The 119,666-nt window shown below is 41.5% G+C and overlaps 1 protein-coding gene across 2 annotated transcripts; it reads right to left on the bottom strand.

Annotated features, from left to right (window-relative positions):
* Positions 1-5,218: 5,218 nt before the first annotated feature.
* HOMER1 (homer scaffold protein 1) lies at positions 5,219-110,174 on the bottom strand. Of its 2 annotated transcripts, XM_064140885.1 has the most exons (9): positions 110,081-110,174; positions 83,862-84,018; positions 74,076-74,207; positions 69,615-69,707; positions 62,868-63,010; positions 36,005-36,161; positions 13,712-13,822; positions 12,043-12,123; positions 5,219-6,026 (listed from the first exon to the last, which is right to left on the bottom strand). In XM_064140885.1, the coding sequence occupies exons 1-9, from the start codon at positions 110,083-110,085 to the stop codon at positions 5,838-5,840; spliced, it is 1,068 nt and encodes a 355-aa protein (XP_063996955.1). In that variant the 5' UTR covers positions 110,086-110,174; the 3' UTR covers positions 5,219-5,837. The 2 variants fall into 2 exon arrangements, with proteins under 2 accessions (XP_063996955.1, XP_063996956.1); XM_064140886.1 differs by lacking the exons at positions 5,219-6,026; positions 12,043-12,123; positions 13,712-13,822; positions 36,005-36,161 and adding an exon at positions 61,689-62,526.
* Positions 110,175-119,666: the final 9,492 nt, after the last annotated feature.

The following is a 119,666-nucleotide window of genomic DNA, read 5'->3' as shown; positions in this document are numbered from 1 at the left end:
TCCTCGGGCTGTGCAAAGACTGAAAGGACATAGGGTTTGCAGAATGTCAGGACTTCAGTTACATTCACAAAGCACACACCTAATCTTGAGCCTTGAGAAGCCTACAGCACTCTGAGCAGTTCTGGGGCAAGCCAGGTGCATTCAGTATCAGTGAAAACCTAAGGAAAGTAAGTTCCTTTTTAACAACCTTCTTGTGGCTGCTCTGCAGTTCAGAGGCATCTGTTCTTTGCTGTGCAAACCATCCCCCCCTCCTGCAAAACAGCTTCCAGCTCCATGTAAGGGGATCTTTTTGACAACTCACATTTCCCCCCCCCCCCCCCCCCCCCCCCAATCTATTAACTTTGACAGTTACTTCTCCTCCCCAAGCCCGTACCTGAAAATGACACAAACTGCCAGATGTGCTGTTGCAGCTGAGCTTTGCTTGTGTGAGACCCAGAAATGATGAGAAGGTGGGTGTAAATTAAGTGTGTGTTTCTTTGGTCCTAGGATGAGCTGCCAGTAGTGGAGAGGCAGTACTGGAAGCTACAGGTCCCTGAGAGGCTGTGGTGGGCAAGCTATGAATCCCCATATTAGTGTCAAAACCCACTTCTGTCTACAGTATCTAAAGGTATTGTGATATGAACAATTGAATCTACTTTATGGCTATGCTGCACAGCCAGAAACACGGACAAAAGCTGAACTGACTCCAGGACCTAGCACAAAACTATTTGTTGTTCCCAAACCTTCAGCATAATGGGGAAAATTAATTCTACTCATCTGAAATAAGCGGAGTAAAGGAAGGAACTAATGCTACCAAGCAAAACCAGAGACTTTTAAAAGATAGATGTTACTCCATGGCCCCTTCTCTGCTTAGCACCATTCAGAGGTAGTGCACATATGCAGCATTGCTAAGAAAAAATGTAAACAAGACGTTCTGAATGTTGCTTTGCAGAGTCAGGTCCATTTCCTGGAAAAAAAAAATCAGTGTACAGCTGTGCACTTAGTGGCACATCCACTTACTGGGGCTGACCTATGCATGCTTACTTTTTTTTCTGTTTGGTTTGTTTGTCTGTTTGTTTTTCAAATTGTCTTTTGACATCCAGACCTAATCTCTAATCAGGATTATTTTTGGCCTCAAGATCCACAAGTTCTGCAATCGACCAGATTAACTGCTTTTACTGGCATCTAGAGTCCTGTAGAGAAAAAGGCCTGCAATGGGTGGCATTTCTGAAAACAAGGGGGGGGGGGGGGGAAGGGAGAAAGAAAAAGAAAAAAGAAAAGAAAAAGAAAAAAGAAAAGAAAAAAATTAAAGAAAAAAAAAAGGAAAAGGGAAAAGGTAAAAAAAAAAAGGTTTGGGTTTTTTCAACACAGTGCTCACAGAGCGCTGTTCAGGAGCCACTTCAGCACAGAATATAAAAGATGGCCGAAAAAATTGAGGTTTAGCCTCCAAGTGAAGGTAAACCTGAAGTTAATCCCCAGCTGGTAGAAAAATGATCTGAAATTTAAAATAAAATCTTTCAAAACTGACAATTGTAAGGACACACCCCAAAATATCAATCTTTAATTGATGCATTGCTCACTCTCGCAGAGTTTTCTTGAAAGGAATTATCCTGGGAATGCCATTGGTGGCATTAAATAATACTTTTGTGTGTGTGTTACATCTGTTTTAGCCCTTTATTTATATTTTTACCTGAAAAAAAAAAAATTCTTAGAGACTCTATCACAAGCAGTACTATATTAATCAATTCATTTTCACAGGATCACAGGATGTCAGGGGTTGGAAGGGACCCAAGGAGATCACCGAGTCCAACCCCCCTGCCAGAGCAGGACAATACTATCTAACACAGATCACAGAGGAACACATCCAGACAGACCCCACAACCTCCCTGGGGAGCCTGTTCCAGTGCTCTGTGACCCTTATAGCAAAGAAGTTCCCCCTGGTGTTGAGGCAGAACCTCTTTTGCTGCAATTTACACCCATTGCTCCTTGTCCTAGCACAGGGAGCAAGTGAGCAGAGCCTGTTCTCCTTCTTCCTGGTTACACTAGCCAGGAAATGGAATTCCCAGTCTGTTACAGACAGATTAATTCACACCTTTTACTTTGTCCACACACAAAAAAGAAAACCAACCAAACAAAAAGCTATTTCTGGATCACTTGAGGCATACGGATTATGAACAAGACACTCTGAAAACTTAACTACGCAGATGGGGGTACACTTAGAACAAAAAGTCTTCTCGGTTGAAGTCAGGATTTCACGACACAACACACTAGTGCAAAATCCAGTAGCACCACCCAGAAGGTGAAGGTAGCTGCTGCTATCACTGGCACATACTCGAAGACATTGTAAGAAACGAAGAGTAGCAGTACATTCCCCAGAGAACAGCAAGTGTATCTCAAGATGGAAATAAACAATGAAACAACAGCAGCAAAACCAAGGAAAAATAAAACAAACCCGAACTGTTTTGGTGTCAGGGTTTTGGTTTTTGTTTGGTTTTTTTTCTGTTGGTTTTTTTTTTTTTTTTTTTAATAGCTCTGTCAGGTTTTTGGTAATTCATTTTGCCTTCCCCCCCCCCCCGCCCCCGGCCCTTTCCCCACATGGTTGTGGATGCCATGTAACAACTTCCTTGTGATGTGACTGCTCTCCCCTGCGGTGCGAGTTGGTGCTCACGTTTTCAGAATGCAGTACTCAGTGCTATTCCCTCCTACACACGCTCCTGTAGTTTCACTGAAGACAGATAGGATGTATAACAGCTGTCTCTGGGAAAGTCATGTTTCAAACAAGCCAATTTTTCCAACTTAAAACAGAAGTGGAGAGCCTACAGTAGGTAAAGCCACCGAAGTGTCAGCTTTGGGTTACGGTTTCTAAGCACTCACTCACCTACTGCACATACATATCAGAAATCGTCTGAGCAACAGGATTTTATTGATATGTGCACTTCTGTCCACCTTATCCCATAGTTATGTTCGGCATCTCTTTGGGAATTCACAGGTGCAGCCCTCGTTAGGTTTGTGATTTAAAGACAGAAACAAAGCGTGTCTACCCTACGAGAAAAGAAATTCCCAAGTATCAGCTTCCAGTTTTAAATTTAATTTCAATAGGAAAAATATTAAAAATGTGCAGGTCTAAATTTCTTTTTTCTTCCCCATGTCTCTGTATATACATATGTGTGTGTACGTATACATAGAAATACTCAGGTACCACACATATTCACAAAATCTTATGTGGAAATAGTTCTGTTCACTGTTTTCCCACATGTAAATGACATCGTATTTAAAAAATGTTAATAATAATAATTAATAATAGTAATATCATTTAAAATAATACTACATTTATTCGATTATCAGCTTTTTTGTGTTGTTTTTTTTTATTATTATTATTATTATTATTTTTCTTTCTTCATCCTTATTATGTCCATTGAGCATTAACAGGCCAGTTTCTCCTTACACTTTTCACAGATGTGATGTCAACCGAACGTTGCTGACATCACATCGAAGGACACATCTGGTTTACAGCAGCTTCAGTGACAGGAGAACCAGGCCCAAACATCCCCAGGTGAATTAAAAAGTTGTATCTGCTCCTCTGGACCTGATGAAGATGCACACACATCACCATCTAAAAATCCACCAAATGAAAAACATGTAGTTCACCACAAAGTTTTCAACCAGTAGCACGCTGAATCAAGCTCCCCCCGCCCCTTTAACAAATAAAATGAGAAAATACCCTGAAAATATGGAGGAAACATAAGCATTTCTTTTTGTTTTTTTACATTACATACCATATAATACATGGAGGTTTAGCATTTGGCCTAAACCATTTTCCTGACTAGTCAGGAGAGACCTGATAAATCACTGGTAAAGAAAAAAAAAAAACAAACCCCAACCCCACCCAACCAATATTAAAGAAGTAAAAGCATCCATTTCTAACGTTAAGTGAGGACCTGTGCGTATTATATGGTAGGTACACACAAGTACACACGTGGAAAACAAAATTACACTTCTCGAGCTTCGAGTAGCAGTCTCTAGGTGGAGAAAACCGTGTTGTACAAATTGGACAAGCAGTCAGATTTCATGTTTTAACACTCAAATCAATTTGGGGAGCAAACAGAAAGGCCCGTGCATCTTTTGACTCCGAAAGTCTGACACTCACTCATACGTTTTAAAAAAGCCCTCTTCAACATCACAAGCAGTTTATGGCAAGAATGTACTTTGATGCAAGACACGTGACACTTGGCTTACCTTTCAAAGAGGTTTGGTGGTTTTTTTTTTGTTGTGTTTTTTTTGTTTGTTTGTTTTTTTGTTTGTTTGTTTTTTAAAATAAACCTATTATATAAAGAAACGTGTGTTTGCCCCAAAAGTCTGTTAAAATTACATCAAAACAACTTTTAAAACCTGCTCACTGAGGATAATTGAATTCTACTTCCTGTTTTTAAACACTTAGTTAAGAGTTCGGAATATTGCCTGGTGTAGTCTCAGTAAGGATGTGATATGAAGACCCATGAAGGAGTAAACATGTCTCCATTTCGACTTGCTATGACAACAAAACTCCTAGAAACAGCCTTCTGGGCTGGGCGAGTTCAGCGTGTGAGTTAATCCCTTGCCATAGCTCTATGCCCTTAACACAGTCTGTAATGAAACAGCGGTCCCCATTAGCCACTATTCGCAAAAACCTGAAATTCATGTGACATTCTGGAAAAGTCCCCTGCAAAACAGGTTAACAGGTAATTGAACATACATATTCGAGATGCCCAGCAAAGCTAGGAAACAAACCACTGGCTATTTCTTGTTATCTGCGCATGTCAAATCTTCCATTTCAAATTCTCAGGGTTTTTTTGTAGGTTGTTTTTTTTTTTGTTGTTGTTGTTGTTTGTTTGCTTTTTTTTTAACCCCTGGGAGACTCACCTTCCATCATTGGTTGGCTTCAAAATACAGTTCAGTGGAAGATAGCAACTCACTGTAATTACATGGAATTTCATATGAAAAAGTAAACCTCGTGTTGGACAGCATTGTAGAACACCAGAGTAATCTCCAGAAAGAAATACGGTATCTTCCAGCAGGTATGTATATATATGTGTGTGTGGGCATATATAGACACATATATATACATACATATATAGGTATATAAACAAAAACCAACCAACCAAAAAAAAAAAAACCCACAAAAAAAACCCCACCTGAAACAAAACAAAACCCCAACCCCCTCACCAAAAAAAAAAACAACCCAAAACCAAACCAAAACACCTTCAAAAGGAAGAACTTTTATACAAGCAGTTATATTAACTTTGTTTCAATTAAAGATGCAACTCTCTCTCACTCCTGGCAAGAATAAATTGGTAATGGCACTGCTTCTCCACAGTGCAAATCCTGAGAAATTATTAACAACGAAACACAGGGCTGGCAGCACTGAGTTCTTGCACAAAACGCCGCAATCAGGTACCTTAAATAAATAAAGCAGAGAGTGACCTACACTGTGTCTACCACAAAAAGGGGGTGTGACCTGGGACACTGCTAATTCTTCCATCATTGAGAATCAGATAAAGGATTGCATTCAATTGTATTAATATCTTTCAAGTCATATGTGGCCAATAATGTACAAGGAGGTAATCTGTAATTCCAGTTTGTTTGTTGTTGGTTTTGGGTTTTTTTTTCTGTTTGGTTGTCTTTTTTTTATCCCCTCCCCCCCCTTCAACTGGCTACAGGCTGAGTTTTAAATTTTACATGGGGATATGACTCAAATTTAAACCAAGCCCTCTCGGAGGAGCGTTTTCTAATTTTGTGCAACTTTGATGCAGAGCCCAACGCAGTCCTATGAAGAGAGACAGTGCATCTTTAAGCTGATTGGCACTGAAATCCCATTTTCTTTAGCTGCATTCTATTAACTTGGCCAAGTTATCTCGTAACTCTGTTAGTTCAAATATTTTTCCATCAAGAATTTCTAAAAGTGTCTTCAAGTTATTGCGAAAAGCTTCTTGCTCATTCTGACTTTTCTCCAGACGTTGCTCTAGATCAGACAGCTGGCCTTCCAGGTCTTTGTTTCGAATTTCTACTTCCTTCAGAGAAAATACATAACATGTTAATGCGTTATCTGCAGACAGAAAGCAGTCCAACCTCCTCCTCCTCCTCCTCCTGGCATTTGCATGCTATTTTCACCAACCGGTTTTTTAAACCATTTGTGACCCTTTACAGCTTGCAATAAGCCGAAATGAGAACCAAAACCATTTTTACTGCTGTGTAGATGCTACTAATTCCTCTTTTTTTTTTTTTTTTTTTTTTCAGTAGTTTGTCCGAAGGACAGAAATTTTTGGAGGGGGAGGGGGTAACATTTGGTTACTGAGCATTGGCTTGACTGAGGTAAGCTGTTCCTTCTGTCATTCAGAAATGTGCCACCTAGTGCAAACAGCTTCTCAAGGGTTTACTTGTGTCCAAGCATTCCCAGTTTCAGACTACATGAATTGTTCAAGGACACAGTCCCCACTCAGTGATCTCATACAGGAGCACTGCCTTATTCCTATCACACATTACAGGACTTTTCACCTGGAAGATAAAGACAGAAACATAAACCAGCCAGACCGATGTCACGGTGACACGGACTGTAACAAATTTAAACCAGCAAAGTGCAAGCTGAATGTCTTGTCTTGCTTTTTGACGCCCTGGATTACACACCTGCAAGCCCTACAGCAGCACAGCTGTGAAAGCAAGCAAGGAGTGGGAACTAGCAACGCTGCGTTACACACAGCTGCGGGGCTCTGACCCTGAGCAAACTCAGCTCTCATTCAGGAGTCAGGGAAGCCTGCTTGCATCAGCCCACGTCGGTCCCCAACGGCTGCTCAGCCTTGTGCGAACCGAGCGCCCTCACTTCTATGCAGCTAGAACCGCTGCAGCCCGTGGGTCTGGAATGAGAATCATCAGCTGCCTGTTCCTTGCTTGGCACTGAAGGTCAGGCTCGTGGGTTTTTTTTGATTTCCAACAGAAAACCCTTCCAGGGCAGCATGGGGACAGCGTGTTCAGCACAGCACACATCCCGCGCAGCCGCTCCGTGGGACAGTATCCAGTGATTCGGGCGCAGACACATGCACACTGCGGCTTTGGGTCAGCAAGCTTTAACGGTCCTGCTCTTGCACTCCAACTGTTTCCACGCAGCCATGGGCAGGGAGACTCGGCAAGCAGCTCCTGCTCCCAGCACAGGCGACTCCCCGTTCTGCCCTCCCACTGTTTTAGTTATGATTCTGCTGCCTCCATTAAAGCTAACAAACATATTAATGTTTATACTGGACAGATCTCAGCTAACTGTAAGGAACCTGACCAAAGAGAGTATGTATTTGGGCAGTCAAGAGTGGCAGCCATAAAAGGGTGGCCTTGTGTCAAAGTCCACCCTCAAAACATTTTTCCACCCACAATGGGTCTGACTGGCAAGGGATGAATTGTCACTGCATCCGGGCCAGAGGCAGGATGGGGGTGATGTGGCCACTGCTCAACTCCAGCTCCAGCCTCCCTAGCCAAGGAAGGCTCTGGAACATCCAGCAGTGGTGCAGGAGGAGAAAGCACAGCCTCATGAACTTGATCTGATCACAGCTGTGGTTGTTTGTGCAGCCAAGGCTTACTTTCAAGCTGAACTCCCTTATTTCTTGTGAGTAAGTGAGTAAGCTAAAAATTAGAGAGTTTTGGCCACTGGTCTTGAGTGGCACAACTGAGAGCAGGAGCCACCACTTGATGCCAGGACCAAGGAAAGAATCAGCCTATTTGCTTTCTTAAGCACCTAAATATGTTTGAAAATATGGTACAGCTTACTCTGAAGCTTCTTCCAGCTGTTGTCTACAGCTGCTGCTGGTAAGGGTCAGTCCAGATTATAATAGCTATTCTTCCCATCACAAATACTCCCAGTTATTAATTAACCTTTTATTAAAGGATAACTGTCTAGAATCCAAGCCAGTGAAAATAACAAATTTTGGTTGCATATTTAATCTTAATAATCCTGTTGGATTTCGGCCAAGTGGATTTGCACTTTAATCACTTGTGATTTGCTTTCTGCTGCTGTCACTTAAACACTGATTTTTTTTCCCCCCTTTCATTCTGATGCATTTCTCAGACATCAGAATGATTTGATTTGAAACTCTGAAGGCAGAATTTTTTTCATTTTTAATTTTGAGATCCCAGTTTTGTTTCTAAAGTTGTTCTTGGTGTGAAAAAATTAGCACAAAACAATTTCCACTGAGAAGACTAAATAACCTCCACTCAAAATCCAACCTCAGACTGAAGAAAACATTATGTTTTCAGTGGAACACTAACTCGTGTTTTTATTTCTTCCTCTTTTCTCACTTCAGGCACAATTAAAACACATCCATAGGCCAAATGACCACAGTACAGTACCGAAAGGGAAATGAAAGGTCCTCTGGGCTCTGCAGGAATCACACAGTTCTTTTGTTAGGACCTACAAAATTGACTGCTGTTTTTCTGTGTTTGCTCACGTTTGCTTCTCCTGTCTCTGCTCCTCTGCTGCTCACTAAAATGTGTGCTCTCTAGGAAGTATCTTTGCTGCTGCTCTTACTCCAGAGGTAACAAATTCCGAAAGCAGGCAAGCCAGTGATGAAAGGGACCTCTTTGGAACAAATTCATGGATACATACATGGCATGGTGGTATCTGAGCCTGAGGACCATCCCACTGGCCTGTATCTAGCACTGAAGATCGTTTTCTAGGCCTCTGTCAGATATTTTTAAGATGGGGAACTGTTCTGCTGTGAGTTACTAGGGTGGGAACACTAAGGCAGCCGAAGCTCTGTGTTAAATTAGTAAACAGCAGCGTGCTCTCTACTAATGGTCCTTACCCGGTGTCTCTTCAAGTCAGAAGAGTTTCCTCCTTTCTTTTGAACTTCCAGCTTGCATATTTTATTTATATTCGACTCTTCACACCTCTTTCTTTTCTAACCCACACACAATTAGCTTCCCAAACATCCCTTCAGATGTATTTTCTCACACACTTACTCCTATTTTGCCTTCCCTAGCTAATGCTTAACATACTTAATGATGTATGGGAAGTGCAACTAACTGAAATACACCAGAAGTGCTGCTTTTTAGTTTCTGAAAAATGCTTCTTCCCAATTTTTACAATTGTTCCTGACACATGTGCAGTCTCCTATTACAAACCAGCCTACCTCTAAACTGTTGCTTCTTCACTGGAAGAAGAGAGCTGTCCACATAATGTAATTTACTCCTCTTGTTGTATCACTTTACTGCAGTTAATTTCATTTAACTATAAATTGACTCTTGAAGTACACAAAGGCCCTCTAGAAGCCACATCTTGCACTGCTTTTGCAAGCTCTTATTAGAGCAGACATGACAATTACTCACACATGGTTTAGTGTCAGAAAATACATAACTAAATAACAAGCTATAGCTGCTGTTATCACTGCAATAATCTCTTGTGGAGTCCAGCACAAGGATCTAAATAAAATATTCAAACCATAAACCCCAGCTATATTTAGGAACCAGCCGCAGCAATAAAGATATCCTGATTTACTGTGAAAGTCACTCTGATCATGACTCACTGATACGTCTACTCTACACTGCTAATGACATTAAGCACCAAGGGCCCCGGCACTTACCCTTCACAGTGATAAAACATTGCTCTTCACTGGAATTTGCCCATGATGGATTTCTAATTCATTCCCTGATATGAGTGTGTCAGAAACGCAATACACCTTGGAATAGTAATTTCTTTGTATAGCATTTTTCATACAGGCTATACTCCAAAATATTTTTGAGTTACATAATCCCTTTGCAAGCACGAGAGGGGAAGAAATAAAGCAGAAGAAAAGAGTGAGATGAACAGACACAGACCCTGGAGGCGATCACCCTGAAAACAGATGATGTGTCAACCAAGTGAACAGCAGTGAGATGCATTAGTCTGGAGCTGCTGAAGAAATCACATTTCACTGATGTCACAGATGTAGGCTGAAGGGGCTCAGAGAAGGCCAGTATCATTAAAGCAGGGCAATTACAGCAAAGCAAAAACTCAACGATCTTTTAGCTGGGCTGCATCAAGTCAGTAGAATGTTTTAAGCTTAAAAACCTCAACTTTCAATTCACACCCTAAATTATCTGTAAATGTACTTGAAGAGAACCATATAGACCCATTTTCTGAAACTCATCACCTACAGCATGATGTATGCACACATACACCCATTTGGCTGCTAAAGATATACATATACCAGAGGGAAGCTACTGACTTTAGAAGGTCAAATCTTACAAACGCTTAGCATTTTCCAGCCTTTCATCTCTTACTAGTCTCTCATAATTCTGCTTGCTAAGGATAGCTGATTCCTGGCTCACTGTTGCTATTCATGTGATCTTTCACTGAAATTACTGCATACACTACTGCTGGAACAATTTCCAACTTTCATTATAATCTTTTTGAGTCTCTCAGATGAGTGCCTTTGCAGCTGAAAACTCACATCTGTAGCCTAAAGCTAACAACGATTTTTGGAATAGGGAAATAGGCAAGCTCAGATGTACTCAAAACAATCTTTATAGATTGTTTCAAGTAATAACATACTTTTCCAAATAATATGAATTAAGAATGGAGCAAAATGAAAGAACACATTTCCTGCTTTTGTGGTTTACTCTGTAGACTAAAATGAAGAGATTCAAGGGCATTCCAATTCATGTAACGCATTGCAATGAATACCCGCTTTGTAGTTCTTAAGCTGTGGCTAGCTTGATGGGGCATGCTTTCAGCATGATTTAGGTCAAGCCACAGAACAGCAAGGGTCACCTTTCCATACATCAGATTTGGAGCGGTTTAATGTCTCAGTTTCCAATCCTACCACAACTCTGAAGTATGAATTCAGAGTTTAAGCCAACTAAGTTTTGAGTCAGCCACATTCCAAAGGCAGATTTCACAAGGGATGTGCATTTGTGATGTACAGTCAGCCCAGTGACACACAGACAGACAGGAGTTCAGATGTAGGAAGGGCAGGTAGAATCACAGAATCAACCAGGTTGGAAGAGACCTCCAAGGTCATCCAGTCCAACCTAGCACCCAGCCCTATCCAGTCAACTAGACCATGGCACTAAGTGCCTCATCCAGGCTTTTCTTGAAGACCCCCAGAGACGGTGCCTCCACCACCTCCCTGGGAAGCCCATTCCAATGCCAATCACTCCTCTGGCAAGAACTTCCTCCTAACATCCAGCCTATACCTACCCTGGCACAACTTGAGACTGTGTCCCCTTGTTCTATTGCTGGTTGCCTGGGAGAAGATGCCACCCCCCACCTGGCTACAATGCCCCTTCAGGTAGTTGTAGACAGTAATAAGATCACCCCTGAGCCTCCTCTTCTCCAGGCTAAACAACCCCAGCTCCCTCAGCCTCTCCTCATAGGATTTGTGCTCCAGGCCCCTCACCAGCTTTGTTGCCTTTCTCTGGACATGTTCCAGCACCTCAACATCTTTCTTGAATTGAGGGGCCCAGAACTGGACACAGTGAATCTGAATCTGTCCAAACCAGGTATTCTGAGGGCACACTGATGCCAGCAGGCTGAGGCACCTGGCTTTACAGACAGTGAAGAAACAATCTAGGACCAAAAAAAGCATGAAAAACACCACGATGCTAAATAATTTTGAGAAATGCTGAAGTGTGTTTTTAAAGTCTGTACTATGCAAGAATGTTTTAACCTTTATTTTCTCAGGGCATATTTTAAAAATGAATACAAACTGATCCCAACCTGTTTATACACAGCCTAACAGTTTCAGTGGGATTCAAGGTCTATGAGAAGACAGTGCAGTGAAAAATGAAACTAGAATTGCCTAGGACATATGTCAGTCTGAGAGTATTCTGTGGACTTCTAAATGAAACTTGAGGTTGCTCCTTTGGGTAAAAATAGCTAATTGCAGTAGGTGGAAATACTGATACAAACACTTAAAGATTATTCCAACCCACTAACTTGCAATACAGTCTAACTTAGATATTTATCTGGTACCTTCAGTGGATACAGCACAAACTGATGGTGTGGAAGTGCTCACTTGATGATAACTTTCCCTGCCTCTCTAAATTAAGATGCTCACTATAGCTCACCTGTAACTTCTGAGTCAGAGAATCCCTCTGTGCCTGGAGCTCTCTGGCATTGTCGATTTCTTGTTTCAATCCTTCTATTTCCTAAGGAAGAAGAAAGAGCCTTGCTAGCAACATGTCACCTGTCGTGGCTTTAGTGCAGGTATGCTGGACACTGCTTCTCCTGAACAAGCCGTTATGATGACACCAAAATTAGAAGTTGGTTATTTCCCATCACAGCATAGAGAGTTTAATTCCTGGTCTCAATACTCCTGAGTCACAGTTTCAAAACAGCAATTCCATTGTGAATAAACAAGCATTTTCTTTCATAAAAGGCCATGTTTTCCTCTCCCACACAAACAATCTGAAACATTTTTTTTTCCTGGAAAATGAAGAGTCCTTGTGATTAGAGAGACAATTTTATACTTCAAAGTCTATTAGATTGTAGCCTTCTCCATTTTTTCAAGAGAAAAATCCAATTTTCATCTGTGATCTGCTTATTATGTCAGTAGCAGGAGGGCTGAGCATCAAAAAATTTGCCTGGTTTTACAACTGATCTATTAAAAAAGTGGGTCTAAAGGAAAGGTTATCTTTAACTTAGGAAGATAAAGTATAAAAATAACATACAGAGATGAAATACTGAATGCAAGAGAAACTTTTCCTTAGGTTACTTTCAGGAGAAAGGAACAAACAGCTAACAAAACTAAAAGCTATGAACACTTTTCTCTGGAAGGGCACATTCACCTCCTACAACTTCTTGGGAAAGAATCTTTGCAGTCAACAGCTTAGCATAACTCAAAAGTGAATGGGCACCAAAAATGGAAAACTTTACCAACCCGAGGCTAATCTCTTAAGAATGAGGAGGTCTGGAAAAGGCTTCATTCCATTTTAGAGGGATATGCTGTAACTACTGTGCCTCTCCTACAACTCCTTGGAAACATCCAGCAACTGCCCTGCCGGAGGCAAAGCGTGCAAGACACAGTGCTCCCTCCAAACACACACACCACTGCCCACTGCATCTGCCATGGAGGGCTCAAGGCATCTGGCCAAATAATCCTTTACACATGGCTCTTTCCACCTCCTTTTTTCCCATCCATAGAGAGGCCATTCTCAGTTATCCCATGGCACAAATCTCTTTTTCACTAGCACCTGCACTACTACAGGTGCTGCTCCAATTTCTTTTTTCCTGCTGGTGGTCCAGCCCAAGAGGGATGGCACAATAAATATCACCAAGTTCAAGGACAGGGCCTTGGCATAAGTTTAAGGAAAGGGCCAACCTTAAGTGTCATAAAAGTCAGCTATATTACCATAACCTGGAAAACATACTGGCCCGAAAAAGGCATTGATCTGTCACTTGTTCCAAACCACACTACTCTTTTTCCTGAAAAAAAAAGAAGCTTATGACAGCTTCTCTTCCTAGCAAACTTAGACTGTCATCAGTGTGATGCATGTTCTCTGGAAACAACTTAAGACCTACTTTTGCAAACAGAGATGATTGGTAAAGGCACACCAAAAAAACCCCAACTTTTTGTTCCGATACTCAGCTCTGTATTGAAGAGATATTAATGATAAAATCTTTACTTCATAACATATATAGGAAATAACACAGTATTCACCAGCCATCACAAGTGCAATATTGAAAGCCCTTAGAAGTGATGCCACAGAAAAATAATGAACAAATGTTAACAAATACCTCTTCTTTTTTCTTCAGTGTAGACTCTAACTCCTGTATTGTCTGGTTTAATTCTGTTTTATGTGTGTGGACAGCATTGGCTTGACTGCTCACACACTCCAGCTCAGTCACCTGTTGAAATAAGTAGAAGCAAGACATACAGAATTAATTTCAGGAAATTCAAGGTACTACTTTCTTCTTTTGTATCGATGGCTGCATCTGAAATACAGCCTTAGTTCTGATGACTTACCTTGATGAAGATGGCAAAGGTGCTCTTACTAAGTTAGCGTAAAAAATAACAAATTATTTATCATAAAACGATTGCTATGACTTCTTGGAAACAACAAACTGAGTAAGTTCCAGGCTGAGAAGAACACAAAATTTACAGTGACTAATTACTGAAATTTTAATGAAAGAAGCTGAATTACCAGTTCAGAAACATTGATGGCTAGGTGATTAAACATAGATCGGTCTAACCAACCTCTCCATCTGACATTTTTTAATGTCACATCACATTCATCAACGGAGCCACAATGCTCACTCGCTTCCTAGCAAGCCAATTAACATTTCACAGCCTCGATATCTGACTCGGCATCAACGATGTAACAGCAGACACTCTGCCACCAATGCACAGCTGCCAACTTCTTACTTCCTCTGGTTTCTGACCTCCTCTCTCATGTCACACAGCCAACAGCTAATTGCACAACTTGGATTTGCACAGCTGCTCTTTATTATCAGACAGCCAACACTCTGCATCTGCCCTTGGATAAGTTAAGATACTGGCAGTGGTATGCCCTTTCTATTTCATTTTTTAGTCAAAGAGATATGAATATCTCTCTATTCACAGATAAACAGTTGTCAGAAAATAGCTTATGCACCAAAGACATAAAATCCATGCAACTGGAGTAGACACAGAAAAAAAATCTTTCTTTATGCATCTGTCAAGTTACAGACCAAACTACTAGGGACCCTTCACACTGTACGCCTGCACAGGTGTGTGCACTAACTCCCTTTTATTTATTCATTTATTTTTGTTAATTAACAAACTGTAAAAAGTTTTAAAATACTATTTAAAACCTATTTTCAAAACCCACTTGGATGCATTCCTGAGTGAACCACCCTAGGTGATCCTGCCTTGGTAGAAAGCTTGGACTCAATCTCTGCAGGTCTCTTCCAACTTCTAAAGTTCTCTGATTCTGTGAACTCATTTTTCGTCCAGAAGACACAAACCTGTCAGTCTTAGTGTACTGTCTTGAACAGAGTTGTATATTAACCTAACAGAGTTGTACATTTACCTATAGTGATTAACACCACCATGCCCACTAAACCATGTCCCAGACTGCCATGTCTGTATTTTTTTAGAACACCTCCAGGGATGGTGACTCCACCACTTCTCTGCGGTCAGCCTGTTGCAGTGCCTGACTACTCTTTCAGTAAAGAATTTTTTCCTAATATCCAACCTAACCCTCCCTTGGCACAACTTGATGTCATTTCCTCTTGTTCTAACACTTGACACTAGGGAGAAGCAACTGATAACCCACCTCACTATGACCTCCCTTCAAGCAGGTGTATAGAGCCTCAGCCTCCTCTTCTCCAGACTAAATGACCCCAGTCCTCTCAGCTACTCCTCTGAAGACTTGTTCTCCAGACTCTTCACCAGTTTTGTTGCCATTCTTCAGATGTTCTCCAGTGCCTTAATATTTGTTGTGTAGTGAGGGGGGGGGCCAAAACTGAACACAGCATTTGAAGTGCAGCTGCACCAGTGCCAAGTACAGGGGCATGATCTGCTGCCCACACTTCTGCTGCCCACACTACTGCTGATATGAGTCAAAATGATGTTGGCCTTCCTGGCCACCTGAACACACTGCTGGCTCACGTTCAGCTGGCTGTCAACTAGTACCCCAAGTCCTTTTCCGCTGGGCAGCTGTCCAGCCACACTGCCCCAGGCCTGCTGACTACAACTCTTACAGTGCTCACAACAACTACAGAAACACAAAGAAGAATTGTAACACCTCAACTGAGAGAAAACCTACGTCTATGCAGTGTCCTAACATCTAGTTACAGGAGTAATCACAGAGGCAAAGATTTATTTAAGCTAGAAGATCCTGAATGTTAGCTGGTTGAGGTCTCCTGCTCAAAACAGGGCCAGTCCTGAAGTCACTTTTGATTGCTCAGTCTTGCCCAGTCAAGAACCCTTCTACACAGGTTCCTGCAGTTCTGACACATTCGTGCCATGCTCTGGCTTGTTCCCAAATTTTGCTGTAACTGTGTCAAAATCACCTCACTCATCTTCAGCCCTTATGATGTTTAGCTTCTTTAAGATTTGCAAGCTTTTCTGCTGAACTGAGGCTTGAGCTAGAGGCAGAAGTGTCTAGGAACCCTGACCTAGAATTGTTAGGGGATCCCAGGGTCAGGCTCTCTTCCACCTGCTTTTAAAGACTAAGTCATTGTATGGTAAACTCCAAGAAACTCAATCTTTCTTCCAGAGCTGCTGCACTCACCAATACCCACCTGCACTTACCAAGAACTGGCACAACGCACACTCATTTACATAGAATATTAACAGCCTCATCTAGAAGAACAGAAGAAAACTCACTCCCCAAACCACATCTGTCTTGGCACCTGCTGCCTTGGAAGAAAGTGTGCAGGGAGGTCTCATACTGTGATAAAGGAAAGGCCCAGACCTGCACTGTTCCAGACATGGTGTCCTCTGGGCTGATATGTCCAGAAAGGGTACACGTGTTGGCACAAGCTTGGAATCCAAGGAAGATGGTGGATTGAACTGTGGTGGATGAAAAGTTACTGCTCTTGGCTGCATGTGTTGTCACTGACTTGAAACCACTTTCCACAGGAGCCAGCTGTATGTCTCACATGAATGCTCTGCAGTACACTCTGGTCTACACTAACTCAAGATACTTACTGCAAACTGAGTAAGCAAACACAGCTCATTTTGCATGAGCAGAGCAGGAAGTGTTCTCACAAACCTTCTTGCCAACAGAGGCAACTGCTGTCAGAAGGGCAATTAATTTCCAACACTAAAAGAGATGCATTGTTTTACTCTGGTCTACATTTCTCTGGGCACACATCCATCTCTTGCTGCTTATGCAAGAAAATGATGCATTGTTCAACTGTTTTGTTTACTGTTCACTGAAAGATTAATATGTTGGGGGGAAAAAAAGGAACAAATTATATTTAAAAAATGAGACTACTTTAATTGCAGTCTTATTTAAATGTTCATGCCAACTAAGATCTGAAAAGATATCAGGTGTCTTCGTGATGTTATCTTCTTCAATGTATCTATAAAAATGAAAACTACACTGTGACCCTTTCAAAAGAAAATACGTTGAGTAAGATGGGCTGGGAAATGATGCAATATAAAGAATATGCAGTTGAAAACAGAAGTAACAAAAGAGAAAGCTCTAGGGAAAAAAATATGGATAGCATTTACTTACTCTATTTCCCTGTCTCAAATTAACTTTATCTTTCTCGTGACCAGTGGTCCAAAAATCATTAAAAATAACTTTTTATGCATTATGCACAGAAGGGGGCTAAAGGGACCTTAAGAGCAAAGCTCAATCAGTCATTCAAGCCTTTGCACAAGAACACTGAGCAATGTACCTGTGATTAAGGCTCGTTTCCAGTACAGAATTCAGCCTGAAATAAGTCTTTGAACAGTAACTGATTAAACAAGGTTATTCTATTATGCCATTGTAAGACTGCACTGACTTGCCTATCTAAAAAAGTCAATACTGTGGCTTCATAATATGAGACTAAAGCAGACAAAAGTATTGCTCTTAGCTTCTGCTTCTTTATTTTGTCTTTACCATCCAGGTAATGGTTGCTCATAGGTAAAAAAAAAAAAAAATCTAAAAGGGCACTTCAGTGACTGTTTAATAAGTTAACTCCTCTGGTATATGCCTGGAATTACACTTATCTGCATGCTTTGGTGAGAAATAAATCCAATGAAACAGATATGCAACTTGTTCTGGCAGAGCCTAAACCTTCTCATCAGTCTATTCTACAGTTTTCTTTAAGTTTCAACCTAGGGTCAACAGTCTATAAGTAGAGAAGACTTGCAGGCAGTTTTCACTGCAGTAGATAGCTAGCACACAGAACACAAGGACTAACAGCCTTGATGCAAGCTTAAGGCAGTGAATGTCTAAAGCTACAGAAAACTGAGGACTCTCTCAAAACCAAACTAAACCAAATCACGAAAACAGGATACCACATTGAATCACAGATACTTCACAATTAAAGACTTCAGTTAGACAGAGGCAAAGAAGTGAGGTTGACAGAAATACTTCGAATAGTCACCTTTCACAAGCAATTAGTGACTGAATCAATCTGTGCTATGTGCGTTGCAGGTTGAGTTATTTTTTCAAAGGACTTCCTTGAGATGAATGTGTACATTACTGACCTCAAACAACAGCTTTCATATGGCACCTTAAATACAGAGGACAAAATTCCTTCTAAAATTAATACAGAAACTACTTCATTTGGATTGAAAAAGATGTTTAAGATCCAGTCCAACTGTTAACCTAGCACTATGAAGTCCACTACTAACGTCATGTGCTTAAGCACCACATCTATACATCTTTTAAATACTTCCAGGGATGGTGACTCCACAGTTTCTCAGGCAGACAGTTTCAACACTTGAAACAACTTGAGATCAACCCCCACCTCACTACAATCTCCTTTCAGGTAGCTGTAAGGAGAGCCAAGATCTCTCTGCAGCCTCCTCCTTCCCAGAGTACAGAATCCCAGTTCCCTCTGCCACTCTTTGTAAGACCCTTCAGCAGCTTAGCTGCCCTTCTTTGAAAATGCTTGAGCACTTTGATGTCTGTTGTGTAGTGAGGGGCCCAAAACTGAACACAGTATTTGAGGTGTGACCCGTGCCAAGTAGAGCAGGACAACTGCTTCCCTAGTCCTGCTGGTCATGCTGCTCCTGATACAGCCTGGGATGCTGTTTGCATTCTTGGCCACCTAAGCAGACTGCGGGCTCATGTTCAGCTGGCTCTCAATCAGCATCCTAAGTTCCTTTTCCACTGGGCAGCTCTTCAGCCACTCTTCCCCAAGCCTGTACCACTGAGTAGGGTTGTGATCCAGATGCAAGACCCAGCACTTGGCCATGATGAACTTCATACCCATCAAGCCAGCTGATCCAGATCCTTCTGTAAGGCACCCAATTGATGTTGCCTGCAAATTTATTGACAGTGCATTCCATACCTGCGGTGGAGGGGCAGCAGCCCCAAAACTGAGGCCTCTCTATGCCTCTACATGCCTGGACATGTTTTTCTGCCAGGACCTATGGCAGTAAACAGGTTGTGTAACACACACACAGGCCCAGTCCGTTTACCCCTGGGGTCCGCCCAGGTAATCCCCTATTGGGAGGGTCCAGGCAAACAGCTTCTGCCTATTAAGGTAAGGTTTGGCTTACTGCCAGCCTGATTGGTCACTTTAGATGGCCAAATGAGCCACAAATCTCAGCTCAGAGTCTGTAAAGAGAGGTGCAAAGGAGCACCACGTGTTCAGAAAGTTCAGAGCATTCAGAGCGTTCAGAGGATCAAGCTCAGCTCTCTGATCCACATAGCAGCACAGACCTGCTTTCATGGCCTAGACACAGGATCAGGCCTCACTTGCAAACATTACTGAGGCTCAGACCTCTTGCACTGATCTCAAGGTGCAGTTAAGCTGTCTGTGAACCCTTTGAGAAGCAGAGCGCATGCACACCTGCACTTCATACATATATGGGGAGCTGAGAGCCCCCTGCCTAAGCCTAGAGCAGCTGTACATACTGGCTTGCTATCCTGCATTGATCTATGGAGCTCAAGTCTCCCTGCAGCCTGGCACACTGATTGCCAGCTGTCCTGTAAGCCTGGAAAATTCTAGGCTCAGCAGACCTTCAGACCGTCTGCTAACCTACAAACACAGCCTGCTAGCTGTGAGTTGACTGTGTCAGAAGCTACATGGACAAATCCTCCTCCTGCACCTGGAAATCCTGCCAGCTGATCATCCCTGGACACAGCATCCAGAAGCAGCAGCACCAAGGCAGAGACCACTTCACCCCAGGAGAGAAGGTCAGAGAAATCCTGTTTACCCCAGAGACTGGGAACACCTTTTCATTCTCCTGCAAGCCGGGACAGATTCCAGCTTCACCAAGACCTGAATCCTGGGCACACACTGTGACACAATCCCAGGAGGGTGATTAATGATTAATACTTAAGAGCAACACATCTAAGCAAGCTTTAATTCCTTTGTAATATAAGTTACCTCTGTCTTAAGAGCAGACACAGTTTCAGCCCTTGCTGGGCAGACAGTATAGTTGTTAAGAAGCATTAAGCCTAAGGGAATCTTTCTCTCTGTCTATAGTTGTTGATAATTTGGTATTTCCATTTGATAATCCAATCCCTGTAAATATATCCCAACTGTTTTCATAAACTTGCACATAAGAACTTAATTACATAGTGGTTGGGGGTGGTACAAATTTGTAAATATTAATTTTAATAAATAATTTTATAAAAAATTAATACTGCCTCAAATTAATTTCTTACCTCCCCCTAACAGAGGAGGAATAAGAGAAACCTCTCCACGACAATACCCACATCTAGATCATTAACCAAATCATTAAGGAGAACAGAGCACAGTACTAATCCCTGCAGAACACTTGTCACTGGCCAACAGCTGGATTTAACCAACATTCTTTGGGCCTGGCCACCCAGACAGGTTTTTATCTGTACTACCAACATATTTTCAGTGTATCTGAAGCCTGGTTTATATTACTGCTTCTATAATATTACTGTTTCCTAATCATATTTTTACCCCTTCTTTCTTACTGCGGAATGCAATATCCAAGGTCTAGCCAAGGCTACAGTGCCATACAGGTGGAGTGCTCACATGCAAGACTCATTTTAAGTAGTAGTTACGTATTTTTAGATGGCTGAGTAACATCCCTAAATGGATCATAACTGTGACTTTGACAATATTATTCCATCAATAATTCATGATGAACCTCCTACAAACTAAAAAGTGTCCTTTGGTTTCGACAAGGGGGAACATGGCTCAACAACTGCATAAAGGAATAAATGCATAAAGTCTCATGTAATTCATTGAGAAAAAGTTTCTCAGGTCTTCGTGGTGGACAGTAAGATTAAAGACAGTATGCCATAAGATAACCATAACAGTAATTCTGGCACAGTTGTCAGGAACAAAAAACTCTAGAAGGACTTTTGGTGCTAAGAAAGGTGAAAATGCCAAAACCAAGGAAAATTACTTTTCAAGACTACTGCTGAAAGAATGAAAAGCACACAATAGTATTATTCATTTACATCACTTCTGACAGCAAATGAATTATTTCCAAGATATAGCCACAGATAAAATGATAACCTGGGAGAAGGAGGGAGTTTTGTGCATTACTAACATTTTTTCTCTGTGGGCACTGATGCCCCAAGCCATGGAAATATTGAAATGCCTTCCACAGTTATTAATTTCAACAGAGACAAAAGAGAAACAATCCATCACCTGTTTGATTTTGGTAAAGAAAGCAACAAGACTGCAGTAGGAATGCTTGAAAATATTTAAAAGTTTACTAAATTTGATGCTTTGAGTTTCGGACATGCATTAATAATATTTACAACTGATAATGCAAGTAGTAAGCCCAGGGCACATCCTTTTCTCTGCAATATGCACTGGATGATCTTGGAGATCTCTTCCAACCTGGCTGATTCTATGCTATTCTGTTCTGTTCTATTCTATTCCACTTTCCCCCCAGTTCATGAAATACAAGCAACAGTAAGCACAGGATGTACCATCCTTTAGTCCTGAGGGTTTTAAATCAGTGATTTCCTCATTCTCTAGCAGCGTTCTAGAATTACAGAATACATTTCATTCTACAAAGCTTTTGACTACATAAAATGTTTTGTGGCGTGCCTCCACAAACTCTGCTTTTCATAACTCCACTTCATAAATGGACCTTCACACTTTACTCAGGTTTTTTTGAAAGATGGGGATGGAGAGATCCTTCTGTGAAAATTTCTTTCCCCCCCTGCCCCCTTTTCCCAGAGTGGCAGTCATTTGGTTGGTGATCTGGGATTTTTTTTTCCAAATTACCCTCTGGCATATGACATCTTCAGTAAAAGTGAATTCCCAGAAGAAAACCGTAAATCATAGAATCATAGAACCAACCAGGTTGGAAGAGACCTCCAAGATCATCCAGTCCAATCTATCACCCAGCCCTATCCAGTCAACTAGACCATGGCACTAAGTGCCTCATCCAGGCTTTTCTTGAACACCTCCAGGGACGGTGCCTCCACCACCTCCCTGGGCAGCCCATTCCAATGCCAATCACTCCCTCTGGGAGGAACTTCCTCCTAACATCCAGCCTATACTTCCCCCGGCACAACTTGAGACTGTGTCCCCTTGTTCTGTTGCTGGTTGCCTGGGAGAAGAAGCCACTCCCGACCTGGCTACAACCTCCCTTCAGGCACTTGTAGACAGCAATGAGGTCCCCCATGAGTGTCCTCTTCTCCAGGCTAAACAACCCCAGCTCCCTCAGCCTCTCCTCATAGGGTTTGTGTTCCAGGCTCCTCACCAGCTGTGTCGCCCTTCTCTGGAATAAATAGTTTTGGGTCCCAAATGCTGATCAGATCTAAATTATAAAATGAAGGTAAATAGAAAAAGGCAGAGTTGCCTTCAGCTCATCTTTCATTAAAGGAAGCTGAATTCCCATTTTGATTTCAAGAACATAACCTTAGTCACCTACTCCATCTGGAAATTGATTGCCTTTTTAGAAAACTCTAATTATCAACCAAGGGTAGAATCTTGATAAAGGTTAGATATGGATTATTTGTATTAGGAACCATGCAGAGAAAGGGAGCTGAAAATATGTGCTGGATATTAGAAACTCTGTCCTAGAAAATGCTGCTATAGTCTGATGTCAGGATTGACAACACACACAATTTGAAAAATCATATAGAACTTAAAACAGCTGAAATGGGGAGGAGCAAAATTGTACATCTGAGAAAAAAAACCTATCTTCTGAAATAAAACACTTGTGTTTTCCCTTTGGTGTCCCCTAATGCTGTACAAAGAAGACAGTTGTTCTATACAATAGTTTCTTAAGGATTAAAAAAAACAAAAAAACAGAAACTTTGGATTTCTTTCTACTAGAAACTAGTGCCACTGAGAGAAGGATAACCAACCCTACATAGACAGTTACAGCCTGCTTGGAATCTCTTTAGAAAGTCAAGATTATAATTTAAAAAATAAAATCTAGTCACTATATTGCCATATATCTTCTAAAAACTCCACTTTCAGCTCACAGGATGACAGGATGTTAGGGGCTGGAAGGGACCCAAGGAGATCACTGAGTCCAACCCTCCTGCCAGAGCAGGACCATACTATCTAACACAGATCACAGAGGAACACATCCAGACAGGCCTTGAAAGTCTCCAGAGAAGGAGACTCCACAACCTCTCTGGGGAGCCTGTTCCAGTGCTCTGTGACCCTTACAGTAAAGTTGTTCCCCCTTGTGTTGAGGTGGAACCTCTTTTTTGCTGCAACTTACACCTGTTGCTCCCTGTCCTATCACAGGCAGCAAGTGAGCAGAGCCTGTCCCCTGCCTCCTGGCCAGCCCTCAGATACTTACAAACATTTATCAAATCCCCTCTAAGCACAATTAGTCTTCCCAGGCAGCACTGTGTCACAGAAAACTCCAGTGCTCCCCAGAACGTCTCTCTTGAGCATCCGGTCAATATTTAGCTTGTTCAAGAGCTGGCTTTTTTAGGAGTTCCTAGAGCAACAGCAGTTTTCCTGGAATTCCAGATGAAAGGGCTGAATATGCAGACACATGGACTTAGCTGTCCACCGTGTTTTGTGCACTGAGAATCACTCCATCTGCACATACGTTTCTTTCAAATGAGTGCACAGACAAATACTAACAAAAACGATAACCTGTTTTGATTAGAATGCCAAGACATCCTTATCTACCCTGCAAAATGCTCATCTTCTTTCATTACAAGCAAATGGTAACAAGCTGCCGTCTAGCCACGAGCTCATTACAGTATGCCATGGTAGGCCTAAGCAGGCCAAAATAGGCTTATACATGTGCTGGCTTGCCCAGATGTGTTTTTCTGCTCTCCCTCCTTCCGCTGTGGGGAGAAGCAACCACGGGAAAGAGGACAAAGAATCTAGAGCCACTGAGTCTAGGGACTCTCACTTGCCCAGACTTGTTTACATCCAGACTTGTTTACACCCTGTGGTAAACGAGGTACACACGTTTAGCCTGTGCCTGCCTTGTGCAAGGCCTATGCTCTTCCCCAGTGCAGGTAAAGCAAGCCTATAGCTTCACCTAATATTTTCAAGTTTGGCTCACTGCCATTCTGATTGGCTATTCTGTGCCCAAAGGCCCATTAGTCTTGGGCTCCACTGATAAAGAGATGAGCAGGTAAACACAAGGTGCTCTGCCATTGTAGTTGTGCTTGTTGCTTGCTGCTGCTATTGCTCTTTGTTTATGGCAGTGGTTCTGCCATTGCCTTCTGCAGCATTATGATAAAGCTATAAGCTATCTCTCCTGAACTGCGTTGAAGCTCCACTGCCTTGAGTTTACCAGGAACAGGCTCTAAATGCCCCCATGTAATCGGCCTGCATAGGCAGCATGAAATTGTGCTAAGACTGCACATCATAAGACATCCTGCCTACACCTCAAAGTCTCCTGCCACAGATTGTCCAGGACCAGGTCAGAAATTGCCTCCTTTCCCCAGAAGCCTGGGAAGAATCAAAAGTCTCAATGTCCAACAAGACAGTAACAGAATTCCCTGAAAGAGTTTGGGTACTGTTTGAAGCTGTAGCTAGCCCCATAAGTGGGGAGATAATTTTGTGAGTAAATACTTAAAGCCTCTTGTAATTCACTAATTACCTTCTGTCATAAGCAGAAAGGATCTCCTTGAGTCCATCTAGTGGGCAAGCCATACACTGACTACAAGAACCTTCTCTTCCAGTTCAACTGAGTTCAATTAATGTTTATATATTTTTGCTAGCTATTTCTATATCTAGTTATTCCTCTGTACAAGGTTTCCATGACCACGCAAAGAGCCAATTACTATTAAAATTAGTGGTCGGGGATGGCAAGGGTTCTGGATATCAAAATTAATAAACAATATTAATTTTGGAAAAATACTACCTTGCATTAATTGCTTACCCTTCCATTACACAGTATCTTAAGAAGGAAGTAATACTTTGATTAAAAGAAAAAAGTTATCCATCAAATCACTTTGAAATATAATGTATATTTCTATTTTTCAGTAGAAGCAGAAAGGACAAAGTGTTAAAGGCAAGGTGACACGAGGCAGGCATCATATTAAAAAGGTGCATTGCCAATAAGTTTTTGTATCAGAAGTCCATTCATTAATTTCTCGTTAATGTATTTTTTGTCTCTGTCTTTCATTCCTCCACTAATGTCTTTCAGCCACACAAAACCCAAAGTTATTAGTAACACTGTCCAGCAAGAATGGAGACCACAGTATGGGTTCTGATTCAGCAAGAAACTTTATCACATCTGCGTGTTCAAAATTTAGGTTTCATTATTCAATTATTAATGCAGCTGGTCAAAACACGGAGGTGACTGCTAAAGGGTCAATAAAGACTTTCTATAGATGATCTGAGCAGATTGCTTACATAGCACTCCACACCTCTTGTGGACTTTCAATAACTGTTTTTATAGAGTGTTATTTTCTGTAAGGAGCACAGAAATAGCCCAATAAAATGACCGTAGTTTTATTTCTGTCTGCTCATGTATTTTTTTTAATACTCAATTTAAAAATTAACAGTAGTGAAATCAGAGTCCATTACCTGTCAAATGGTTTTGATGACTGCATGGTTGCCTTCACACTCACTGAATAAAAGAACCACAATATAATAGGCTAATTTTACCTATTTCCTAGGAAATTCTGGTAAAATAACAAGCTAGAATGCAAGACTTTACTTTTCTACTCCTCCAGGATTAACCCAAAGCTCAATCAGTTCCCTTCATCTCTTTTTATCTTGAAATTCTTTTCCTGCAGATGAATGGTCTGCAAGGACTGCAGCTCTTACTATTATGCACTGTCTTTAATACATTGTGCTATTGTAAGAGGATGATTTATGATAGCAGTTAGCATGCAAGAAAAAAATCCCTAAATTTCATTTTTAATGTGAAAAAGACCAAACTTTCAGTTACTTTTCACAACCCATCTTATCCTCCAATCCTTTCATTTTTCAGGTATCAGGATCAGTGTTAGTACCAAAGCTAATTCATTTGTCTGAAGCATCTCACTTCAGGGTTTTTCTGCCTGTTATGAGCTGTTCTAAACTCACAAATGCCTCCTGACTTCAAAAAGCTACATGAGTTGTATAGGAGTGCTCCCCAACCACATCTAAGGGAAATCCTTGTGGCTGAGTTGCTTCTCAGTTGATTAGATGAGAGAAGGCTCAAAGTTCCAAGTTAAGCTCTTGACTGGGCATTATATTTTCCATGAATCATTACCTCTACATTTGAGAGGAAAAAATCTATACACTCATTTACTGAATCACAGAATTTCCTAAATTGCAAAAGACCTTTAAAATCTTCTGTCCAATCATTAACCTACCACTGAAAAGTCCTTGACTAAACCACATCCCTAAGCACTATGCCTGTGTGACTCTTAAATACTCTTCAGGAACAGGGACTCCATCACTGGCCTGGGCAAGCCACTCCAATGCATGATAACCCTTTCAGTACAGCAATTCTTCCTGAAACCCAATCTCCCTTTGGTACAACCAGAGGCTATTTCCTCTCATTCTATCACTTGATAATAGGGAGAACAGACTGATGACCACCTCTTTACAACCACTTTTCAGGTAGTTGTGGAGAGCAATAATGTGAAGGCAGCCTCAGCTTCATCTTCTCCAGGCTAAACAACACCAATTTCCACAGCTGTCCCTTGTGACACATGCTCTAGGCCCTTCACCAGATTTGCTGCCATTCTCTGGACACACTCCAGTACTTCAATGTTCTTTGTGTGGTAAGTGGCCCCAAAATGAACACAGTATTCGAGATGTGTCCTCAGTATTGCTGAGTATCTGAGTAAAACCACTTTCCTACCCCTGCTGGCTACGCTACTCCAGGTCCAGGTCAGGATGCAGTCTGCCTTCTTGGCCATCTGGGCACACTGCTGGTTCATGTTCAGCTAGCTGTCAGAAAATACCCACAGGTGTTGACTGAAAAATATACTGTATGATAAAAAATTTAAGTACAGTATTTCTAACTTAAGCTCACAATACATCAGAGGGGAGCACAGAACTTTAACTTATGGAAAACTTTGCCCTCAGCCACATTGAATATGTATTCTGCTTTTTCTCAGCTCTAGGTATTATTAACGCAAAGAACAAATGGGAACAAGGTTAATAACAGCCTCAGAGAAAACAAACAAATACAGATTAATATGAAAAACTGCAAAAAATGCCAAATAAATATTTTTTTTTTTAAATACCAGCAAAATCAAAGAAGGGAGCATTTTATCGTTGTGCATTTTTAATACTGCCAATGTGGTTCACAGAAAAACTATTTCAGTCAAATCTAGAAACAACTACAGAATAAAAAATGTTGGGCTCAAAGCAATTTAAAACAATGTAAAAGGCAAAGTTTGCAACAAGCAAGAAAAGGAAAGAATGAGATATGATGTAAAATCAAAGACTGTTTATAAATAAAACACGACAAAGTTCAAACTGTGTAAAAAGGTAGCACAGGAAGTAAACCATTGTGCTACTTTGAAGCAGAGTAGAATGTTTTGGTGAAAAAAAGTAGATCATAGGCTGTGAAAGGAAAACAATGGTGATGTCTACTCCCCTCAGAGTCTTGCTGAAGAAGAAACAAAAACATAAGATAACACTCTTGCCATTTTGTGGCACTCTGCCTCGGGCTGCTGGCTGAGCAACATCTTACTCCCTAACCTCACCTTCCACTCACCTTTGCTTCTTAACCTCTTGGCTGAACCTCTGTTCTCCTTTAGGACTGGGGTAAGGTTGAGAGGGGCAGGGGGAAGGTGCAGGGGTGGTTGAGAGCCCCTCCTGGGGACTCAGATTTCTGGGAGGGGAGTTGTGTTTCTGGACAGGCTGGATGGGTGGGCAGAGGCCAATGGGATGAGATTGAACAAGGCCAAGTGCAGGGTTCTGCACTTTGGCCACAACAACCCCAAGCAGAGATACAGGCTGGGGTCGGAGTGGCTGGAGAGCAGCCAGAAGGAAAGGGACCTGGGGGTACTGATAGAGAGTAAGCTGAAGATGAGCCAGCAGTGTGCCCAGGTGGCCAAGAGAGCCAATGGCATCCTGGCCTGCATCAGGAACAGTGTGGCCAGTAGGACAAGGGAGGTTATTCTGCCCCTGTACTCAGCACTGGTCAGGCCACACCTTGAGTACTGTGTCCAGTTTTGGGCCCCTCAGTTCAAGAAAGATGTTGAGATGCTGGAACGTGTCCAGAGAAAGGCAACAAAGCTGGTGAGGGGCCTGGAACACAAATCCTATGAGGAGAGGTTGAGGGAACTGGGGTTGTTTAGCCTGGAGAAGAGGAGGCTCAGGGGTGATCTTATTACTGTCTACAACTACCTGAAGGGGCATTGTAGCCAGGTGGGGGGTGGCCTCTTCTCCCAGGCAACCACCAATAGAACAAGGGGACACAGTCTCAAGTTGTGCCAGGGGAGGTCTAGGCTGGATATTAGGAAGAAGTTCTTCACAGAGAGAGTGATTGGCATTGGAATGGGCTGCCCAGGGAGGTGGTGGAGGCACCGTCCCTGGAGGTCTTCAAGAAAAGACTGGATGAGGCACTTAGTGCCATGGTCTAGTTGATTGGATAGGGCTGGGTGCTAGGTTGGACTGGATGATCTTGGAGGTCTCTTCCAACCTGGCTGATTCTATGATTCTATGATTCTATTCCATACAAAGCAACAACTTCACTGCAACTGAAAATGCAAATTTACTTCCAAAATTTTCTTTCTCCTTGTGTAGTAGTTTAAAGCTTACTGGAAAGTTCTAATAAGAGAAATTGGATTTTTCCTGAAAGCTCAGTGCAGAATGCAAAGAAAGTATATAACATTGGTGGTAAAAAGAATAGTAATGATAAAGTCTGCATCATTCATTGGTTTGCTAAGGAGGGATGAAATGGCAATGTATAAACAATTTTGCTCTGTTGGCATTTAGGCTCTGGGCTCTTTTGCTGTTCCTTCACCTCTCTGAATACTAACCTTGCTGACCAGATAGCATGTGAGATCTTGCTGGGTTTGTGTCTGGGGAGAGAGAAGAAGGTGGTGTTGGCCCCTTCTGGGCTTTCTTTGTCCAGGGGGGAGGATTGGATTTCTGTATTATTTCTAAATTGTACATACTTGTAGATACATGTCAATTTATTTTGTATACATGCGTGCAAATTTAACTTGATGTAAAATATAGCTTTATTTTACTTCCAAGCTGTCTGATCTGGTCCAGTAAATTTTATTGGGAAGAGAGGTGGAATTTCTCAACCCGCCACACCTAAACCCCCAAATTTTCTATGAGTATATTTAAAAATCCAATCTACCCAACTTCTTTGTTTCTTTTGGGTGGAACTCTATTCTTCTTCTGAACTGGCAGCAGATGAAAGTTGCAGCACAGCAAATTCCACTTAGGAAAGACAGTAGAAAAATAATCTGACAAAACAGGCAAGTATTAGAACAGCTTTCTCAGAGAGGCTGCAGGATGTCTGCTTTTTGAGACGTGATTCACAGCCCTGAGTAACCCAGCGTAGGCCTGGACTTGGATCTAACTCCAAAGATGGCCCTGCTTTCAGTGGAGAAAGGGACTAGTGGAGAACTGATGTTCAGAACAATTGGACACAGTCTTAAGTTGTGCCAGGGGAAGTCTAGGCTGGATGTTGGGAGGAAGTTCTTCCCAGAGAGAGTGATTGGCATTGGAATGGGCTGCCCAGAGAGGTGGTGGAGTCTCTGTCCCTGGAGGTGTTCAAGAAAAGACTGGATGAGGCACTTCATAGAATCATAGAATCATAGAATCATAGAATCAACCAGGTTGGAAGAGACCTCCAAGGTCATCCAGTCCAACCTATCACCCAGCCCTAGCCAGTCAAATAGACCATGGCACTAAGTGCCTCATCCAGGCTTTTCTTGAAGACCCCCAGGGACGGTGCCTCCACCACCTCCCTGGGCAGCCCATTCCAATGGCAAATCACTCTCTCTGTGAAGAACTTCTTCCTAACATCCAGCCTAGACCTCCCCTGGCACAACTTGAGACTGTGTCCCCTTGTTCTATTGGTGGTTGCCTGGGAGAAGAGGCCACCCCCCACCTGGCTACAATGCCCCTTCAGGTAGTTGTAGACAGTAATAAGATCACCCCTGAGCCTCCTCTTCTCCAGGCTAAACAACCCCAGCTCCCACAACCTCTCCTCATAGGCTTTGTGCTCCAGGCCCCTCACCAGCTTTGTTGCCCTTCTCTGGACACCTTCCAGCACCTCAATATCTTTCTTGAATTGAGGGGCCCAGAACTGGACACAGGACTCAAGGTGTGGCCTGACCAGTGCTGAGTACAGGGCAAGAATAACCTCCCTTGTCCTACTGGCCACACTGCTCCTGATGCAGGCCAGGATGCCATTGGCTCTCTTGGCCACCTGAGCACACTGCTGGCTCATCTTCAGCCTACTATCTATCAGTACTTGGTGCCATGGTGTAGTTGACTGGCTAGGGCTGGGTGCTAGGTTGGACTGGATCATAGAATCATAGAATCAACCAGGTTGGAAGAGACCTCCAAGATCATCCAGGTCTCTTCCAACCTGGTTAATTCTACAATTCTGTTAAAATGGCACATCTGGACACTGTTGGCTACGTTACATGTGATGGCAAACAGTTTTAAGTCACTGTGCTGTTACATTTCTATTCAGTGTGACTGTTAAGTTCAGTACAAATGCATAGGTGCAGCTGATCCAAAAAATACTCCTCAAACTGTAATCTGTTTCACCTGATATTATGTAGAAGCCATGGATCAAATCTAAGATGGCAATTTTTTCCTGTAATTCTTGGAGAGACAAGAGTGTGAAGAGAAAATGTTCCAGTCGTAAGAAAAACAAACCTCCCCTCTATGCTAAATTATTCTGTGGTTCAGCAAACTAAGGATGGAATTTATTTCATCTGACTAAAGATACATCTAGGGTTATCTAGAAGATTGTCCTATGGAGAACGAGAAGCATCTACAGGGCAAATTCAGCTCAACATCTTGGTTTTCTTAAGACTGGGACATTTTCTCTTAAATATGAAAGATCAGTCTTCAGCATGTGGGTTGGAAGAGCTCTTCTGTTGCACCATAACAAGTAAAAGATCATGTTTCTTTTAACACGACCCACATACTTTTGCCTAAAGAGCTTGATTTAATGGGTTAGCCCAGCCTGTATTTTTAAAAAGCTAATTCCAACAGAAGGTAGTATCCTTAATAAACTACCCTGTTGTAGCTTACAGATATCACAGTATCACAGTATCAACAAGGTTGGAAGAGACCTCATAGATCATCAAGTCCAACCCTTTACCACAGAGCTCAAGGCTAGACCATGGCACCAAGTGCCACGTCCAATCCTGCCTTGAACAGCTCCAGGGACGGCGAATCCACCACCTCCCCGGGCAGCCCATTCCAGTGTCCAATGACTCTCTCAGTGAAGAACTTTCTCCTCACCTCCAGCCTAAATTTCCCCTGGCGCAGCCTGAGGCTGTGTCCTCTTGTTCTGGTGCTGGCCACCTGAGAGAAGAGAGCAACCTCCTCCTGGCCACAACCTCCCCTCAGGTAGTTGTAGACAGCAATAAGGTCACCCCTGAGCCTCCTCTTCTCCAGGCTAAACAATCCCAGCTCCCTCAGCCTCTCCTCATAGGGCTGTGCTCAAGGCCTCTCACCAGCCTCGTCGCCCTTCTCTGGACACGCTCAAGCATCTCAACGTCCCTCCTAAACTGGGGGGCCCAGAACTGAACACAGTACTCAAGGTGTGGTCTAACCAGTGCAGAGTACAGGGGCAGAATGACCTCCCTGCTCCTGCTGACCACACCATTCCTGATGCAGGCCAGGATGCCACTGGCTCTCTTGGCCACCTGGGCACACTGCTGGCTCATGTTCAGGCGGGTATCAATCAGCACCCCCAGATCCCTCTCTGTCTGGCTGCTCTCCAGCCACTCCGACCCCAGCCTGTATCTCTGCATGGGGTTGTTGTGGCCAAAGTGCAGCACCCTGCACTTGGAGCTATTGAACCCCATCCCATTGGACTCTGCCCATCTGTCCAGGCGGTCAAGGTCCTGCTGCAGAGCCCTTCTGCCCTCCAACCCAGCCACATCTGCCCCCAGCTTAGTGTCATCTGCAAACTTGCTGATGACTGACTCGATGATATGCTCAGACGGACATACACACACAGTGATCCTATATTCTGTGCAAGGTATCATCAAGATCCAAAGTCACAGATTACAGAAACATTTAATAGAGGCATTTAAACAGCGATTGAAAGAGCATGGTGTGGATGATTATGTATTATAAGGTTTTGTGCTCTCTTAGAAATACAACATAATTACAGGAAATTTGCTGGGCAAAGGTTATGAAAAATAGAATCACAGAATGATCTGGGCTGGAATGGACCTCTGAAAGTCATCTAGTTCAATCCTCACTGCAGTAAGCAGAGGCATCCTCAACTGCATCAGTTTGCCCAGAGCCCTGTTGAGCCTCACTTCAAATATCTCCAGAGATGGGGCACCAGCCACCTCTCCAGGAAAGCTGTTCCAGTGTTCCACTACCCTCATGGTAAAGAACTTGCTGCTCTTAACATCTGTGCTAGTTTGAAGCTAGCTAGAATGTTTTGGTGAGAAGAACTAGATTACAGGTTGTGAAAGGGAAACAATGGTGATGTCTACTTCACTCAAAGGCTTGCTGAGATGAATAAGAAGAACAGAAACACAGATAAGGGAGTTGCTCTCTGTCTGGGCTTTGAGCTGCTTTTTTTTTTTCTCTCTAACCTAACCTGCCATCTATCTGATTAATCCACCTGCTTCCTAACCCCCCTGGCTGACCCTCCAGTATTCCTTGAGCACAAGGCAACATCTAGGGTAAGGTAGAGAGGGGTGGTGGAAGAAGGTGGAAGGGTGGTTGGGAGCCCCTTCTGGGGACTCAGGTTTCTGGGAAGGGAGCTGTGTTTCTGTATTACCTTTTACCTTGTATACTCCTGTATATAACTGTATATACTGTAAATATCTGCTTGTATATTGTGCTAAGCTGTAAATATAAAAGCTTCATTCAATTTCCAGAGCTGGCTGAGTCTAGTCTGGGTGATTTCCAAAGTGGGGGGGGGGGGGGGGGGGGGCAGGTAACACCCAAACCATCGCAATATCCAATCTAAATCTGCTCTTCTGTAGTTTGAAGCCATTGCCCCTCATCCTATCAGCACAGGTCTTTGTAAACAGTTCCTCTCAATCCTTCTTGCAGGGCCCTTTCAGGTACTGGAAGGCTGCTATTAGGTCTCTCCAGAGCCTTGATTCCTCCAGGCTGAACAACCCCAGCTCCCTCAGCCTGTCCTCGTAGCAGAGGTGCTTCAACTCCCTGATCATTTTTGTGGCCTTCCTCTGGAGCTGCTCCACCAGGTCCATGTCCTTTCTATATTGAGGGCTCCAGACTTGGACACAGTACTCCAGGTGAGGTCTCAGCAGAGCAGAGCAAAGTGGCAGAATCATTTCTCTGGATTTGCTGGCCACACATCTTTCGATGCAGTCCATGATGTGATCTGTCCTCTGGGCTGCAAGCACACAGTCTGCTCATGTCCAGCTTCTTGTTCTTCAGCATCCCCAAGTTCTTTCCCACAGGGATACTTTCTATCACCTAATCCCCCAGTCTGTATTGATAGTGAGGACTGTTCCAGCACAGGTGCAGGACCCTGCACTTAACTGTTGCTGCACCTCCTGAGGTTCACCTGGGCCCATCACTTCTCCTGCTTGTCCAGGTCTCCCTAGATGACATCCCATCCCTCTGGTGTATCAACAGCACCACTCAGCTTGGTGCCATCTGCAAACTTGCTGATGGTGCACTTGATCTCACTATCATTGCTAAAAATATTAAACAGCAGAGGTCCCAGTGCGGACCCTTAGGGGACACCACTTGTCACTCTTCTCTATCAGGACTTCAAGTCATGGAGCGCCACCCTCTGGATGCCATCATCCAGCCAGTTCCTTATCCACTGAACCGTCCAGCCATCAAATCCGTATCTCTCCAACTTCACTGGAGATGTCGTGGGGGACAGTATCAAAGGCCTTGCAGAAGTCAGGTATTAACGGATATCAATGAACAGGTATCTACAAATGTAGCCATCAAGTTCTGGGTTACTACTTCTGTTAATTGTAGTATAACAGCAATGTGAGATTTTAGTGATAAAGCTTAAAATTCCTATACTTAAACTGTATTTTCCAACAAAAGATTTTAAGTAAGATTTGACTGAGAGCAAGACTAACATCAAGAAAAAATTATCATTGCATGTCTTGCCTGGTTGCACTTCCTGATGGCAAATGCAGCTGCTCTTCTTGTGTATTACTTCTCTTTCTTAGGAAAGGACTGCATTGTTTCAAATTTTCAACAAAAGCTGTTAATGCATTTTACTAGGAAAAATGCTACCTCATGCCCGTGTTTCAGTGATGAGTTATTCATTGTAAAGCCTACCTGATGGTCAAATCCACCTGAATATCTGCAGTATCACAATTTTTACACGAGGTTGCAGCTCAAGTAATTTTATTTACAATTACTGCTATAATCTATTAACAAACCTGAAGCATAGGTTAGAGCTCCCACCCTCCAACGGAGAAGCTTAAATGAGGTAACAAAGTGAGAAGTGTCCCTCTGTACAAACACACATGAAAACCTTATGCCTGACTGGAAAATTTCTGAAGCAAAGCAGTTTTGCCAGACTTTGCCCATAGTTTTGTCAGGCACTGAAACCAGTCTGCAAGAAGCACCAGTTTCAATTATACTTCCTACATTTTTTCCACCCAGCTATGGCACATACAGTTCCAGTCCACAGAAAATTGTTGTTCCTCCTTACCAAGTAATTTCACTGGGACTTGTATGCAAGTCAGCCCACGTATAGGACAGCCTCAACAACTGGCTTTCCCAAACTCAAGGGAATTCTTTCTATGCTTCCACATCTCCAAGTTAAATGTGGCTCACTGAATTTCTGTCCCCTTCAGATAAATGTAAGCCTTGCTCTTGGGACTGCTAACAGCCTTCAGTCAGACAGGTCCAGTGCAAGTCTGAAAGAACCCTTTGCAATTTACATGATTTGGCTAACTGTAATTGCCACATCTTATTTCATCAAGATGAATACAGCATACAAAACCAGATTAGAAGGACTGCTGTGTACGATACTTGACCTTTCCCTTATTGCCAGCACATTCATGAAACCTGCTCTCATACAAAAAAAGGCAATGTTTTTCATATTATTTTCTCAACTAAGTACAACTCCTTGATATTTTTCCAAGTTAACTGGTATTAACAGCAGTAACACAGCTTCATCAGGCATCTTCCCTCTGTACATGGAATTTGCCTTCACTTTGCACAAGAATGTGTGCCAAGCATTCAACACTAATTCTTACTGACAAAGGTGAATATATTACACAACATAAAAAAGAGCTCCATATGAAGAGAGAAACAAAGATATTGTACACTTGTTTTCATAATGTGCCCTTCAACCTCGCGTGCTTTACTCCTCCATCAAATGATGTCATTCCTTCACTGTGCGCTAATTTCTAGTTTGCCAGGCAACCTCTGCAAAATGTATGGCGAAGGGAACAGGACTTTGCCCCCCCTGTATAAAATCAGGAGCACACTTCTAATTGCAGAGCATGACCTTGACTCTATATGCAGTTTTCTTTAGACACAAGGACGAGAGGAAAACGTTCATCTTTGTTACATGTGGAAGCCAGAGCAGGGCTTCTTTAACTTACAGATTCTATGTCAAGTTTCTGTGAGCTTAAATGCAATGTATAATGCTATGGAGAAGAGCCTGAAATAGATGCAGTGGCATCAAATGAAGACTGGAAGCTGGCAAGCATGTTTTAAGGTTAAATATCTCTTCCTGCAACAATGCCCTTTGCAGAAAACTGCTACAAAGGAGAGAATTTCCCAGTGGAAGAACCTGATGTGCTCTAAATTAATCATTGATTTCGATCTCAAATATTAACTTAAGGCCCCGATAATGAAGTAATTTGTTTTACTTGACAAAGAGCAAATGGAATCAGCAGATCCTGGCTGTTTGTCTCAACTTACGCGCTTATGAAGACGTTCTGCTTCCTCCTGATACGCGGCAAGTTGTTGTTTCCATTGTTTCACGTTGGCAGTGGACTCCAGCAGGGCTGCTGTGAGCTTAGCGTTATTACCCTTGAGTGTGGCCAGTTCTGCCTCCCAGTGCTTGCTGATTGTTGAACTGCAGAGACAGAATGAGAATGGTCAGGGTCCACAGACTTCCTCCTTTATTTTTTCTTCTTTTCTTTTTTTCTGTTAAAATGTCTTAGAATTATTTTATCAAAATATCCATGAAAAATCTTCTGACAGCAATGTCCAAATGAGAATTCAACTGCCCAAATCATCGAACTAGAAATTCAGAAAATATAGATGCATCGCTACTTGAAAGCAACCTCTTTCCTCCCAATTCAACAGAGAGTTGGGCTTCTTAAAATAAAATGCCAAGGATGATCACATCAGCCTCCCAAAAGGACAGATCAGCCTTCTAAGAGCAACACCATATAATTCTAGAATACATATATATATATATATATATATATATTAGAAGAAGATTGGTCAACAACTGAGTGAAGAGTGGTAACATTTTACTTTGGAACTACAGATTAGATGACCTAATGCAAGCCTTCCACTGATGAAATTTCTTTATCAAATACCATATTCAATTTCTACTTGCAAACTTGATCTTGAATTTCAACACCATAGTACTATTACCATCTCCTTCCTCAGAATTATCAGCAGAGACTAAATATTGAGTAGCACAGAGATATTACTGTTTTATTGCAAAGAGGAAGCTGCTGTTGGGGTTTACTGAAGTAGCCTGTGGAGGATCAGTCCTTGCCTACAATTTAGTTACTCTGAGCATACACAAGGCCATAATTTTCACAGGTAATTAGTTTGCCATTATCCACATACCCCCTTTTTGCACTCAGTATTCAAGGAAAAGACAACTCAGACTATCAGGTGACTGTATGGTTATGCAAATATCTCATCAATATTTACTTGCATAACTATAACAGCACATGAGGTGCACACTTACGTGGAAAACAGAATCATGTTTCATGTTTGAAAACCTCCAGGGATGGTGCCTCCACCACCTCCCTGGGCAGCCCATTCCAATGCCAATCACTCTCTCTGGCAAGAACTTCCTCCTAACATCCAGACTATACTTCCCCCAGCACAACTTGAGACTGTGTCCCCTTGTTCTGTTGGCGGTTGCCTGGGAGAAGAGACCAACCTCCACCTGGCTACAGCCTCCCTTCAGGTAGTTGTAGACAGCAATGAGGTCACCCGAGTCTCCTCTTCTCCAGGCTAAACAACCCCAGCTCCCTCAGCCTCTCCTCATAGGGTTTGTGTTCCAGGCCCCTCATCAGCTTCATCACCCTTCTCTGGACACGTTCCAGCACCTCAACTTGGCCTGACCAGAGCTGAGTACAGGGGAAGAATAACCTCCCTCGTCCTACTGGCCACACTGTTCCTGATGCAGGCCAGGATGCCATTGCCTCTCTAGTTTTTTTGCTACAAGACCTAGCAACATCCTTAAACTCTTCCTGGGAAACCTCCCTTTTTTCCAGAGGTGATACACATAGAAAATAATACCTTTTGTCTATCTGGCTATCAACGGAATTGTTGAAAATCAAAGATCACAGTATCACAGTATTATCAGGGTTGGAAGAGACCTCACAGATCATCAAGTCCAACCCTTTACCACAGAGCTCAAGGCTAGACCATGGCACCAAGTGCCATGTCCAACCTTGCCTTGAACAGCCCCAGGGACGGCGACTCCACCATCTCCCTGGGCAGCCCATTCCAGTGTCCAATGACTCTCTCAGTGAAGAACTTTCTCCTCACCTTGAGCCTAAATCTCCCCTGGCGCAGCCTGAGGATGTGTCGTGTAAGTCTGGCCAAAATGTTTCTTCTTACATATTTTTTTTTGGTTGAACTATGAGGAATTATTATAATCAAATCATTTATTGTATTTTAATATGATTAATCTAATTATCAATCACTACTCTTTTGCATACATGTTTAGAGTATGTTTTTTAGTTTTGTACATGTGCACAATGAAACATCCTGCCACCATTCTGTCCCCTGAGTTTCTTTCCTCCGTTTCACACACAGGCAGAACCCATCCCATAATAGCACTTTCCAAAGGTGTGATGATTTCTGTAAATGGTCTTTAAGTGTTAAAAACCAACCAGCCACTACGGAACGTGCATTACCAATTCAGATCACGTCTTCTACAGTTTCATTAAAACATAATGTCTGACTCTTCCATAGAATCATAGAATCAACCAGGTTGGAAGAGACCTCCAAGATCATCCAATCCAACCTAGCACCCAGCCCTAGCCAGTCAACTAGACCATGGCACTAAGTGCCTCATCCAGGCTTTTCTTGAACACCTCCAGGGACGGTGCCTCCACCACCTCCTTGGGCAGCCCATTCCAATGCCAATCACTCTCTCTGTGAAGAACTTCCTCCTAACATCCAGACTATACTTTCCGTGGCACAACTTGAGACTGTGTCCCCTTGTTCTATTGGTGGTTGCCTGGGAGAAGAGGCCACCCCCCACCTGGCTACAATGTCCCTTCAGGTAGTTGTAGACAGCAATGAGGTCTGCCCTGAGCATCCTCTTCTCCAGGCTAAACAGGCCCAGCTCCCTCAGCCTCTCCTCAGAGGGTTTGTGTTCCAGGCCCCTCACCAGCTTCGTTGCCCTTCTCTGGACACGTTCCAGCATCTCAACATCTCTCTTGAATTGAGGAGCCCAGAACTGGACACAGGACTCAAGGTGTGGCCTGACCAGTGCTGAGTACAGGGGAAGAATAACCTCCCTTGTCCTACTGGCCACACTGTTCCTGAGGCAGGCCAGGATGCCATTGGCTCTCTTGGCCACCTGGGCACACTGCTGGCTCATCTTCAGCCTATTATCCACCAGTACCCCCAGGTCCCTTTCCTCCTGGCTGCTCTCCAGCCACTCAGTCCCCAGCCTGTAGTGCTGCTTGGGGTTATTGTGGCCAAAGTGCAGAACCCTGCACTTGGCCTTGTTCAATCTCATCCCATTGGCCTCTGCCCACCCATCCAGCCTGTCCAGGTCCCTCTGCAGGGCTCTCCTACCCTCCAACAGATCAACACCTGCTCCTAGCTTGGTGTCATCTGCAAACTTACTGATGCTGGACTCAATCCTCTCATCCAGGTCATCAATAAAGATACTGAACAGGACTGGGCCCAGCACTGATCCTTGGGGAACACCACTAGTCCATGCTCCAGCATTTGCTTCCCAATACCCTGCTTAGTGCCCTTTAACAGGAGTGCTAGTTTCTTCAGAAGACAAACACAAATCCTTACAGATTTCTTAGTCTTTTCATGATCTATTCAACTAATTAGCAGTTCCACCACTGGAAATTTGAAATGACTGAATTAAAGTGGTGATAATCCTACTTTATCAGGGAACAGGCTCACATATTAAGAACCAATTTCTGTAACAACGTCTATTTTCCTGTGTCTTCAATCAGAGTTGCTTTTTTGCTTACAGTAGCACAGTGGATCAACAAATTCGGTAACGAGAAATTACAAAAAAAAATCAAGGTCACTATCACATTCACAACTTCTCTTTGATGTTCTGATTTGGCAATCAAATATTCCTTCCAGTCATAACACGCAAGTAAGCAGTTCATAGAATCATAGAATCATAGAATCAACCAGGTTGGAAGAGACCTCCAAGATCATCCAGTCCAACCTAGCACCCAGCCCTAGCCAGTCAACTAGACCATGGCACTAAGTGCCTCATCCAGGCTTTTCTTGAACACCTCCAGGGACGGTGCCTCCACCACCTCCCTGGGCAGCCCATTCCAATGCCAATCACTCTCTCTGGCAAGAACTTCCTCCTAACACTCAGCCTAGACCTATCCCCGCACAACTTCAGCCATGTCCCCTTGTTCTGCTGCTGCTTGCCTGGGAGAAGAGACCATCCCTCACCTGGCTACAACCTCCCTTCAGGTAGTTGTAGACAGCAATGAGGTCTGCCCTGAGCCTCCTCTTCTCCAGGCTAAACACCCCCAGCTCCCTCAGCCTCTCCTCATAGGCTTTGTGTTCCAGGCCCCTCACCAGCTTGATCACCCTTTTCTGGACACATTACTGTATCTCAACATCTCTCTTGTATTGAGGATTCCAAAACTGGAGACAGTACTCGAGTTGTGGCCTGACCAGTGCTGAGTACAGGGCAAGAATAACCTCCCTTATCCTACTGGCCACACTGTTCCTGATCCAGGCCAGGATGCCATTGGCTCTCTTGGCCAGCTGGGCACACTGCTGGCTCATCTCCAGCCTACTATCTATCAGTACCCCCAGGTCCCTTTCCTCCTGGCTGCTCTCCAGCCAGTTCTACTTAGTAGTCCTGCAACGGGAAGACTCCTATCAGTGCGCATACGATGCCCGCGTGCGTTTGAAGATGTGTCTTCCTGCCTGGTCTTTTCCTACAGAAGAAATACATTGATGTAACGTGGCAGATTAAAAGCTTTGTATCCAGGACAGGAACTCTTTGGATCACTTAATAACCTAATTTAATATTCAAAGAGGGAAGTGCATGGATCTTTTTCATTGCAATAATGTGTATACTCACAATGACATACAGTAAATGTTAAGCCATGAAGACTCCAGAAGACAAACTGAGGTAGCACTGAGTAAAAATGCAGCGGTGATTTGCAGCACATTTTGCCTTTGCCCAGTGCCCTTACTACCCTGCCAAGGTAACAGTCAGGAGCTTTTCAATTACTGCTCATGTATTGGAGTGCCAGCATTAGATATGATCCACGTATTTTCTGCTAAAGCTATGGCTACCCTGATTCAAAAGCCTTCTATAGAGCTGGTTGTTTTTAAATTGGCTGTTTTCAACAGGACTGCACCAGGATTATTTCTCAGTTTAAGTTTTTGGCTCTGAGAGATCTACATAATGGGCATGAAATCTGTCTGTTGGAATGCAGATGTTATTTTTTGGTAGCTTATACTGCTTTTTTTTTTTTTTTTCTACAAATAAATTCTACTGTATCTTTTACAGATTGTGCCATTACCCCACAATTAGTCTAGTTGTGTAGCTGAACACACCCCCCCCCCCCAACTTTCCAACTATTTTGACTTATCCTATTTCTTTCTCCAAAATCCACATTCTCTGATACAAACACAATCATGTGGTGGATCTCATACTAGGAAGCACAGAACCAAAGATGCCATTTTTTTTTGTTTCATAAAAATCATAACGTGACTAAAATAGCCCCAAACCATTCCTGGCAGTGCTGATTTGCTTTTTTCACATACAACCTTGATAGACTAAGGAAAAAAACAAACAAACAAACAACACAAAACCCCAAACCATAATTAGAACTTTTTTTGGTGGCCTATTCCAGTTAAAACTGGATTTATTTGGATTGAGATTAATTCAATTAGGACTAGGGAAAAAAAACAACAGACATATGGCAGGCTGTTCTTAACCTAGACTAAGACTATTGGCATTGATGCCTCTCTCTATCTGTAGAGCTGTATTGGTTCAAATTTATCAACATTTCCAGAGGAAATGCTGAGGCATATACAGTTCAGGCACAATGAGAATTCTCCCTCATTAGAGAAAGTGCTGATGCTAACATTCAGGAAAGGGAACACACAGATCTAGAATCTGAAGGATGTAAGAGGAAAGTTCAAAGGGCTCCCAAAAGAGCCCATGGCCAGAATTCTAACTACACTACAGTACCTCAGGACTGGTACTGGAGGGCTGCATGCACTGCTTCTCCGTTTACTGATCTCCTGTCTGAAAGGAATTGATTTTGCCTCAATGCATTAGATTGTGTCATAAGTAATACATGCACAGCTCTGCCAAGCTGTCTTAACAGTCGGAAGTGTCTAAACCAAGCCCAAATCATTCCTTATGCACTCTGATACTCTCCGCTCTAGGAAGCACATGAAATGCAAACACTTAGTGATCAAAGGGATCCAAACTGCAGTAAGACTTCTACCAGAATACCTTTCAGTTTTGCATGGCAGTGCAAAGAACAAAGCTCTATGTACTACAAACTAATTTGTAGTTCTGCAGTGAAAGAAATCAACCTGCATGCATTTTTTTTCCTGAAAGACACCCATATCTCTACTGGCAGTGTCACAATTTTGACATTATTGACAGTTACTTCTTCAGGCCTGTCAGAATTCACTTCACTCACTGCCCAGCACACTCAAAATTTCAAGATGGTCCTTCCAAAAAAAGACATCATTAACACTCCTGTTTGTTTCCTTTTTCATAGAATCATAGAATCAACCAGGTTGGAAGAGACCTCCAAGATCATCCAGTCCAACCTAGCACCCAGCCCTAGCCAGTCAACTAGACCATGGCACTAAGTGCCTCATCCAGGCTTTTCTTGAAGACCTCCAGGGACGGTGCCTCCACCACCTCCCTGGGCAGCCCATTCCAATGCCAATCACTCTCTCTGGTAAGAACTTCCTCCTAACATCCAGACTATACTTCCCCCGGCACAACTTGAGACTGTGTCCCCTTGTTCTGTTGGTGGTTGCCTGGGAGAAGAGGCCACCCCCCACCTGGCTACATCCTCCCTTCAGGTAGCTGTAGACAGCAATGAGGTCATTCCTGAGCCTCCTCTTCTCCAGGCTAAACAACCCCAGCTCCCTCAGCCTCTCCAAAGACAATAAGTACAGCTAAGCTCTGTATGAAAAGCTCAACCAAAGTTTTTACAATACTGTAACTGAGAGTGAAGCCTAGTTGTTTCTCTTGTGAAACCTCTGCATTTCTGAAAATAAGATGTTTGCATACATCACTACACTAACACCAAATGCAAGAGAAAGAATGGTCCTCTAACAGGTAACAGAAAAACATGACGTCCATTGGCTCGGCTGATCACACTGTACAAAACAACACTTACATAGCAAAGGCCTAGGTCTGCACAGAAAATTACCTTTACAGTGACAACTGTTTATGGGACTGAAAGCCCTTGCTAGCCAGCAAAAGGTCAAAAGTCCCCTGAATCTCCAGTTCTTAGTACCAGCCACAATATCTGCTATGTGGGTGACGTCAAACATGGTCACAGTCAGAATGCCACATGGTGCTCCACCATCAAGACAAAGAATTCAGTCAGGCATTTAACATCTCTGACATCCAGTAAGTCCATCATTACCACAAAACACTCCTAGAAAAATTGCTGGCTAGTATCATATGGCCTAACTGTGACACCCCCTGCAGTAGGAGTCAATGATCTTTTGTACTTTTAGGCATTCTTATCAATTAACACCATCCAAATCTCATTTCTCCTTGGAGATTAGTTACAACTTCAGTAAGTCACTGAGGAACAGCCCTGCTATCTGTCCATCTGTGACCTGAATAGAGTGCCAGAGGCTATAAACTCATGATTATCTTTCTCTGCAAAGTAGGTCACTTAAGGAAAATTAATCCGAAAAGCTCCAGTCACCACATTTAGCCAGTTGGAAGAGGCTTGCAAAGGCAGGGGGCAGGGAGCACACATTAATGAGCTGCATTCAGAATGAAGTTATTTTGAGAGACGGCTTCATGAAACAAAGGAACAAAAAAAGTTGAAATCAAGGGATGTTTGGGTTTTTTTGGATCAGTATTGCTTACTGACTCTTAGTTGAGTTCTGCACAGTATTAACAGTGTACAACTTGGCTTAAGCTTTCCTTGAGATTTACAGAAATGAAATGTGTGCAGAATTCTGCCTCGCTAATATTTTGTGAGTTTTAATACTGGATTCATTGCATAAAAGCAACTAATTAAAAAATCTCATTTCTTTCTGCACTGTAGTCAAGGTTTCCAAGGACTACAATTACTAAAGGCCACATAGAGACTCTTCACGTGTCACTGTGATCTGCACTGCAGGTGTGTGGTGAGCACTGCTCTCCTGGGATTGCAGAAACGAAAAGGAGTTCAACTGAGTAGAGAATGGAGTATTTTCACTACAAAATCTGGCATCTGGTATAGTAACTAAATCCATAAGACACAGAATTACAGAATCATTGAGGCTGGAACAGACCTCTGTGATCATCAAGCCCAGCCTATGACCCAACACCACCACACTGACTAGACTACACCACCAAGTGCCACATCCAATCTTTCCTTAAAACACCTCCAGGGACGGTGACTCCACCACCTCCCTGGGCAGCCCATTCCAGGCTCTAATTATGCTTAGGAAGTGTTTCCTAACGTCCAAACTAAACCTCCCCTGGCGCAGCCTCAGGCCATCCCCTCTCATCTTGCCACAAGTTGCCTGGGAGAAAAGCCTGACCCCCACCTCCCTGTAACTTCCCCTCAGGTAGTTGTACAGTGTGATAAAGTCCCCCCTGAGTCTCCTCCAGACTAAACAACTCCACCCAGCTCCCTCAACCCCTCCTCATAAGACTTTCCCTTCATTCCCTTCACCAGTCTTGTTGCTCTCCTCTGGACACAACAACTATGAACAGAGCAGAGTCCCTGTAGATGCTGCTTAGATTATAAACAGTGACATGTGCTGGAAGCAGCCCAAGAGTCTGGTGGAGTTAGCATTACCAATCAGTGGGAGAGGTATGTCAACCAGCTGGTAACAATGCAGTATCTGTGCTGGCAGCATGGAGTGATGCTTTCTGACAGCCTTGCTGGTGACCCTTATGGAGCTGCTCTTCATGCTTAAGGAAGCAAAAGGGGATTGTGAATGATACACTTTTGCTACAGTAGTATCCAAGAGCAAAAGGGAATTCAAGTATTGTGGCCTCAGTTTGGAAGTGTAAAGCAAGAGTTTTGGTTTATCTAAAATTCCTTGGTGCATCTGGGAAGGAATCCTACACAAGGTCCTTATGAAATTGACCAAAATTAAATAAGCTTTAGATAATGCTAAGATCCCAGGCTGGAAGAGTGAGATCTCTGCAACAGGCTAAGCTTGCTATTACCTTCATTCAAATAATGTGGCTGCCTTCAGTAGATAGAGACACATTGCTGGCACAGACAATAAGAGTGGCATCCCTCAAGGTACTCCTCAAAGCATGCAAGAACCCTCCCTGAAGCTGACAATGAGACTTAAGCTCCTCATTTCATGTCCTGACTCAGAAATTTTAAACAGGTATTTTGAGAATTTCACTCATTTTCAGAGATTTCAAAAAGCATCTTCTGGGGCCATCTACTGAATGAGTAAAATTACTTCAAATTAGAGAAGTTTTAAATGTGATGGTTTTAGAGTCTGTCCTGTTGCTAGTCTGAAGTATCAAATGCCCTTCAAAATGATACAGCATTTTCTTCTTTTTTCTTGAACATTTAAAAGAGAACTGGAAACAGAAAGGGGTTTTGTCATTTAATTATACCTAATTAGCAGTCCTAGAATGAGTGGGAACCTGCAGAAATATCACTGGTACAGAGAAGGACCTGCCCCATCGTTCCAGTAAAGAGGTAAATGAGAAAAGTTTTGAGTAGTTCTGCCATTTTAGTTTTGTACAAAGCTGACCCAATACATTTAACCACTCAAAAGACCCCAAACTTGCGTGCATGAGGGACACAGTCATCTATAGTACAGTCAAACAGAACTATAGAGTCATAGAATCAACCAGGTTAGAAAACAACTCCAAGATCATCCAGGCCAACCTAGCACCCAGCCCTAGCCAGTCAACTAGACCATGGCACTAAGTGCCTCATCCAGTCTTTTCTTGAACACCTCCAGGGATGGTGCCTCCACCACCTCCCTGGGCAACCCATTCCAATGCCAATCACTCTCTCTGGCAAGAACTTCCTCCTAACATCCAGCCTATACCTCTCCTGGCACAACTTGAGACTGCATACCCTCGTTCTGTTGCTGGTAGCCTGGGAGAAAAGAGAGGCAATGCTACAGTAAGAATGACAGCTGTTTAAAGAAGAAAACTGAAGAATCACACCAAAATAAACCAGAATTTATTAAAAAAGGGTAAATCCTTTCAAAGTTATAATCAAGATAATTACCAGGAAATTACTTGGACTTAAATATTTTGAGTAAGGCCAATGAAAAAACTAATTAATATTCAAAAATATACTTATCCTTAATTAGCATATTCAAAAGAATTTTTTAGTAAAGGAGGATAGCTCCCCCGGGGAAAGAAGCAGGAAAATTAATAGACCATGAAAGGTCTACTCTTCCCCTTGGGATAAGGAATATCTACATGATCTCAATAGAGTTACATCAGCACAAAACCAGGGAAACATAGTTGTGAATTATCTCTTTGAATTAGTCAAATGAAAACTCAACCATAGCAAAAAAAGATGAAGCAGGTCTTTGAAGCATACCATGCTCCAAGAGAGGTGACTAACAGCAAAGCCACATGCATCTACCAAAAAGTGACAAAGCAGCAGGTGAGAGTGTGGCATTTCTGAGTCTGTCATTCTCTGCAGATGCTGAAGATTTATCCCACTCCAGAACATGCTGTTTTGTTGTGCTTCGCACGCTCCTCTGCTCAACCCCAGGTGCCTGAACTGGAGGCTTTTAAGGCCAGGCTGAATGGGCCTCTGATCAACCTGATGTAGTGTGAGGCTTCCCTGCCCATGGGAGAGGGGTTGGAGCTAGATGATCCTTGTGGTCCCTTCCAGCCCTGACAATTCTACTATTGTATGTTACATGCCAGGATTTTATTACAAGGTTATCCCTAAATTTAAGAGATGTAGGCACACACAAATGGCAAAAAGCTAGACACAAACACGGCATACACACCTCAAATTAGTGTAGGAAGATCAAAACTCAAATGAACAAACAAAATCTTTAAAATTGCAATTCATACCTCCAATGATGGTGATTTTCCAGAGTTTAGATCTGGGCCAAAGTTGAGACAGTATTGTTTGTATTTTTTGGGGGGAGAGGATCTGTATTATCACCTTGTTAGTACAAAAAAGGTATATAGCTTACTCAAACGTGCTTCAGTGGGAAGTTTAGAGAATGCCTGCTGGTGCAATCAGAAAATTTAGCCTGGAGAAGAGGAGGCTCCTGGGGGACCTCATTGCTGTCTACAACTACCTGAAGGAAGGTTGTAGCCGGGTGGGGGTTGGTCTCTTCTCCCAGGCAACCAGCAACAGAACAAAGGGACACAGTCTCAAGTTGTTCTGGGGGAAGTATAGGCTGGATGTTAGGAGGAAGTTTTTGCCACAGGGAGTGATTTGTCATTGGAATGGGCTGCCCAGGGAGGTGGTGGAGGCACCATTGCTGGGGGTGTTCAAGAAAAGCCTGGATGAGGCACTTAGTGCCATGGTCTAGTTGACTGGAGAGGGCTGGGTGCTAGGTTGGGCTGGATGATCTTGGAGTTGTTTTCCAACCTGGTTGATTCTATGATTCCATGATTAAAACTCCTGATTTCTATGCTGGTCTAGAAGGGTTTTCTGCGAATCTGGGCAGAGAGTGCTTATGAAGCTATTACACATTTCTCTTTAAAGGTGTTTCATACATGATCTTTCACTTTCACTTAGCTTGCCAGATTTTTATCATGGTTTTGGATTCTGAAAGTACCTATGCAACCCATGGACAGAAGAAGTTGCCATTCAATATGGGAGCTTATGACTTAGGAATAGAGTGGATATTATTTTTTTTAAGGAAAGAAGATATCCTCCACAGTACTCCAGCACAGTATTCTTGAAGAAGCCAATAAAGACAGAGAAAAAAATGCCCAAGCATGGTAATGTTTACTGCTTATTGAAACACTAAGAACTGAGAGCAACAGAAGAGCTCCTGAAAGGCGCTCAATAAGATGAAGAAGATAGAACATTAACAGAAAATTAATGCTTCACCTATAATCCTTATCAACTGAGGACTTAGATCCCTATCCTGACCCCAGTTTAAAGTGGTACAAAGAGAAGAGTTGCTCTTCTCTACAAGAAATGATCAGGTTTCCAGGCTGCTAGTGTATACTATATGTGTTTAGGGAGGTGACACTTAGACTTTGTTTCTCATTACACTTACTGCTAGGAACATTTTTAGTCACGTCTTTTCCATACTGTGTAACAATAGAAAAGACTTGTATTTAACATGGATCATCCCAGTAACACTGAGAAAATCTCTGATTCCTTTGAAGAGGCTCAACTTTTATTTTTATTTTATTACTTTCTAAAGAATCTCATTTTTAATCTCAGTCTTTCAATTTTAAATGTCACCAGGTTATCTCTTCATGCAGGCTTTTTCTTCTAGCTTTTCTTTTTTTTACACAGAATACCAACACCCTGTAGACCTAACATTTGTCACATATTCTGAAAAAAAGCAAAAAAAATTTGCCCTTTTCTCTTACTGAAATTACTTAATTCTATCAATGCATGTATTTTGTTCTCATGCCTGTAATGTTCAAACTGATAGGCATTACCTTTTTTTTAGTGCATTCAAACGGCAGCCATAATTTCTTGCTGTTGCCATGGTGCTAAATACTTTAAATAGTCCAACAAAACTACATTTTCAAAAGCAACTTATTTAGGAACTTACATCCCATTTTCTAAAATTACTAGTTGTGCGCCCATGAAGAGAGTAAAACTGAGTTGGGCTCCTATGGCACTCACGTTATGAAAGCTGTTAGATTATGTGGATAGACAGCAGGACACGGTGGCTCTGACACTAAAATGATCTGAGTTATGACCACTTTTAATTATGGAACTCATTTGGATACACAAGAATTTAAAGCAGTTTAACTGTAAATTCAAACTGAATTAGTACACATCACTCTTGCTGAGGCCCCTGGCTAGACAAAACCTTATGTTTCTTTCAAAAATTCTACTATTAACAACAATATCTGAACCAATACACACACTGTCAGCAATGTAACAAAGGAGAATATCGAACTGCTCTACCCTTCTGTTGTCTAGGCTACCCTGATTTTAAGTGTTTCGCTCAACTGTGCTCTCAGCTGCAGCTTGGCGAGTTTGAGAAACTTCCCTGCAACCCTCCCATGCCCGTTATCACAGTATCATCAGGGTTGGAAGAGACCTCACAGATCATCAAGTCCAACCCTTTACCACAGAGCTCAAGGCTAGACCATGGCACCAAGTGCCACGTCCAACCTTGCTTTGAAGTGCCCCAGGGACGGCGACTCGACCACCTCCCCGGGCAGCCCATTCCAGTGTCCAATGACTCTCTCAGTGAAGAACTTTCTCCTCACCTCCAGCCTAAATTTCCCCTGGCACAGCCTGAGGCTGTGTCCTCTCGTTCTGGTGCTGGCCACCTGAGAGAAGAGAGCAACCTCCTCCTGGCCACAACCACCCCTCAGGTAGTTGTAGACAGCAATAAGGTCACCCCTGAGCCTCCTCTTCTCCAGGCTAAACAACCCCAGCTCCCTCAGCCTCTCCTCATAGGGCTGTGCTCAAGGCCTCTCACCAGCCTCGTCGCCCTTCTCTGGACACGCTCAAGCATCTCAACGTCCGTTGCATGCACTTCTGGGCATGCAACACACATCTGTGCTTTTGTGCCAGAAGAACACCACTCTGGTGTGTGGCAATGCAGCCCTCATTGCTGCAGGTATGTGGAACTGGAAAAGGAGTCCGTACAAACCAGCAACTATGTCTCAGAGCCGCTGCATGTGGGCGCAGAAGAGATGCAGCATCACTGCCTATATATGTGGAAATGATCCAGCCCACAGCCCTCAGTGCCAAGGACCATTTTATTTAGCTGTATAGGTATGGCCCATCTGGGTGCTGCAGCTACAGGTCAATTATATACCTCTTAGCAGAGATTCTCAGACTTGCAACAATAGAGTGAAGACAGCAACAGCTACACTCTGAGTAATGGCAACCATGTGTAGGGTACTGTAGTAGCTAAAGGGACCTCTCCCAGTCCTGCACATCTGGCATTCACCATATGCAAAGGGTGGAGATCCTCAGCACAAGCTTCTGCCTGCACTTCTAGGTACTGTAACAGCTTTAACTGGAGTGTGTTGTGCCTCTGCTGAAGATAGGAGCTGTTACTGGAGTGGCTGAATGTCAAAGATTTACAAGTGCCTATTTTAGATCTTAGTCAAACCTTCTCTTAGTGATAGCACAGGACAGCTCTGCCTTAATGCTGATTCCTGTATTACCCTCACAGCAAATGCAGAACTCAGCAGAACAATCATTACAGGTGCAGGGCCTCTCAATTCAACTGCCAGCAACAGAAAGACATTCTGAAGAACGACCCACACAAATACTTTTGATTAGGCAGTTGTATAAAGATTCTGCACCAACCACTTGGCCACCACTCAGATAGTGCATTAGGTTATCTTACAATATCAAGTAAGTACTACTGATGCAATTAATTTTTGCATTAAAATTGCCAGTTTGCTTATTCTAGTAAATAAAATTATATTAATTAATCACACAGCATAGGAGAGGAACTGTCAGTTAATATGCTGACAATAAAAGAATTTTATTCCATTAAGAGAAGCGAAGCTACGTGAGAGCATGGCAATTTAATTAAATTTATCTCCTGTGATAGCCATAGAATTACTTAAGAGTCAATAGCCTAAATATAAAGTTCATATATAAACCATCTATGGAGCTGCCAGAAATATTCTCAAGAACAAGCAGCAAGCTGCAAGAACAATCTAACTGCACAAAAACATTTATTGACTGTATAGTGTTGAAACAAAAAACAACTCGAGAGTGAATTGTAACACTCTTTTAATGTATATTGCAACTCTTGTGGGTTTTTTTCTACCCCATTTTTTTAAGAGAATGGAAGTTTTACATTTGCCTTGTCTAAACCAGATCTGAAACCAAGAAAAGAGTAAATTTCTTGCACTATGTTTATCTTAGAGTCAAATATACTTTTAAAAAACATTAGATGAAAAGATTAAATTTAATACATAAAAAGTCTCTGATATTGTCACTTTTTCTATGAACTACAGCTTAATATTCCTTAATGTAGATTTCTCTGTCCCTCATTGTAAAACATCACAGATTTAAAGGGGAAAAAAAAAGCTTCCTTAATTTACTAGTAGTTGCTAGCTCCTATTTTCTCAGTCTGGACTAAGTCATTCGATTTTCTACAGCTTCTCTTCAGAATAGTGCATAGGTTAGATGACATGGCTCAAAAACTCAGCTGGAAGTTAAAAATGTACTAATTTACAGACCCATTCTTCCCCATTCGACACCTGATTGACACAACAGTGAAGATATTGAAACAGTTCAATAGAAACTTCTTTGAAACAAAAGAATACAAAGTTTGGCTCTCCACTTATCTCCTTGACCATCTTAATTAACTCATCACAACCCAACAGGGATGCCAAGAAGATGAAAATGCATGTGAGTTTTGCTAGTTGTGAACTCGGAGGCAACAGGAACAGATGCTAAGCTCCCAAGCTTTCATGAGGCTAAGCCTAGGTGCCCCTGCACTGTTTCAGTGCAGTGCCATAATAAGGCATAAAAGGGTACAACAAACATCATGATGTGAAAATGTTAAAGCAAAAAAATCACCTTTCCTGAGCTTCCCACTGTGCTGAATGTAAGTCCAGCACAAATGATCCCTAAGTGCCAAAGTAAAACTGAACAAGAATACTACAGTGTCTGCACAGTGCAGAAAAACGATGCTACACAACTGGTTTTGTCATGTAATTACATTAGTTTTGTATTTCAGAGTATTTCCCAAAGTGAACAGTAAGTTGCAGTCAGACATAGCGATCAGTTAGATCCAGTTCAGGCATGAAAGAAGTAACTTTAGATATGCTCTTAAAATTCAAGGCAACTTAATTTAAATACATTGCCTATGTGAAAAGCATTTGGCTTCAGACAATAAACCTGTCAGAGCTGGTAACTTACTACGATTCGGTCAATTCAGTTTTGGTTTAGGTATTTCACCTGAATTGTGTTGTTAAAATAGAATTACATCTTAAGCCTCCCAGAAGAATGGTTTTCACCATTCTAACTTGAATTTTGAAACCAAACTCTCGACATTTCATGACAGGAAGAAGAACATTACTAACTTCATGGTGCCAGAGATCAAGACTTGCAAGGGCAAGGACCCTAAATTTAAATTTATCACAACAAATAGACTACATGTAATGTTTTATCATTGTGTACTTGAGAAAATGGACTCCCACACATCCCAGATATTTTATTTCAGCACCTCTTCCTTCAGCTCCAACTTCCTTCAACTGCCAAATGGTTACGAGCTGATTAAAAAAAGCCCTCACATTCTAATTCATTGCTGCTTTGCGCCAACCCAATTCATTACAGACAAAATTTGATGGTTGTTTGGTGTCACTGTGAAATGTTTGATAATACTTATGAATTGCCAGTTGCACACATCTCACCAAAGTGCTATTCAGGAACTCAAATTCATCTCAGCAGAGTGCCCTGTTAGATGATCAGCACACTGATACAATCCCTTCTCTGCCTGTACTACAGAATGTCACTAGCATCTATAGTGATATTAAAGAACTCACTAGATGTGACTCTTGAGGTACAGAAAGCTTCCCTAAAGCATAAAGCTAACACAAAACTATGCAGAATCACAGAATTATACGGGTTGGAAGGCGCCTCTGGAGATCATCTAATCCAATGCCCCTGCCAGAGCAGGTTCATCTAGATTAAGCTGCACAGGACAGCATCCATGTGATCTGGGAACAATTCCAAGGTGGCGACTCTACCACACCTCTGGGCAGCCTGTTTCACAGTGCTCCACTACCCTCAATAGAAAGAAATCCCTCTTCGTGTTCAGATGGAACTTCTATCTTCAAGTCTGTGCCCATTACCTCCTGTTGTGCTACTGAGCACCACTGACAACAGACTGGTCCCATCCTCCTCACACCCACTCTTTAGGTATTTATATGCACTAATAAAATTCCCCTCTCGGTTTTCTCTTCCCCAGGCTAAAAAGCCTCAAGTCCCTCAGCCTTTCTTCATAAGGTCTAGTCCTCTAATCATCTTTGGAGCCCTTTGCTATACCCTTTCAAACAGTTTCCTGCCCTCATTAAACCAGGGAGCCCAGAACAGTATTCCAGATGAGACCTCACCAGGAGAGAGCAGAGGAGGAGAAGAACCTTCCTCAACCTGTTTGCCACACTCTTCTCAATGCAACCCAGGATGTCACTGGCCTTCTTGGCCACAAGGGCACATCACTGGCTTATGGCCATCCGGATGTCCACCAGGACTCCTATATCCCTCTCTTCAGAGCTGCTTTCCAGCAGGTCAGCCCCTAACATGGTGTGATTTCTCTCTACGTGCAGTACTCTACAATTGCCCTTGTTGAACTTCATAAGGTTGCTCTCCGCCCAACATTCCAGACTATCTACATCACGAGGTATGGCAGCAGAGCCTCCTGCTCTGTCAGCTGCTCCTGCTGGTGTCAGCTACTCCTGCTGCTGTCCTGCTGATAGTACACTCTATCCTTTCATCAAGATGGTTGAGTATATTGAATGGGACTGAACCCAGTACTGACCCCTGGGGAACACCACTTGCTATGGACTTCTAACCTGTGCCACTGACCACAACCCTCTGAGCTCTATCCTTCAGCCAGTTTTCAATCCATTCCTCTAATCTAAACTTCATAAGCTTGACTATGAGGATACTGTGGAAGATAGTGTCAAAAGCCTAGCTGAAGTCAAGGCAGAAAATGTCCACCCTTCCCTGATGTATCCATCTAGTCATGCTGTCCTAGAAGGTTATCAGATTAGGCAGGCATAACCTCCCCTTGGTGATTCCGTGTTGACTAGTTCTGATAACCATCTTTTCTTACATATGCTTTGAGACAATGCCCAGAACAAGCTGCTCCATCATTTTTCCAGGGGTGGAGGTGAGGCTGACTGGCTTGCAGTTTCTTGGGTCTTCCTTCTTGCCCTATGCTGGAGGAGACCATACTAGCCACTCAAGGTACAGCAGCTAATTACAGTTGCTAATTCTGAAGACTTAACTACAGCACCAGAAAGGTAACAAAGGAATAGGAGTTGCAGCCACCTCTTAAACTCTGGAACCATCTTTGCTTTCTTTTAACCCAAGCAGAATTTTACACAGCAGCCCAGCTATCTCCTGTCTTCAACAGGAAAAGAATCCACAGCTTAAATATTTGTTGCCAGTAGATGATGGTTGACATTTATGGTCTACCCAAAGTGAATACTACCTATTAATTAAAAATTAGCTGATTTTTAAGTTCATATGGGATTCATTTACAACACTGAATCACTTTATAAATGCCAAACACCGTGGATTCAAGGTTCCCCATACAGCATTTTGTGTAAACCTATGCTTAGTAATTCAACAGCAGTTAAACTGGAAATGCTGCATAACTTAAGATGCTTGGCATCCTCTAACTCAGGTCCAGTGTAATGTAAATTCCTCTACCACATAGATAATAGTATTCTTGCAAATGACAGAAGTAATAGGAAGAATGACAGGCTCTCAAGCTTAAACACTTGCAGAAGATGCTCCTAGATACACTTGACTTCTGTCTCCAGAGTGTACCTTTTTTCTAGGGTCTAAAACCCATCATATATGTCCTTTTTGTTAGAATAAAGCAGACAGATGAGATACAGTAACACAGAGATCTTTCCGAATAGCAGAGGAAAAACAGACACTGTATCTGGTGCAGGGTAGAGGGATGAAGTGACTTGGAAATACAAAATACATTTGAAAACAGCTTTTAACTGAGAGGTTTGGACTTTGTTTTGTTTTGTTAGAGTTGGGTTTTTTTTTTTGTCTGAAGTGACTTCATTTTAGCTCCTATCTTCTTAGTAAAGCAGGAAACTAATTCCCAGTGTAAAGAGTCATTGAGTGGTTTGGGCTTGCAAGAATGTTTAAAGATCATCTAGTCCAATCTCCATGCCATGGGCAGGGACATCTTTTACAAGATGCTTGCACAAGATGCCTCATACAACCTGACCTTGAAAACCTCCAACCATAGGACATTAACTTCCCTAAGAAATACATTCTAGCGCTTCATCACCCCCATTGTGAAAACTCTAGGTGAAGACATTGAGGCATTGAAGCATCTGAAGATGATTTTTCATTAAAAATACACGCATTGCAAATATTCAAGAAAATAGGGGAGGGGGCCGGTTTGCGTGGGCTTTAACAGAGTAAGGTTGTGTTTTGAGAATGTGCTGTTGCTACGAGTTCTAATGTATTTTAACATACCAAAACTGACAGAAAGCCAAGTTTTCTCTTGCTTTCTGAGGTTTTTATCCAAGCTGTTTTTCAGCTTGTGGGCTTTGAACTCAAAACTGTTCAGCAATACTTCATTTTCCTTTACTTATAAGGAGGCATTCTACCATGAGTATAATAACAGTAAATTACATTAAGTTCATCCATGTTCCCTATATTGATTTTAGAAAACAATCCAAAACTGACTGTAATAGAACCGTGAGATGAGCAAAATACACAAGAATTGAAACTGAATAGTGAAGCAGGTTGTTCTGTAGCATACTTAAGAGTGACCTGAAGGCCACAAATTTTAAATTCTCTTTCATTTCCTTTGTCGAAAAACTGTGCAAACTCTTCTATAAATTTTATGTGGATGGGAAACCCAAACCTAGAGTGTCCTCCAGTTTCAAAGAACCAGATTACAACTACAGAGTCCAGGTAGAGACAGAAGACTTGTCAATGGACAAGTCTGGAAGAATCATAGAATCAACCAGGTTGGAAGAGACCTCCAACATCATCCAGTCCAACCTATCACCCTGCCCTATCCAATCAACTAGACCATGGCACTAAGTGCCTCATCCAGGCTTTTCTTGAAGACCCCCAGGGACGGTGCCTCCACCACCTCCCTGGGCAGCCCATTCCAATGGGAAATCACTCTCTCTGTGAAGAACTTCTTCCTAATATCCAGCCTATACCTCCCCTGGCACAACTTGAGACTGTGTCCCCTTGTTCTATTGCTGGTTGCCTGGGAGAAGAGGCCACCCCCCACCTGGCTACAATGTCCCTTCAGGTAGTTGTAGACAGTAATAAGAGTTTCTTTAGAAACCATATAGATAGCTGTATAAGCACTGTATTTTGTGTTGGTAAACGTAAATGGTGTAAGCCTTGCGCTTGAAACGAAGCAGCTACATGTGAGTTATAAGAAGCCTTTATCTTCCAGCTTTTATCTTCTATCTAACTGTTAGCTACTATACTTTTGAGTGTATTTTGGGGCATAATTTGAACAGGTCTCTTAAGAGACACAAGGCACGCGTGTATGAGATACTCTTACCTGCAGAACAGGCTGCCAAAGCAAAGGTTTGTTACAAATACTACAAATTCCAGCCTTGGCAGAAAGCAACCCACCTCCTCATCAGGAATTAATCCCAGGTAGAAGGTATGTGTATGAATGGTTTACATTATCTTGGTCTTGAAATTCTTTCATACACCAAATTTCCTAACTAACAAGGAGAAGACAGTGATGATCAGACTCTCTGAAAAACACACTTGTCCTGCAAAATATACCTTATCCTTTCCCCTCACCCCTCCTATTAACAGCTTCTCAAATTGGAAAACTAATTTAAGACTCAAGGGATCAATAGCTGTGCGGGTTTTCCCCCTGACAACTTCAGGTGGGGGCTGAAAAAGTGGTTAAGTATGGACTGCAGGAATGGGCTGCCCAGGGAGGTGGTGGAGGCACCGCCCCTGGAGGTGCTCAAGAAAAGCCTGGACGAGGAACTCAGTGCCATGGTCTAGTTGACTGGATAGGGCTGGGGGATAGGTTGGACTGGATGATGTTGGAGGTCTCTTCCAACCTGGTTGATTATTTGATTCTATGATTTGTAGTTTCAAAATATCACCAACTTTCCACAGCTTATTTTAAAATAAATTTGACTTCCTTACAAAATTTTTCATTGTGATTTTCTGGAGAATAGTGCATTGAGAACTGAAACCTTTCTTTGGTGTCTGTTATCTTTGATAATAATGACACTTCTCAGTTTTGGAAAAAAAAAAAAAAGGTTTGAAAAATGACTGGTTCCAGTTGGTAATACTGACCCAAATTCAGCAAAGTCTATGCAGAGAAACATCTGGTGTACGAAAGACAACACCTCGGATGGCTCTTTCATGGTGTATGGGGAGAGTTTCAGTTTGTAGATGAACCCTACTTATTGCTGGAAAGGTTTCCTATGATGACACTAAACAGTATCAAAACCACTGATGGAAGTAGTGGTAAAGAAAGCATGAGGTATCAACTGTCCGCTTCAGATCTTCCACCACTACCATTTTAATTCTTCTTGAACATGTGCTTGCATTATTGAGCTTACAACTCACAAGTCATCACATTCTAAATAGTATAGGTACAATTCAGACCATAAAACAAAGCTCACAGACGCTGCTTACAAACACAAACATTCATACACACTGCCATCAAAATGGGGGGAAAAAAAATCATTATTCAAGTAAACTACTAGGAAAATCTAGAACAAAAGAACAGCTTCTCCACCAAGGCTGAAAAATGCTCTGTACTAAGAGCAGAATCTGAGAACAATTAACACACTTCAGAAAACTATTTTTTATCTGATAAAATAAGTGATTGTGAATTAATGGACACAAAACCTACAGCAAAACAACCTCCAAAATGACAACAAACAAACAGACACCAACACAAACCACGCACCCTACAGAACTTAAGTATCATATACTCCAATTCACAGAGCCAATGATTAAAGAGTATTAAGAAAAAGTATTTTAATTTTGTCTGCAGTCTGGATAGGTTGAACACAATGGATGCATTTCATAAATAAAAGTCCATCCTTTACACCCCTTAGGCAATTTTTTTTTCTTTTTTTTTTTTTCTTTTTCCCCACATTTTTACTGGGCTTCTTTTTTTTCCCCCCTCATGTAAGCAATTTAATAGGGGGAAATTACATGGTATGGGCAGTGTGGTTTTAGTTTTGGGTTTTTTTTTATTACAAATTGCAGATGAATTACATTAATCTTCTAAGAATATACTTAACAGATAGGTTTTAAGAGTGCTCACTGTCCCTGAGGGTGGTATTTGTATCATCTGATTTCAAACACTCAGCTCACATAATCTGAATCACCCCTTGGAGCTCTCACTAAATAAATGGCAGGAAGTGTGTAATTCACATGCTTCAAACTAGAATGTGCTTAGGTGCACAAGGGAAATGGTAAAATTACTCTCTGAAGTGTTAGGCTATTTTCTGTTTTGGCTTTCATCCATTCCCCCAGTCATTAAAATTAGCTCTATAGTTGCAGATTTTCTTCATTTTGAAGAGCTACGCAATACACACACCATGACCATTCTTCCAATAGCTGATAATAGTCCTCTCCAACTCTCTTTCCATTACTACAGATAGGAAAATGTTACAGGATTATGCTGGTTTACATGCCCCTGGTTCAAAACCATGCAATGGTTTAGTGCATGTTCCAATCATACCTTAAAAGAGTTTTCAGAAACTGTCTCAAACAGTAAAGTCAGACATAACAAAAATATTACAATAGAAGGTAAGATTCCCTTATCCAATTAATAGTTGGAACTTTTAATTTAAAGGATAGACTACTTCAGCTAGATCCAACATCTTAGGCTGAAGTGTAGGAGTAAAGAAAGAAGCAGGAATTGAGTCAGGGAGTGAGAGGAGAGCAATTCCTCCCTGTGTGTTTCTTTGACAGACCACCAGGATCTTGCTCATGGAGCACAAGAGTCCAAAGAAAGTGCAGCTATGATCTTAGATCAAACAAATGTTGGCTCTTTGCTTATGCTGACAGCAAAAACATACCTGCCACCTTTGGGTTTCTTTTCTGAGTATGTTGCAAGAAATCATAATCTTTTCTTAATAGAGTAACTGAATCTATCACAGTTCCTCTGATGCACCCTAACACATCACAGTTCATTATAGCACTGTGCATTGTAAAGACAGGTACTGCCTTTTATGTTACAGAGAAACTTTTCTATAAAGCCTGACTCTATCAGTCTCCATCCTAGATGACTTTCAAAACTCAACTGTCTGATCTGATCTAATAGTTGACTTTGTTCGAGTAGCAGCTTGAATTTGAGAGCTCCTGATCTTCCCCACAATAAGGAATTGTTCTATATTCAGATTAAATAATATCCAAACCCAAGAATTTTAACAAAAGCAAAACACACTACTTTGTGAGGAACCTCTGCATAACCCTCTAAAGAACATCCATATAGTAGGATTTGAGTATAAATTAAAACTACAAAACCCCACAAAAATTAACTCGAAACTTTTCCTTAAAGTCAACAGTTCAGCATGCTCCACAAAGTACCTATGCTACTGTAACATGACTAAAATATTTAAGATTGTAGAGTGAGTAGTTTCAATACACACAGTGACAAATCTGATAAATGGATTTCTGCATACAACTTTTAATGAAAACTCCATGAAGGAACATGAGCTAGAAGCAGGGTTTTTTTTTTTTTTTTTGTTCGTTTTTATCTTTGTTGTACAGCATTTGATTTACATGCAATCCAGACAACACCATACCCAAGATATAAACATAATGTGAAATAAGTCAATTTTCACTAAGGCGATGAGTCAAAATTCCCTATTAGAATTTTGTTTTAATACAAAAATCAGAATTTTAACGAACAAGCAACAAACACGCACATAGATATTGTCCAATCAAAACACTGTGTCATGTTTTTCTATGTATCACAGGGTAAAAAAAACCAAGGTAACAAGTTCGAGTCATGGTTGACAGAAAATTGAAGACTTGCAAAATTTGCTCCAGAAGAATCCTCTTACATTTTTGTTTTGGAAAGCGTGATTTATCAGCTTCATATGGTGCCAAAAACAGAATATAGCTTGTTATAAGCAAATGTGTTCTCTCTGGGGGTGAAAGAGCAAGTTCACCAAACAGTTGCCAGAAAGACTCAAGCACCACCTACAATGTTCACCAGATTCAGTGTATATTCTAAGGCTGAATAAGCTTAGCTTAGTATTTCTCTGGGTTCATCCATATGACCACGGATTGTATACTATACACCATCGGGATCAAAACTTTTATTTAAAAGACAGTGACATCAGAAGTAGTTAAAGTTTTGTAGCAACTTTTTTTTGGTCTCCAAACCCCCTTTTACGATCAACAGTTTTCTGTTGGGGAAAAAAAAAAAAATAACACTACATTTTAAAGCACATGAAAAGTATTTTTTCAACAAGGAAGACTAACTTCAGAATGAAAATATGTACATCTTCAATCTTAACAATTTTAAGTGTTAGCTTTATTAACTAGGTTCTGTTTAAGGGGGAAAAAAACTTTCCTGGACTAGGTGTTATTCAGAAAAGCACTGATCTGTGTTTCTGCCAAGATTTTTTACAATTCTAATGCCAAACAATCATGGTTTTAAAAAAGGCAAAATGTTTAATTAAAAAAATTACCCTCTGTGCAATGCTCTTAACTTTTTAGCATCCTTAAAAGCAATTAGTCAGAGTTGCACTGTTTCTAAACAGCACTAGGATGTCCCAGATGAGGATAAACTGAAGCAACTAGACTTTGGCTCCTCTATTATGTTTATGGGATTTTATACATATAATGGAGAATGGCCAGTTGTAGACTAAAGCATGACCTCCACACCTGTGATTCCTGATCTTGTTAATTCCTGTCAGACCCTTCCAATTCAAAAACCTGAAAACTCTTTACCTACACATCACCATCTTGAGAGCAATCTCTTTCCAATCTTTACCCTTGTCCTCTGCCACACAGACACCTGCGTTTGTCTGAGCTTGGTGACAATGGACAAAAAGCATTTCCCACTTTACCAGGCATCCTTGCCTTGATGCAGCACCTCACCCTGCCCATGAAGCTCCAGGACTTTCCCCATGGCTGGACTCCTGCAGTGTCATACGCCTGCTTTCCTTGTGCTCCTGCCTACACTGAAGCTCACAGGTCACTCCTTTTAGTACTTCACAAGACAAGCATGCATTATTAATGCCAGAGTAGGATATAGCTTTCCTGTTTATGGAAGAAATTAACTTGCTATAGTAGTGTTATTTCAGTGAAGCACCTCAGTCAGCCTCTCACGTGCCTTACAGGTGAACTTGCCTTTTCCTTTCAAAAGCATCTAGAGTAAGGGAAGATACGTAAAAAGCACAGCCATGCACAAGATGATGCTTTAATGCCTTTTTTTTTTTCACTTAAATCAAGGCAAGCAGACTGCCTGCAGAAAGCATCCTTTCATCCAGTACTAGCAGCTAGGTATGTCTAGATAATTGCCCATTTAGTTTTATGAAATGTCTCTATGAAACATGCCCAGTTAATCAGGACTAACACAATCCTGGAGGGTCTGCTTTCCATCTCTTTCATGCACAAGTTTCATGCATCTTAATTTATTTTTATTACGTAAGTCATCTTTATTTACCCATAATAGAACCTTTATCTAGTCCAAAATACAACTTACTTCAAAATGTTTTTAGAAGAGGCATTTTTTTCAGTAATAGCTCACTAACAAAAGCTACCATTAGCAAGACAAAATTCTGGCCTTTTTGAGAGTCATCATGAGCAGTGATCCTCAAAAATGTAGTTATTGTCAGCAGACCAATTCTTGCTAGTATTTAACATGACCACAAAAACCTCCGAACCCATAAAAACCCAACACAAAAACAGGCACTCATACTTCATACATGAAGTAGATATAAAACTTCAAAGCATGTTTGGTCACCTCCGTTCTACATCATTAAAAGCTTTACCTGGGTAGTTTCAAAATATATCATCAGTCATGCTCAACACAGAGCAAAGTGTAGTTACTCTATTAGCATACCAGAAAGCGTATTTACAGATGCAGAACAACAGGGAAGATCTAGCACCTATGACTTTAAAACAAACAAACAAACAAACCAACATTACTCATGTATGAACTTTATCACAACTCCTTTTCAGAAAATATTGCTAGAGAATTCCAACACAGAAACAGTATAAATGAACTTGTTACAGAACACTGATAGATGTGCAACACTGACAATACTTCAACATGCAGGTAGCACTCTTACAAAGCACTGTTCCTTCCAAAACATGTAACGGATGCACTTCTGACAGTTAAGTATAAAAATAAACACAATCACTCTGTTAAAAAAATTAGTGCCAAACTATATTTTTTTTTTTCTCATTTGAAAAGGTGCATTATTTTTTTTCCAGGTATGTTTAATAGTATTCTTTCACAAAAGAAGAGAAGTCATGCATGACTCTAATTCCACCTCTGCTCAATCTGAATTGCGTGACATTATCGGATATCCTAGTACTCTGCAACCTTTGAGCGTGAGCTCTTTAAAGTCTGATTAATGTGAAATAGACAACATCTAAAAAAATAGTTCTAGTGTTTCTAGCTCTAAGTTTACTAAATGTCTCAAGTACTGATCACAATCTCAATACAGTGTGCTTCATCAGAAGTAACCATTCACAATCATTTCTAGTAGGCCAGATATATCCACCTTAACTCATTATTTGTATCACTAAATAAAAAGTCCTCGCTTTCTTAAAGAGCACAGCAGAGCATTCCCAGTGCAACGAATTATAACTCAGCATGAAGCCGAGATATACTTCACACATATTTCAAAATAGTTGAAAAACGTTTTCAACTATCAGAGAACTATTTGATCAAAGCTTGCTCTGAACTTCATCATCCGAAGTGCCGCACAAGTTCCTTGTCTTCCACAACTCGTCAGTGAAAGGCTGGCATCCAGTCTTATTAGTCATTTAAAGAACAGCACAAAATAATTTAATCAGATTATTCTATGAAGCAATTAATTTTACTAAGCTCTCAGACACTGAAACGAAGTTTCCTGTTAAAGGGACATCTACACTAACCAGTGTTCAAGGGCTTGCTCTAAGGTAAGATTCCCCCAGGTTTTACTCTAAGAGACTTTCTCAGACAGAAAACAAAAAATTACGTTTCAAATCCAAAAGCCAGTCTGCTTTTCTTTTGAGGTGGTTGGCTTTGGGGATTTTTTCATATAATACGGTCCCTTTAACAAGGAAGGAGATGGGTATCAGGATTAATCAGGATTTGGGAATGGAATCTGTACCTATGGGTAAATGGCAATGCGTTCTGGGTTGGTTCAGCCCTTGGTTCTGAGTTCTGCGTCACTTCTGGCGTCGCTCTCTCATCATCTGTCCCATTAATACTCTCCGGTGTTAAAGGAGACTGAATATCGCCTCCAGCTGATTCCTGGAGTAAAACAAACACATTAAATTTACAAACTCACCTCTTAGGAACATTCTGTGCATATAAGCACAAACACTAATTCTTACATGATACATGTGTTTTGGGTAGTAGTAATGCTCAGACTTCCTGCATCTCTCATAGTCATATTTCATCATGCAAACTTAATTTATAAGTATATTATCATATGATTCACATTATCTTACACAAACACAACTGATGTAACAATGATTCGCAAGTGACCTCCTTATCAAAGATGCCTCACTCTTATCTGGTACTACATTCACAGGATCATAGGATCACAGGATATTAGGGGTTGGAAGGGACCCAAGGAGATCATCAATTCCAACCCTCCTGCCATAGCAGGACCACACAATCTAGCACAGATCACAGAGGAACACATGCAGACAGGTCTTTAAAGTCTCCAGAGAAGGACACTCCACCACTTCTCTCGGGAGCCTGTTCCAGTGCTCTGTAACCCTTACAGTAAAGAAGTTCCTGCATGTGCTGAGGCAGAACGTCTTGTGCTGCAACTTACACCCATTGCTCCTTGTCCTATCACAGGGAACAAGTGAGAAGAGCCTGCCCCCAGCCTCCTGACCAGCCCTCAGGTGTTTAGAAACGTTTCTTAAATCCCCTCTCAGTCTTCTCTTCTCCAGACTAAAACGCCCCAGGTCACTCAGCCTCTCCTCATAAGGCATGCCCTCCAGTCCCCTAATCATCCTTGTGTGTTTTGCTGGTCAGTCGGATAGGGTCCTATCACAGGGAGGACCTCATCATGCCCTCATCATGCCACGCAAGGGGTGACTACACACCTCAAGTCCTTGTCTCTTTATCTGCACTCCTAACACAGTGAAACAAAGAACTCTAATAGCTGTTTCAAACTCTAGCTTTAGCATTAACCAACATGAACAGTGGCAGGATCATTGGTGGTACATTTGCAGTTTCACCTATGAGTCATCTGCAAGAAATATTTGAGTTTCTACAAAATTTCTGTAGGTATGTTAGCTTGACCTAAATCTTGCTGATCATGGTATTATCTAGGAAGAAGAATACTCCAGCTACACTCTGGTAGCTTCTGCTACTGCTGTATAACTGGAAAAGTGAAAAATTTAATGGCTGCCTCCCAGCAGATGAACTGATGTTGCATTTATTAATCATCCATCATGACATCAACATGTACACTAGTGCTTTGGCCAACAAATACAATTTGCTAATTTCTAGTCCCTGGAAATAACTTTTTTTCTTTTTAATAGTTTTCTATTTTTTTTTTCACAGAATACACACCTGTAGCTCACATCCTGAGTGAGAACATTGCAGGCTTTGCAGTATGTGGTTTAATTTTAGTATTTTCTGTCCTAATATTATTTTTCAAGCAATGATTTTTGTAGGATATAAACCACTTTAAAATATCTTAGAAGATTCAAGCATCAACATTTAAATCCAAGACAGAACTGTTTCATGACTAAAGCTCAATGGGTGTCATGGAGGGGTGCTACACAACAAAGGACTGGGATGAATTCTAGTATTTCCAAAATATAAGCATCTCCTATGGCCACAGCACCTTCTACACAGACAACAGACAAAACGGTTATTCAATGTTATTAAACTGAAGCTAAAAGTCTCTGGAAGGCCAGCAGCTCCTCTTCCCAGTGATCTTACACTGCATAGCAAGCTGAAAGGCAACAAACTCATAAGGAATTGCATAAGTATCTGAAAATGGTCATATGAGGTTACAAGACTGGGGTTTAACCTAGAGACTCCACTAGTAGCCTTCTGTGATTGTTTGGGAATTACCTGCCCCACCATTCTTACGAAATCACCCAGACTAGACTCAGCTGAGCTGGAAGTTAAGGAATGAAGCTTTATATTTACAGCTTAGCACAATATAGGAACAGATATTTACAATATATACAGCTATATATAGAAATATTCAAGTTAAAGGTAACACAGAAACACAACACCCCCTCCCAGAAATCAGAGTCCCCATGAGGGGCTTCAAACCACCCTTCCATCTTCTTTCCACCCCTCTACCTTATCCCAGAGTTTGCCTTACGCGCAAGGTGAGATTGGAGGATCGGAAAGGGGAATTAGAAAGCAGAAGGATTAGTTACATGGAAGCAGGCCAGGGAGAAAAGTACAGGCAACAGCTGTGACAGAGACCCACTGCATTATCTATGCTTATGTTCTTATTTTTATACATCTCAGCAAGCCTATGAGTGAAGTAGACACCACCATTGTTTCCTTTTCACAGCCTATAATAAAATTCCTCTCACTAAAATATTCCAGTTTGCCCCAAACTAGTACATCTTTGAGTCGTTTACAAGGAAAAAAGCTTTCTGAAAGCAAATACTTCATCTGATCCTACATCTATATGGAGATGTTGTTCTTGACTTTTGAGACTCAACTAGATGGAAAAACTCAGCTCTTTGAAAGAATGTATGCTCTGGCTGTCATTATTACCCCTCACACCTTTCCAGTGTCCCTTAACCAAAACCACTGTTGTTCCAATGTTTTCACTGCCCTTTAAATTACAGTAAGCATTTGCAACAAAACTATTGGCAAAATTTTGCTTTTAGTCTACCATATTTCTCACATACTAAGAGACATGTAACTCATTCTACAACTTGAATTAGCAGATGATACATTTCAATAATGAATTCCAAGTTCTGTGACATATCGATTTAGCATTTATCAAATTACATAATACACATACAGCAATGTCTCCATTCTGCACCTTACTGAATTCCTACTGATGAAAGTGCAGAAGTAACTGGCTTCCACTGATTATATTTCATAGACATAAACTGATACTTACAGTATTTTCATTACAGGAATGCAAATCGTAAACTGATATTTATAATATATTCATTACAGGAATGCAAATCATCACATTCTTTCAGGAAGAATCTTGTTATTTTATACCAAAAAGTATTAAGTGTTACTATTTTGAAAGTAAAAATTAAATCTTGATTTCTACAGAACTATTTTACTGAACTGAAACTGAAGTTAAGTGTGATAGGAGGGCAGAGCTGAGCAAGACTAATTATTTGATACAAATCATACAGCTTTGTCTATTATTATCCTCTGATCAGATAAACAGTTTCCCACTGACATTAAATGAAAGGGTTTATGAACCCAAGAGTTTCTCTTTCACTTTTTTCCTCTTCTCAGACTACACTAGATGTTCTAAAAAATACAGATCACACCCTACAAACTCTGGATGGCTTCTATCTTTAAGCTAGAATCCCAACAACACTCCTATTAGGTACAAAGCTAGAGTCTAGTCATTCTCAAAATGTGAATACATAAAAATTACTTCAGTGGAAGAAAAGCAAAATGTACAAGTTTCATCTAGGCTTGTTTTTCAGTAAAGTATTTTCATAGACTTCTAATGTGAATAAAAATGAAGTCACACAAATTAATGCAGACAAAAATCACAGTCTAAAGGTTCACTGCCTGAAAACTCATGGGAGACTGATTTTGTGTATACAAGAGAAGCATCAGATTCTAGTATGTGTTTCTTCTACCAGTAACACACTCCAGTCAGTGCTCTCTCACATTCACAACTATCCTAATGAGTAATTTATCTGTGGCCAACTACAATGAAGCTGGTTATGAATAAAGCAACAGAAAAAGCCAGCAGTGCTGAGCAACAATTTTTTTGAATGTTCATAAGTAATATATTCCCATTTTATAGGAGAGAAACATTTTAATGAAATGTTCACAGGTAATGAAGTTTTTATTCCACACCATTGCGGCTTCACGTACCCGCTCCAGTCAGTTGAGAAAGAAATTATGGTTGGTTTAAAAAGAGATTTTCACATTTCCCTTCCAGCTCAGAGAAGAAGTCAACTTATTTCTAACATTCAACTGTGCAGATGTATGGAAAAAAAACCCATCACTTAAACAGAAAATGACAAAAATTCCTGTAAATCAATGATGGATTTTAAGACCTGGTATTTCCACTCGTGGAGGCTACAAGCTGGTATTTAATGCACTTGAGCTCTCCTGTGGTATAAAACCACTACTGTATCATATATAGGCTTCTGGGAGATACTGAACTTGTAACTCATTCACCAGCCCTGGCCCTGCACAGGGGCTGAGCATTAGTGTTTTCCTACATAAGAAGTAAATGTGGGAGAAGTCCGACTCAGGTGTATCTTGCTATTTAGGAGTTTGTCAGAGAGTTTGGACTGTCCATAAGAGCTCTAGCCTGACTAATGAACATGCAGGACTCCAGTGATGTCAAGCAGTAAAAAAATGACATTATAAACCAAACATAACAGTTTTCATATGCAGTGTCTTCCTGACTATTATTAATTTAATGCAGACTGCTATCTGCAAGGTAAAGACAGCAGAGGGTTTGACACATGTAGCTAGCTGAGTTACTCACTATTCACACTGTCTTGTAGGCACTTTTTGGCATCTGATCAAATGATGGTGAGTACACCTTCCAGTGTCTCTCAGGTCCCACTTTCCATCCCCACTACCAAGCACCTAGCTTCCCTCCAGTCATAGATCACTCTCTGAATAAGCCCCAGCAGTGCTGCAGCTTGCCATGTAGCCACCACTTCTCATCTGTTCCAAACTCTGATGCAACTCCCCTCTCTCTGGGGGACTCATGAGAAGCATTAAATATGTGAAAACTATTACACTGATGCGTCAGGACCTACATTAATTGTATCTTTCAGAATAATATGCTTAACTTATCAACACTACAAAAAAGCCAAGAGATGAAAAGTAAAGCCTGAATATGACATATTCTTAAGTGTGCGGTAATTAAGTTGCAGTTCTCACTATGCATTACAGAATTGCTCAAGGTTAACATTTCTGTAACTACCTGCAGCATAAAATGTTAAGATTCCAAATACAAAAGGAAATCTGTGCAGGAAAATAAACAAAACTAATAGCTCATATAATTTAAGAGGAAGCTTTAACCCTGGGGAGCTGCTGAACAAAAGCATCTTCAAATTTATGTTAAAACCAAATAACAAGTCCCATTCAACAGTGTCAGAAGGGAAAGAAGAATAATTGTTTTGCCTATAATACTGAGTAACTACAGGCCTGGCTGAAGCACTTCAACTTGCTCTAAAGCCAAACGTGTGTTAGACTGCAACAATGAAACACTTACTTCCCTTATCTTTGTGTTTATTTATGGCATTTATCAGGAATTCAGAGACAGTCATGAAAACCAGTAGAAAAATAATGGACTTATTTTTCTCGTTACAGCAGAACAAGCAGTTTTCTGTTAATAGCAAAAACTAGCTCTTGGGCAAAATGCTGGAAAAACAACATGATTGTGTTTCTTCTCATGGTTTCACTGACTTCTCTTGGAAAGGCATCAGATGTAACTTCTTGGAGGCAATAAAACTGTTCATACAGCATGCTGCGAAATGCCTTGCTTTGTCAACCATCAGAAGCATACTGCAGTGCAAAGCATCCAAGAGATGCGCTGAATAATGATGAGAGGCACTTCAATGAATGAAGACTACCCAGAAAAAAAAGACCAATCTGCGTTCATCCCACTCACTCAGGTACCTCTGCTGCAGTTCTAAAACTGCCTTGTTCTCCATGAGATCAAATTGCCTTTGTCTTCAGCATCGCTTAAAACAAAGCAGAGAGCCAAAAGTATGAGCAGGAGGGCAAGAAAGGAGGGCCATAAAATCCACATCCAAGTTCTTTTTTTTCAGAACAAATTCAAAGTACTCATTTTTGAGTAAATTGTTTTCAGGCATGACTAATGTAAATGTGACTGTATTAATTTATCCTCCTGTTAGGTCTGTATTAAGCCACTTCGGGTCTGAGATATCTTTTACAACCTCTTCTTTTACATCATGGCTAACTGCAATAAAACTTCAGAACCAGCATATGAATCTGTCACCTCCCTTCAATGCATTGCACAAACAGATAGCGCACAGTAGGAAACAAGCTTATTTGGATGTTGATTTTTTATAGTAATGGTTCTTCTGTAAAAGTCTGATAGAGTGTGCCACTTGAAGATTTAGTAGATATAATTATAAAAGTCACAAGAAGTGTTTATTACAGACTTACTTGCTATAGATTTACTTCACTTACTATGTTTGCCCATGTTCTGGGGAAAGATGCAAGTCCCTTTGACACTTCTGTAGTGTGTCAGATGTATACTTAAACATCTAGACAATTCCAGCTGACAGTTGAAGGGTGGTTGTGGCCAGGGGGAGGTTGCTCTCTTTTCTCAGGTGGCCAGTGCCAGAACGAGAGGACACAGCCTCAGGCTGCGCCAGGGGAAATTTAGGCTGGAGGTGAGGAGAAAGTTCTTCACTGAGAGAGTCATTGGACACTGGAATGGGCTGCCCGGGGAGGTGGTGGAGTCGCCGTCCCTGGGGCCGTTCAAGGCAAGGTTGGACGTGGCACTTGGTGCCATGGTCTAGCCTTGAGCTCTGTGGTAAAGGGTTGGACTTGATGACCTGTGAGGTCTCTTCCAACCTTGGTGACACTGTGATACTGTGATACTGTATTCAGGGTAGCTGGGAAGTACCCTTCATTTTTTAGTAGTACGTGTGCATAAGAGACATGTTAAGTGCCACAGATAGGAAGTACTACGCTTACATCAGGTAACAGAACTCACTTGAGATGGTGTACTTGTTAGCTCCATCTTCTCGTGGGATTTTTCCTTTGCTAGTCGTGCAGCTTCTTTGAATTCCTGAAATTTTTCAGCAAACTGAAGGTACATATGTTAAAAAAAAAAAAGAGAGAGAGAGAGTAGGCGTGAAGTAGTACATTACATGCAGAACAGAATGCAGTACTTAACATTTCACAAAGTCAAATTCTGACAGCGTTTTTCAAAGTTTTCAGTGAGCTGCAGAGTGACACACCTTTCGGTACCTTCCAGGCATAATGCACACTGGTTTTATGCCAGGGAAGTTACGATGTGAGATTTGATTCGTTGCTGATAGTGCTAAAAAAACTTCACCTTAGAGATAATAAGTGGTAGTGAAAAACGGCTGCTTTCAACTGGTTTTATTCTCCTCTTGATAATGATCACCAGATCACAATGAAGCCTATTGTGATCACTATGAGCTTAGAGCTTCCAATGGGCTTCACTCTTTCATAACTGAAGCTATACTAATTTCTTCCAAAATTTTAACAGCATTTATCACTTCAATAGCTAATCAGAAAAGCAGCAATGTGAATACTGAGTCCAGTTACTTTCTCGATCGTTCACTAGCATCAATCAAGGTAAAGAACAAATTCACTAAACTAAAACACCTGCATATGCTGAATGTTAAACTCACGTTAAACTGCCATATAACACCTGATTTCTGAGCTATATGCTGTATGTACCTCTTCCTGAAAACACCTAAAGCAGCGATATATGTACCTTTAAACTTCAAAGATTAAACCAATTTATTAAGAACAGGGCCTACTTTCTCTGGGTAGAGAAAAATCTAGCTTCATAGATCTCAGCTTGACACTACACTAATTGCTACAGCAGCCAAGCATTTGTTTTTGTTTCCTACTGCTTTTATACAGAATGCTGTGTTATTATGATCGGCTTAAGACTGAAATGATTCTGCAAAAACATTGGAGCTTCACCAACAGCTCCTAAATCTTTTCAGCAGCGTAAGAAGAAAAAGTTTTGCATTTCATTTATTTAGAAGGAACAAAGGCTGCTACCCTTTGTATAACATAATCCTCACTATTATTTTCAATCACAACTTTGCTTGCTACGCAAGATCTAAAAAGCCTTATTGTATTTATACTTCTCCTGGTAGGCTACTAGCATTTAAGGAAATAACATTTGTCTCCACTTGAATCCTACATTTCATCTGCCAGGTTATTTAAAAGCATACACTTCCTGAACATAGTAGAGAAAAGATACCAGGCTCAAAGTCTCATACATCATCAAAAGAACACCCCAGAAGAGATAAAAAAGTTGGCAATAGATCACCAGTATCATCAGAACTAGATGATATTTATTTAAAACTTATGCACAGACCTCAAAATCTGATGGGTAACTCATTATTTAAGACTAGAAGATTAGTAAACAAAAAACATCATGCTGAGGTTCAGAACAAATGGCTGAAGAAAGGCATTAAGTAAATCTTATGTATAACAGAGGGAAACTGTAAAACATTACAATAGATAAACAGATAGCATCCTATGAAAGAGCCAACAAGGCTAATGTAGTGGAAATTTCCACAAATTCACAAGAACTCTTTGAAACAGTGAGGTGATGGATAAGAGCCATCTCTTGATAAAATCACTGATTAACGAAGATGAGATCTTGTGGTATGAAAGGAAAAGCCCTCCGGAGGAACAAAATTTTAACAAGAAAAACTGTGCAAACTACAAGAGGCTCTGATAAGTGTCTGTGGGGGCATTTATCCCATTTAGTATATTCTCAAGCTTTATGTAATAAATCAGTTAAACTAATTCAAAGTGGTAAGACAGAGCAAACCTGAAAAATATTTCTTCTCATACAAAAGTGTACTATCAAAAGCAGACTCATACTCTGAAATAGGAAGTCATCTCTTTTTTCCTGAAAATCACTGAACTTTCTATTCTATTCTTGCTACTGCAGCAAAGTAGACTCTGCTAGCAAATCCTGATCCTTGTGAAAGGCATATTCTTTGACAGAGCAATCACCTTTCAGGTAACACTAACTTCTGTCGGAATAATCCTGAGGTAAATTTGTGGTCGACCATACTGAAAAAGGGTTTAATCAGAACCATAGAATCAACCAGGTTGGAAGAGATCTCCAACATCATCCAGGCCAACCTAGCACCCAGCCCTATCCAGTCAACTAGACCATGGCACTAAGTGCCTCATCCAGGCTTTTCTTGAACACCTCCAGGGACGGTGACTCCACCACCTCCCTGGGCAGCCCATTCCAATGGGAAATCACTCTCTCTGGGAAGAACTTCTTCCTAACATCCAGCCTATACTTTCCCCAGCACAACTTGAGACTGTGTCCCCTTGTCCTATTGGTGGTTGTCTGGGAGAAGAGGCCAACCCCCACCTGGCTACATCCTCCCTTCAGGTAGTTGTAGACAGCAATGAGGTCACCCCTGAGCCTCCTCTTCTCCAGGCTAAACAACCCCAGCTTCCTCAGTCTCTCCTCATAGGGTTTATGTTCCACGCCCCTCACCATCTGAGAGACAAGAGAGTATGTGATTTCAATTTAGCTTTTCTGATTCCAAGACCAACATACCTACCAACTCCAGTACATTATAAATTAGACTGTAATCTAAAAAAAGGTTTCCTTTCCACTACCAAGTATGTGTGTGAATTTTAAAATAGCATTAGAAGTTATACCTTTAAGAATTTTAATAGCAATGCTGAGCAATTTCTACTCATATGAGTATCAGTTTGACAATTAAGATATAACACATCAGGAACACTTTGCTGAGAAGGTCTTGAAAAGTCATCACCATAAGCTTCTGAAAAGGTCAGCAACTTGGTATTTTCCTAACAGATTTGCATGTTCTTTGTAAAACAGAGCAATCTGTGTAACTGCTCATCAAACATGTACTTAAGACAAAGTATCTACCGTAGTTTTTCAGGGTTTATTTCCCACAGTTTTAAGCTAAGGACATACTTAAAACTCTTAGCTGTTTGAGGGCAGTGAAAGAATAATATTGAAACAACAGCAATTAAGAAGACAGTAAGTACAATATGAAGTGAGCAAGAAAAGAGTGGAGGTCGGGACAAATAAAAAAACCCAAAACATTTTCTCTGGAAAGAATAATCTACTGTTTAAAGTGAGGCAAACACAGAGTCTGAGTAACTACATGATACTTTGCCTCCAAGGAAACATGCTGTGATTAAGGAAAACAAACTAGTTTACCTCTCATAAGAGGTAAGCTAAAATATAATTTATGCTAAATCCATCTAAATATTTTTAGAAGTTATTACCACATTGGAAGCAAGTGACTCTTGAACATAAACACCAATCTAAGTAAGTTAAAAAGTTGGGTTTTTTTCTGCACAAATGCAGATCCAACATTAGTATCATTCAGAATTTCTTGTGTTTGCTTGCTTCATGGAAATGAAAGCTACGTGGTTATGGAAGGAAGAAATTTTACAAGTGTTAAAACTTGTCCATATAAAGCAGATGTACTCTTTCTCATTTCAGTGGCTTTCTATCTGGCTGTTGCTTATCCTTGGATAGTGACAATTACTTGCTTAAAAAATCTGTAATGATTTTTGTATATTTCTTTTTTAGATAGCAAGCCAATTATTATTATTCCTTACTTAACATGTATTATATATGCCTTTTGCTGCACTTGGATTTCCACATCTTTCATATACTTCAACATGGAAAGTTCTCTGCTTACTGTATAGACATCTTGTAAGTGAGCTGAAATTCTTTATCTGGAGAAAAATAACACTGGCTTGTACAGGTTCCTGCACTCATCTATCACAGTAGTATCAAAACCAGTAGTACGGTAGAAAGGGTGCTCAGAAGAACTAAACCATTAGTTTGAGAAACAGAGGGTGCAACTTTGCTCAGGATAAGGTATACTTCCCTCCTGTACAAGCAGACCAGAAAAAACAATGTCATACACAGTTTCTTTGGTAAACATTTCAACTTTTGTATTCCAACACAGAAACTGAGTTTGCTTTCACACTGCATCTCCCACCAGCTTTACCTGAAGTCTGCAGAAATATCTGTAATTTCACATGCTACATAGTAGAAAAGTGAAAGTGCATGTGGGTTTAAAAGATACAAATCCATCTGCAGACCAACAACATTTTTTTTCCTAAATTGCCTACTCCATTAAATTCTCTCATGGGAAACTATAATGGAAAAACAACTTCAACGAGACTAACCTAATTAATTAATTAGAAAGTGTTAACATTTTGGTAGCCCAGATCTCCTTCTTTTCCTCCATCAACTAAAAGTAAGCTTTCAGATATCACAATTTCTCATCTTCTTACACTGCAAGGATCAATACAGAATGTTTTTTTGGTAAAACATTTTTAAATAACAGTAGTGAACACTGAGTCATGATATAATGAGCAGATGTCAAATACTCTTAAGCCACTTGGCTAGCTGAATACTTGCCACACTGGCTATACTTACTTTTGAAAGGTGATGTTCAGATGAAAATCCCAAGCCATAGACTGTATTCGCCCTGCTGTCTGCCCACTGGCCAAACTTCTGAGATGTTTTAGTAAATGTCATATTGGGGGTGATAGTGCTATTTATTATTGCCTGGAAAAAAAGCAGTAATTGTAAAAAAGGTGGGTTGAGGTTTTCTTATTTTTTAAAGACTACTCATAATGGCAATACTGTCGTCAAGTATCCATGTACACTGAATGAGACACTGCAAACGGGAGAACAGTTTTCTAATTCAATCACAGATAAAATTACAAAAGCCTTATTTTCACACACATTCTGTAAAAGAAGCAAATGCTGGGGAGGGGCAGATCACCTGTATGCATTTGCAAGCAGGCATTTAGTAATAAGCAAGTCTAAAAATTGTCTGCATAGACTGATGAGATTAGAAGAAATAGCAAGTCCTTTCACATTTTTCTGTCCCCTAAGGCAACTCAGACTTCACTGTAAGCTTCATTGTTGTATTACCCCCATCTCCACTGCAAAAACATGCAATAAAACAAGAAGCATAATTTCTTTTTAAGTTTCTGTATTCTACGAATCTGTTTTTCCTCCATACACACACAAGGAAGAGCTAAGCTTAGAATCCTTTTTCTTCCCTCAGTCTTGTTAGATACAGGATAGAAGAAGCATACCCTCAGGCACACAACTTCCATTAAATAAAAAGTGTAACTACCAGATATTATGCTGGTTCCACTAAAAATATCAGTTTTACTGTGGATCTCAACAGCATTCCATCACATTAAGTTTGTCTACTGTATTTTTAATCTGCAATGTGGAACTGCCCAGCTGACAAAGCATGTCAGAATAAAGCCTTATAGTGACACCAACAGTTTCCACTTAAGTAAAAAACTGATGCTCAGTATAATTTGCAACCAGTCAACATGAACATAAAAAAGAATAGTCATAAACACAAAGGCATGTGTTTGAAGTGAAATGGAGGCACACTTTCTTGTGTCTGGTGCTGCTAAGTGTATAGGCCACCTTTGTTAAATAATTCCTAACCCTTTGCACAAATTCCTGATGCTTTATAACAGCCACAGGAAAGAGAAGGTCCCAGAAAACAGCACACACTGTGAGCAAAGAGTTCAGCAGGAACCTTATGGACATGCCAGTTACTGGGCTCCAAAGGTTGGCGTCTGCACGCGTCCTACAGCAATTTTCTGGCAATACTGAGTTGGGAACCTTTTGAACAGCAGTGTGTTTCGTGCTTCCATTAAACCGTAATCCACACTTTATGCCTGGCAGATTAAAGGCAGTGATCACCGAAGAATCTAAGAGCAACAACAAAATCCAGAATCCAAACCATCTCCTCTGTCACAAATAACAGAATCCTTCTTTTATTTTTTGAACTGTGGGAAACACACCAATGTGTATAGTATTTTCTCAGATCAGTGACACTGAGAAACTTAAACACCAGAGAGATCAAGCACCACTCTCCCAAGCCCAAGATCTAGTAGTCAAAATAATTATATACCAGTTGTGTGAGATAGCCTTCTGTGTGGCTATTAAAATGGTTATGGAGCACACCCAGGCCCTTTGCTTTTGCTGAGATTTAGGTGGCAATGGAGCACATCCATATACAGTTCTTCTGAATTCTACAGGACAAGTCTGAAAAATTTGTAGCTGAGGGGCCAGCTAAGCCCACAAACAGCTCTCATGTGCACATGGTGATTCTCAAGTGAGGTAGAGTACTGCAATAAAGTTCAGAATACACTGCATTCCAATGTGCACAAAGACAAGCAAGAGGAATTTAATAAAGCTGGCAGTGTCTGCACTGGCTTTGGCAGTTCCACTGTATTTGCACTGAATTAGATCAGTAGGTGAAGATATTAAACAGGCATTTCTCTGGTAACTTCCGTGTGAAAATGCAAATTTCAACTACCATTGTGAACAACTCCTGAAATGGTGGAATTCCTGAAAGCTTGCACTTGAACCATCATGCCTCATCAGGTTAAGGACAGGATGTGCCATTTGATCAAAACCTAGATAATGAACTCCAGCATTAATTGTACATACAGTATCTCCTTAAGATTTTCATATTGGAGAAGACAGTCAGTGAAGCCACTGGTAATGTAAACATCATTCTCCTTTCATTAAGTATAATGTTCAGAGCAGAGATACAGCCGTCAGGCTTGCACTTGCACTATAGCTTCCAACCAATCTTGCAGAGAGCAGTCATCTATGCTATGCACAACAGAAGAGAGAATGCTACACAGGGAAATGACTTCTTATAAATGAGGTGTTCTAGAGTCCTTTATTTCTTGAACGCTTGTTGTCTTGTGGTGCATTGTCAGTATTCTGAAGCCTAAAACACAGCTGTTCAGATACACCTAATCATCACCCTCTATTGATGTGGTAGCTGTGAACAGTAAGAAGTTTGAAATTAAATACCCTGGGGACAATGTAGAAAAAAAGTCTTCCTATTAAGTCAAGTTTTTAAGCTATGTTTTCTAGCTGGCTTAGGCAAGTTCCATTACCATGGATGTAACTCACTCAAAGCAGAAAACAGCTCTGAGAAGAGTGACTTTCAGGCAACAGGCAGACTTATAGCCTACAGGAGTAGCATTTGCTGCATTGACAGTGGCAGATCTGATTGTAAGTAAACCCAGAAAAAAAACTTGAAGAAATCAATCAGCTTTTAGCTGAGAATGCTCACTGCTTCAGCTGACCATGTAGCTGGCTGCATTAGACAGAACCAAAACCAGGCTGCCCAACCTGGAATGGGATATATGTTTTGATGGCAGTCTGCATTTAGGCTGGGTTACAGTGACTGTCAAATTGCTTCCTTGCAAAGGGGAAAGGTAGAAAGAAAATTCAGAAATTTCACTGAGAAAGAGTTGTAAATATTCTCTTTATTTTGCAGCAGAAAAAAAAAAGGGGGGGGGGCAGAAAATAGGGTTCTGATAGCCTTTTATAAGGACATAAGCACATGGATAGATGATGGTAGTGCAGTGGACACGGTTTATCTCAATCTCAGTAAAGCATTTGACACTACTTCCCACAGCATCCTTATAGATAAACTGAGGCAGTGTGGTCTGCATGACTGGGTACTGAGGTGGGCGTGAAGTGGTTGAAGGTAAGAAGTCAGAAAGCTGTGGTCAGTAAGAGAGACTCTAGCTGGAGGCCTGTGTCTAGTGGGGTCCATCAAGGCTCGCTACTGGGACCAGTACTATTCAATATATTTACCAACAACATGGATGAGGAAAGAGAGCACTGTCAAGTTTGCTGACAACAGAGAACTGAGAATTTAATTCTCTCTGAACTAAAATCTTTAATCCTAGATCTCTCAGGTGCTAATTAGAGCTGCTTTTATAAAATATAATGCTGTAACACACTACAGACACAGTTAAGTAGTTACTCCTGGAAAATAACAGATATGAATTCTTCACATTTTCAGCTTAAGAAAATATCTTTTAAATTAGATTTTATAATTAAGCCTGTCTTGTCTACTCAAATACACATTGCTTTAATTGCTCTTCTCTACATCAGATTTCAATGTAGAGTTACCAGTGTAACGAGTGTCAAATATTTAATCAACTTTTAAGAATGTTGTTGTTGCAAGCACACAAGAATATCTTAAAAACAGAACAGTCAATCTGACAGGCAGACTCTTAGCTTTTCAAGAAGACTGGTTTTGTTATCATTAGAGGTATTTTTAATAATAAAATAGTTTTCATGTTTTCCTTTCCTACTAGTGTAGCTGTGAGAAAATAGGGCATACATCTTAGCTGTTCTCCTGTACTGCCTGCAAAAAGCTGCAAACTCAACAGCTTCAACACTGTCCCAAACAACATCCTGATCTCCAAGCAGGTGAAACATGGGTGGACCACTAGATGGATAAAGAACTGGCTTGATGGCCGTACCCAAAGAGTGGCTACCAATGTCTCTATGTCCCAGTGGAGGCCAGCGACAAGTGGAGTCCCTCAGGGATCAGTCCCCTATTACAAGAGGGATATGGATGTGCTGGAATGTGTCCAGAGAAGGGCCACTAGGATGATCAAAAGGCTGGAGCACCTCTCCTATGAGGAGAGATGAGGGTGTTGGAGGAGAGATGAGGGAGTTTGGGCCGTTCAGTCTTGAGAGAAGGCTCCGAGGTGACCTCACTGTGACTTTTCAGTTTCTTAAGGGGACCTGCAAGAAAGCTGGGGAGGGACTTCTTAGGATGTCGGGGAGTGATAGGACTAGAGGGAATGGAATGAAGCCAAAAATGGGTAGATTCAGAATGGATGTTAGGCAGAAGTTCTTCACCATGAGGGTGGTGAGACCCCAGAATGGGTTGCCCAGAGAGGTGGTCGAAGCCCCATCCCTAGAGGTGTTTAAGGTCAGGCTGGATGAGGCTCTAGACCATCTGATCTAGTGTGAGGTGTCTCTGCCAATGGCAGGGGGTGTTGGAACTAGATGATCTTAGTGGTCCTTTCCAACCCTGACTGATTCTATGTTCCTTCCATCACATTGAAGAAAGAAGAACTAAACCCACATTTTTCCAAGAAGCTATGAAATTACTACACGATTTATAGGAATTGAAAGCCTCAGCAACAAATGCTTAATGCTGTCATGTCATATTCCATAAAAAAGCTATTAAATGATGATGTAATTTACAGGAATTTAAAGTTTTAGCAACAACTGCTTCATGTTGTAATATTATATTCCCTACGAAATTTTATTTTTCAGGCTTTTTCTTGATTCCTAGAATGGTAGGAGAAAAATGAACATAACATATATCTACTTCTGACAAAGTAACCTCAAGTTTTGTCAGATTATTTGCATCAGGATCTCCCTGCCGTGGCCAACAGGAATTCAGTTAGTGTACATGAATACAAAATATGGCCTGTACACTGAACACCTTATGGTCTTAGCATGTTTTCTAGAGTTTAGTTTGTTCAGGAAATGATGCATGGCCTTCAGAGTATTTTGGAAGGAGATGCTTTCTATTTATAGCTAAACCTTTGTACAAACTATATGGTATATGTCCAGACATGTTAAAAAAGATGGAACTTCAAATAAAAATTTTAAAATTCTCTGGCAGATATACTGAAAACTTTCTATGGGTCACACTGCTATTCACCTGTTTGTTTCAGAGCAGTGATGACTAAAATAATGGGTCTTTCTTAATCATGATTGGGATCTTAGACATGTAACACTTGGATAAAAACAATATTAGGATTGCCCCAGTCACAGAAAATAAATAAAAGTGACAGATTTCATGATCTTGCCAATAGTACGTAATATAAATGCTGCAGTAGGAAAAAAAACAAAACAAACCAAAAAGATGAACAGCTGCCTGACAATTGAGCTCAGCAACCACTTTGCAGGAGTTACAGTTTTGGACAAAGGCAGAGGATACCAGAATAAGGAATTTGTAAACTGTGCCAGGTCAGTTGTGGTACTACAGACTACAACTGGTAGTCTTCATTTCATACAGCATATAATTCCAATACCAAAGTCTGTATTTATACACAGTCTCAGCAAAGATATTTTAGGTTTTTGACAGAACTAAAAGAATCACTCGAAAGAGGCCAAGAAGGGAAGAAATAAAACATGACTTAGGCACAGAAAAATCATAGTAAGCTTTGACACCAGAGTCCAAATCACTTAGTCTCATATAAAGATCTTTGCCTATGAGATCTATTTCTGTACAGTTTTTTATGATACAAATTTTCCTTCCTTATTTAAAACAGCAACACTCCAGATACTTTTTTAAAAAATGCATGGTAATAATATTCAGCCTTCAATAACAAGACACAAAATCTCTGTGAATACTGCTGAACTCTAACAGAGTACTTCACCTCCAACCATTATGTACTGATGCATCTGCAGCAGCTGCAAATGGAATTCCCTTGGAAGAATTACGACTTTTGATTATGTTCTAAATATCTGTAATGCCCTTATTGCAGAGTTTTCTGATAAGCTGTCTGTAAAATTACTGGGTTTATATGCACTTGGCAAAGAACGTAAGGAACAGTCAAGTATTTTCCCCACATCAAATTAATTTCTTTGACACGGTTTCCTCCAACAGCAGCTCACCATATTATCCTTTACAGTTACCAAAAAAAAAGACAACTTCCCCCCAAAAGACAAGCATCCAAGTCAACTGAGTTTTGATAAAAGCTTACCATGAAGAGCTTTATTAGGAAGGAATCCTCACATTCTCCACAGCAAAAATTGGGAGATTACATAACGAAGGATTTACCAAGTGATTTTTCAGCACTGAACAGATGTCTTTCACAATGCTGAAGCAAATGATACTGATAGATCATTGAATGCAGAGATGAAAACAGATTACTGTAACCCTACTTGGACTTTTCAGCGCATCTCAAATGGAATGTCTTTTTAGCTCGCTCATAACTTTAACCAGGTGTCCACATTTAGTCCCTATCCATGTTTACACTACAGTAGCTGCTCTATCATCCAATGCCCACTCCACAGCAAAGAAAGTGGATCAGGAAAAGAAGAGACTCACAGATTAACATGAGAATGAATTTAACAGAATCACCAAATTAATACCAATACAAATATAAAGTAAATAAAGCAATATTCAGCAGTGAATGAATGGTAGTTACAATAATCAGGAAAGCAGTCCACAAGGATCACCAGTCTCCTCCCCTAACATCCTCACCAAACTTCTCCCTTTCTAGCAAGTATCATGTTCTTTGTGTGGAATACATCTGTGAGCCAACCTGGGACAGACACCCTGGAGCTGACTTGAAACTGCTAACAGCCTGGCCTATGCAAAACCTAGACATTAAGTAACAGGTCATTACTTAAATTCAGCAATAGATTTCATAGCATCATGGAATGGTTTGGGTTAGAAGCAACCCTAAATTTCACCTAGTTCCAACTCCACTGCCATGGGCAGGGACAACCCATAATAGTTTAGGTTGATTGAGGCCCCATCTAATCTGGCTTGATTCAAGAGTGGGAAACACTGTTACACTGTTTCACCACCCTCATGGTGAAGAATTTCCTCCGCATATCTAATCTAAATCTAGTTTGTTATAGTTTTAATCCATTACCCCTTGTTCTGTCACTACATGAGTTTGCAAAAAGTCCCTTTACAGCTACACTGTGTGCCCTCTTCAAACAATGGAAGGCTACTGTAAGTTCTCCCTGAAACCTTCTCTTTTCCAAGTCGAACAAATCCAACCTCTTAGCCTGTCTTCATAGGAGAGGTGCTCCAGCCTTCTGACCATGTTCATGACTCTCCTCTGGACCTGCTCTAATAGTTGCTTGTCCTCCTCTGGTGAGCTCCAGAGCTGGACAAGTACTCCAGGAAGGATCTTGCACAAGTAGAGGGGGAGACTCACTTTCCTCAACTTTTGATGCAGCCCAGGATACAGCTGGCTTTCTGGGCTGCCAAGTGCACACTGCTGGCTCATGCTGAGCTTCTCATCCAGCAGCAGTCTCAAGTTGTTTTCCTTGGGACTGATGTCTATCCCTTCTCCAACCAGCCTGTATTTCTGCTTGGGATCGCCCCAACCCAGGTGTAGGACTTTGAACTTGGATTTGTTAAACTTCATGAAGTTGGCACTGGCCCACCTCTCAAACCTGCCTAGGTCTTGTTGGATGGCATCTTTCCCTCCAACACATTGAATGCACCACAGAACTTGGTGTTGCCAACAAACTTGCTGAGGGTACGTTCAGTTCCACTGTCCATGTCACCAACTGTCCTTTGTTTGGCTAAGAATTGTTTAATTTTCTTCACAAGAAGTTGGGAGGGTCCACACCAGGGCAGTCAGATGAACTAGGAAGTGGAATATTCCATACCATATATGTTATGGTCCCTACACTAGAAGGGAGGCTGGTGCAGGTGGTCTAGTTGGCTCTCTGGCTCATAGCAGGTGAGGTTGACAAGCAGTTACCTGTTCCAAGAAGTGAGTGATTGTAACTGGGATCAGAGGGGCCTTGCCTCCAGGCAGAAGGAGGAAATGGACAATTAATTTACTGGATTGTAATGGCCTGGCACATCATCCTCACAGGAATGTAAGGTTCTAGCAGATGATAGTGTGCAGTGTACCCTACTACCATCAAGTTATAGAAGGCTGAAATCCATCTGCATTTCTGGGGTGACAGGAGGATCCCAACAGCTAAGTGTACTGGAAGCTCAAAACAGTTTAAACAGGAATGAGTGGCATAAACACCCCACTGTGGTTCTGTACATCCTTGGCCCAGAGGTTCTTTACATCCTTGGCACAGATTACCTTAGAAAAGGGTATTTCAAGGACCCAAAAGGGTACAGATAGGCCTTTGGTGTAGCCGCCTTGGGGACAGAAGGAAATAAATAGTTATCCACCTTACCCAATCTCTCAGAGGACGCATCTGCAGTGTGGTTGATAAGGGTTAAAAACAGCATGTGCTGACTGCTACCACAACAGTACACGATCAGCAATACCATACCAATGGTGACTTGAGTCCCATTCCTAAACTAATGTGTTGGTTGGCTCTACTCACTCACCCTTCAACAGCCCCATATGGCCAGTACAAAAGTCTAAGGGAAATTGGAGCCTGTCAGTAGTCTGATGTGGCCTGAATGAAGTTATACTAGCAATAAGAACTGTTGTGCCAGACATGCCAGAGCTTTGACACCAACCAGAGACAAAGGCAGCCAAGTGGTAAGGCAATTGATATCACTAATGTATTCTTATCTATTCGTACAGCACCAGAATGCAGGCCACAGCTTGCTTTCTCTTTGAGAGGCCCCAGATGTGGAAACACAGCCCTGCTGTTTGTCATGGACTGATCCAGACAGCACTTGAACAGAATGGAGCTCCAGAACCATAGTCGAACTGAAAAAGATATACTGGCAACATGTTTGAGTTGCCTCAGAAGTGGCTGGTACTAAAACACAGCTTATCCTGGCACCTTAACTGCTGCTGGGCTGGATATTCAAATGGAAGATTTCCCCTTCACACCACACAACTGATGCCACATGGAGTAAGTGGGTTACACTGATAACACAATAGGCACACACAGAGAGCCCATGGAAATCTCAGGAGTGATCACAAACTAGTTAGAGGGCAAAGATTTTGGGATGTTGCCAGAGTTAAACTATATAATGTTGTCTGTTAAATAACTCTGCTGGGTGTGACATAGATGGTACTGAGTAAGGAATGGATAACAGCTTGCAGCAGGTAAGGCTGTTGAGTTCTGTATTACTGTTACATATGATTTTATTTACTACTGTTCATTTGTTCTTTGTATTATGCTAAACTATCCTTGTATCAACTTGCACGGGTTTACATTTTGCTCCAGATTTCCCCTTCCCATCCTGCTGGGGAGAGCAATGTAGCTGGTGGGAGGACAGTTGTGTAAGTAACCACATGGTGAGCAGCAGTCAGGCTTAAAACCACTGACACTGACCAAGATGTCAAGCAGCAGGAGTCCCAGTAACGACCCCTGAGGAACATCACTCATCATTTAGATATCGGGCCACTAACCATCACTCTTAAAAGTGCAATTACCAAGCCAACTGCTTATCCACCAAGTGGTCTACCCATCAAACACATGTCCCTCCGAATGGGAGACTGGGATGCCATCTGGAATGGTATCAAAGTAAATATGAATGCATGGAAATCACGTTTTCAGATAAAGACTTAAAACATGCAATAAAGCAATGTTGCCATTCTAACATGTCAGTAATCCATTATGCAGATAATGACAAAAGCATCCGAGAAGATACATGAAAGACATCAGACTAGAAAACAAATACAGAAATTCATAAGCAAGTAAGTCTGCTGAAGCAAAATTTACCTTTGAGCCATCCAAACTTATTATCCTGTAGACATTTCTTGTGCTGTCATAGAAGTAGGACACAGTAACAGCATGCTTGCTGGTGGGAACCCAGTTCTTCTTAGTGTTTGGGTCAATCTGGAAGACGTGAGCTCGGGTGCTGAAGATTGGTTGCTCCCTGAAAGACAGGGCAGAAGTCATTAATCTAATTTGTACATAATACAATTGCACACAAGATATCTGTCAGCTATGCTTACCTAAAGAATTCTGTATGTGCTGCTACACAGAGCAGATAAGTGCATTAATACACATATGCAAGCAAAATGCAAGCTTTCTAAGGCAAAATTCAGCACCCAGCTACAGTATCAGATAAAAACAGACCTCTCTTACAAAGATTTAGCCCTGTCTTGTCATCTCATCATCCTCTATGCTCCACCTATCCCTTTAAACTAACTGGCATTAATACATGCATAACTGCACTTCATTACACTGTGCACTGCAGAATATATATGACTTCAAAACCCAATCTCCTCAAAAATCCTTTGATACTCTGATTATTCTAATTTATTTTAGGACACAACCGCAAACTGAACTGCCTGATTCAATACAATTACTCTAAAACTAACATTAATTAGGACCAGGAACATGGATGGTGAAATTCTCACTCTTTGGAGCTTCATAACTGAACATTTTCATAGCAACTCTAAATATATGTAACTGACATGGTTCAAAGTTAACAAATAAAACAAAGTTAACAAATAAAATTACCTAATGTTAAAAAAAAAACTACTGAACTTTAGAATTTACAAGTTATTTTCCCCATGATCATTACCACAAAGTATCACACAGAAACCTAAAACTATTTTGCTATCACTATGACATGGTTGTTAGTAAAAATTTAGATATATTTTACTGAAAAACATATTGCTGTATTCTTTCTGGAATGTTGCCATCAAATACCAAAGGTATTCAAGGTGGATTTAACTTTTCAGGGTTTTGGAAATTCTTTTTTTCTCCATTTTCCAGGATGTGAAGAAACACATCCTTTGTCCCTGTCTCCATTACCCTTTAAGAAACAAGCTTTCAATAAATTTTTCTGTCCAAAGTAAAAGCAAAAAAAGAAAAACATAAAAAAAATAGAATTTTGGGTAGTCATAATCAAAGGGTTTAAATCTGACCTCATTATAAGCAGGTACATGTCAATTCGCAAAAGTATGTCTACTGCTTGGCAAAAAGAGCAACTGAGACCAGAGGCTTTCAGCAGCAGAATTACTCATCTGGGAGTTAAGGCTCCAGAAGACATGGAGTCCTCATAATGTTGGGTGTTGGAGGAAGTGACATGATACAGAACAGACCGAAGACAGTGAAACAGAGTTAGAGCAAAAGCTAAAGGAGAAGCAAGGCAGGCCAGGAGCACCAATGTACACACTAGTCCTCCACACAAATGTCACTGTACTCATAGCACTGAGAGCACTAAATCACCAAGCTATGGGAGATTTGGTAGCTGTTTCCTTGGTGCTACCTCCCTGCACGCAGAAGTGATGCAAAGATGACTTTTACAGCCCTTTTAAGCGAATCTTTGAGCCGATTCTTATTCCTCTTCTGAATATCCAGAATTATTTCTTCAATCACACTTAAACATTAGATCCTGCCTTCACTGATAGACATATTTTGCGTTTACCTCTCAATGAAGCAAAACCAAATGTAATGTGAAGTGTATTACCCTAATGCAATCAGCTCTTCTTTGTCTGCATATTTAAAGAGCCCATTAAAAAAAAATAAATCTTAAAAGCTTGACAATTATTTGAATGAAGACTGACACTGAAGGAAGAAAGGCACTGACCACTTAATCAAAGGACAAAAGAAGACCTGAATCCAAAGTGTAGATATTCAATGAATACACGTTTGACCAGCATTCTTCAAGGTGAGGGAGGCTAAGCTTGGAGTGCTGTCAGGACAGTCCTCTCTGCCACAGGGTTTCTTGTGTCATGAAGGGGGCCTACAAGAAAACTGGGGAGGATTTTTTTACAAGGGCTTGTAGTGATGGGAGAAGAAGGAATGGATTTAAGATGGAAGAGGGTAGATTTAGACTAGACATTAGGAAGAAATTCTGTACAGTGAGGGTGGTGAGACACTGGAACAGGTTGCCCAGAGAAGTTGTGTTCATGGCCAGGTTGGATGGGGCCTTGATCTGGTCTTGTGGAAGGTATCTCTGGTCATGGATTGAGGGATTTGGCCTAGATTATCTTTAAGGTCCTCTACAACCCAAACATCCTATGACTCAATAATTCAATGATACTCAGTTCAGTCACAGTACAGTATGTTGCAGAACTGAGACTTTCAACGTACTACAAGTTAGGATTTTGAAATGTAAAAATAGGCAAAACTGTATGACTAAAGCCAGTAGGAGTGTCATTAAAGTCCACTTGTTCAGCCCTGAGTTGCCACTCTCCTACACTGCCAGCACAAAAGTCTTCCAAACCCCCTCCCAAACATCCCTCTGGACGAGGGGATTGAGTCCAGCATCAGTAAGTTTGCAGATGACACCAAGCTAGGAGCAGGTGTTGATCTGCTGGAGGGTAGGAGAGCCCTGCAGAGGGATCTGGACAGGCTGGATGGGTAGGCAGAGGTCAATGGGATGAGATTGAAGAAGGCCAAGTGCAGGGTTCTGCATTTTGGCCACAACAACCCCAAGCAGCACTACAGGCTGGGGACTGAGTGGCTGGAGAGCAGCCAGGAAGAAAGAGACCTGGGGGTACTGGTAGACAGTAGGCTGAAGCTGAGCCAGCAGTGTGCCCAGGTGGCCAAGAGAGCCAATGGTATCCTGGCCTGCATCAGGAGCAGTGTGGCCAGTAGGACAAGGGAGGTTATTCTGCCCCTGTACTCAGCACTGGTCAGGCCACACCTTGAGTACTGTGTCCAGTTCTGGGCTCCGCAATTCAAGAGAGATGTTGAGGTGCTGGAATGTGTCCAGAGAAGGGCAACGAAGCTGGTGAGGGGCCTGGAACATAAACCCTATGAGGAGAGGCTGAGGGAGCTGGGCCTGTTTAGCCTGGAGAAGAGGAGGCTCAGGGGTGACCTCACTGCTCTCTACAAATACCTGATGGGAAGCTGTAGCCAGGTGGGGGTTGGTCTCTTCTGCCAGGCAACCAGCAACAGAACAAGGGGACACAGTCTCAGTTGTGCCGGGAAAAGTACAGGCTGGATGTTAGGAGGAAGTTCTTCCCAGAGAGAGTGATTGGCATTGGAATGGGCTGCCCAGGGAGGTGGTGGAGTCACTGACCCTGGAGGTGTTCAAGAAAAGACTGGATGAGGCACTTAGTGCCATGGTCTAGTTGACTGGCTAGGGCTGGGGGATAGGTTGGACTGGATGATCTTGGAGGTCTCTTCCAACCTGGTTGATTCTATGATTCCTCTACTTGTCTGAAGAGGTGCCCTGCACATTCCGGCTGATTGTTCAGCAGTGTCACCCAAACCAGAGCCTGATGCAGGGCACAGACATTACAGTTAAGTATGGAACAGCATAAATGAAACTTACCTACACTTTTTATTGCTTCTGATAAAACTAGTTAGTTTTACCTTTACATGTTTTAATTCAAATTACACCTTTGTTGAATAACAACCTGTCTACCCTGTGGAAAAACCGTAACTCCCTTCATTAAATTAGAGGGATAAATCAAGATTTTGCCAGATTACTGGACTATTTAGGATTTATTTTCTGACAAAGACACTAACCTTCAGATTCTTCTACAATTAGATCAGTGTTTTGACACTTGATGATGAAAATTTATAATGACTATTTCTTCAAACAAATGGAATTTAAGCACCTTATGTCTAAAGGACTAAACATGTTATAGAATCTGTCACTGGTGTACCAACGAAGTCCCCTGAAGCCACTATACATTTAGGTAATCTGTATTTTTCTGTAGGAACATATTGTAGAGTAGAATAGAATAGAGACAAATCAACCAGGTTGGAAGAGACCTCCAAGATCATCCAGTCCAACCTAGCACCCAGCCCTAGCCAGTCAACTAGACCATGGCACTAAGTGCCTCATCCAGTCTTTTCTTGAACACCTCCAGGGATGGTGACTCCACCACCTCCCTGGGCAGCCCATTCCAATGTCAAGTCACTCTCTCTGTGAAGAACTTCCTCTTAACATCCAGCGAAGATACTTACATTTTAGATTTGCTAAAACATCAGAAACAAAAAGAAATAACCTAATACATACACAGCTTCCACTAATCGGTATTTTTGCTGTCAAAGTTTTTGCTCTTTCTTTGTCCACACAGGACATGATGCCCTCCCAGTTAATTCAGTTGATGTAGTATTAGTTATAGGTGTATTAGTATTAGTTAAATAGGAGAATAGCTCCCTTTTTTCCATGCTAAAAATGTGCAGGTAATTTATATATACACACACACATTAAAATGTATATTTATATGTAGAGATATATAGATATGTATACATTATCTACCTTTGCTTATGCAGAGCTAAGATAACCATTTTAAATAAGAAAAAAAAAGAATCCTGTCAATAAAATGTAACAGTTCCTTACTCTTCCCTCTCTTCCTCTTTCAGCTTTCTTATCATTCTTTTATTACCAGAACTCTCTCAGCAGGCAGCACGGGTATGATTTGCAAGCAGTAATTTTGCACACAGTGGGTCCTAAGCCTCCACAGTATCTGTCATCCAAAGTAATTTTTCCACATATCAGACAACATGAATCTCCTTCATGATCCCTCACGTATTTGCTGATTACCCTTAGATTTAAGGCAAGGCAAAAATGTTTTTGCTTTTTCACAACTACAGCATACAAGGGCTACAGCTTTCTCCCAATGCCTTGCTACAGTCTTAAAAAATACCCTCCCTATGTTGTTTTTAAAGCTGCATCAAGCTTTTGTTACTCTAAGCAGCTTGAGAAGAGATCCCTGAAAAGAAATTAGTAGAATGATTAAAAGCGCAGCTCTAGTCAAAACTAATTCATCAACTATGGCATCCAAAGGCAACCAATGCTTTCCCAGGAGTCTAGACAAACACTTCTGCAAGAACAATTCAAAAGCAACACAAAAAAAAAGGTAATTTTTTCTTATTCTTAAAAATGCTCTGAAGTGTAATACCCTACATGGTGGCTTGTGAGACAGCACTGGCTTCTTGTTTTATGGGAACTGTTCTGAAATAAAAACTTCTGCTCAACAGAAAATGATTGATAGCTGACATCTTGAAATAAAATTATAAAGTACTCAAACAAAACATACTTGGTCTACTTTTGAAGCAAGTACATATTAAGATTTTGTTTTCTATATTGCATACATACAAAAACAATTTTAATATCTCAGAACAATCTTTGAGATAGTAAAAAAGTTACAACTGAGCAACCAGATTTAGCTTTTACTTGTTAGATTTTGGGGTTCAGTCTGGGTTTCTCAATCTAGCCCAGTGAATGGGAAATCACAACATGCTCTGAGATACTATCCAAGTTTTAAGAGGGTTCATATAAAAGTCCCTGGAAAAGAGCCTACAGGGAAAGACTTCAGAGCACTTGCTATTATTTATAGTGAAACCATGTAGTTGAGTAGAACAGAAATACCATGATGCCCATTCTGGTGGAAATGCGTCAGAGATCTTCAGACTGATCCAATTTTATTCCTGGATCATTCTGTGTCACGCTGAAGAGACAAGCTTATCACATTGACCCACACCGTTCATTCAATAAGGAGCTGTTGGTGATAGCAATTTCTCTTCTTCTTCTTGTCCTGGTAGGGCATAAATCCTGCCAGATTGGTTTAACCCTTGCTCTCCTCCTCTTGTTGCAGGTCCCAGAGTTGAGTGGATGAGCAAGCAATGCAGGATTTGGTCCCAGCAAAGCCCTCAGGGCTAGGAGCTCTTGTGCTGCCCCTTAGCAGTGCCTGCATGGTCAAACGAGGCACGAAGCTCTGAATTCTTTGGCCAGAACAATGCTACCAGTGCCAACTGGCCAGTTTAATTTTCAAAATAATGTATTTAATGGGGGTGATTTAGAAAACTTCAAGTGGAAACCTTGCAATTTGGGCAGAACATCTGACCCAAGAGATTCCTCTGCAACTACTACAATTTGAGTTCTTGCTCTCTCAACAAGCATTCTTTTGACCTGACTTTTTTATTTTCATAAAATCCTCAGGAATTTATTATCTTTGAAATTAAAACGTCCCTGTAAAGAGTAGTTGGAATGTGAGAGGCAAGAGGGAACAGTTGCACTACATCTGCATATCTTAAAACCTTATACATTAGAAAAGAACTCACAACATTTTACTACGGGCTAAGAAGCACATACAAAACACTAAGTATGCAGCTAGATGCAAAGAATAACTTTACACAAGCCAGGCTGTATCTGACACCTATGAATATACAGAACTTCAACGAAGTAAATGATATGGACAGGAGAAAAGCTGCCCACTTAAAATTAACTGTACTAACGAATAGAAGTTTCTTTATGACTCAAGAGGTGAGTCAGGAAAACAGCTGACTTCAAAATACAGAGCAGAAAACATTTCTGATATTGATTCCTTCTGATAATATTTTGGTATATCCAGTGCTGTGGGTTGCAAATTTATGGGCACATAATCCTACAAAATAGTCCATCTGGGAAGAAAATTAACTACTCTGTGCCAATTTCAACTAAATGCTCAGGGAGCCCATATATGAGATCTTCCAGAGGAGGATGGAAGAGAAGGAAGGCAGAGAAGCATCCTAGAGACAGGCACTTTTAAGACAATTATTGACAGCATTTAGAATTGATAACCATCATATAAAATTGCGAGACCCAGGATTATTATACTTTGGGAAATAAGGCTCCTTCTATTAAAACAATTTAAAAAAAAATCCAAGCCCCAAGAAACTTAATTGTGAAAAGCAGTAAGAAATTGGATTTAAACTCATTTCTTTCTGAGATTTCCATTCATAAGAGACCAGTGAATGATAGCAGTTACTGGCACACTTTGGAATAGTAAAGAGATGCAGCACAGAATTAAAATTAACTGTAGCATGGCACAGAGATTATACAGTCATGGAATGTTAGGGGTTGGAGGGGACGTCAAGAGATCATCAGGTCCATCCCCACTGCCAAAGCAGGATCACCTAGGGCAGGCCACACAGGAACATGTCCAGGTTGGCTTTGAAAGTCTCCAGAGAAGGAGACTCCACAATCTCTCTGTGCAACCTGTTCCAGTGTTCCATGATCCTCATTACTGTCTCACGAGCTCAGGAACACCAACAGCATGAAAGCTGGCAAAAGTTGTAAAGCACAGGATAAATCAATGTCCAGACCTCCACCCTTCACAAAACAAGGAAAACAAGGCATGGTGACAGCAGCAGGACAGAACACTGTCTATGCTGGCTAATCCAGGCAGAGGAGACTGAAGAGTCTTCAACAAGGACCCCAGTGACCTAGTTTTGATCTGTCACTCAGACTTCCCCTCTGGCCCCATTTCAAGTCATTCTTTCGACCTGACCAAGTTTTTCTTGGCACTCACCCTCTTAGAAAATAACATTTTCCAAGTCTATTTCACCCATGTTTGTGTTTAGGCATCTGCCTATGAAACCATCAGGAATAAGGGCCCCTTATGCAACAGTCTCCTAAGTATTTGTCTCCAATACTCTCCTTTGACCTGCCTGCATCCATGGTATTAACATCACATTAATTTTAACATGCTCTTATCAGTGTTTTTATGTGCCCCTGGATACATCTACCTCAAAAGTAATTCAACACGTTGAAGTTGGTCACTAATTCAGTCAACATACTTTGAGAACACCAAGCAAACAGACTCTGCCTTCAAGTGTGTTAACCATAACCCACTTCACAGCTCTCCCTGGCCCTCATCATATCACAAGCCACATAAAATGTAAGAATGCTCAGAAACCAAAAATTGTCTTTTGTATTAGCCTGTCTTCGCATGCACACCATTGGCTGGGAAAGGTTTTAACACATTAACTCAAAATAATTATATTAATGGAGTAATTGTTTTGGTAGCTCAATCTTAACTTCACTGCATGGCATATGATTTAATTTAAAAAAAAAATTGCCAAAGCAAATTTGGAATACTTACGTTGGAAAGACAGAATTAGAAACTTTTAGGCTGTATAAGCGTGTAACAAATTGGTCTGTAATCAGGATAACCAAGAATGGAAGGCCCTTAGGACTACAGATTAAAATAATCAGAAACAAGATGCAGTAGTTAAGAGCAGTATCTAAAGACAGTAATATTATCACACAGTATCACAGTATCACCAAGGTTGGAAGAGACCTCATAGATCATCGAGTCCAACTCTTGACCACAGAGCTCAAGGCTAGACCATGGCACCAAGTGCCACGTCCAATCCTGCCTTGAACAGCTCCGTCAACCTTTGTAGATAACATCTCAGTACAGCTTCTTCACACAAACCAGAGAAAGCTTTGGACAGAGATCAAAACACTGAGGTGCTTCCTCATAGGTTATAACCTATGGTGATTTTAATAATAAAAGCCACACCTCGTTTCTGCAAAACCCTAACAAAGCAAACATCTTAACCCTATGTTGACTGGCTTTGCACACCAGGTAAAAGATCCTTTATTTGTGACAACAACCTCAGTTAAAGAATAATTAAATGAATTCTCTAGTTGCATGGGATTTCTCAGAACAGAGTGAAAAACTGAATGACAGTGTCCACTGATTTTTCTGCAAGCAAGCAATGGTTCATATTCATCTACAATACAGTGAAATCAGATGGGTCTCACTATACATGCTCGACATCCAGACCAACAGCCGAATTGGAGAAAGCAGAAGCTGAAACATGACAATGCATATATGTTCTTCAGAGAAACAACACAGCACACTGGACTTTGCTGTAAAATTTCGGTTAGATGTGAGTCACACGTGTAGCTAAGGCATTTTATCCTGCTATCTAGGTTTTAGCTCACTAGTTGCTTGTTCCCACTATGATGAGTATCTGCTAGAACTCTGTCTCCTTACTGAACAGAACAGCTTGCAACCTAGCACTACAGTTTTTCGAGGCTGTGAGGTTCCTGTTGAGCTTTAAGAAGCAGAGTCAACATACCCTCAGAACACAGGAATTACATTTCCCAGTTGTGATTCCAACTCCTATATTCAAAAAAAAAAAAAAAAAAAAAAAAACAAAAAAAAAACCCACCAACCTTATTCTAGAACAATAAAAAAAAAACAAACAGAACTCTCAAATTTTTGGAATAACCTCAGCAAACATGGAGCTGTGTGAGATAGAGTAAGAAAAGCACCTGGAGGATATGTAGACTGTAATGTTAATCTGATTTTAAAACAACCAAACACCAAATATACAAACAGAAAAGGGACAAAAGATAGATAAATATTGCATTTGCTTTCATTCCTACAATTACGTGGGGTTTTAGAAAGTGCCTGTTCTTTAATGACCTGAACTACTATATGCTACTCAAGATCTGCACATAGGCAGCCAGCAGAAATGTTACATGAAACATCCACATCAAAAATTTATCACTACGAAAGTTCCTCCATTGACCACATGAAAGTCAATCTCTTTAAGGTTTTCTCTTTTCTGTCCTTCTATTCAACCTTCAAAAGCTTATTTTCCTATCATGAATCAAGTGACAGCTTTGGTAATCAGATGAGATAATATAAACTCAACTACCAAGAACAAGCACTCAGCTGTATCTTCATGTTTTGCACTTCCGTTTATTAAGTTATTCCAGGCATACAGGCATCTTCAGAATTTTCCAGGTGTTTCCTCTAAAACATGCAAGCAAGTGAACAAAAGTATCTCTGAATTAACTTTTACCTTAAATTTGTTTCTAAGTAAAACAGATTGGAGAGAACTAATCATCAGTTTTTAATGACTTAAGAGAAGCTAAGCTACATCAGCTTGAATTTTAGAACAGTGAAAATATTAAGCAATCATGACAGAAAAAAAATTATCTAAAGTTTTAGCTTATTCCTCAATTTGGCTTTTTTACAAAAAGTAGTGTCAAGCAAGTTAAGGGCAGAGTTGTCTCTTTACAACTAGACATTTAAGTTCAAGATGTATAATTTCCACATCTAGTCACTGAATGTGGTAACTAAAAGAAAACAGAAAACCAGCTTTGTAGTAGGTTAGGAAAAATAAAAAGTTAACCATTAACCAAAAGCAAATGATAGCCAGGTTTTATTTTTAATTCCTCTGGTTCCTTAACAATCTCTGTATAAAGGCAATCTTTCCTTTGCAATCTAACATCTAAAATCTCCCACTCAATCAACTCAGATTACTCTTACAGAACCCATGCAAATTATTTCAAGAGAAAACAGAAAGCAGCTTAACTGTTCAGCCTGAACTTCTACTATTACTTACCAAAGCACTTTAACATGCAGTCAAACAACGATTAAGTTACAGTTTCCTGCCTTCTGCACCACCTTTTTTTTTTTTTTAATATATATTTTTTTTTTCTAGACTTGGTCCAAATGGACAGTATCTACATTCCTCAAAACTATTACCAGTAGAAGGGAAAAAAACAACCAAACAAAACCAACAAAGAAATGATGAAAAAAATCAAGCAAGCAAGCACCTATATCAGCAGAATATGCTCAGCTCTCCAAATACAGAAGACGAGACAGCAAGAGCACAAATGAGCTTTGAGATCCAGAGACAACGCTCGTGAGCCAGGACTCCATGCTCTGCTTTACAAGCAGGCTCAGTAGCACCCTCCTTTCCAGGTGAAGGAGGAAGGCTCTAGATGGGACATGAGGGACAATAAAGCTGTTGAGGGGTCTAGAGTACAGTTCTTACAAGGAGCAGATGAAGGAACTGTTAAGCTGCTGAAGGAACTGTTTAGCACTGAAGAATTAGCGAAGGCTGTTTAGAAGGGCATGCAGCAATAAGACAAGAGACAACAGTTTTGAACTGGACCAGGATAGGGCTGGGTGATAGGTTGGACTGGATGATCTTGGAGGTCTCTTCCAAGTTGGTTGATTCTAGGATTCTAGTATAGATTTACTTTAGATATTAGGAAGAAGTTCCTTGAAATGAGAATGGTAAAATACTGGAACAGGTTCCCCAGATATATGGTCGAGGCCCTGTTCCTGGAGACACTCAAGATCAGACTTGATGTGGCCCTGGGCAGCCTGATCTAGTTGGAGGTGTCCAAGGTGTTGGACAAGATTAATTTTGAGAGTCACTTTAAATTGGATGCAATCTGTGAATCCATGAACCAGGTTTGTTTAGTCTGAAGATGAGGAATCTCAAAGCATGCTACCTAACCTGAAAGGACGTTGTAGCAAGGTGGGAATCAGTCTCTCCTCCAAAGAAACACGCAACAGGACAGGACTCAGATTTGACCTGGGGAGGTTTAGACTGGATATGGGAAAAAAGTTTTTTTCCACTGAAAGAGCACACACAATGTTACACACTAGAACAGGTCACTTAGGAATGTGAAAGTGTCCATGGAAGTGTTCAAAAAATGTTTAGATGTGGCACATAGGGATATGTTTCAGTGGTGGACATGGCAGTGTTAGGTTCGCTGTTGGACCATGAATGTCTTCTCCAACGTCTCTACGCTTCTACAATTTTCAGTCTATTGCAATCTGCAGAATGCAAGCCTATTCCCATCTGGCATGTTTTCCTTGTTATGTTTCACAGATGCACTCAAATTAGTTCATGGACTCTGAGTAGTTCATAAAACAACTTTCAGTTTGAGACAAGGATTGTTAGTGCTACTCACAAATAACTGATTAGATTGTCTTATGCTGACTAAATAAGGTGAGAATTGTGCCAAATCAGATGGGGCTTCTCAGGTGCTGTTGTTGAGGGACAGATGGAAAAAACAGCACTCTGCAAGCACATGAAGATTTTTTTATGTTAATCATACAGTTTTGTGGGATGTAAGGGTTGTAAGACACATTCAAAGACAGACTGAACTCCTTGCTTTGTCTCATCAGGAAAGCACAAGGCTCTCTAAAAATCAAGACTCTCTGTTTTCAAGTTTGGTTAAATCAATTTAGTTGCTCTAATGAAATCTTTTCACAGCATTGGTGTTACTGTGCACAGGTAGTGCAGCAAGAAGGAACTAAGAACAGCGATTTGACACTAGGACATGCAGTCCTGCAGAGAATTGAAATAGCAGTGGTAATACTGCATTAACTTAAGTCCCATAAAACACAGTAGAGCTAATTAAATAATGTAAATTCAGTATTTTATAACTTGACATTTAGTGTGATCTTGTGTGCTCCTTCACGTCTCATCATTGCCTATGACAACTGATGTTATGATGTCTGTATTTCATAATTAGGGGGCAGGAGACAAAATAGAGCATTTGACAACAGACACAGATGAGAATTTCAGCATCTAGAAAGGAAGAGGGAAGACAAAATCATGTCATTGATTTATCATGTGTTTCCACTAGATAATCAGCAATTACATGGTAAACTGACATAGTATTTAAAAACTAGTATTATTAGATGATGTTCCCCTTAACTGCTATTTTCTCAATCATCTTTGGCTTTGAGAGATGACATCAAACTAATGCTAGTCATAATTTTGCTATTCTAAAGACTCCATCTATCAGCAACTTATTCATGACAGAAAAATGAAGGAACCCGTTTTTTTGTTTATGACACTAACATACTTCTGTAGAAATGTTCTGCAGAAAGTTTCCTCATTTGGCATCACAATCTTTACCAATCTCTCCTAGTAACACTCATCACTTTAATTATTCTCCTTACTGGTTTTAAAGTTCCACTCTGCTTCCTTGGGAGTCTTCATACAGAAACAATGACACTTCCTTACCACTCCTCAACTCCTCACCTCAACAACAAATTCACGTAACTTTTCTCCACATCTCCAGGTTACTAATTTTGATGTGTCTCTGCACAAATCCCTTATGTGATATCAAGAAGTTGTCAGTTAATAGTTTTGAGAGCTTTCATATTCAACCCTCAGAAAGAAGCATACTGAAATAAACCATTAGCATAACATGCACACTGATCACAGGCACCTCAAAGCTAAATACATACTACTACCAGCACAATGGAAGTATCAGAACTTACAGATCAAGTAGAACAAACCAGGCTGAAAAAGCAGTCTGCAATCAGCCTGGAAAAATAAGGCGCAAAGGAGACCTTAGAGCAGCCTTCCAGTAGCTGAAAGGGACTTAAAAGAAAGCTAGGAAGGGACTTTTTACAAGGGCTTGTAGTGACGTGACAAGAGGGAATGGCTTTAAGCCTGAGGAGGGCAGACTTAGGCTAGACAATATAAAGACATTCTTTACAATAAAGGTGTTGAGACACTGGAATGGGCTGCCCAGGGGGGTCATGGATGTCCCCTCCCTGGAGGTGTTCAAGGCCAGGCTGGATGAGGCCCTGAGCAACCTGCTCTGATGGAAGATGTCCCTACCCATGGTAGGGAGGGTTGGAACTACATGATCTTCCAGTTTCCTCCCAACCAAAACCATTCTATCAATCTGTGAATCCCATCCAGACTCCTACAGCTGCATGCTGAGTTGAAAAGTAATCACTGGTCCACATCATGAGAATTGGATTATTTCATCTGTATCAAAGAACTAAATTAGACTCCTAAAAAGGTAAACAAATTAATTGTATATTCATAAGTAACAAATTGATTTAAATCACCCCACTGAGCACTGCAGAAACTATGAAGTCTCTTCAATTCACTTCACACATGGCATTTCCATGCCAGTAAGTCCCTCCCTTCTGAGCCTAGAAAACACTATTGAATTTCTGAATCAGTGGCTGCACACATATTGAGCTGTAACTGAAAGAGACAGATCTGTTTCCCTGCTTGTTCACACCATACGTACACAAAATACATCCTGAGACTTCTTCTAAGGTTGAACATAAAAACACAGCTCCTGATAGGCCTCCAGAGCAGCTGGCTTATCAGATCACTGAAGGTATTACTAAGACAGCTGCAAATACTTCTTCCCCCGATGACAAGCTTTGCACTGTCAGGCAATTTCCCACCAATTCACAACAAGCACACAGGGTACAATCCATTTTTAAATACATCAGTATGACCACACTGCGCACAGAGCAAATGTTCCCCTGCACAGCCTGCTGCTGAGGATAACAGAGGAATAGATGCAAAGGTCTGCACAGTCAACATCAGCCAAGGGTCTGTGCCAAGTGCTGTGCCACAGGGATGGGGCCTAACAGCTGGAGAGGAATATACAGAGTGATACATACCTAGATTGGGCTGTCTCACTAACAAGCAGCTCACAGGGAAGATGATCACACTGGAAACGGAATGGCTCATCTACTACCCTTGGGTACTGCTGTCCAAGTTATGTTAAGAAACATTTCTTCACTGACAGCTTGTGCACTTGCTTCAACTGTGCTACCAGGAGCTGGTAAAAACATACCATTTTGTCTTAGTCGTACTGGAACTAGATTACTATCTACTTTGCAAAGCATACCTCAAAATATAGCTTATATATCAAAAAGGCACCCACAACGACTGTTATCCCAAGATAACAAGTCACTTTACTTGCTGGAAGTGTAATTACAGGGGAAAAAATATTTAACAATCGGATTTCAGGAAACTGATCAGCATTTTAACAAACTGAGCAACAAAATGTGCACCACACAGTCTGTGCAGAAGTGCTGGCTCAAATACCTGTACGACAGATAAAATTGGAATTTTAACTATTTCACTTGGAATCTGAATTGTCTACATTAGAAGGCCTACATTTAACAGCTTAATAAGACTATTCAAGCCATACATACATGCTATTACAGTTAGTAAGCATCTAGTCAAAGACGAGAAAACAGTGCTTCTTAAGAGTTGGTTAGTTATTTCAGTGTGACACTCCTTTATGAACAGGAACAATTTTACTGATGAACTAGTAAGGTTCAAGGAATTCAAAATTCATGTGTGAACACTAAGAACGAAAAACCCTCCCTCAACCACTCCTTAGCATAAATACCAGAATCGACGTTAAATGTAAGAAGCCGAGCACTAGTACTTCTGTAACCATGAAGTGCAGCCAGAATGCTTGCATTGCAAAGCCAATTTTAAAGAAAGCTGCATTTAAAATTATTGTATTAGTGCATACTAAGTGTGGTATAGTCTTCCCAAACTGGAGAACTCAGATGCTCACATTTACTTCCAGAAGATGCTTAACTGAAGCATCAAATACAAGTCCATATAGCAGAAACTGCCATTTTTCCACTCTCCAACAGGTTTTGTATAGAAACAAAATACATGCTAGGATACTGGTTAACATAGTCAGTACAATGCTTAGAGTACAAAGTATTAGTACCCTACTTAATTACGAAAAGTCTCATTTACACACAAGTGAAGAGGAACAGGTCTTCAGGAAGGTGAAGAGCATTTATATAAGACTAGATGACTGAGAGCAAATATTTTTCTCTGCCAGTTAAAGGCATCAGTTTCAATTATTACTTAATCAGCTCTGTGTAAAGTTACATCTTGACCACTAATTTCCCAAACCCCTAGCATATAAGCATAATGGCACCTGAAGCCAGATTCAGTCATTTTCCTTTTGTCTAATGGCTGTCAGGGGACATAAGCAGGCCACCATAACTGTCAAGTTTCAATGAAGAGGTTAACTGCTACTGTGCTACTCTTGTTAGGGTCATTTATTACTCAACACTGGCTTCTTCAAATGTTTGAAAGACAAAATTCCACTTTGTGATCACAACCATCGATGCTAATCATGAACTATGTGGTACTCCTAATGGCAGCACATGGCCATGGACTTGGCTGTAAAACAAATACAGTACCTTGTGGTAATCACACAAGGCATCGTGCAATGATCTGATTTGTAAAAGTCAGTTGATTTACAGTCTGATATCATCATTCTATCCCTCCCATCGTTTATCCTCTACAATCAGAAAGCTAACAGGATGTCCAATGAATGAAGACAGAAGTCTGTATCTTTATAACTGGGTAAATTTCACACATATTCTTCCTGAGGGACCTTTGAAAAGTATTGTCATAATCAAGTTTCAGGATCATCAAGCCAACAATTTTCAGGGTCTGAACAGACTGATTAGGATTTCTCCAGAGCCATATAGCACATCAAATCAAACCTCTGCTCCAGATCCTCACTACATAAACAGCATATTTTAAGGTTGCAGAAATGGTTGAATGGTTGGATCTTCTAAAATCACTTTGAGCTTGAGCATGCACGTGTTGAGGGTTAATACTATTCCTCAACAATCTTCTCAACATTCTTTTACAGATGATTCCAGAAATATATCCAGTATGCCACACATGATGCTCTAAATGACAACAAAATCCTCCAAATCAGTAAAGTCTTCAGTTTTACAAAAACAAGAGACAGCGGCAGAAGTGGCAAAACAAGACAAGTACGAACATGAACCAGAAGCTAACCTTTACAAGATATGGACTTGGATCTGTCAGTGTAAGGGATTTGAGGAATACCATGTCTATCTCTGAGCACTCAAGAGCAGTAGTATTCTTTAAATCTGAGATTTAAGTTTGTTACTAAGGAGGGCTCTTTATATATATTTTTCACACTAATTAAATTTGGTCTTTGTAAGAACAATTGGGAAAACAGCAGATTGTTTTCTTTTGTGTAAGAACTCCACTCCAGAACAACATTAAAGCTAGAATTCTGCTACCAATAAAAACTGTAGATATTACAGAAAAGGCCTCTATAGTGATCCTCGATCCACCCCAGTAATGGAACTATTCTAGCTTGTGTTCCAATCTGATTTTGAATATCCATACTTAATGTGAACAAGAAGGATTTTTTTAAATATGCATCTCACATCTAAGGTTACCAAATACATAAAAATCAGTAAAAAATTATCTCAGGTCTTGAGCAGCCCAGTAAGATCTGTTTTAAGAGACAGGAGAAGCATTTGCATTTCAATGCAAAATAACTTAAGGAATTTAGTGTTCATGTTTCATAGAAGTCCTACCAAAATGGATCATCACTTAACCATCTGCTTCAGCACCTGTGTCTTTTTACAGCAAAGCTCTCATAAATCCCTGGACTTTTACTATTGTGCTTAGCCAGACATGCCGCCACCTGAGCTTACCTAGGACCCAACTATGAGCTTACCTAGGACCCAACTAGGACCCAAATCAGCAGGACCGCACCTATTCCCAGGCACTGTCAATCATTTCCCAGCAGGAAACCAGTCTAGATGCAGACAGCTCTGGATGGCTGGGTAGATGTCTTGTTATAGCACACAGAGGAAATCCTTCTGTGTTTTGCAAAAGAACAAGAACAAATATTGAAATAAGAGTGACACATATTTAGATTTTGATAATGCATCTGGAAATCAGCAATCAGAAGCTAAAACTAAGCTAATGCAAGAGAAATCATTCCTGTCTATCTGCAGGCTACTCTTAGTCACACACAAGTCAGTGAAAAATACAGATAGGGTAAAAGCACAGGTGCTTCAGTCTCAAAGTGAGTTGGTCAAACAGCTGCTTAGGATCTCAGCTGCTGCATGCAATGAGTTGACAACACAGCTACACAGCATGTATTATTCCCATACACTTATTTTTGTTGGCATGTGAAACACTTCTTAAGCCCTGACACAGCTGTGTAGTCAACAGTTAAGTCATACACCAGAGAAATCTCTGGTTTCTCCAATACCACATTGTACATTATTTTAGATTTTTGTACAGAGAGGCCCAGGCTAGCAAACCATTGGAAATGAACAGCACAAGAAGCAGGAATTGAGGAGAGGCTGAGGGAGCTGGGGTTGTTTAGCCTAGAGAAGAGAAGACTCAGGGGGGACCTCATTGCTCTCTACAACTACCTGAGGGGACACTGTAGCCAGGTGGGGGGTAGTCTCTTCTCCCAGGCAACCACCAACAGAACAAGGGGGCACAGTCTCAAGTTGTGCTGGGGTAGGTCTAGGCTGGATGTTAGGAGGAAGTTCTTCCCAGAGAGAGTGATTTGCCATTGGAATGGGCTGCCCAGGGAGGTGGTGGAGGCACCGTCCCTGGAGGTCTTCAAGAAAAGACTGGATGAGGCACTTAGTGCCATGGTCTAGTTGACTGGCTAGGGCTGGGTGCTAGGTTGGACTGGATGATCTTGGAGGTCTCTTCCAACCTGGCTGATTCTATGAAAGATGATATATTTCACTAGCACTTCTCTGTAAAGTGTTGACCATTTTAAAATCTCATTCTTCAGTTTTCAAAAAATCAAGGAAGAGCTCACTCTATATGCTGTTGCAATAATAGCTTCAAAATTAACTATGGATTCAAGACTATAGCATGATATTCACAAATAAGTAATTTAAAAGTATTTTAAACAAATTATAAACCCTGACAATAGTACCTATTATACTTTTAGCATGGAAGACACTATAGAAAGGGGCAAAAGAGAAAAAAAAAATTCTTACCAAGCTGTGACTCAACATAGTCAACAGTCTCAAAAAAATACCTCTCCCAACATAAGCTTCAAATCTTGATGATCAAAACAAGACAGAAACTGACATTTTTGAACACTTTCCACTGGAATAAACACACAGCACTGCAGAAGTCACGTCTGTCTCACCTGCAGTGACACTTGCCTTGTGCTAACCCATGTAACCCATGTAACCATAAGGTTACAGAGTCAGCTAGGTTACAGAACTGAAGTGGCTCACTGCACAAACATTTGTGGATACAAATGTTTGTAGACACGGGAAAAGCATCCTCCATCTTCTGTTGTTCCCACTGTTAGATGGCAAGCTCAGTGAAAACTTATTAAAATGCTGACAAAAGATATAGCCACAAAGATTGATGAAACAGTGCCTGCGAATCATCTACATGCTTATGAAGGAAGAAGAAAAACTTGAGAGAAGCTATGTATTTCGAGATCTTCTCTCTTTATTCAGGTAAATGCCATAAGTCAAAGCAATTTCATATCCATCGCAGAAAAAACAAAACAAAACAAAACCCAAAAACCCAACCTTAGATACTGGAAATATCAATACATGCCGCTATCTGGCAATCCAGCATCATCTATTGCATGCTTAAAGAGTGTCTCCCTAGACTAGTTTTTTTAATGATGACTGGCATTCATCACTACTTGCCACCGGAGCAGAGTGTCAGAATGCAGTGTGTTGCCAGAAGCATATCTGCCATGCAGTTTCAGAAAATCAATACAATACTCAAACACAGCTCCATTACTTTGCAGAATGGAGCAGATGACACTAATACCATCACTCTGTTCAGAGCCCACAAAGGTCAACATTGCATGGAAGGCCCAGGTGGAACAAAACCACAGCTCCTGTTAGTCTCCTATCCCCTCACACCTCCCTGTCCTGAACTCAGTACTAATTTTGGTGGATCTCGAGTAGCCCAACCATGGAAACAGAAACAAAAGAAACCCAAATACTGGCAAAAGAATGGGGAAAACAAACCTACTGGCAAATTGAGGTCACAAAGTGGATTTCTCATAGAATTTCCTCACTCAGTGCACCTTACCTCTAAGTACATCTGAACAGTCCCAGTGGGAAGAACAGCACTAGAAAGCATGCTCTTGATTATTTTTCCAGAGGGCTTTAATCTAATTAGGGCTTTTAATTACAAATTTTAACCTAACACGGTATCTTTAAAAATAAATGGATGATATATGACATATTTTAATTTCTACTTTAAAACCAGTATTTTGTCCCTTTGTTTGCTGATAGTTTCCTGCTGAGACTATGACCACACACAGAGGAAAGTCTGAGATCCTTCTTGTGTGTCAGATTCAAAGTGCACATTGTTAAAACACAAACGCGATTGATTTCTTTATGCATCTATATGCCTACATTCAAGTGATTCCTGCTGCAGACTTGCTCTCTGCCTTATTTAATAACTCTAAGCCACACTCCATTAACAAGGTCCTCTTAAACTTTTGGACTAGAGGAGACATTGGCTCTTGGTAATTACTTTAGTTCTTCTACTCTTTTAAGTTTGAAGCTGTTGAGACCTAAGTTTCTAATCTGTATGAAGTGTTTGCACTGTTCAGATGACCACTGCTCTGGAATATACTGGAAAACCATAGGCTCTCACCTTAAATGATGTTTCAGACACCTAAACTGGTGAGAAACTATTAGTAAATTAGCATTACATCATGAGATAATGCTCTTCTCTTTGCAGCACACTGATGCACATACATGATTTGGAAAGCTATGACATAGAGTGATCAGCTAAGAGCTTTAAATCAAACTGCAGTCCTAGACAACAATCACAAAGAATAAATGTTTTCTAACAGAATATCCACTAAACTGTTGTCTGAATTCTACTCACTATTTCTATGGCCCAGCAGACAGAAACACTCTAAAGCTAGTCAGGGGTTATTACCTCCCCTGGTTAGAAGTACCGGCCTGTTACAGTGCTGCAAGTTATCACAGCATCACAGTATCATCAGGGTTGGAAGAGACCTCACAGATCATCAAGTCCAACCCTTTACCACAGAGCTCTAGGCTAGACCACGGCACCAAGTGCCATACCCAACCTTGCCTTGAACAGCTCCAGGGACGGCGACTCCACCACCTCCCCGGGCAGCCCATTCCAGTGTCCAATGATTCTCTCAGTGAAGAACTTTCTCCTCACCTCAAGCCTAAATCTCCCCTGGCGCAGCCTGAGTTATTGCAATCCCTATGGCTTTAAGACTACACACTTTCTTATGTGTTCTCTTGACACCTGGTTACAAGGCAACAGTCAACAGTAACTGTGGCATAGCAAGCACTGGGAGAGAAGTGACAAAAACACACACACAGAGCGCATTAATCTGATGTTTGACTTGAGACATCAAGAGTAAAAATAGTCTCAGCACAATAAATGTGAAGGACTCTAAGGTTTACATTCAGAAAAAGCAGGATTTCACCCAAAGAGTGGGTCTACATAATCTTTATAATGCATGGAATTATGGAAATAGATCAGTCGCAACCTTGAGGCATTACAAATACTATCTCAGCATGGGAAACATCACCTGTGTTGTACAGTACACCCATCTATGTGTTGCAAGGCCAGGAGAGCTGCTTTAGACTTCTCATGCTTATTTAACGGCCATAAAACCACTGTGACAGAAGATAATTTAAGCATGGTAGAGGTCTCCACACACTGCTGCCTGACAAAGAGTTCATTAAACATTTGTGAGAGGGAAGAGCTGGCATGTGTTTGACCAGACTTTACGACAGGCTGATAATCGCTAGGTTACTCGAGATAAAACCTGGGGAAAACAGGGGCTCCAAGTACGCGCGCGAGCGGTAGGGAACGATGTTACGTAACAACCTGCGAAATAAGGAAGCAGCCCCGTTCTCCTTGGTTCAGCCTTCTGGGATGTACTGGCCATACATCACTCTGAACCCATGTACACCAAGAGCCTAGGGGGCTGGTTGGAGCAGCATCAGTCTCACCAGCAGGATAAATGCTGTTTCCAATGGGGACACTCATCTAAGGATAAGTGCCTGCCAACCCTGCAATCTACACATCTCAAGAGTTCACAGGCTCACAGGATATTAGGGGTTGGAAGGGACCCAAGGAGATCATTGAGTCCAACCCCCCTGCCACAGCAAGACCACACAACCTAGCACAGATCACAGAGGAACGCATCCAGGCAGGCCTTGAAAATCCCTAGGGAAGGAGACTCCACAACCTCTCTAGGAAGCCAGTTCCAGTGCTCTGTGACCCTTAAAGAAGTCCCCCCTTGTGTTGAGGTGGAACCTCTTGTGCTACAACTTACACCCACTGCTCCTTGTCCTATCAGAGGGAGCAAGTGAGAAGAGCCTGTCCCCTGCCTCCTGACCAGCCCTCAGGTGTTTACAAACATTTCTTAAATCCTCTCTCAGTCTTCTCTTCTCCAGACTAAAAAGCCCCAGGTCCTTCAGCCTCTCCTCATAAGGCATGCCTTCCAGTCCCCTAACCGTCCTCATATGTTTTGCTGGTAAGTTGGATAGCACAAGTATAACCTGCTCGTTGATCAAGGGTTACTCAGCATTCTTTGTCACATCTAATTCAGCACTGTAGTTTCCAGCATATCCCTCTTTTAATGATTTTGGCATCTGAACTACAATAAAGAGTTGAAAATGTACCCAGAGGGCAGTACCCATGTGTTGTGCGTTCATTTCCTGGATCCCAAAGAACCCACAGGAACACCATTTCAAGCTGATTTACATAAAGACGATCCATCTAGGTGTTAATACTTCATCCATTTTTATCAGACAATCAAGTTTAGAGGGTGTTATCTATAGTTAAGTGATGTTGATCTGATTTTGTTACAGAAGACAGCATAAACTACTTTGCTGCCATTGTTTTCACACAATAAGAAACTCATTTACCTCTGAGACACCAAGATTGATAGGAATTGCAGTAACACTGAAATACTGGTAAGGAGCTGCTCTATTATCTGCAATATTTCTATGTTGAGAAAATAGAACTTTGCTATGACAAAGTTTTGGGAAAGCTATCATTAAGCCTTGTGGGTGGGAAAAAAGACAGATTAAAGACCCTGAGTCAGATCAAATTCAATGACCAACGATGTGCCTGGCTCTCAAACGCTTTATGGCATTCATATCCTCTTAGCCAGCTAGAGAAAGAACACTAGAAAGTTTAAGGACAAGACTGTCATTTGAAAACACCTTAAAAAGCAAGTCAACAGCAGCAAACTAATTTCCACAAGATGATCTGTGTATCCCATACATTCAAAGGGTACAGAATCTCACACAGTTTTAGACTGCAAAGCTTCAAATGGACTTTGCAAAAATTATTACAATGTACAGGTTTGAATTAGCATGATTTGCCAATTCCCCTAAACTAAAGTATCCTTTCTTCAACATGAGATCCTGCATCTTAAGTATTTCAAAGAAATTAATTCAACTAACTCCTCACCTTCCAAAAAGAGTAAGAGCTAGGAGAGTATCAAGAGCAACAGACATTTTCCCCAATCGCAAAAATTAAAATAAAATGTTTATTTCTAAGCAACTACAATGCCAATAAGTACATCCTAAGACATTAATCTTCCACAATATTCTCCAGTCAACTTCAGAACTTAAGCATTCTAATTCCGCCATCTCGAACTGACACATATCATAACCACTTCTATGAAGATAACATACTAAATATAGTCGAACAGAACTGAAGAGATTCTGAAGTCCTTATAAAGATACCTTGATTAACATGACATGACAGACAAGCACATCTTACAGAAGCTTTTACATTGCAATTCTTTAACATTCAGCAATAGCGAAGGAAAAATCAAGGAAGATACTCGTCCATAGCATAGGCGGCCATAATGGAAAGCAGTTATGGAGAGTCTGCCTATTAATAAACCAGGAATTAATCCAAGAGATTAAGTTTAACAGGACAACAATCTCTCACCCCTATCAAGAGTTCCTGGCTGTGCAGCTTCCATAATGAATGTAGCATGAAGTCTGTTCATTTCAGTACCACAGTCCACAAACACAAACCTCAAAACCACCTGCCCCCTTCTAAAAGTAAAAAGCATGACCAATGCCCAGTAAAACATGGTGATGGTTTGTAGATTCAAGAGGTAATTTACTTAGTCAATGTACACAATAGCCTGGGCTACTCATATACATCCCAAGTATGTTTACATAAGATCTGTTTCTTGAGATTTTTTTAATATAATCAATCCTCTGCTCAAAGAAGACTGTGTAATACTGACATATTCTGGATTTCTCAATACTGGGAATATAAGGAGATGCTTTGTGAATTACGACTGAACACACTAAGGTCATCTTACTTAGACAAAAATCCCTGTTTCTCCAGCAAAGACTGCTATATTCTGTGTGGTCAACCCAACAAAGGCACCACAAATGGTTATAATGCTCAACAGTCACAATTGATAAGAAATTGCTTTTATGCATCAGAGATGAGGAATTAGGAAAGACAGACTGGCGTACTGAACATACTATGTGCCTTCCCTACATAACTATTTAGGCTTGATTCGTTTACCTTTGCCTTGTGAGATGAGAGACACCCACAAACATACGGGACACAGCACTAAGACGTGCCTCTTGAACTGATGCCCCCTACAGAAGATCCTCTAGTTTCAAGTTTCTTAAAAAAAAAATTTGAAAGTTTAATAGCAGCACTGGCCTAGGGACCAGTCACCCACAGCACAGTACTGACCACAGACACCTCATTACCTGGCTTGCCTGATGCGCCAAGCAGGCTCAAGTACACTGGCAGTACAGTGAATTCTTCACCATAACAAATGAGATTAAAAAGCCATTGCTGGTTTGGCAAGTCAGTTACTGTCCCCCAATTCAAATTTTCTCTGTTCTGACTACTGGAATAGGTAAACTCTCCAGTAGCCAAGTTCTACAAGTTCTCTGCATAAGCTTACACAGGATAGCATTAATGATCCTCCTGTGACCAGGTATGTGGACTGTCAGTCACCATTTTGCCATTTGCTTCTAGTGCATTCAGTTTTAAGACATTTGTCAAGCATCAGATGATAGGTTTTACAACTGCAGTGTTATGAGTCCAGTGCACATTGACCTACAAAACTACTCTAAAGTCCATGTAACTGAACTTACATGCTAATACAAAGCAGCTACTGGTGGAGATGCCCACTCTGAAGACCAGCAAATGTCTGATACTTAGCCACTGATCCATAGGGCTGGTGCTGGCCCTGGCTTGGGTGTGTTCTCCACATTAAGGGAGGTGGGAGTTTACGAGTAACACACAGTTACATTTCTGAGTTTGTCCACCTTCTTAGAAGATGATCATCAAATGAACTCTGTATCGCAATACTCCAATTTGTACTATCTAAAAATACTTCAAAATCTGTCAGCAAGCTCTGCCTTCTTGACCCTGTTGTGCTAAGACACCACTTCAGTCATCAAGCCAAGAATTTAATCATTTCGGATTATTTCAATTCCCTCTACAGATAACCATTTGTAATGCTAAGAAGGTACAAGACAAACACAACAAAAAATACAAGACTGAAACACAGTACTGGAGCTGATGAAATGTGGGAGTCTGGTCAATTTAATACTGGAGAATGTTTACTCCTCTTCAACAGTACTCTGTATTTGTTAAAATTATACACTTAACTGATATATGTAGAGACACAGTACTGATTTTATATAAACGAAGGGCTGTTAATTTAAATGCTAAATGATTCTATCTCCTTAGCAGTTTTAATAATACTTCCTAAAATAATAATAATATCTCTTAACCTTTTGGCAGTTTTTGAAATATACTTGAGCATGTAGATAATAGCAAGTTCAGGTTTATTCTATTTCAGATTCTTTTTTTTTTTTTTTAATGGAAGGAATGACAACAGGAAAATAAAAGCTAATCTAAGATGTATACCCCTGTACTGTGAACCCATCATTAGGATAGAGCCTCATGCAGTTATTATCACATTATATGCAAGGGAGTTAATATACTGGCCAATTCCAAGTGTCCTTAACAGCCTGAGGAAAGACACACTTTTAACTTCCATATTAATATATCACATTCCTATTTGAAATCCTGAACGACCAAAACGCAAAGGACACGATTTGTAACTTTTACACTCTGAACCACGTCAGTCTTAGAAAACAAACATGTTATTCATGTATGTTTCCCACATTATACCAGGATTCTGTTGGTTTTGAACATGAATGAGTTTCCATCCCACTATCAGACAAGCCTGGTAGTAGGGATTATTTTTCCTTAATCACTGAATACTGCGGGAAGTTTTCACAGGTATCTATGTTACTCTATCTACTAATTTAAGCGCGAACAGATCAAATATTTTAATTCTTCTTCTCAACTCCCCAAATGCCTCAAGTGGGTGTCCCAATTTACTAGCGGACCTGCTGTAGACCAGATTTCCTCACAGCCTTCTTTAGTTTACTAGGAAATTTAGGTGGTCTATATCCTCTGATGACTCCGTATGAGTTAAAACAAGCCTTCGCTGCTCTGAAGTTCCACCTTGTCACAACGAGATTAAAAGCAGTCGTTTCCAGGACTGATCATCCCTTAACAACCTGCGGAGGGTTCCCGCGGTGGGAAATCTGGAAGCCAAAGCAACTGCTCCCGCGATCCGATGTGGCTACGGCGGAGGCGAACATCCGCAGCCACGGCGCAGCCCATACGGAGCGCGCTGCTTTTCTTCCACCGCGCTGATGCACGGCATTCCGGATTCCTGCCTCTGCGCAGCCCGCCAGCGGAACCACTCGCGTCCGTGCGCAGCCAGCGGCGCCCGCCCGAGCCACAGCAGCTCGCTTGGGCAGCCGCCTCCACCCCCCGCCCCAGCACCAGCCCGGCGGCCCCCGCGAGATCCTTACCCCATGGCGGCCGGCGGCGCCGAGCACCGGCGGTGCCGCGAGGGCCGCGTCCCCGGGGCACTCCTCGCCGCGCCAGCAGCTCCGCAGCCCCGTGGCGGCCGGCCGCTGCGCTGGGCCGGCCACGCCGCGCAGGCCCGGGCAGGGGGGGGCTGCGCCGCCGGCTCGCAGCTGCCGGGCCGAGCGGTGCCGCCCGCGCCCTAGGGAGCGCCCCCCTCGGGCCGGGCTCCCATGGCCATCAGCCCCGCCAGGCACTTGCAGGCAGCGGCTCCAGCCCCCGTGCGGGCGGTGGCGGTGGCTCCGGGGGCAGACAGGTCCACTCCTGCCGGCAGACGGGGAGGCGGTCGCCTTCTCCGCGAGAAACTGGCAGCGGTTGCGGCGCTTTTCGCCGGGACGTGAGCGGCCGCTGAGGGCTCCGTGTGCTTCAGAGGCGGAGCGGGCTGGAGAAGCCGCTGCACGCAGGGCTCCACGCCGTCGCTTCCCCTAGCAACTCCGCCGACAGCGCGGCGGGCACCGATGCATTTTCCCGAGGAGGCAGTACGAGTCGCGACACCGGTGCTGGCATCGGGCTCCCGGCGTAAGGCGGCTAGCGGCGGGCTGCGGCCGCACGTCACCCGCGGGCACCGGAGCGCCGCGCTCCCCCTATCTCCCCGCCCGCCCACCCCTAGCTGCGGAGATGCAGGGCGCCGCTCCTCCTTCCCGCGGCGGCGGGTCCACTCCTCGCCGTCACGCCTTCTGCGGCGAGCGGGCGGGCATCGTCCTGGGGCGCGGCGGATCGGTCACTGGCAGTGGGCGGCGGGAGGAGCTCCTGCCGCCAAGCCCGCGCTTCTATACGGCGAGGCCACGGGCTCGACCCCGACAGTGGGACAGAGGGAGGTAAAGGAGTTGATTGCCGCGTCAGGCGGTGCTCAGGTGCTCCGGCGCCCCCGAGCTATTGCCTGTGCTCACTCGCATTCCCCGCCTCCGCCTCACACCTCCGCTACCGCCCGCCCGTCCCCTCGCGGTGGGCAGGGACCGCCGCTTCGCGTAGCTCGCGTCTCTGTCCCGCTGCACCCGCGGGAAAGGAAGGCAAGAGCCGAGCCGAGCCGAGCCGAGCCAAGCCCAGCCGCGGCCGCCGCGCCCTACCCAGCCCTACCGCCCTACCCAGCCCTACAGCTTCCCGCGCACGCCGCTGCACGCAGCCAGCCAGCTCCTGCTTGCAGCGGCACCTGCTTGATATCCCTCCATCCTCCGCCCGGCGAGCTTTAAATAGCACACGTCACCTCGCTCCCCTACGCACTGACGTCACGCACCGCTCCCGGCGCTAACGTCATCGGGGTGCGGGGGATGATGTCAGAGTGGTTCGCGCCGCCGGAAGCTCTTCTATAATAGGCAATTGCGGCGGGGGGAGCGCCAGAAGCGGGGCAGGCAGGGCTCGTTTCCCGCCGCGGTGTGGCGCGGCCGCCTCCGTGCGCCTCCTCGGAGCGGTGGCGGCGGCCGGACCGCCTCGTCCCACCCCCGACCCCTGCGGCGGCGTCGCCACGGCAACGCAGCGCGCGCCGGCAGCCGCACCCTGTGCCCGCCGGGGCGCTGGGAGGCTGCGGACTGACCGGCCGCTTCGGGATGCAGCTGCGGCAGCTTTCTAGCCCGCTGCCCCGGGTGCGGGAACGGCGGGGCGCTCCGCTCACGCGGCAGACCGAGGTGCTCACCCTCCCCAGCTTTGCAAACACTTCGGAAACGACAGCGTTACCCACTAACCACAATAAAACTAGCGGTCGGTCTGTGTTTGCCCCCCGGCATGTAGAGTCCAACACGTCCTTGCTAGTACTATCACAAAGAAACAGCCAGCACTGTGAGCTGCCAGATCTTAATGTTTTTGGTTCAGTCCTTCAGGTTGTATATATTGTTGATTCTAACTTAACAGAGTAGCCCAAGTTCCAGCACCACGTGCCGTCCAGCGGGGCACCAATCTTATCTTAGGGTCAGCAACTTAAGTAACTCTCCCAAGTTTTCACGAATTTATAAACTTATTAGGTGTGACTGCTCCTAGACAATGGCGTTGGGAATACTCAGGGTGAAACATGCATGTCAGATCCTTACCACTACTAGAACCACCTTCAATATTTTCATGGTGTGTTCCTGCTTAAGTGATGTTGTAGGCATCAGTCACATCACACTACAATAAACATAAGAGGAAAATACCCATAAGGCATTTTATGTCAATCCTTACATGAAAATTAAAGAAGAGGCCAGTGTTTTACTAGTGGATGTTATGGCATTGTAAAGTATGACAAACACAGCAACTGTATGTTTACAGCTGTTGTCTTAAAAAATGCTTGTGTTTCGTAAGAACTGTGGTCCTTGGTAGGAAATGTATGCCAGGGAGAGGCTGGCATGAAAGGCAGACAGAGGATTTACCTAGCAATCTGAACTATCCAGGGTAAGGCCAGGAATTTTTAGAAGTCATTTTAATTCACACATGCATGTGTTTTGCAGACCTTGCTTCAACGTTTTGGCCTGTAAAAGTAATACGCTATGGGAATAATGAAGATAGCATCAATATCAAGGGAAACCTGCAAGCAAAACCAAGCATAAGAACCATTTCTGGCAGCAGCAAGGTGGACTGCCTCACACAGGAGAAAATGACAGCTTCCTCAATTTCCATTTCTTACACAGAATCACAGAATGTTAGGACTTGGAAGAGACCTCTGGAGTTCATTTAGTCCAACCCCACTGATAAAGCAGGTAAGCCTTTATCAGGTTGCAGAGGAATCTGTTCAGATGTGTGCTGAAATTCTCCAGAGAAGAATTTGGGCAGCCTGGTCCAGTGCCCAATTGCCCTTGAATTAAGTTTTTCCTTATGATTAGGTGGAATTTCTCATGTTCCAGTTTGTGCCCATTGCCTCTTGTGCCCATTGCCTCTGGGCACCACTGATAAGAGTCTTGCTGAATGGCAGCACAGCCTCTGGTGTGTCAGCAACTCTTCCCAGTGTTTTACATCAGCAAACTAGATGAGAGTACACTCCACCCCTTCATCCAGGTTGTTGATGAACATGTTGAACAAGACTGGACTCAATACTGACCACTGTGGATCACTAGCAACCAGCCTCCAGCTAGAGACTACAGCACTTTACTGTACACTCATCAAACACATTATTGAGCTTATCTGTAAGGATATTACAGGAGACAGTGTCGAAAACCTTGCTGAACTCAAGGTAGACAACATCCACTGTTCTCCCCTCATCTACCTACATGGTCACACCATCGGAGAAGTCTAGGAGGTTGCTCGAGGATGATTTTTCCTTTCATGCATCCATGATGACTACTCCTGATAATCTTTTCCTCCACATGCTTAGAAATTAACTTCCAGAATGAGCTGTTTCGTCACCCTTTCCAGATGTGGAGGGGAGGCAGACTGATGTGTAGTTTCCTGGGTTGCTCTTGCCCTTTCTGAAGACTGGAGTGATAATTTGCTTTTCTCCAGTCCTCACACAACTATCCTGTTCTCCATGACCTCTCAAAAGTGATGGACAATAGCTTAGCAATAACATCAGACAGCTCCTTCGGCACTCGTATTCCATCAGATCCCATGGATTTATGGGTGTTCAGCTTTCCTAAATGATTTGTAACCAGTCCTCCTCAACTAAGAGAGAGCCTTCCTTCAGAATTCCTCTCTTACATCCAGGCACTGGGATTCCTGAGGGCTAGGCTTAGCAGCAGAGATTGAAGCAAAGAAGGCATTCAGCAACTCTGCCTTCTCTGTGTCCTCTGTCATTATGTCACAACCTAAAGTAAAGACACTAAGCTACAAAAACTTTACAGTGAGCAGCACCAGTCTAAAGTTTGTTATGGGCAATGCTCAGAACTTGCACGAGTAACAAGGCTGTATTACTTTTTGGACTGTCCTTTTAATTTCTTGGTTGCATTTCAAATGCTAACTCGGAAACATCAGAAGTCCTGCATATTTTCTACTAAAAAATTGAATTAGATGTGCAAGTTTCTATGCAGTTCTAGGCAGTCCTCAGTGTTGGTGGGGGAAAGATGAAGATACATAACAATTCTTTCTTGTATATTAATAGAGTGAAAAATACTACAATCACAAATAATGCAAACTAGGCAAGCATAAACACACAGCTTCTAAATGTATTCCGTGATGTCAAGTAGCTAGGAATGAAGATTCATCAGCTTCTAAAAGTCCCACAAGAACTTTTGTGTGCAGTAATAGCAGGTCAAGAGCAAAGAAACTAAGGCTCTAAATCCACATATTAATAATCTTCACATGAGTTTTGTTCTTTCAGCTCAAGCTCTCACATTAATGCAAATGCTTTAGTATTTCATTATGTCCACAGTATTTTGTTTAGATAGCACAGAGATGGCTCCATCTGTCTCTGCCTTTCAACTTGTTCACATATTTGGCTTGCATGAAGTATGTTTTCCCACAGTATGTGTGCAAAATTAGAAATCCCTTTGATTGAAGATAAAAGCAAAAATATAAAAGAAACCAAATACATGCTAAGCCCTGGAGGGAAAAAATTGTGTTCACTTGTGTAAATAGAGTCAGAGATGAAGAAACACTGCTATCTCCAGAACAACCTCATGTGGGATACCAAAAGTGTCTTTACAAACTTGTGAAATGCCCTATATATTTCATGTTTCTCTGTATGTAATAGAACATGAATAGTGGGACAGATAAGATCCCAGGTAGGAGAACAGAGCTGTAGGGACAAAGAAAGCATCACTCCACATCAATGTCAAGGTTCATCTTTTTTCCTTCTTAATTTAAGCAGTGTTAACTGCTTGTTACAGTTAAGTGTAGAAGCTCCACGTAATTGATTAGTTTCCATATTTATTGTTACAGTTTCTCCAGATCTGACAGTTTTCTCTAAGCTTTAAGCTTTGTCTCAGTTATTTCCTTTTAAAATGTTGATCAGTTTCCAGGTTGATTTGGTTGAGTTAAGTTTATTTGTCATGTGGGAAAAGCCTTTGTTTATGCTTGCCATAATTACTGAAATCACTTCTCTGTCTTGCCATTCCCCATATTAATATATGATATAAAAACATTGTGACATGTATCACCTAAGGCTGAATTGTGCATGCAGGTACAAAGAAAAGCAGTGATGTGATTAAATCATAGACATTAACAGAAGAAACAATACACAGTCACCTCATCTTGAAGACTGAAGTAATATAAGAGCAAATTTAATGGTGATGATGAGAGGCTCAGCTCTAAGATCTTTGGAATTTCCTCCTGCTGTTTTAGAATATTTCTTCATCTAGAGCACTCTGATGAAGGCAGTCTTGATCTGTAGAGAGCATGCTGTCTGATGGAAGCTATCAGCAAGCCAGCAGCTTTTACTTCACAAAGATACCAAGCAGTGCCACAACTGAACAATAGACAGATGTCTTCAGGCAAGGCAAAACCCAAGGTAGTGCAGGAGAAAGACTCAAGGCAGTTTGCTGCTCTGAAAAAGCATATTCATAGCATGTGTACTGCTGCCAAACCCTGGTCTGACATCCTTACACTGAATGGCCAGCATCCAAGGCACACCTACATACTTGGCATCAGTATCAATACCTGTGAAAGGAGTGTTGGGTTGAACATTCCTAGCAACATACTTGTAGTCAGGAAAAAACTCAGGAGGCTTTGCTGTATGAATGTCAGTGCTGAGTATCAACATGGCATTGGTCTGCCCCATACCTCTAAGAGCAGTAAAATAGAGCTGGAAGAATAAGATACACCACAAAGATCGGTCCACATTTTCCCTAACCTTCCAAGATACCTCCTTTTTCTTCATGCAAAAATAGATCTATACATGTTGATCAGACATCAGGCAGGAGCTACTATTCCCACGGAAAGTACAAATGTGCTTGCAAGAGACAGGGAAATCCCTTTTCACTGTAGATAAAGCACTGGAAAGTTTTGAACTGCGTTTCCTTCAGCTCTAGTCAGCACAGTTGAAACAAAGGAATTTCAGCTGCACCAAAACTGAGAGAGAAATTCTAAGGATGTTCAGGAAACCTCAGAGGTGTTATTTGAGAAGATAAATCCAAAAATTGGCTTTGCTTGGTTTATCCAATAAAACATGCTATTATTGTCTCCATATATTTTGGGTGACGTTAGCACAATCAAGGGAACAAAGAGAGCTATTAAAGGGCAAGAGAATAAATGAGTATAAATTCACTATAAATATTTCTTTCTGACACTCAAAAGGTTGTTGGTCTTCAAAGAGCTGGTATCTTCATGTATAATCTTCCAAAATAAGATCTGGGTAGAAAAGAAACAATAACTGAAAAATGATCACAGATGACAGTCATGACTGCCTCCATGTGGGAAGAGGTGTAAGTAACTGGAAATACAGAAACATTCTTCCTCTGGCAGCTTGCAGCCCACAGACATTACTTCCCACAGACTCTGGGCTGGGGTACTATGGCTGCTCCCTTAACGTCAGCTGCTCTTTGTCTTTAGTACCAGATAAATGCAAGTTCCAAAATCCTGAAGGAAATCAAGAATGTTGATTCCCTTTGAAGAGGAAGGAGACAGAACCTCACACTTCCCTCACTTCTTATTCATTGCTGGTGTTTAGTGTCTCTTCTTTCCTCCTACTCCTTGATGCCTTTTCCTTGCCCTTCTTTCTCCTGTCTAATTACAAATCCCCCTCTCCACACATATGCTTCTTTCAGTGAGTGGGATCACTTCTCCATCATATCATTTATAAATGAAGTAGACAAAAGAGGAGGAAAGAGTAAATTGCATCCTCTTTCTTCCCTGAGTTCAAGGTTTCTGTCTGCATTTTCACCCATCTAGAAGAATCTCCACTGTCATATCAGGTGGTCCTGGAGAGATTCTGGAGTAATTTACATTCATCATTCTTTTCTCCTGAAACAGTTGAAGAAACTAAGTCTTGCCTTGTATTCAAGTAGATACAGTATTCTCAAACTAACATTAGATTTTATTTTGAAAGCAATCATATGACATAATTCCCTGAGATGCCTTACAGTCCAGTATTTCTAACTCTATCCTGTTGGTAGCAAATGCTGGTTTTCCAGAAGTAGATTTCAACATTTCATTGTCTTACAACCAGAAATAGACTGCACATCTCCTACACAGCTCTCTGGCATTACGCCCCTACAGAAATTGTTTAAAGATACCAAGCCCTGAGTAATGCTTCCATTTCTTAGTCAGATTTATGAGTGGCTGTTATTTCCTCTAGTTTATTTTCTGACCACACAGAAAGAATAGTTTATGTCAGTGGACTGATTATGTCAGCTTGTCATTTCTGGCAAGTTGTCCTAAGTTTGTCTAGATACATCACTCAGCTTTGATCCCCCCAAACCTGTAGATATTTCTGCATTTTTTCAACTGAAGATTATTAAAATTATGTTTAAAAAACAGTGTATTTTCTACTTACAAAATTTGAAATACAGAAATAATAGTGTTGTGGGTCTGAAACCCCTCCAAAGATCATTCCATTCTTGGACAAAACATATTTGTACACAACGAGTCTTCTTTTCTGGTGTTCCCTCTATAGATCATACCTGAGAAACCACATACTGGTGAAAAAGTTTTTCCCATTACATTTACATTATAGCCAATATGGTCTGTGTTTTCAGAAAGTCAGAGCAATCAGGTGGCATTTTTCTTTTTGATTGTTCTTGCCAAACCAGAGCAAACAGATTTCTAAAGAACTAACAAATTCCAAGCATCACCTATGATTTCTGTATCCATTCTTCTTAACTTTGAAATAATAGATTAGTATTTTTATTTTTCAGGGTCTTAAAGCTTGTCATATATGAAGTACTTATTCACCAGTGAATATGAGATAACCTTAGAATAATTAGCTTCTAGTTTTAGTTCTTCTTTCCTTCTTATTTTTAAAAGTTCTTCTAGATGTTCTAACAATAGAATCTGTGAATATTTCAAGAAACTACCTAATTTTCTGCATGAGTTTTCCTTCTCAGAGAAGAAAGTTTCTAAGACTATGAAATACTCATATTTGGAGAAAACTATGCTGTATTTCAGTAAGTTTTTTCCATGAAGAACATCTGGAATTTCCACCTAGTTCCTCAGAGTACCTGGACTTCATCAACTGCTGAGAATGAAGTACTAGCATAAACGCTTTTTTTTTTTCTCCATGTGAGAAAATTTTGATCAGGCTTTGAGAAGTGCTAACATCTTCAGAAAAATTAAGATTGGCCATAAACATTCTGATTTTTTTTTCCACTTTGAACCTCTCTACCAAATAGATCCAATTTAAAACAGGGGAAATATAATCTTCACATACTAGGGAAAGAATCTACATCTTAGGCTTAGGAAAGAAGAAACTTTGAAAATAGGATCAACTTCACAAACAGCTTTTCCCATCATGTGAAAGCAAACAAAAGTCCAAATGGAAACCATGAGTAAGGACTGGAGACAGAAATGGCAAGCAAAGGAGTGGGAGCCAGTTAATCAAGAATAAAACAGAGCTCAGATAAAGACACAGAGATAAATCCACTGAGAGAAGCTTCAAATAGAAGACAGAAGAAAATAGGATGAAGGAAATCTAAGCTGGAGAGTAGAAGGGAGGCTTCAGATTGGTAGAGAAATTTGATGTTCCAAGCTAGAATCGGCAACTTAATAAATACAGATCTGAGGAGTCAAAAGAGGGTGAAATGGGGTATGTCAGAGACTGCAACCATTCAACTCTGATGGGTGAAACTAGATGTACTCAGAAAGGCAAGCAGCTGCTCCAGATGTGGATTAAGAATTCATATTATTCTTATGCTGTAAGAACACAGCAATGAAACTTAGAGGCTCCATATGCATTTCACCCTTCTCTAGTGCTGTCTGTATAACAATGGTAAATTGTAAACTACTTATTCTGAATAGCCATGTGACTTCATCCTGCTGGTGGCCTATATGGGGCCATATCATAGAATCATGAAATCACAGAATCATTTCAGTTGAAAAAGACCTTTAGAGTCATCATGTCCAACCATTATCGAACCCCATCAAGTCTGGTGCCAAACCATATCCCTTAGCACCACAGCTCTGCAAATTTTAAACACCTCCAGGGACAGGGATTCAATAGGGAATCCTATTCCAGTATTTGATAACACTTTCAGTGAAGAAGTGTCTTTTAGCATCCAATCTAGATCTTCCCTGGTGCAACTCAAGGCCATTTCCTCTCATGGTATCATTTGTTACCGGGGAGTAGAGACTGGCCGTCACCTCACTACAACCTTCTCTCCCCTCTGGCTCCTCCTCTCCAGACTGAACAACACCAGTTCCCTCAACCATTCCTCTAAGACCTGTTCTCCAGAACCTTCACTAGCTTCATAACTAACTAATAAGGGGATAGCAATCAGAGGGCTGCACTACAGCGGCAAGTAGTGGCTGGGCCACCCCTCCCCCTGCTTATCTCTTTCCCAAAAGTCCTAATGGCTTTGGCCAAACATGTCTGGCACATGGCCTAGATTAAAACCGCAATAAAGCCTCCTTGAATCAAATTTAAACACAATGAAAATATTGCTAGGAAGTACCATTTTCCCCCCAAACTACTGGACCTTCTCTGTCCCAGCACACATTCTCAGAGTTCCATGTTTCAGAGACACTACTAAAAGTGGTTAA

The sequence above is a fragment of the Pogoniulus pusillus genome, chromosome Z, assembly GCF_015220805.1.
Source record: "Pogoniulus pusillus isolate bPogPus1 chromosome Z, bPogPus1.pri, whole genome shotgun sequence".
NCBI lineage: Eukaryota > Metazoa > Chordata > Aves > Piciformes > Lybiidae > Pogoniulus > Pogoniulus pusillus.
The sequence above is the reverse complement of the archived record's forward strand: the minus strand, read 5'-3'. Positions and strand labels throughout refer to the sequence as shown.

Coding starts and splice junctions, on each gene's coding strand:
- HOMER1 (XM_064140885.1), bottom strand. Junction 74,208..83,861: donor TAAGTTTGGATGGCTCAAAG/GTAAATTTTGCT, acceptor CTTTTTTTCCAG/GCAATAATAAATAGCACTAT. Junction 6,027..12,042: donor CTCTGACTCAGAAGTTACAG/GTGAGCTATAGT, acceptor TTTTCTCTGAAG/GAAGTAGAAATTCGAAACAA.